This window comes from Ranitomeya variabilis, chromosome 1 (genome assembly GCF_051348905.1).
Source record: "Ranitomeya variabilis isolate aRanVar5 chromosome 1, aRanVar5.hap1, whole genome shotgun sequence".
NCBI lineage: Eukaryota > Metazoa > Chordata > Amphibia > Anura > Dendrobatidae > Ranitomeya > Ranitomeya variabilis.
The window spans coordinates 711282850-711397701 of NC_135232.1; the positions used below are offsets into that span (position 1 = coordinate 711282850).

A 114852-nucleotide genomic window follows, 5' to 3' on the forward strand; every position below is an offset into this window, starting at 1 on the left:
GAGTTGGCTCATACTTTGTGGTGCCAAAAAAAGGCCCAGGCTAGGCAACCCTTGCCACCCCTTTGAGCTGCAGACCCGCGAACGCTGCTGGTCACATCCACAGTTGTGGCTAAGAATGCATTGATCATCGTGGCTGCATCACTCCGTGTCTGTGCTGTACAGCACGGCATAACCTCCTCATCTTCCTCCTCAGATGACCTACTCAGCTGCGTGCCTGTGTTCACACCAAGTAGCATCTACAAGCTCATCATTCTGTGTTATCCTATTCCTCGCCCTGAGAGTCACCCTCCTCCTCTTCCAGCCCTGACAGCACAGAACAGTCCACGTGAGCCTCAGATATCTGAGTCTCATCAGCATCACCTCCAATCCAGGGCTTAACGTCTGGTGACGAGGGTCAGGATGTTGCTCAGACCCCACATCATTCTGCCTCGGATCCAAGCTAAAAAAAATTGTGGGTATCGGTGCAGATGATTTCCTCCTCTTGACTCTGTGAAACTTTTGAGTACACTTCTGATGACTATGGCATAGAATGCATAAACAGTTCTGTAGGCTCACTCATCTGTGGTTCCCTATGATCAGTTGGGTGGCTGGAGAGTTGTGATGTGGGGGGGAAGCAAGGGTAATTGGGGTGCCATATCTGTGGACTGTACTGTGTGTGATGTTAAGGTGGAGGATGAGGAGAGGCCACTTGAAGCTGCGTTTGCCACCCACTCGAAACATGCTCTTTCTGGCCCTCATCAACAAGGTGTACCGCTGTGCGTCTGCCAAAGAAAGGGAGTGGAGTAGCCCGTCCAGTAGCAGAAGTTGTTGTCTTTGCATAGGATGTGATGTTGTTGGTTCACTAGTGCTTTCACAAACATTAAAGAAAACAACCGGGTGCCTCTAGTGGTCACCTACAATCCAAATCTGAAGGTGCTAAGGGGAGCTGCACGGAAATTACAACCTTTACTACAAAAAGATGCCAGCTTACAATACATTTTTCCAGACCCCCCACTACAGTATTCTAGGCAGCCCCCAAATCTAAGAAGTATCATTGTCAGAAGCTCCCTGTCCTCTCCAACAGCTGCAGGAACCTTTCCTTGCAATCAGAAATTTAAAACCTGTCGATTTACAATGACCACGGACAAGATAAAGATCCCAAGTTCACATCAGGACTACAAGATACCAGGTATTTTCAGCTGCGTCACTTCTAATGTGGTGTACCTAATCATTTGTACTAAATGTCCAACTGGGGGTCTGTATGTGGGAGAGACAGGGCAAAAGCTTAGAACGAGAATAAATTCTCACCGCCACACAATAAGAGAAAAAAGAATGGATCTACCTGTGGCAATACATTTTTGTCTCCCCAATCATAACATTATGGACATGAAATTACTTGTATTAAAAGGTAATTTAAAATCTCAAAGAGACAGAAGAGTTTGGGAATATAAGCTGATGATGATCTTTGACACTCTTAGTGCAGGAATGAATTTGTTGCATGGGTTTATGTCTATTTACATCAACTACGGAACTAAGGAATTTGCCCCTCAGACCATGTGGGGTCATCACAACAGAACCAGACCCCAATCAGAGGACAATAAAACATTACTTATCTAAGAACTGGTCCAATATTTATGGACATAACTGTTTATCACTCATGGTAATTCTGCTTCATGTCACCTGTCTTATCTATGTTTTTTTGTGTTTTCTTTTCTGTGATGTGCTGTGCATAAATATGTGACCTGAGTAGTCTCGAAAGCTTGCAATTTGTTACCATCTTTTCAGTTAGCCATTAAAAGGTATCAACCACTGAGGACTCTCAATTCTAAATATTTTTTATATGGACCAGTCATTGGGCAGCTCATCTTTTCTTCACTTTCCTTGATGAACATCTGCCACCTGCTGGTCAAGTTTGAGTTGTACATTAATTTATTAAGAGTTCACAGATGAATATATCTTACCTTGATAGGAAACATGCACATCTCGTTAGGGCAATTCAGGAGTTAATGTTTGTATAAAATTATTCATAGGGGCTGGTGTAAGGTAGTGGAGAGTCCTTATATCTCCATTCCTGGTGGTCTAGGGTAACAAACAGACTAATGTCGTTGTCTAATGTCATCTATACAGTTCCTGCAAAGTCGGGTTTCAGACATTTACATGTCACTTGATGAACGCTGTAACCAATCAGCAGCCACTGAGCGGTCGCAGCCATGGGTTGCCATCTTAAAAATTTTTGAATGGACAACTGAGTTCAAATTCATAGGTGGTCTAAAATTTTTCAGGACATTTGATGCCCCCTAAAGGCCACACACCCAAATAATCAGAATGGGAGCCAGAGGATACTTAGAATTACACACCAGGCCAGCAAGTCTTTTATAGTATACATGATGGCGGTGCCGGTGCCTTTTATAGTATAAATGTCGGTGGTGCTGGTACTTTTTATAGTATACTAGATGGTGGCCCAATTCTAACGCATCGGGTATTCTAGAATATGCATGTCCACGTAGTATATTGCACAGCCCACGTAGTATATTGCCCAGTCACGTAGTATATTGCCCGGCCACGTAGTATATTGCCCAGCCACGTAGTATATTGCCCAGCCACGTAGTATATTGCCCAGCCACGTAGTATATTGCCCAGTCACGTAGTATATAGTATATTGCTCAGCCACGTAGTATATTGCCCAGTGACGTTAAAAAAAACCAAAAACATATACTCACCTTCTGAAGTGCCGTTGAAGTCCTGGCGCCTGTGTACGGTGCACGCAGCCACATGACCGTGACGTCATGGCAGGTCCTTCTCGCATAGCATCTGTTACGCCGCTTCCTTATACTTACCTGTCCGGCCGGCGTGCTCCCGCTGCTCCCTCCTGCTCTCCGTCTTCCAGCTTCTCAGGCGCTCGTCCCTTCGGCGGTCCGCGCATGCGCAGACACGCTCCTCTCGTCGCTGGGGCTTCTGGGAGGTCGTGACCTGGCGGCTCCGCCTTCAATATGGCGGCACCTGTCGGGTACTTCTTCCCAGCGCCTGCCCTGCTCAGACGCCTTTGCGTCTATTGCGTTCGCTGGCATTGTGCCAGCATTACCTTAGGTTCCTAGGCTTCGTTCCTTGCATCCTAACCTGTGACTCTCACTGTCTCTGTTTGCCGTCCCTGCCAGTCCTGTGTTCCTGCCGTACCTTGCCAGCCCTGTGTTCCTGCCGTGTCCTGCCAGTCTTGTGTTCCTGCTACTCCTGAGATTCTTGTCGGACTCGTTGTCTACTGCCGGTGCGTCTTGTTGGTGTTCCCTGTCCCTTCCCCCATCTCTTCCGGGTTGCCCTCAGTTTATGCCTCTTGAGGATGTTTTTGACAAAAAGGAGGCGGATACTCTTCCGCCACATCGACCCTACGACTGTCCTGTAGACCTTGTACCTGGTACCACCCCTCCTAGAGGAAGAATTTATCCGCTCTCGCCTGCAGAAACTCAAGCTATGTCGGACTATATCCAAGAAAACCTTGCCAAAGGTTTATTCGAAAATCTTCATCTCCAGCTGGGGCAGGTTTCTTTTTTGAGAAGAAGGATGGTACCCTTCGTCCTTGTATTGACTACAGAGGGTTAAATAACATCACTGTGAAGAATAAATACCCTTTGCCTCTTATTTCCGAACTCTTCAACCGCCTGAGGGGGGCACGAATTTTTACCAAGCTAGACCTTCGAGGAGCCTAGAACTTGATTCGTATCCGTGCGGGGGACGAGTGGAAAACCACATTCAACATTCGGGACGGTCACTACGAGTATTTGGTAATGCCTTTTGGACTATGTAATGCTCCTGCAGTGTTCCAAGAGTTCGTCAACGATACCTTTCAAGATTGCCTCTATACCAGTGTCGTAGTCAACTTGGATGACATCCTCGTCTTTTCTCCAGATTTGTCCACTCATCAACGTGATGTCCGTCGGGTCTTACTACATTTAAGGCAGAATCATCTCTTTGCAAAGATTGAGAAATGTGTCTTTGAACAGTCCTCGGTACCCTTCCTGGGTTATATTGTCTCGGAGGATGGTCTGAAGATGGGTCCTGAGAAAGTTTCGGCCGTTCTAAATTGGCCCAGTCCTTCGGGAGAAAAGGCTATTCAGCAATTCCTTCGCCAACTATTATAGACAGTTTATCCCTCATTTCTCTTCTTTGACCAAACCAATCTCAGCTCTGGTTCGCAAGGGGGCAAACTCTAATCTCTGGCCTCCAGAGGCCAAAGCTGCTTTCCAACCTCTGAAGCAAGAGTTTGCTTCAGCACCTGTGCTTCATCGACCAGATTCCAACAAACCGTTCATTCTTGAAGTGGATGCTTCCTCTATTGGAGTTGGAGCGGTCCTACTCCAGGGGTCGGCTAGTCACCTGTGGGTTTTTCTCTAAGGCTTTCTCTCCTCCGGAGCGAAACTATTCCATTGGTGACAAGGAATTACTGGCCATAAAATTGGCCCTAGAGGAGTGGCGGTACCTCCTAGAAGGGGCTGTACATCCTTTCATTATTTTTACAGATCACAAGAATCTGTTCTATGTCCAGACCGCCCAAAGACTAAACCCACGACAAGCCAGATGGTCTTTGTTTTTTGGACGTTTCGACTTTGAGTTACATTTCCGACCCGGGAATAAGAACATTAAAGCTGACGCTCTGTCAAGATCTTTTCAACCTCTGGATGAGGAGGAAAAACAAGCGCATATCCTTGATCCTGCTAGGATTGTTTCGTTGGCTCCGCTACAGGTGGTTGCTACACCCCCGGGAAAAACCTGCGTGTCAAATTGTGACAAACTGAAAGTTTTACGTTGGGGACATTCTTCCCGCTTCGCTGGACATGTTGGGGGCAAGAAAACTCTCACCCTGATTTCTCGCCATTACTGGTGGCCTTCGCTTCGCCAAGACGTCCTGGATTTCGTTGCCTCTTGTTCTTCATGTGCTAGGAACAAAAATCCTCGACAGCTTCCTTCTGGACCATTGCATCCTCTTCCTGTGCCCTCGGTTCCCTAGAGTCATATTGCAATGGATTTCATCACCGATTTACCGAAATCTTCTAACTGCACAGTAATCTTGGTGGTAGTAGATAGATTTTTCCAAGATGGCTCACTTCATCTCTCTACCAGGTTTGCCTTCAGCTCCTGAACTAGCAAAGGTCTTTCTACATCAAGTGTTTCGACTTCATGGATTCCCTCAGCATGTCGTGTCTGACCCTGGAGTTCAGTTCACCTCTCGTTTCTGGAGAGCTCTTTGTGGACTTATGAAGGCATCGTTAAATTTTTCTTCTGCATACCATCCCCAGTCCAACGGACAAGTGGAGCGTGTGAATCAAATTCTCACATCTTTTCTTCGTCATTTTACTAATGCTCATCACGATGACTGGGTGTCTCTTCTTCCTTGGGCTGAATTCGCTTATAATAACCATACTAGTGAATCTTCGTCTAAATCGCTCTTTTTTTTTATTGTTTTTGGGCAACATCCCGGCATTCCTCTCCCTGTTTACCCCACCTCAGGTGTACCGGCGGCAGATTCCTTGTCTTTGGAATTCTCCAAAATTTGGCAGGAGGCTAAGGAGGCGCTTCAGAGGGCTAGTTGCAGAATGAAAGAGCATGCTGACAAGAGGCGTATAGATGCTCCCCCGTATCATCCGGGTGACAAGGTCTGGTTATCCTCTCGCTACATTAGACTCAAGACTCCCTCTCAAAAATTAGGTCCACGGTCCCTTTGAAATTTCTAGCCAAATTAATGATGTAGCCTTCAAGTTGAAGTTGCCCACCTCGTTACGTATTCCTAACTCTTTTCATATGTCACTCCTCAAACCCGCAATTTTTAATCATTTTCATTCTGCTCCGTCGCATTCTCATTTACCCATTTCTTCTGAAGATTCTTTTGAGGTTAAGGATATTCTCGCTAGGAAATTTGTTAAGTGTAAGGCTTTTTTCTTAATTGATTGGAAAGGCTTTGGTCCCGAGGAACGATCTTGGGAACCTCTGGAGAATATCAATGCTCCTGTAATCTTGAAAAAATTCCTTTCCAGTTTTAAAGAGAGGGGGTACTGTTACGCCGCTTCCTTATACTTACCTGTCCGTCCGGCGCGCTCCCGATGCTCCCTCCTGCTCTCCGTCTTCCAGCTTCTCCGGCGCTCGTCCCTTCGGCGGTCCGCCCATGCGCAGACGCGCTCCTCTCGTCGCTGGGGCTTCTGGGAGGTCGTGACCTGGCGGCTCCGCCTCCAATATGGCAGCGCCCGTCGGGTACTTCTTCCCAGCTCCTGCCCAGACGCCTTTGCGTCTATTGCGTTTGCTGGCTTTGTGCCAGCGTCACCTTAGGTTCCTTGCATCCTAACCTGTGACTCTCACTGTCTGTTTGCCGTCCCTGCCAGTCCTGTGTTCCTGCCGTACCTTGCCAGCCCTGTATTCCTGCTAGTCCTGTGTTCCCGCCATGTCCTGCCAGTCCTGTGTTCCTGCCAGCCCTGTGTTCCTGCCAGTCCTGTGTTCCTGCCAGTCCTGTGTTCCTGCCGTGCCTTCCAGTCCGGTGTTCCTGCTGTATCCTGCCGATCCTGTGTTCCTGCTGTACCTCCCAGTCCTGCATGCCTGCCGTTCCTGCCAATCTAGAGTCTCCTTGTTTCCATCTTACGTGTGCTTCCATCCTACCGGTCAGTACTTTGTCTTTGCTGCCTCCATTTGTCCAGTACCTCCGCCATTCTAGTCTCTTCAGTAACTCCGTCTTTCCCCCGTCTTCCGTTGTTTCTTTGTTCTATGTTTAGTCATCCCTTTGGCTCCGGCAGTTGCGGCTTCACCCTCCTTGGGCCTGTCCCTAACTCTCCCTGTATAGGGGGTGGCATCATCTGGTTCACTCGTCCTCGGGGGCTCTGAAGCCGTGACCCAGAGGGTCCACTTCCCTAGTCCTGATAGCATCCTTGGCACCGGAACCTGCCGCTTGCACTGCCGAGGACACCGCGCCACGTCGGAGGATGAGAATAAACTTTTTTTTAATTATTTTTTGTAACAGATCTTTTTACTATTGATGCTGCATAGGCAGCAAAATAGTAAAAAGTTGGTCACACAGGGTTAATAGCTGCGTTAATGGAGTGCGTTACACCGCGGTCCATTAACGCTGGCATTAACCCTGTGTGAGCGCTGACTGGAGGGGAGTATGGAGCTGGCACTGACTGTGGGGAGGAAGGAGCGTCCATGTTGCCGCCGGACTGTGCCAGTCGCTGATTGGCCGTGGCAATGGTCGTGGGCGTTTTGCCACGACCAATCAGCCACTTGGATTTCCATGACAGAGGCCGCGACCAATGAATATCCGTGACAGACAGAAGTGACCCTTAGACAATTATATAGTAGATGCTGCTGATGCCGGCACCTTTTATAGTATACATGCTGGTAGTGCTAGTTCCTTTTTTAGTATACATGCTGCGGATGCCGGTGTCTTTTATAGTATACAGTACAGACCAAAAGTTTGGATACACCTTCTCATTTAAAGATTTTTCTGTATTTTCATGACTATGAAAATTGTACATTCACACTGAAGGCATCAAAACTATGAATTAACACATGTGGAATTATATACTTAACAAAAAAGTGTGAAACAACTGAAATTATGTCTTATATTCTAGGTTCTTCAAAGTAGCCACCTTTTGCTTTGATGACTGCTTTGCACACTCTTGGCGGACGCCGAAAGGTGAGAATATAATGATTTTTTTTTATTATTATTTTTAACATTATATGTTTTTACTATTGATGCTGCATAGGCAGCATCAATAGTAAAAAGTTGTTCACACTTATAGGGTTAATCGCAGCGTTAACGGACTGCGTTACACAGCAGTCCGTTTAACGGACTGCTAAAACACTATGTGGACGGCGGGCGCTGACTGGCAGGGGAGTAAGGAGGGGGCACTGACTGCAGGGGAGTAGGGAGGGGCCAATTCGTGGCCGGACTGTGCCTGTCACTGATTAGTCGCGCCCAGCTGCAACGCGGAATTTCCATTACAAACAGACAGACAGACGGAAGTGGACTTCTGACAATTATATATAACAATATATATATGTCTGACTTCCAGGGAAGGGAAATGTCTGAGAGTGTACGAAAACAGTTCCAGAGCATTTGGAGCAAAGTGTCCTTGGGACTTAGCTCATTTTTCAATTTTGTCAGAATCTGGAAAAAATGTGTTCGAGAGTTTCCAAAGTCTGGGAGAAATGTGCGCTTGGCAGCTGGAAAAACGAATTATGGCAATAAAAAAAATTCTCACTATTATTAGCAAACACTGGCCGTCTCTCACTAGAGCCTATCCAAACATTGAGGCCTTTAAGACTCCAGCTATGATGTGCATTAGGACACCTAGGAACTAAGGGTACCGTTACACTAAACGATTTACCAACGATCAGGACCAGCGATACGACCTGGCCGTGATCGTTGGTAAGTCGTTGTGTGGTCGCTGGGGAGCTGTCACACAGACAGCTCTCCAGTGACCAACGATGCCGAAGTCCCTGGGTAACCAGGGTAAACATCGGGTTACTAAGCGCAGGGCCGCGCTTAGTAACCCAATGTTTACCCTGGTTACCATCGTAAATGTAAAAAAAACCAAACAGTACATACTCACATTCCAGTGTCCGTCAGGTCCCTCGCCGTCTGCTTCCCGCACTGACTGTGAGCGCCGGCCGTAAAGTAAAAGCAGAGCACAGCGGTGACGTCACCGCTGTGCCCTGCTTTCCGGCCGGCACTCACAGTCAGTGCAGGAAGCAGACGGCGAGGGACCTGACGGACACCGGAATGTGAGTATGTACTGTTTTTTTTTTTTTTTTACATTTACGATGGTAACCAGGGTAAACATTGGGTTACTAAGCGCGGCCCTGCGCTTAGTAACCCGATGTTTACCCTGGTTACAAGCGAACGCATCGCTGGATCGGTGTCACACACACCGATCCAGCGATGACAGCGGGAGATCCAGCGACGAAATAAAGTTCCAAACGATCTGCTACGACGTACGATTCTCAGCGGGGTCCCTGATCGCTGCTGCGTGTCAGACACAGCGATATCGTATGGATATCGCTGGAACGTCACGGATCGTACCGTCGTAGCGACCAAAGTGCCACTGTGAGACGGTACCCTAAGGGTATGTGCAGACAATCTGGAACTGGCAGCACTTTGGACGCAGTGTATGTTCACAAATCAAACAAAGTGACACATCCCAGGACAGGAAAGTCATACTCCATAAGGGATTATTTCAACTGTGACTCCAATTCTGTGGTGTATGTGATACAATGCTCTTGCGGCCTCCTGTATGTCGCAGAAATCATTCACCATTTTAAGGATCACATTGCCAGCCACAAATCCAACATCCTTTGTGGTAAAACACGGTTACCATTACCACACCATTTTTCTAATGCCAGACCCACAGTATCACAACTACGTTTCCAGGTGCTTAAGTAAGTACCTAGGCCTAAACATGGCGGCAACCATACCCAATTACTCAAATGGAAGCCCCCTGGACCCATACACCCCAGACCCTCTTCTCTCCAGGGCGGTCGAGCAAGGAAATTGATTGGCTAACAATCTCTACTTACCTTAACAGACGCATTGACAAGTCTCGCCTTTCTGGCCTTGCAGGACTCTTACGTTCCCCAGACAATTAGTCCATGCCTCCGACAATGCTCCTGCTTCTTTATTCCTTTTCTCACAGCCTCCCCATCCCCTCTTCCTTTTATTCATTCCCTTGCTTCCTTTACATTCCATTTCACCTTATCCTTTTCTTTTACTTCCCTTATGCCATTTTCTTTCTCTTCCTCCCCCCTCCTTTGCCTTTTTTCTCCTACCCATGCTCTTCCCCGAGTCACAATGCCTTCTTCCAACATGCCCCATTGATCACACAGCTATAGCACCGTTATGCCACTACATATGCACAGGATACCCCCCCAATTACATGTCCACAGAGATGCCCGTTGCCAGCACTCCCCACAGCGCCAAGTCAACTCCCGCATAACACGTCTTTCTAGGGGTGGGGTGTGTGAAACAACTCCAATGATGCACTTACGGTCCGTCGTCTGCCCCTGGCTATAAAACTCCAACACCAACAGCACTTAACCTGCCAGCACTTACCTTGCCAGCAGATGCTACTGACAGATGTAGGAGCGCCTCGTTCTTCCCATAAAGGTAAAAACCACTTATGATCTCCGACTATTCACTTTGTCTTATTACTATGGCTCACTCCTTGGAATTTCATGACTCACAATGCACAATTTGTCTAGAACTTTTTGGCACTTCCATTATGCTTTCTCCCTATCTCCTGGCGACTATTGTGACAAAGACCCAGGCAGAGTCAAAACGCCTAAAGTCTATGTTGCATACCTCCCAGCACCGCTGACGTTATTTGCATGTCCGCTTTGAAATAATAAAACAGCCTGCATCTTTTGGATAAGAGCTTGACTTGAATTTACACTATAGTGATGCTGGGGTTATACATGCTGTCCTACCAGCACCTCGATACACTGACCGAGTGCACAACAATTTTCTGTCTTGGTGACTGGAATGGACATCTGGGCAGGATCGTGCAAGGTAAACATCAGTTATCGATGGTGGAATTTAAAAGGGTTAACTACAGTCTAAGGAATTATTACCTAAGACAGAAACCAAAACACACGATTTTTTTCCCTTTATTTTGTGAGATTTTCAATTATGGATGACAAAACCATCTACAAACAACTTGAAAGGACACGTTTAGCGACTTTAACCCTATGTGAAAGTGATCTCCTACACTCAAGACCATAATTTGGGGACTCAGTTTGGCAATGGGTTGTCCAGCCGATAACCCAACAACAGCTGGTTCAGAAGCGTCTTCTCATGGTCTCTCCTTTGCACTGGCAGTGGTGGCAGTGGATTTCCCTTGTACTCTATCACGGCCATCTTAGCGCGGTCCAGATTTTCCCGGTTTGGTATCCTGTGCATTCGTGCGTAGCTGCCATCATATGAATTAAATCGAGGAACCAGAGTCTTAAAAAGTTTGTGAACAAGATCCTTCTCCTGCAAAATTAGAGCACAAATGCAATCATTACCAACATGTAATAATCACCTAACCTTTCTGTCAGAGATAACAGCAGGGGAAGTCATGCAGATCTCACTGCTGCCACTAGTTTGTCACGGAGGACATCAGAGAGATCTGCACATGCCCCACCGTTGCCACCAGTTTGCCATTCGGCAACTCCACCGCCTCCAATCGTCAGGCTGGATATTGGGGAACTTACAGTGAGCATATGACATATACACATCCGATTCCAACGCATGGAATAAAAACAATATGTATTATTGCTTTCAGACCTCAAATAATGCAAAAAAAACAAACAAAAAAAAACAAGTTCATAATCATTTAGAAACATTACTAATGTTTTATTAAGGAAGAGTTCAGAAATCAATATTTTGTGGAATAACCACAGCTTTCATGCGGCTTTAATGCTTTCTACCAGTCTTTTACACTAATTTTGAGTGACCTTGTGCCACTCCTGGTACAAAAATTTAAGCAGTTCTTCTTTGTTTGATGGGTTGTGACTATCCATCATCCTCTTGATTACATTCCAGAGGTTTTTAATGGGGTTCAGGTCTGGAGATTGGGCTGGCCATGACAGGAATTTGATGTGGTGGTCCTTCATCCACACGTTGACCTAGCTGTGTGGCATGGCGCACTGTCCTGCTGGAAAAAAATCAGTCCTCAGAGTTGGGGAACATTGCCTGAGCAGAAGGAATCAACGGTTTTTCCAGGATAACCTTGTATGCGGCTTGATTCATACGTCCTTCGCAAAGATTAACCTGCCCAATTCCAGCCTTGCTGAAGCATCCCCAGATCAACACCTGGTCGTCTCATGTTTAGACGGAGACCTGGAGAGGCGTACAAGCCACAGTGTCTTGCACCCACTGTGAATTTTGGTGGAAGATTGGTGAATATCTTCGCCCCTGGAGGTCATAGGCAGGAAATGTCTTTGCCATGTTTCCTGTCATGATTTCATTTTTCTATAGAGATAAAACACGGCATGAAGAGCATCAGACATCTAACTGATATTAAATTGGATGTGTTACGGTGATGTGAGCAAATGCATTGTATTTGTCCCTTCGCTAAGATGCAGAAAATATATCTCCCATAAATATCGTCGAGAAAAACACAACTTGTGTAGATCAACTGGGTAGGTGAGCTAATGTGAGGTTAGAGAGGTGCTCACCGATGGTGGATGTGCAGCTGAGACAACACTGATTAAAGCAGGATGGAGGCTCTGGTAGCTGCTGGTCCACCTGCAGGATCCCAATGAGGTCCAGAATCCAAATTGTAAGGGTACGTGCACACGTTGCGGATTTCCTGCGGCTCTGCAGTGTTTTTTGCGGTACAGTACAATGTAAATCAATGGTAAAAAAAAAAAAAAATGCTGTGCTAATGGTGTGGAAAATTCCGTGCGGAAACGCTGCGGATTAAAAGAAATAGCATGTCACTTCTTTTTTTGCGGATCTGCAGCGTTTTTGCACCCATTCCATTATAGAAATCCGCAGGGGTAAAAAACCCAGAAAATCTGCAAAAAATCTGAAGCAAATCCTGTCAAAAACCGTGACAAATCCGCACCTGCGTTTTCTGCCAAGAGATGCAGAATCCGCACCAAAGATTCCTAAGCCTAATCCGCAACATGTGCACATAGCCTAAAGGAAAGGATACATTCAGGTGATACATGAAGTGCTGGCCACAGTCCTCCAGTGTCCAATCAAGAAGGAAAACTTGAATATTTGAAAATATAGTTAAAATGTATTGCTACACGTTTCGGAGCAGTACTAGCTCCTTCATCAAGCAAAATATAAATAAACCATATACAATAAACCCAGGCCACTATATACCCCCTTGCGGATGTCTGCTGACAAATCAGGTGCTAAAACATTCAGGTGCTAAGTAGATTATGCAAATGGATTTGAATATCATTCACAGTGATATGTCCTTTCCTTTACAATTCCCATAAATATAAAATAGATGCAAACCAAAATATTCATCACTGACCACTGGCTTTAGAGTGTCTGAGATAATCCTTTGAACAGAGGAAGCTCTTTCCTCTGAAGTGTTCTTCTTCTCTGCCTCTGAGTAAACAAATCCTAGTCTTGGTGCCAGGTCCTCAGAAATCCCTTGGTGCAATTACCTGTTCACGGTAGAGGTCCTACTTCAATGGAGGTTAAAGTGTCAGCTCTCACTTACCCAGTTATAATGAATCTAATACTTTAAATGTGAGGGAGATATTTTCCCTCTCCGGAGAGGTTTTTATGGAATTTTTTTTTTTTTTTTTTTTTAATCTATGACACCGCCTCTGAGTAATAAAGCTTTACAAATAAGCTTTTATATGCACTTTATATCACACCATTTTAATGTTTAGGTCATATAGTTTCACTGTATGGTTCATAATGGTGAGATATGTGTGCATATACACGTCTCCACATGCACAGGTATATTCCCCCCATGCGCATGCATGTGTGCATGTACACATTTTTTTCACTTCTCCCTTATTTCACAAATGTGACTATGTCCTTTTAGTCTCTTATTAGAATATATGTTTTCTTGGTCTGTGGGATATATTATTATAAACTTGGCAAGGTTTATACCGTATTTTCATTTATTTACTGATTTCTAGTGTTTTTATATATACACTGTCATGGATCACTATGTTTCACTAACCATAATATCAAAAAGCCTATATCTGTTTACAGGGCCGGCTCCAGGTTTTTGAGGGCCCCGGGCGAAAGAGTCTCAGTGGGTCCCCCCCTTTAACACATACCCCGATTTATGATGCACAGATACGGCAGAGAAATGTATAGTACAATGCCAGATTTCACTTCTTACATGACTGACAGCTACTGTAAATTCTGCAGTGTATATATACAGGACAGGAGGAGTGGTACTGTGCAGTGTATATATACAGGAGGAGTGGTACTGTGCAGTGTATATACAGGACTGGAGGAGTGGTGCTGTGCAGTGTATATATACAGGGGGAGAGGTGCTGTGCAGTGTATATATACAGGAGAGGTGCTGTGCAGTGTATATATACAGGAGGAGTGGTACTGTGCAGTGTATATATACAGGGGGAGAGGTGCTGTGCAGTGTATATATACAGGAGAGGTGCTGTGCAGTGTATATATACAGGAGGAAATGTGCTGTGCAGTGTATATATACAGGAGAGGTGCTGTGCAGTGTATATATACAGGAGGAGTGGTACTGTACAGTGTATATACAGTACTTCAGCATCTCAGCTGCAACCTGCAGCCGCCCAGCTCACCCAGAACCCCAGAATACAGGGATACCATTGCACTCAGAGTCACTCAGGCGCCGGTAGGAGCTCCCCCGGAATCTGCCTGATAAGTTCAGCACGCAGGAGCCGCTCGCTCTGTATTGCCGTGTGTACATGAATGTGTCTTATGTCTCATGGGGTTCAGTTATGTGCTACTCTATTATGGGGGCACTGGGGTACACAGGACGGCTGCAGAGCAGGGCACACAGGCAGGGTGAGGGTACAGGACGGATGCAGAGCAGGGCACACAGGCAGGGTGGGGGTACACAGGACGGCTGCGGAGCGGGGCACACAGGCAGGGTGGGGCCGGTACACAGGACGGCTGCAGAGCATGGCACACAGTGTGGGGGTACACAGGCAGAGTGGGGGTACACAGGACGGCTGCAGAGCCTGGCAGGCACACAAGCAGGGTGGGGGTACACAGGACGGCTGCGGAGCGGGGCACACAGGCAGGGTGGGGGTACACAGGACGGCTGCAGGGCACACAGGCAGGGTGGGGGTACACAGGATTGCTGCTGAGCGGGGCACACAGGCAGGGTGGGGCCGGTACACAGGACGGCTGCAGAGCGGGGCACACAGGCAGGGTGGGGGTACACAGGACGGCTGCGGGTACACAGGACGGCTGCGGAGCGGGGCACACAGGATGGCTGCGGAGCCTGGCAGGCACACAGGCAGGGTGGGGGTACACAGGACGGCTGCGGAGCGGGGCACACAGGACGGCTGCGGAGCCTGGCAGGCACACAGGCAGGGTGGGGTACACAGGACGGCTGCGGAGCGGGGCACACAGGACGGCTGCGGAGCCTGGCAGGCACACAGGCAGGGTGGGGGCACACAGGACGGCTGCGGAGCCTGGCAGGCACACAGGCAGGGTGAGGGCACACAGGACGGCTGCGGAGCGTGGCACACATGCACTCACTGTAGCCAGCCAGGGGCGGAGAGCAGAGCAGGAGAACGTGCTCTCTCCGCCCACAAACAGTCACGGCTGCCTGCCTGGCTGAGTGAGTGAGAAGATGCTTGTGCCATGCCACTGCAGCTGTATCTATGACAGCATGAGTGGGCCCCCCTGTGTCGCCAGGGCCCCGGCACTTGCCCGGGTGCGCCGGGTGCTGACGCCGGCACTGTCTGTTTAGCATCACACAGTTATGATCAAATTTCAATCAGTTCCCAGTTCTTGAATCCTAAAAACAGTAGCCCGCAGCCGCCCAGAAAAGGCCCATCTATTAGATGCGCCAATTCTGGCACTTTGCGCAGCTCTTCCCACTTGCCCTGTAGCGGTGGCAAATGGGGTTCTTATTTGTGGGGTTGATGTCACCTTTGTATTGTCAGGTGAAAAAAAGCCCATGACTTAGTAATGGAGAGGTGTCTAGAAGACACTTATCCATTACTAATCTTTTAATTATATTGTAAATAAACAGCGCCAGAATAAAGTCTTTTATGTGAAATAAAAACATTATTCCTTTTATTTAAAAATAACAAACACAGTTATACATACCTAATCCCTATTGCATTGAATCCCTCGTCTCCTGTAATAAAAGAAAAATAAAACAATATTCCTCACCTGTCCGTCCGGTGAGATCACGGCTAGCAGTGAGGAAAAAGTCTCACGGTGCAGAAGCAGGTTCACTGCATTTCAAATTCCACATAGTGAAATTTTTCTTGTGAATTTGAACTGCAGTGAACCTGCCTCTGCACTGTGAGACTTTTTCTCACTGTGCTAGTGGTGATCTCACCGGAGGGAGGTCACCGCAGTTCAAGGACACGGCTGGGAAAGCAGCCTCAGTGACCTGCAGTAACCTCGATAACGTCACTGCTGGTCACTGATGCTACACAGCAGCTCATTCATCGGTGGTTCTCAGCCTGGATGGTCGCATCTTGGCACCATCCAGGTTGAAAACTAGTAATCCCCAGACATGGATTTCGGTGTGGGACTGAACGACGGATAGGTGAGGGATATTGTTTTTTATTTTTGTTTTATTACAGGAGAGGTGGGATTCAATGAAATGGGCATTTGATGAGTATAACTGTTTGCTATTTTGAAATAAAAATAATTTTAATTTCTATAGCGCCAACATATTCCACAGCACTTTATATTTATTTATATTTATGAGGGGACTTGTACAGACAATAAAAGACATTACAGCATAACAGTAATCACATAGATAACAGATACCAAGAGGAATGAGGGTCCTGCTCGCAAGCTTACAATCTATGAGGAAATAGGGGAGACACGAGAGGTGGATGGTAACAATTGTGCTTTCATTCTTCTGACCAGCCATAATGTAATAAATCGTGTGTTCATGTAATGCTGCATGAACTGGTTATCAGCCAGAATGTGTAGTAGTACAGACACAGAGGGCTATTAAATGCTTAAAGTGTGCGAGAACATGATGCGAGGAACCTGGTTATGAAGAAAATTTTTAATGAGCAACACAAGGATAGTTAAATAAATGTGTTGAGGCAGCAGGCCAATCTGAAGAAATGCGTTTTTAGGGCACGCTTAAAACTGTGGGGATTTGGGATTAATCGAATTATCCTGGGTAATGCATTCCAAATCTTGGAGTCGGAAGTGGGAGGTTCCGATTACGGAGGATGTTAACCTTATCTCATTAGCAGAATAGAGGGCACGGCTAGGGTGGTAGACTGAGACGAGAGAGGAGATGTAAGGTGGTGCTGAACCATGGAGCGCTTTGTGGGTAAGAGTGGTAAGCTTATATTGAACTCTGGAGTGGATGGATAACCAGTGCAATGACTGGCACAAGGTAGAGGCATCGGTGTAACGGTTAGTGAGGAATATGATCCTGGCTGCAGCATTCAGGACAGATTGGAGCGGGGAGAGTTTGGCAAGAGGGAGACCGATTAGTAGAGAGTTACAATAGTCCAGACGAGAATGAATAAGAGCAACAGTGAGAGTTTTTGCAGAGTGGAAAGAAAGAAAAGGTCAAATTCTAGAAATGTTTTTGAGGTGCAGATAACAAGAGTCAGCCAGTGATCAGATGTGGGGGGTTAACGAAAGCTCTGAATCAAGTATGACCCCAAGATAGCGGGCATGTTACTGGGGAGTAATGGTGGAACCACACACGGAAATGGCAATGTCGGGCATAGGTAGGGTAGTAGAGGGTGGACACAGAAGGAGTTCAATTTTTGACAGGTTCAGTTTCAGATAGTGGGAGAACATGATGTTAGAGACAGCAGTAAGACAATCACTGGTGTTTTGTAATAATGCAGGGGTGATGTCAGGAGTAGAGGTGTATAATTGGGTGTCATCAGCATAGAGATGGTACTGGAAACCAAATCTACTGATTGTTTGATCAGTAGGGGCAGTCTACAAGGAGAAGAGGAGGGGGCCTAGGACTGATCCTTGAGGAACCCCAACAGTAAGGGGAAGGTGAGAGGAGGAGGAGCCAGAAAAAGAAACAGTGAAGGATCGGTCAGAGAGATAGGAGGAGAACCAGGAGAGAACAGTGTCCTTGAGACCGATGGAGCGAAACATAGTGAGGAGGAGCTGGTGATCCAGAGTATGGAATGTTGCAGAGAGATCCAGGAGGAATTAGCATGGAGTAGTGACCATTAGATTTAGCTGTTAGTAATCCTTAGAGACTTTAGAGAGGGCAGTTTCGGTAGAGTGTAAATAAATAAAAAAAGGAGATTTGTGTTTTGTTTTTATTTCAAATAAAATACTCTATTCTGGCTGTGTGTTTATTTATAATACTACTACTATAAGATAAATAATGGATAGGTGTCTTATATACGCCTCTCCTTTTCTAAGCAGCTACAGGGCAAATGGGAAGAGCCAGGCAAAGCACCAGAATTGGCACATATATACGGTTATGTTTCCATGGTCAGTAAAGGCTGCAAATTAGACGCTGCGTACAGCAAAGTGGATGGGATTTTATGAAATCCCATCTCCACTATGTGTGCAGGGACGCCTCCAGCTTCCCTGCGTATATGCAAATGCGGCACATCTTTCTAGACTGCAGCGTGTGTATTTATCTTGCGGAGACGCTCCGTCTCAGCCCGGTAAATATCACCATCCAATGTATTGGAGGTGGCGATTCCACACTGTTCAATTAACACATGTGGAATCACTGCGGGTACAAAAGCCGGCAGCGCTTTGGACGGAGCGGACATGTGCTGTGTCCAAAGCACTGCCAATAGTGACCATGAAAACATACCCTAATAGATGTGCCTTTTCTGGGCGACTACGGGCTGCTATTTTTAGGGCACCACATTTAAGAAAAAAAAAAAAGACACTGAAAAACTGGAGCAAGTTCAGAGAAGAGCTACCAGGATGGTGAGGGGTCTGCAAAGTATGTCCTATGAGGAACGGTCAAAGGATCTGGGAATGTTTAGCTTGCAAAAAAGAAGGCTAAGCAGAGACAAGAGTGGTCTACAAATATCTGAAGGGCTGTCACAGTGTAGAGGGATCATCCTTACTCTCATTTGCACATGGAAACATGAGAAGCAATGGGATGAAACTGAAAGGGAGAAGATACAGATTAGATATTGGAAAAAACATTTTGACAGTGAGGGTGATCAATAAATAGAACAGGCTGCCACGCGAAGTGACGAGTTCTCCTTCAATGGAAGTCTTCAAACAGAGGCTGGACAGACATCTGCCTGAGATGGTTTAGTGACTCCTGCATTGAGCAGAGGATTGAACACGATGACCCTGGAGGTCACTTCCAACCGAACATTCTAGAATTTTATGATCCTCCCGAGTTAGTCTAGAGAGGGGTAAGATCTTCACAAGCATAATTTACCACTCATGCAGCTGCCACCATGGGTACAGGAACAACACTGGTAGGTGGTGATGGGAGGTGTTATTTAACCCTCCTTTTCCTACCGAGGATAAGAAGGGCTACCACCTGGTATGCTGTCACGAGGGACGTCCTTGAAAAATGCATTTTATAGCATTCCTCAAATGTTTTTTTTTTTTCTTACTGTTGAAGTGGCGTCATTAATGTAAGTGCCCTGCCCATAGTATTATACCATTATACCCAGCCACCATCTTCATCTGTTCTCAGCGCCAGATTGATCCAATGGTCGTTGATCCGAAAGACAATGGAAGTCTATAAGAAGAAAGCTCTCATAGACTTACATTGAGAACTTGTGACCACTACCTCTGATTTACGGTAAGTCAGAAGTTGCAGTCACAAGATGGCAGTGCGGGGATCAAAGTGGCCCAGAGACCACTAAGTAAAATACTAGGAAACATACATTAATATCACCACTCCAATGCTGAAATAAAAGAAAAAAACGCTGTAGTGGTGCTTTAAGCTGCAGACACAATTACGTGACTGTAAGGCAGAGCCGTCGCATGGTGGCAAACACAATCACTTTATGTTGGTCCTAGTTTACCCTCTGCAAGAAGTACAGAATCACTTACTGTAAGCCAAAAGTCGGCCATTTTCATAGCATTCTCATCCTTATCTCCACATTTCCCATAATCAATAATCTGAAAAGAAAAAGCAGGACAGTATCAGTCACTAACCAGGGCAGTATAATACAATGGTGCTGTTGTAAAATGCCACTAAAAAGACAAGATCTTCAGGAAAGTGAGGCTCTTTAAGAGCTAATGAAATAATAGAACAACACGGCACTCGTAGTAGTGTATAGAGTAGGTGCTCAAGTAGGGTATGTAGCCCAACAAATCCAAATCCGAAAAAACTTGGCACTCTAGATGAATAATTATCATATGCAAAAGGTTTATTGATGTGCATCCATAAAGGCAAGTCCAACGTTTTCGGTCCACATCCGGACCTTCATCAGAACAAATATAAGAGATATGGTGCAGGGAGAAACGTTAATCCTGTCTCTATAAATTCCAATATTGGTACCATTTACCCAGTGACTCCGGTCGCATCACACGTGCGCCTACGTGGACAGGGCTTCTTGCTGCATCCAGGCTACCCTACCAATATTGGAATTTAGAGAGACAGGATTAACGTTTCTCCCTGCACCATATCTCTTATATTTGTTCTGATGAAGGTCCGGATGTGGACCAAAAACGTTGGACTTGCCTTTATGGATGCACATCAATAAACCTTTTGCATATGATAATTATTCATCTAGAGTGCCAAGTTTTTTCGGATTTGCTCTTTAAGAGCTGTCGGAAGCATTAAAGGGAACCTGTCACCCCCAAAATCGAAGGTGAGCTAAGCCCACCAGCATCAGGGGCTTATCTACACCATTCTGGAATGCTGTAGATAAGCCCCCGATGTATCCTGAAAGATGAGAAAAAGAGGTTAGATTATACTCACCCAGGGGCGGTCCGGTCCGGGGCCTCCTATCTTCTTACGATGACGTCCTCTTCTGGTCTTCACGCTGCGGCTCCAGCGCAGGCGTACTTTGTCTGCCCTGTTGAGTAAAGTACTGCAGTGCGCAGGCGCCAGGAAAGGTCAGAGAGGACCGGTGCCTGCGCACTGCAGTACTTTGCTCTGCCCTCAACAGGACAGACAAAGTACGCCTGCGCCAGAGCATGAAGACAAGAAGATTGGAGGCCCCGGACCGGACTGCGACAGCCATCGGACCAGAACCGACCCGGGACCGCCCCTGTATGAAATATCAGGACATGTAAAAGAGGCCTTATAGTGGGTTTTTATGTTTGGCAGCTGTCACACACTAAGAAGCTTTTCATTCCAAACAATTTTTGCATCATCACATTTTGAGAGCTATAACTTGTTCCATATTTTGGCCCTGGAGTTATGTGAGGTCTTGTTTTTTGCAGGACGAGTTGACGTTTCTATTTGTACCATTTTTGGGAACATGAAATTTTATAATTGCTTTCTACTCGATTTTTGGGAGGCAGAATGAACAAAAAACAGCAATTCAGGAATTTCTTCTGTGGGGGGTTTTATGCCGTTCCGCGTGTGGTAAAATTGAAGGCAGTTTTATTCTTCGGGTCAGTACGATTACAGCGATACCTCATCTACATCCGTTTTTACGTTTTGGCGCTTTTACACAATCTATTTTATAGAAAAAAATATTATTTTTGCATCGCTTTAATCTGAAAGCTATAACTTTTTTATTTTTCCACTGATGGAACTGTATGGCGGCTTGTTTTTTGTGGGAAAAGATGACATTTTCATTCAGTGGATTATAATGTTCCACAGCCTGAGAGCATAGTATTGCCAGTGGTGTGTTATGGGGAGGAGGAGAGGTCAGTGTAGAGTCTGTCCTTCTCCTGAGGTTATGGTGTATAATAGAAAACAAGCTGTCTCTTTAAGGTTGCTATGGGGACGCCGCTCCTCACCTTGTTTGCATAGAACCGCAGCTCGTCTGCCCGGGCCCACGTGGTTTCTATGCGTTCATGTCTGACCAGAGCAGTCAGGAGATTCCGCAGCATATCCAGCCTGGAGCGTGGCCCCAAGCCCATCCGCCGGGCCACTCTGCCATGTGCCACTAGGAGCGGAGGAAACAACCTCATTGTGTCCTAGAAGACAGCTCTGCCGCCAGCAGCTGCTACACTGTCTGGGCTCCTGCCCGGCATGACGTCATTTCCGCACGCCTTGTGGGCGTGTACTGTAAGGGCAGCAGTCAGGACCAGGAAAGAGTCCACACATTCTAGGCTCAGCCCCCGCCGCCCGGCTTCCGTACACAGCCCACGTACTTCCGGGGTTGGGTCCGCTCTTCGTTATACTACATGCTGGTTTTCTGTGTTGTGTTGTGAGTGCCCAATGTGTCTCTGCTCATATTCCCCGAGGTGAGGGGCTCCTGTACACCCTCCAGGTCCCCGAGGTGAGGGGCTCCTGTACACCCTCCAGGTCCCCCAGGTGAGGGGCTCCTGTACACCCGCCGGGCCCCCAGGTGAAGGGCTCCTGTACACCCGCCGGGCCCCCAGGTGAGGGGCTCCTGTACACCCGCCGGGCCCCCAGGTGAGGGGCTCCTGTACACCCGCCGGGCCCCCAGGTGAGGGGCTCCTGTACACCCGCCGGGCCCCCAGGTGAGGGGCTCCTGTACACCCGCCGGGCCCCCAGGTGAGGGGCTCCTGTACACCCGCCGGGCCCCCAGGTGAGGGGCTCCTGTACACCCGCTGGGCCCCCTCCTATTCTGGACTTATAGGGAGGAGTTGCTGCTGCAGATGATCTGGACTCACTGAGGCCCCACTTCCATGTTGTTGGACTGGTTTTCAGGTGTCTCTGACCTCATTAATTTCTGGAGAGATCCCAATGTTATCTGATGATCTGCAGTCTAAACCAGAGGTGAGTGTTTCTGCTCCAGCATAGGGGGCTGTGCTGTATGGGGCTGCAGTCATTCTGCTCCAGTATGAGGTGCTGTGCTGTATGGGGCTGCGGTCATTCTGCTCCAGTATGAGGTGCTGTTCTGTATGGGGCTGCAGTCATTCTGCTCCAGTATGAGGTGCTGTGCTGTATGGGGCTGCAGTCATTCTGCTCCAGTATGAGGTGCTGTGCTGTATGGGGCTGCGGTCATTCTGCTCCAGTATGAGGTGCTGTGCTGTATGGGGCTGCAGTCATTCTGCTCCAGTATGAGGTGATGTGCTGTATGGGGCTGCAGTCATTCTGCTACAGTATGAGGTGCTGTGCTGTATGGGGCTGCAGTCACTCTGCTCCAGTGTGCTGTGCTGTGCTGTATGGGGCTGCAGTCATTCTGCTCCAGTATGAGGTGCTGTTCTGTATGGGGCTGCAGTCATTCTGCTCCAGTGTGCTGTGCTGTGCTTTATGGGGCTGCAGTCATTCTGCTCCAGTATGAGGTGCTGTGATGTGCTGTATGGGGCTGCAGTCATTCTGCTCCAGTATGAGGTGCTGTGCTGTATGGGGCTGCAGTCATTCTGCCCAAGTATGAGATGCTGTTCTGTATGGGGCTGCAGTCATTCTGCCCAAGTATGAGGTGCTGTTCTGTACGGGGCTGCGGTCATTCTGCTCCAGTGTGAGGTGCTGTGCTGTATGGGGCTGCAGTCATTCTGCTCCAGTATGAGGTGCTGTGCTGTATGGGGCTGCGGTCATTCTGCTCCAGTATGAGGTGCTGTGCTGTATGGGGCTGCGCTCATTCTGCTACAGTATGAGGTGCTGTGCTGTATGGGGCTGCGGTCATTCTGCTCCAGTATGAGGTGCTGTTCTGTATGGGGCTGCAGTCATTCTGCTCCAGTATGAGGTGCTGTGATGTGCTGTATGGGGCTGCAGTCATTCTGCTACAGTATGAGGTGCTGTGCTGTATGGGGCTGCAGTCACTCTGCTCCAGTGTGCTGTGCTGTGCTGTATGGGGCTGCAGTCATTCTGCTCCAGTATGAGGTGCTGTTCTGTATGGGGCTGCAGTCATTCTGCTCCAGTGTGCTGTGCTGTGCTTTATGGGGCTGCAGTCATTCTGCTCCAGTATGAGGTGCTGTGCTGTGCTGTATGGGGCTGCAGTCATTCTGCTCCAGTATGAGGTGCTGTGCTGTATGGGGCTGCAGTCATTCTGCCCAAGTATGAGATGCTGTTCTGTATGGGGCTGCAGTCATTCTGCCCAAGTATGAGGTGCTGTTCTGTATGGGGCTGCGGTCATTCTGCTCCAGTGTGAGGTGCTGTGCTGTATGGGGCTGCAGTCATTCTGCTCCAGTATGAGGTGCTGTGCTGTATGGGGCTGCAGTCATTCTGCTCCAGTATGAGGTGCTGTGCTGTGTGGGGCTGCAGTCATTCTGCTCCAGTATGTGGTGCTGTGCTGTACGGGGCTGCAGTAATTCTGCTTCAGTATGCTCCATGCTGTCATTCTCTTGCCTGTCTCTTTTTTAGTTCCTGGTGGAATTTGTCCAGAACGCTTCTATCCCACTGGGAGATGGACTAGTAGGGGACGAAGCAAAAGACTTAACATGTCTCTCTCTCCTGCCAGAGCCCACAGAATGCGAGGCTCTACTACTACCAGGTAATGGTCCACTGTGTGACTACTCTTACTGCATAGAATCAGTAGACAAGCCATGCGGGATGGAGCTACACATTGTAACAGTTCCTGCGGTCGTTTGGGTATCTGATGTGTGGGTGTATAGTACTCAATGTGATACTGATGAACATGGTATTTTTATCAGATGCTCCCACGGAGGATCGGGTGTCACCTAAGGCTCCCGACACAGAATTGCTGGACAGCATACGGCTCAATCCCAGCATAGATTCTAGAGATCATAAGAGCGAAGCTGCCCTGCTGTCTCCCTCCACACCGTCATCACTGCTGCAGGACCTGCCAACTAGTGACAATTCATCATTCATCCTCCTGAACCTGGCACGATCAGGTAGCGTCACGTCACCGCTGGTTTCCTTCTCATCCTCCATGATAACTCTGTTCCCATTTCTCTAGATATTTATATTTGCACAGTTTTTTTTTGTTTGTTTTTTTATGCTAGAAACTTTGTATATTTTGTATTTGTGTTTTCCTGTTGCCCATTAGTTCATGTGTAAACAGCATGTTGTCTGGGTTGCATGCTACTGCTGCAGAATAGCTGTGTTGTGCAATCATGCCCAGCGCCTATAAGCTCTTTCCTAGTCATCTTCTAAGTAGGCAGTCCGGGATTGCTGTAGAGTGCAATTAGATTTTGATCCAAACTTTGTTTAGCCTCCAATTGCTAGTGGATCTGTCCTATGTACACTGCTCCTGGTGACTGAGGCTGTGTTCCCAGCCAGGCTGAACTGTGGTGACCTTGGTGAGATCCCTGCTAGCACCGGGAGAAAGTCTCATGGTGCAGAGGTGAGTTCATTGCAGTTAACCGGGAGAATTTAATTGCTGTGAATTTGAGATGCTGTAATCTCGCCTCTGCACCACAAGACTTTCTCACTGTGGTAGTGGGGATATCACCAAGGTCACCGCAATTCAGCTCGGCTGGGAATGCAGCCTCAATGACCTGCGGTAACTTCGTTGATGTCACCGCTAGTTACTGAAGCTGCGCTCGCAGCAGCTCATTAACCAGTGGTTCTCAGCTTGGAGGTCGCATTTTGGCACCGTCCAGGTTGAAAACTGTTTATCCCCCAGACATGGATTATGGTGTGGGACACAACGACAGACCGATGATGGATATTGTTGTTTTTTTATTTTAATTCTCTTGCAGGAGACAATGGTGTCACTGGAATGGGCGATGCTGAAAGTATGGTATAATTAAAATTTATTAAAGGGAACATGTCACCCCAAAAATTGATGACCAGCTAAGCCCACCGGCATCAGGGGCTTATCTACAGCATTCTGTAATGATGTAATTAAGCCCCCGATGTTTCCTGAAAGAAAAAGAGGTTAGATTATACTCACCCAGGGGCTTTCCTGCTGCACTCCGGTCCAATGGGCGTTGCGGTCCGGTCCGGTGCCTCCCATCTTCTTACGATAACGTCCTCTTCTTGTATTCACGCTGCGGCTCCGGTGTACTTTGTCTGCCCTGTTGAGAGCAGAGCAAAGTACTGCAGTGCGCAGGCGCTGGGAAAGGTTAGAGAGGCCAGGTGCCTGTGCACTACCGTACTTTGCTCTGCCCTCAACAGGGCAGACAAAGTACACCGGAGTCGCAGCGTGAAGACAAGAAGAGGACGTCATCCTATGAAGATAGGAGGCCCTGGACTGGACCGCCACACCCATCAGATCAGACCGCCCGCCCAGGTGAGTATAATCTAGCCTCTTTTTCTCATCTTTCAGGATACATCGGGGCTTGTCTACAGCATTACAGAATGCTGTAGATAAGCCCCTGATGCTGGCGGGCTTAGCTCATCTTCGATTTTGGGGGTGACAGGTTCCCTTTTAATGGATTCTGTGTCATTCTTTCAATTAAAGGACTTTTTTCTAGGTGCCTGTTTTTATATAATATGACTTATTGGGTTAGTAATGGGGGTGTCTTATAGACTTCTCTCCATTATTAACTTCTGGGCTTGATGTCACCTGACAATACAAGGGTGACATCAAACCCCCCCCCCCCAACTATTGCCTCACTTGCCACCGCATCAGGGCAAGTGGGAAGAGCGAGGCTAAATGCCAGAATTGGCACATCTAATCGATGTGCCTTTTCTGGGGGAGCTGAGAGCTGATGTTTTTAGCCTGGGGGGGCGGCAATATCCATGGCCTCTACCTAGGCTATTAATACCAGCTCGCAGCTGTCTACCTAGTTTTTGCTGGTTATTAATTATAGGTGGACTCTACGTCATTATTTTTTTTCCCCCAATTTTAATAGCCATTAAAGGCAAAGTATACAGCTGTGAGCTCATATTAATAGCCTGGGAAGCTCCATGGGCATTACCCCCTTCCAAGGCTATAAACATCTGCCCCCATCCGTCGGCTTTCCCTCTGCTGGTTAAAATTATGCGGGAGCCCACGCCATTGTTTAAAAAGAAAAGAAAAGTCTTAATAAACATATGTAGAGTAAGCTGCACACACTGTACTAATTGTATTTGTCACTGACATCTGTATGTCTACCTATTCTATGTGTACATACTTTTTGTAATCCGTCTATTCTTTACTTTCGGGTTGGTGAATTGCCGGCTTTTCAAAGGACATCGGTGTGTAAAAATCAAACAGCACTTGCATGGTCAGAGTGCTGTGCGGTTTTTTTTTTTCCCCAGTCCAGTTGTGATCTAGAGGTATGGTTGTACAGGAAGTAGTTTTTTTTCCTCTGGGGTCACTAAACTTTATTAGCATGCACAAAGAGACACAAGCTAGCCCAAGAAACGCATGAAAAAAACACACCAAAACATGCGTTTTTGTCACAGATTCTTTTCTGCCAAGAAATCGGGTTTTGCTGCAGAAAAAAAATGCCCAGTGTAAACCTAGCCTTAGAGTATTCTTCCTCAAAGGATCTATGAGGGTGGGAGGCCGTTCCCATCAAAGCAGCAGCTCTGAGATTATATTCTGACATCTTGTAAGGAAATTCAAGCAGAAGATCAATGGATACAATAATTATGACAGTAACATCACAGAATCTCCAATGTTACATGGATCTTGGCCTGTTGAGATGATTTTGTTTGAAAAAGCTTTTAATTTTGGTAAATGTGACCTTCTAATGCTCCAGTCACCTTCCACGACAGCAGTATCGGAGGATGTCTCCCCGCCCTAATAGGGGACAGGAAACAAAGAGGTTAAATACCCCTCCCCTTCCTGCAACCAGCAGTGTTTTTCCTGTCCCCTATGGGGCATGAAGAGGTTTTTGATAGTGCTGCCGTGGCCGGCGATCGGGAGCGCTGTTACCTGCATGTGCCGGGCAGTCGAGGTCGGGGGCTTCGCTCTCCTCCTATGACTGATCCCATCTCCGCGTCCTCCGCGCGACTTGGGACCCCTAATCCGCCCTTCCTGCGCCTCCTCGGAAGGTAAAGCAGGGTGGTGAAGTGCACTGGGGTCCTCCTGTAGCTCCCCGGCTCTCTCCTCCCTACTCGCTGCTGCCGGAGGCCGCTCGCACACACCGGAAGTGACGTGCCCGAACTTCCGGTTTCGTCTCCATGCGCTGGAGCACACGCGCACTGGCCGGCGTCCTGATCCTGCGGCAGCCATGACAGGCGTTGCTGACATCACCCCCCTACGGACCCTAGGGAGGAGGAGGAGCACTAAAACTCGCTGGTGACCTCGATACGTATATATTCCTGGTCAGGGGGAAGCCTCCAGGTAAGGCCCATCTGTCTTTGTCCCTCTGTGACTGGTGACTGACTGACCATATGGACGGCGACAAACCCCTGCATTTTGCTTCTGCAGAGTTCACCCTCCTACTGTAAGTAGTGAATGAGGTCCCTTGCTGTCCAGTTATTTATGAAGTGACACTTAGTCCACCTTTCTCTCTCGTTTTAGGGATACAAGGTCCCTGCCCCTAGAAAGGATAAGATGCCCAGCCGCAAGTGTGGTGCATGTGCGTCCAAGCTTCCCTCCACTTATAAGAAAAAGCTCTGCCAACCATGCACAGATGAAGTGCTGCATAGTGAACAGCCCTCTCTTCTGGACAGCATCAGAACCCTCATCAGACAGTAGGTTCAGTCCTCTATGGCAGCCCTGTCTCAGGCCCCGACACCACAGCCCCCTCCTAAGAAAAGGAAGATGGCTTCTGTTGATTCTGACTCTGACTCGGGCGAGATCCATACCTCGGGTTCAGAGGACATTTGGGAGAATGAGGGTTCTACTTCCACCCCCAAATCTGATAATAAAAAATATCTCTTCTCTTCCGAAGATATGGAAGAGCTAATTTCCATGGTGAGGGGCACCATGGGGGTGGAGGAGGAGGTAGCGAGCCACTCCGTTCAGGATGATATGTTTGGGGGGTTAAAGCCTAGGACCCGGAAGGGGTTCCCTATACATGAAAATATTGAAAATCTTGTCCTTCATGAGTGGGGCCTACCTGAGAAAGGTTTGAGTGTCCCATCAGAATTAAAGAATCGTTTCCCTCTTGATGGGGACTGTTCTTTATGGGAAATTCCTAAAGTGGATGTACAGGTGTCCAGGGTAACTAAAAAAATGGCTCTACCCTTTGAGGATTCCTCTCAGCTCAAAGATCCTATGGATCGAAAAATCGAGAGCTTATTAAGGAAATCCTGGGACACATCTACTAAAATCAAATGTGGCCTCAACATATGTTGCCAGATCCCTATTTCTCTGGCTACGTACCTTAGAAAATCACCTTTCTCAGGGGACATCAAGGGAAGAGATTCTAAATTCCCTACCACTTCTTCAGAAGGCAACAGGGTTCCTTGTGGATGCTTCCGCTGAATCTGTACGGGTAGCTGCTAGGTCTGCAGTTCTCTCTAATTCCGCTAGGAGAGCTCTATGGCTTAAATCCTGGGGAGGTGACATTACTTCCAAGTCCAAACTGTGTGGTATTCCCTTTTCAGGGATATTACATGTTTGGGCCAGCCCTTGATGAGATCTTAGACAAGGCTACAGATAAAAAGAAAGCTCTTCCGGAGCAGAGAAGCTCTAGGAAACACTTTTTTCGTCCCTCCCGTGAGCAAGTACCCCAGAGAGATTACAGGGGTAAAGGTAAAATGGGTCGGTGGAGTTACCCCAAAGGGGGTAAAACCAGGAATATCCTTGTCCCCCCAACCCCAGCAGACCCCTGAGAAGCAATGACTGCTCTCCGGTCGGGGGCCGACTCTCGGGTTTTTGTCTCCCAATGGCAGGCCATCACCACAAATCAGTGGGTCCTGCGTACCCTACAGGAAGGCCTGAGGTTAGAATTCGAGAGTCCTCCTCCTCACCGTTTAACAATTATCTCCCTACAGTCTCCACAGCTTCGAGAATCCCTGATTGCAGATATTCTCGGTCTGCTTCAGGCAGGAGTAATCTCCCGGGTACCTCATCAGGAAATGGGAGAGGGTCACTATTCTCACCTATTTTTGGTAAAAAAAGCCCTCAGGGAAACAACGGATCATCATAAACCTGAAACCCCTAAATCAGGTGATCAAATATCGAAGATTCAAAATGGAATCAATCAGATCAGCAATCCCGCTGATTGGTCAGGACTGGGTAATGGCTACGTTAGATCTGAGGGACGCATACTATCATGTGTCGATACATACCGACCACAGAAAGATCCTCAGATTTTCAGTGTCCCAAAACGATCGAGTCAGCCATTATCAATTCAATGTCCTTCCATTCGGAGTCTCGTTAGCTTAACGGTACCAAAATCATGTCAGAAGCAGTGATCTTCATCCGACAACAAGGGATCTGTATCATCCCTTACCTAGACGATTTTCTTATTGTCGCCCCATCCATTCCTCGTCTGAATCAGGATGTGACAAAGGTCCTGGATATCTTGAGATCACTGGGGTGGATTCCAAACTTGGAGAAGTCGGACCTCCATCCATCTTCGAGGAAAAAATTCTTAGGAGTTCTTCTGGACTCGGGGGAAAGAATGTCCTTCTTACCCAGGGACCGTCAGGTCGATTTTGTCCACAGGATTTCCAGATTCAGGAATCAAAGGACCCCGACCTTAAGAGACTCGATGTCAATCCTGGGTTCATTGACATCATGCATCCAAGCAGTCTCCTGGGCCCAGGCCCATACAAGAATCCTTCAGTCCCACATCTTGATGCATTCAAAAGGACGCCAGAATGCATTAACCAGGAGGATTCCTCTCCCCACTCGCGTGAAATCCTCCCTCTTATGGTGGCTTAACTCCCAGAACCTTCAACGGGGAGTCAGCTGGGATCAAATTCCTCTGAAGGTGCGCATAACGAATGCAAGCCAGAGAGGTTGGGGCGCCATGATAGAAGGTTCCCACTTCGAGGGGTTGTGGCCCCCCCCAAACATCAGATCCAGCTCCTCAAATCTGAGGGAACTAAAAGCGGTGGAGGAGGCGCTAAAAGCCGCATCTGTCCTCATCCAAGGTCACCATGTACGTGTAATGTTCGACAACATGACTACAGTGGCCTACCTCCGACACCAGGGAGGCACGAAATACACCAGCCTGAAGTTAACCGCTGCAAGGATTTTTTCCTGGGCAGAAAAACACCTCCTGTCCATCACGGCAGTACACATAAAGGGATCAGACAATGCCCAGGTGGACTTCCTCAGCAGGAGAGATTTCCATCCTGGAGAATGGTCTCTAAACCAAGAGGTATTCCTATCCCTGGTCCGGAGATGGGGAACTCCCAACGTGGATCTCTTTGCCAACAGTCAGATCACCAAGCTTAGGCACTTCTTTCTCCCTCAACCCCTCAAATGAAGCAAAGGGACTGGATGCCTTCTCCCATCCTTGGAAGTTTGCTCTTGCATACGCCTTCCCGCCAATTCCGATGTTACCAAGAACGCTACAAAAGATCCGGGCAGACCGAGTCACAACGATTCTGGTAGCACCGATGTGGCCAGGAAGAAGCTGGAACGGCACATTAACCGACATGTCTCTAGAAGGCCCGATACTTCTACCTCAGACAGCCGACCTTCTGCAGCAGGGACCCCTGCTTCACCCAGACTTACACAGATTGAAACTGGCGGCCTGGTTACTGAGGCCGAGATTCTGAGAGCCAGAGGTCCCTCAGATGATGTAATTCAATCCCTACAAAAAAGTAGGAAACCAATAACTAACGCCATCTATGGCAAAGGTTTGAAAAAAATTTCATCCTGGTGTTTCCCAAACAAACCCGATCCATTCCATCTCAATATTGCACAAATCTTAGATTTTCCCCAGAAGGGACTGGATTTAGGGCTCTCACCTAGTACCCTAATAGTTCAGGTGTCGGCACTCAGCTCTTTCTTTGATCAGGATTTAGCAGGCCACCGTTGGGTTAGACGTTTCATGACATCTGCAACTAGGATTCGCCCTAGGCTCCATGTCCAGACCCCTCCTTGGGATTTGAACCTTGTCCTAAATAGTCTGACCAGGGACCCCTTTGAACCCTTATCAGCCACCAGCTTAAAAATCCTGACCTCAAGACGGACTTCCTAGTAACAATCACTAGTGCTAGGCGTATAGGAGAGCAACAGGCTTTGTCAATACAGGAGCCATACTTAACCATAACCATGGATAGCATAATCCTTAAGTTAGACCCTTCCTTTATGCCTAAGGTGGTCTCGGACTTCCACAGAAGTCATGATATTGTTCTACCCTCATTCTGTCCAAATCCCTCTAATCCAAAGGAAGAATCCTTTCACACTCTGGATGTCCGCAGGGTGGTCCTGTTCTACCTCCAACAAACGGAAGGTTCGAGGATAGACCAAAACCTATTCGTCCAGTTGTCAAGACGGAATAAAGGCAAAAAAGCAGCTAAAAGTACGATCGCTAACTGGATCAAACAGGCCATTTGTCTTGCATATTCATCCCAGAAGCTTGCACCTCCGGCATCGCTGAAAGCTCACTCCACCCGTTCAGTTTCGACTTCCTGGGCAGAGAGAGGGAACGCATCATCTGAGCAGATATGCAGAGCCGCCACCTGGTCGTCAGTCCATACAATCACTAGGCATTACAGGCTAAATTTCAATAGGGACCTATCGTTTGGCAGACGTGTTCTGCAGGCAGTTGTCCCTCCCTAAAGAAATTAGCTGTTGGTATCACTCCGATACTGCTGTCGTTTAAGGTGACTGGAGAAAATAGAATTAGACTTACCGGTAATTCGGTTTCTAGGAACCTTCCACAACAGCACTAATTTCCTAATCACTAATCTGATATTTTTATTGGATGATTCCAGCACTTAAGTGGTAACTATACATGCTACTGTGTCCAGAAAAAACACTGGTGGTTGCAGGAAGGGGAGGGGTATTTAATCTTTGTTTCCTGTCCCCTATTGGGGTGGGGAGACATCCTCCGATACTGCTGTCGTGGAAGGTTCCTAGCAACCGAATTACCGGTAAGTCTAATTCTATTTTTCAGTTCTTTATAACGTATAAAATTTTTGGAAACTTTGTTATACAGAATAATTTGGTGCATCTTGAGTTCTTTTAGTTTTGAAATCCTGTTCTCATTGGGAGGATTGTCCAATAAAATGTGATTTCTCCTGTAACGGTCGATGATTGAACATTATACAATTCCTATGCATCCACCATTCAGGAAGATCAAAGAAAAAATCCTTTGTGTAATAATCTGGAACACTGTGTGTGTTGTCACCCTTTAAATGGTTCCAGAAAATTATTGCACTTGCACATGTTCTGTTATACACTTGATTATTTCCTTATTAGAACATCACAAAAAAGACAGAAAAAAGGCAAATTGTGTCTGTGTGTAGCACACTAAGCATGGAGAATAAAAAGAGGAGAAGAGAACTGTCTGAAGAATTGAGAACCCAAATTGTTGAACAATATCAACAATTTCAAGATTGCATGTCCATTTCTATACATCTTGATGTTTCTTGTCCACAAAATTTATGACATAATAAAGAAGTTACAACCCATGGCGCTGTACCTAATCTCCCTGGATGTGTACAGTAGAGAAAAAGTTATGAAAGATTGGCCGGATGGTGGATAATTCCCAATCAAGGTCCAATGAAATTCAAGCTGTTCTGCAGGCTCAGGTGCATCAGTGTCAGCGCCAACTATCCGTTCCACATATGAAAGAAATGAAACGCTATGGTAGGAGACCCAGGAGGACCCCACTGCTGACACAGACATAAAAAAGCTAGACTGCAGGATGCCAAATTATGCATGAGTAACCAAAATCCTTATGGGAGAGCGTCTGGTGGACAGATGAGATCAAGATAGAGCACCATACAACCCCTGGCAAAAATTATGGAATCACCGGCCTTGGAGGATGTTCATTCAGTTGTTTAATTTTGTAGAAAAAAAGCAGATCACAGACATCGCACAAAACTAAGGTCATTTCAAATGGCAACTTTCTGGCTTTAAGAAACACTAAGGGTATGTGTCCACGTTCAGGATTGCATCAGGATTTGGTCAGGATTTTACATCAGTATTTGTAAGCCAAAACCAGGAGTGGAACAAATAGAGGAAAAGTATAATAGAAACATATGCACCACTTCTGCATTTATCACCCACTCCTGGTTTTGGCTTACAAATACTGATGTAAAATCCTGACCAAATCCTGATGCAATCCTGAACGTGGACACATACCCTAAAAGAAATAAAGAACCAAAAATGTGGTTGTCAGTAATGGTTACTTTTATAACCGAGGATAGGGGGAAAATTATGGAATCACTCAATTCTGAGGAAAAAATTATGGAATCATGAAAAACAAACAAACAAAAACACTCCAACACATAGTATTTTGTTGCACCACCTCTGGCTTTTATAATAGCTTGCAGTCTCTGAGGCATGGACTTAATGAGTTTCAAACAGTACTCTTCCTCAATCTGGCTCCAACTTTCTCTGATTGCTGTTGCCAGATCAGCTTTGCAGGTTGAAGCCTTGTCATGGACCATTTTCTTCAACTTCCACCAAAGATTTTCAATTGGATTGAGATCCAGACTATTTGCAGGCCATGATATTGACCTTATGTGTCTTTTTTCAATGAATGTTTTCACAGTTTTTGCTCTATGGCAGGATGCATTATCATCTTGATAAATGATTTTGTCATCTCTAAACATCCTTTCAATTGATGGGGTAAGAAAAGTGTCCAAAATATCAACATAAACTTGTGCATTTATTGAAGATGTAATGACAGCCATCTCCCCAGTGCCTTTACCTGACATGCAGCCCCATATCATCAATAACTGTGGAAATTTGCATGTTCTCTTCAGGCAGTCATCTTTATAAATCTCATTGAAACGGCTCCAAACAAAAGTTCCAGCATCATCACCTTGCCCAATGCAGACTCGCCATTTATCACTGAATATGACTTTCATCCAGTCATCCATAGTCCACGATTGCTTTTCCTTAGCCCATTGCAACATTGTTTTTATTCGGACTCCCATGACAGCACTATGAGAGAGGGGATCCGCCCTTAAGGAACAGGAAACCTACAGATACAAAAGGGCGGCACCTCTCCCATGCATCAGTTTGTTTCCTGTTCCTGAAGGGACTGGATTCCTACAGAAGTTTTTCTACGGGTTTCCAGGCCGGCCGGACCGAATCTGGTAGCGAGGGGGTCTCCTACCTCGGCCGGTGCGAGTACCTGATGTGGTCACGGTGGCCCTGGCAGGGCGGCACGGCAGTGACTAAAACAGCAAGGAGCGGTCGCCAGGGGGTGTCCGGTCTCCAGGTGCCAGCGTATGGTGAGTATAAGTCCCCTCGTGTGCTGTGGGTCTCCCTGCGCGTGGGGGCGGTGGCAGTGTCCTGGAGGCGCCGACCGGAGTTCAGCTGGCCGGCCTCGGCGTCCCACGATGGCTGCAGCGCTGACAGGAAGCGCTGTAAGCTGTGGTGACGTCGGTAGGCGGAGCCGACGACGACTTCCGGGTCGCGGAGCTCCTGCGCATGCGCGGGGGCTCCAAGATGGCAGCGCCCACCGGGATTTCATGCTGCTCTCCCTCAGAACGCCGGAGGGTCCCCCACAGCTGCGGAAAGGCGGGGAAATCATTTTTGAACGCTGAGCAAGGTGTGCTGTGCGAAGGAGGGGCCTTTATAAGGAAGCTCCAGCGGCGTGTTCCTGGCTTCTGACTCCAGTTTACTGAAGATGGAGTCTGATCAGGATCAGCAGATTGTACTGCTGGAAGAAGCATCCCAGAAGCCTAAGGAGAAGGAACACGAAAAAAGGAGCGATGGTTCAGGCCGCAGAAGCTCCTCCAGACAGGGGTCTGGAGTGTCAGCCAAGAAGAATCCCCCTCGTACTTCGGTATCTCTCTGGGTGTGGGCAGCCACTGGTAAGTGATCTCCGAGAAAGTTCACTTAGTGACTAGTGTCCCCTCATATGTTTTATGCAGGGAAGGAAAAATGTCAGTAAGACGAAGCATAGGGAGTGTGCCATCTGCGGGGTTCCCTTGCCCGACTCACACCCTAAAAAACTATGTGACCCCTGTATCCAGCAGACGGTGAGGTCCTGGAAGGAGGGGAGGGGGTATGGCATGTAGTTCTTATACACTAGTCTGCCTTACATATCCCCTTAGGTAGCGGAAGAATCCTCTTCTATTGCGGCCAGTCTAAAGGAGATGGTTAAAATGGAGGTCAGACAGTCCATTAAGAACCTTTCACAGACAGGAGGCTCTAAGCAGAGAGCTCAGTTAACGTCTGATTCATCTGTGGATAAGGAAAGTGAAGAATCGGACGATTCAGCAGCATCATCCTCCTCCTCGGAAGAAGACGCTGCTCGGTTTTGCTTACCCTTGGAGAGAGTAGACAAATTAATAAAGGCAATCAGAGGCACAATGGGTATAGTAGAACCCAAGCCTCAACTCTCTAAAGAACAAATGATGTTCAGCGGCTTAGAACAGAGAAAGCGCAGAGTTTTTCCCCTGAATGAAAAGATACAGGAACTTATCAACAGGGAGTGGAGAAAACCAGAAAGGAAAGGCTCCTTACCACCTGCGCAAAAGCGTAGATACCCTTTTGATGACCCAGCAGTGGGTAACTGGGAAAAGGCCCCGAAACTGGATGCGGCAATTGCCAAGGTAGCAAAGCGTTCCTCTCTCCCGTTTGAAGATATGGGAATGCTTAAGGACCCCCTAGATAGGAAAGTGGATACCTTCCTAAAGGGGACCTGGGAAATAGCAGCCGGCTCCTTAAGACCTGCGGTGGCGTCAACCTGCACGGCAAGGTCGATGATGGTTTGGCTGGACCAGTTAGAGACCCAATTAAAACAGGGGGCCTCCAGAGACTCTATTCTAGCAGCATTGCCGGTAATCCAGGAGGGGGCAGCTTTTTTATCAGACGCTTCAATTGACTCTGTTAAGTTGGCAGCTAGAGCAGCAGGGCTTTCTAATGCTGCAAGGAGAGCCCTATGGTTGAAATGCTGGCCTGGGGATATGCAGGCAAAAGCAAAACTCTGCGCTATCCCTTGTAAAGGCGAGTATTTATTCGGGCCTACCCTGGATGAACTCCTGGAGAAGGCAGGAGACGATAAGAAAAAGTTTCCCAATATGTTTAATGCATACCGTCGTCCCTTCAACAAGAAAAGGTTCAATCGGGGAGGGAAACGCGCCTTCTCACCGGGCAGAGATCGATCCAGATGGGATGATAAGCGAAAATGAGGTACAGGTCTCATGTTTTGCCGTAACCCGACGGAAAACAAAAAACAAGATCAATGACTAGCAATCCCTGTGGGAGGGAGACTGTTGCATTTCTCGGCAGAATGGTCGGAAATCACAAACAGCGTTTGGATAAAAGACACTGTTTCCCATGGTCTCAAACTTGAATTTGTTCATACTCCGCGGGACAAGTTCAAGTTAACACCTTGGCGCTCATCTCCCACTGAACAAATTGCCTTGGAAGAGGAAGTGAGGACTCTTTGTTCTAAAAATGTCTTGGTGGAAGTACCATATTCTCAGGCAGGGAAAGGGTTTTACTCTCCCCCTTTTCCTAATCCAAAAACCAGATAACACTTACAGGACCATTATTAATCTTAAGGGTCTTAATAAGTTTTTGGTAAAGCATACTTTCAAAATGGAGTCCATCAATTCGACAATAAAAATGCTCTTTGAAAACTGTTTTATGGTAGTAGTGGATTTGAAAGATGCCTACTATCATGTACCCATTCATGCTAATTTCCAACAATACCTGAGAGTAGCACTGATAATGGAGGGAAGGATTCAACATTTTCAGTTCAGGGCACTCCCCTTCGGGATAACTTCTGCTCCTAGAGTGTTCACTAAAATAATCGCGGAAGTCATGGCGCATTTAAGGGAATCAAATGTCCTTATAATCCCCTACTTAGACGACTTCCTCATTTCGGGAACTCAGTAGATCACTGTATGTCACAATGGGTGATTACTAAAGCTAAACTAGAACATCTGGGTTGGATCATAAACTTCGAAAAATCTAAGTTACAGCCTCTAAATATGCAAAAATTCCTTGGGTTAATATTGAATTCAGTAACGCAGCAGTGCCTTCTCTCTATAGAAAAAATAGAGTTAATTCAAAGTTATGTGCTAAAAGCAATTAAAACACCCTCCATGACACTTAGGCAAGCAATGTCCCTACTAGGGTCACTCACATCTTGCATCCCAGCTGTTAAGTGGGCTCAGTTCCACACCAGATCCCTGCAAAAAGAAGTTTTATTCCATGACAGGGCCTTAAATGGCGTGTTAAATGGGAGATTAACGTTGGGGCCAATAACACTGAATTCCCTTAGGTGGTTAGACAAACAAAATTTATCAGCAGGGGTACCCTGGATAGTGAATGTCACCCAGGTGATAACCACAGATGCCAGCTCTTCGGGATGGGGAGCCTATATGAGGGACATGGTGGTCCAGGGACAATGGGAACCCTTCACAACATTTTCATCCAATCAAAGGGAATTGTTGGCAATTGAATTGGCTGTTAAAAAATTCCTCATATATCTGCAGGGCCAGCACGTCAGAATTCTGTCGGACAACAGAGTTGCAGTCGCCTACATAAACCGGCAAGGGGGAACACGTTCCGAGACTTTAATGCAGATCACGGATCGCTTGTTCCAGGTGGCAGAGCTCAATTTTCAATCTTTGACAGCTCTCCACATCAAAGGAAAGGAAAATATAACAGCAGATTTCCTAAGTCGAAACACGTTAAAACAAGGAGAGTGGTCTCTCAACGAAGGCATTTTCAACCGTATCATCCACAGATGGGGTCAACCAGTGGTGGATCTGTTCGCCACCAGAGGCAACAGAAAAGTTAAACTTTTTTGCTCTCTGAATCCCAGAGAGAATCCCCTGGCGGTGGATGCATTTCTAATAAAATGGGATTTTCCACTGGCTTATGCCTTCCCACCACTGAATCTGATACCTCTAGTGGTGAGAAAAATCAGGGAAGATCGAGCAAAAGTCATCCTTATTGCCCCCTTTTGGCCCAGAAGAACCTGGTTTGCCTGGCTCAGGACAATGTCTGTAGCAGATCCCTGGGTACTGCCGGAGATCCCGAATTTACTTTCTCAGGGACCAATCTCCCATCCACAAGTGGCAGCGCTCCATTTAACGGCGTGGAGTTTGAACGGTGACTGTTAGTAGATAAAGGCTTCTCTCCGAACTTGGTAGAAACGCTCCTAAAGAGTAGGAAACAAATAACTACAAAAATCTACTCTAGGACCTGGTGGAAGTTCTTGACCGTTTCAAAGATTAACATCCAAAAAGGGGTGCCGATACAACAAATCTTAGAGTTTCTGCAGAAGGGGTTTGAGCTAAAACTCTCTACTAGTACCCTTAGAGTACAGGTCTCAGCTCTGGGTGCCCTGTTTTCCTGTAATATAGCTAACAACTATTGGATAGCGAGGTTTATGAAGGCGGTCTGTAGAACTAGACCAGTGTATAAAGATAGATCGGTTCCGTGGGATTTAAATTTAGTTCTATCCTCACTAACAAAACCCCCCTTTGAACCTCTACACGAGGCCTCGATTAAAATGTTGACACTTAAAACAGCCTTCCTTATTGCCATAACCTCAGCTCGCAGGGTAGAGGATATCCAGGCACTTTCCAGGCTTCCCCCATATACAGAGTTCCTGTCTGACAGAGTAGTCCTTAGACCAGACCCAGCATATCTGCCGAAGGTAGCAACACGGTTTCATAGGTCGCAGGAAATAGTTTTACCATCTTTTGTTCCTAATCCATCTAATCCTAAAGAGCAGGAGCTTCATACGCTAGACGTTAGGAGATCTCTCCTACAGTATATTTCAGTCACCGATAGTTGGAAGAAGGATGAGGCACTGCTTCTTTCCTTCCAAGGTCCAAAGAAAGGATGTAGAGTGTCAAAATATTTACTGGCTAAATGGATTAGGGAAACTATCTCTCTGGCTTATACAGCGGGTGGGGGGCCAGCTCCGCAGAATCTAAAGGCACATTCCACCCGGGCCATGGCGTCATCCTGGGCAGAAAGATCTGGAGTGTCGGTGGAACAAATATGTAAGGCGGCCACTTGGTCATCCCCTTCCACGTTCTTTAAGCACTATCGGTTGGATTTGGGGTCCTCCTCTGATCTCACCTTCGGGTTAAGGGTGCTGCAGACTATAGTCCCTCCCTAAGGTAGCTTACATCTCTGTAAATCTCTCGTAGTGCTGTCATGGGAGTCCGAATAAAGCATTAAGCTACTTACGGGTAGCGGCATTTTTCGGAGGCCCATGACAGCACCCTTAGTTCCCGCTCTATTCACTTGGGGGTTGCACTTCCTGATATGTATATAGTGTGATATGTAGATCTCACGTATGGTGTCTAGTTATAAGTTAATAAAATATTTCTGTTTCAAAATGTATATAATGTATATTTGTATGCCACTGACCGCGGTAGTCCTCTCAAGGCTCTGAAATACAACTGATGCATGGGAGAGGTGCCGCCCTTTTGTTTCTGTAGGTTTCCTGTTCCTTAAGGGCGGATCCCCTCTCTCGTAGTGCTGTCATGGGCCTCCGAAAAATGCCGCTACCCGTAAGTAGCTTAATGCTTTTTCTGTTTAGGTATTAATGATGGCTTTCATTTAGCTATTCTGTATGTAAATCCCATTTCCTTTAGGCGGACTCTTACAGTTCGGTCACAGACGTTGATTCCAGTTTCCACCCATTCGTTTCTCAATTGTTTTGTTGTGCATTTCCTGTTTTGGAGACATATTGCTTTAAGTTTTCGGTCTTGACGCTTTGATGTCTTCCTTGGTCTACCAGTATGTTATATTAATAGCCTAGAGAGGGACCATGGTTATTGCCCCCCCCCCCCCCGGCTAAAAACATCTGCCCCCAGCCACCCCAGAAAAGGCACATCTGTAAAGATGCGCCTATTCTGGCACTTAGCCTCTCTCTTCCCACTCCCGAGTAGCGGTGGGATATGGGGTAATAAACGGTTAATGCCACCTTGCTATTGTAAGGTGACATTAAGCCTGGTTAATAATGGAGAGGTGTCAATAAGACACATATCCATTATTAATCCAATAGTAGTAAATGGTTAATAAAACACACACATTAGGAAAAAAGTATTTTATTGAACTAAATACACTGGGTGTTGTAATAGTTTATTATACTCTCAATCCAAATGACGACCCTCGTTCTGTAAAAAAGGAAAAATAAAAAAAACAACAATATCCCATACCTTTCCGGCGCTCAGTCATGTCCCACGCTATAAATCCATCTGAAGGGGTTAAATAATTTTACAAGCAGGAGCCTGCTAATGCAGCTACCCCTGCCTGTAAAAACTGGGGAATGAACGGGAAGCAGGGGAACGTAGCTACCTACACTTGCAGTGCTCCGCCCCCTGCTGGCATAACCTCATATGAACTTGAGCGTGAGAAAATATTCAGAAAAATTCCCACGCTCGAGTTCATATGAGGTTATGCCAGCAGGGGGCTCAGCACCGCAAGACTAGATGGCTACGTTCCCCTGCTTCCCATTCATTCCCCAGAAAATTGCGCGGGAGCCCACGCCAGTTGTTTCCGTGATTTAACCCCTTATTTTAACAGCTAGAGCCCCCAAATTTTGCACACACACTCTACTAACATTATTAGTGAGGAATATACAAAAAAAAGGGATATGAAATGGTTTACTGTATGTAATCCAGGTCTCATAGCCTGTCGGGTTTGATAAGAAGATAGCAAAAGCCGGCAATAAAATTACCGGCCTATTTTTTGCGCAATACGCTGACAAACGCAGCATGCTGCGATTTTCTACGCCCGTAAAATACGGCAGATAGGAGCTGCCCCATAGAGAATCATTGGCCGTGTGCAATGCGTAGTTTTTGCGCCTCTCATATGTCCGTAAAACTCTCTAGTGTGACGCCGGCCTAACAGAATGGTATTTAACCCCTTAACCCCCGGAGCTTCTTTTTTTTTCCATTTTTCGCTCCCCTCCTTCCAAGAGCCATAACTTTTTTTATTTTTCCTTCAAAATGGCCATGTGAGAGCTTATTTTTTGCGGGATGAGTTTTACTTTTGAACGATACCTTTGGTTTTACCATGTCGTGTAACAGAAAACTGTAAAAAAAAATCCAAGTATGACAAAATTGCAAAAAAGTGCAATCCCACACTTGTTTTTTGTTTGGCTATTTTGCTAGGTTCACAAAATGCTAAAACTGACCTGCCATTATGATTTTCCAGGTCATTACGAGTTCATAGACACCAAACATGTCTACGTTCTTTTTTTATCTAAGTGGTAAAAAAAAATTCCAATGTTCAAAAAAAAAAAAAAATTGCGCAATTTCCGAGACCCGTAGCGCCCTTTTTATTTTTTTGCGTGCCGAGCTGACGTTTTTATTTAATCATATCACTTTTGTGCAGACGCGATCTTTTGATCGCCCGTTATTGCATTTTAATGCAATGTAGTGGCGACCAAAAAAATGTAATTCTGGCATTTTGATTTTTCTCGCTACGCAGTTTAGCGATCAGGTTAATCCTTTTTTTTTAGTGATAGATCGGGCGATTCTGAATGCGGCGATACCAAATATGTTTATGTTTCACTGCCGGAGCCCACCTCAAAGCAGGGGATACTGCCAGCTGACGTACTATCCCGTCAGCTGGCAGAAAGGGGTTAACAGGGACAAATGCAAGATTCTACATCTGGACAAGAAAAACGAAAATGACATCTACAGAATGGGAGGAATAAAGCCAAGCAATTGCACCTGTGATTTAAAAGACTTGGGTATACTAATAGACCACGGACTGCACATGAGTCAACAGTGTGATGCAGCAGAAAAAAGGCATACACAGTTATAGGATGTACTAGATGGTGGCCCGATTCTAACGCATCGGGTATTCTAGAATATGTATGTATGTATATAGCAGCCACATAGTATATAGCACAGGCCACGTAGTTATAGGGATGTATTAAGAGAAGCATAGAGTCTAAATCACGTGAAGTAATTATCCCCCTCTACTCCTCCTTGGTCAGGCCTCATCTGGAATACTTAGTCCAGCTCTGGGCACCACATTTAAAAAAAAGACATTGAAAAACTGGAGCAAGTTCAGAGAAGAGCTACCTGGATGGTGAGCGAACTGCAAAGTATTTCCTACGAGAAATGGTTAAAAGATCTGGGAATGTTTAGCTTGCTAAAAAGAAGGCTAAGAGGAGACTTGCTGTCGCAGTGTAGAGGGATCATTCTTATTCTCATTTGCACATGGAAACATTAAAACCGATGGATTGAAACTGAAAGGGAGAAGATAGATTAGCTATTAGAAAAAAACTTTTTGACAGTGTGGGTGATCAATGAGTGGAACAGGCTGCCACGAGAGTTCTCCTTCAATGGAAATATTCAAATAGAGGCTGTACGGACATCTGATGCTTTAGTGAATCCTGCATTGAGCAGGGGGTTGGACACTATGACCCTTGAGGTTCCTTTCAACTCTAACATTCTATGATTTTAGATAGAGGAGTGAAAAGAATTATCAGAAGAGTTGTCTAAGGGTACTGTCACACAGTGAAATTTTCATCGCTACGACGGTACGATTCGTGACGTTCTAGCAATATCGTTAAGATATCGCTGTGTCTGACACGCTACTGCGATCAGACATCACGCTGAGAATCGTACGTCGTAGCACATCGTTTGGAACTTTCTTTCGTCGCTTGATCACCTGCTGACATCGCTGGATCGTTGTGTGTGACACCGATCCAGCGATGTGTTCGCTTGTAACCAGGGTAAACATCGGGTAACTAAGCGCAGGGCCGCGCTTAGTAACCCGATGTTTACCCTGGTTACCAGCGTAAACGTAAAAAAAACAAACAGTACATACTTACATTCTGGTGTCAGTCCTCCGGCGTCTCAGCTTCTCTGCACTGTGAGCGCCTGCCGGCCGGAAAGCGAGCACAGCGGTGACGTCACCGCTCTGCTTTCCGGCCGCTGTGCTTACACAGTGCAGAGAAGCAGAACGCCGGGGGACAGACACCGGAATGTAAGTATGTACTGTTTGTTTTTTTTACGTTTACGCTGGTAACCAGGGTAAACATCGGGTTACTAAGCGCGGCCCTGCGCTTAGTAACCCGATGTTTACCCTGGTTACCCGGGGACTTCGGCATCGCTCCAGCGCCGTGATTGCAAAGTGTGACCGCAGTCTACGACGCTGGAGCGATAATCATACGACGCTGCGACGTCACGGATCGTGCCGTCGTAGCGATGAAAATTGCACTGTGTGACGGTACCCTAAGAGCCAATGGCCACCTGTGGAGAGCTACTGAAAGACCTGGAATCAGCAAGTACAATTGTTTCATAGAAAATATAAGTAATGCAACTCGACCTCTATGGAGAGGAGGACTCTGGTCAGATTAGACAAAAATTTAATTATTTGGATGCCATAATACACATCATGTTTGGGGGGGCCAAAAGGGGCCAAAAAACACCATACCAGCAGTGAAGTGTGGGAGCATCATGGTTTGTGGCTGTTTTTTAGCATATGGCACTGGCAAACTTCATAGGATTGAAGGAAGGATGAATGGATAAATGTACTGAGGCCTTCTAGATAAAAGTTTGTCATCTACCAGGATGATGATGATGAAATGAGGGTGGACTGTGGAGATGGGTCAGCGGTGCTCTAGTCTGCTAGCCAAAACCGCATGGATCAAAGCACATGCCACTGAATGGCTGCTCTCTTTTCCTGTGGGCAGAACACTATTTAGAAAACAGCGTGACAATAATTTATTGAACCACCAACATACAGCATATAGAACGGTCCCAGCAAAATAACCAAAATGGTGCAAATAAGAGTCTTAAGGTACCTTCACACGAAACGACATTATAACGATATCGCTAGCAATCCGTGACGTTGCAGCGTCCTCGCTAGCGATATCGTTTCGTTTGACACGCAGCAGCGATCAGGATCCTGCTGTGATGTCGCTGGTCGCTGAATAAAGTCCAGAACTTTATTTGGTCGTCCGATCGCTGTGTATCGTTGTGTTTGAAAGCAAAAGCAACGATACCAGCGATATTTTACACTGGTAACCAGGGTAAACATCGGGTTACTAAGCGCAGGGCCGCGCTTAGTTACCCGATGTTTACCCTGGTTACTAGCGTAAAATGTAAAAAAAACAAACAGCACATACTCACATTGCGTCCCCTGCAGTCTGCTTCCTCCTCTGACTCAGCGCCGCAAAGTGAAAGTGAAAGCAGCACAGCGGTGACGTCACCGCTCTGCTCTCACTGTACGGCGCTCAGTCAGTCAGGAAGTGGACGCAGGGGGACGTGAATGTAAGTATGTGCTGTTTGTTTTTTTTAGATTTTACGCTGGTAACCAGGGTAAACATCGGGTTACTAAGCGCGGCCCTGCGCTTAGTTACCCGATGTTTACCCTGGTTACCAGGGGACCTCGGCATAGTTGATCGCTGGAGAGCGGTCTGTGTGACAGCTCTCCAGCGACCAAACAGCGACGCTGCAGCGATCGACATAGTTGTCGCTATCGCTGCAGCGTCGCTTCGTGTGAAGGTACCTTTACTCTTCAACTGACTCTCCTGGATTAAAGCTGCTTTCAGGACCAACTACTCCCACCAGTGGCACTTGACTTTTTAGCGGGCCCCACATAGAGGAGGCAACAACAATCTTAAGTTGACCGAGAGCAGTGAGGTATGTAGCCTGGTAACCTAATTATCCCAACCTGGAATATTCAAGATGTCTCTGGGGGTTCATTGATGGTCAATGAAGCAGATGTCTTCTTCCAGCTGGGCCAGTGGTCCTGTAAGGCCTCTTTCACACATCCGTTTTTTAGAATCAGTCACAATCCGTCAGACTTGAAAAGACGGATCCTGTGCTGATTGTAAAAAACTGATTCAGTGGATCAGTTTTTTTTTGATGGATCCGTTGAAGTAGCTGCAGCCGGAATTTAAAGAAACAGAATTCGAGAGAGAGAACATTTTCTCAGTCACTGGATTCTGTCTTCTGACACAGTGACGGATCCTGCGCCCATAGGCTTCCATTATAGTCAACGATGGACGGCGCAGGATTTGTCGCTGTCCGACTTTTCGACGTACAGAAAAAACGTTACTATGTCCGTTGCCTCGTCCGACGTACAACGACTTTACGACGGATCCGTCAAACAATGGACATCCATCACAATCCGTAGCTAATATAAGTCTATGGGAAAAAAACGGATCCAGCAGCAACATTTGCTGGATCCTTTTTTTCTAAAAACGACAGTTTGTGACTGACTCTAAAAAACAGATGTGTGAAAGAGGCCTAAGCTGACATCCTGTAGACTCACTTGCAACAGAGGCAAAGTATCCTTATGTAGTCCACAAATTCAAGCCAGCAACCAGAGGTCAAGAGAAAAATGTGATGAGGTTAACTCGCATTGTTTGATTATTTATAGTTTATCCTTCAATGTTTGCAAGTCAATAAACTGCATGGCCCTGTACAATGTGTAATCAACATATCAGCAAACATTATTGTTCAGTGACCCTGCATCCCTGCTTTGCAAAGATAATGGTACAGTGAACTGTAGGAGCTGATATGAGTTAAATAACATCCATTCACCCCATGTGCAAATATCAGTTCAACCTACAATACTTCAGACAACAGTTTATGATTTTGGGTGTACTGAATTTACGTCTGGCATAATTGAAAAGAAGTGCTGTGTTGTCACATGGACATTTCAGCAAGACAATGATCCCAAACAAACAACCAAGGAAACTCTCAATTGGTTTCAGAAGAAGAAAATAATCTGTTAGAATGGCAGAGCCGATCGCCGGACCTGAATCCTATAGAAAATACAGTGCCTTGTGAAAGTATTTGGCTCCCTGGAACGTTTCAACCTTTTCCCACATATCCTGCTTCAAAATGCTTCAGATACCAAATGTAAATTTTTGGTGAAGAATCAACAACAAGTGGAACACAATTGTGAAGTTGAACAAAATTTATTGGTTATTTTAAATTGTGTAAAATCAAAAACTGATAAGTGGGGCGTGCAATATTATTCGGCCCCTTTACTTTCAGTGCAGCAAACTCACTCCAGAAGTTCATTGTGGATCTCTGAATGATCCAATGTTGTCCTAAATGCCTGATGATGATAAATCTAATCCACCTGTGTGTAATCAAGTCTCCGTATAAATGAACCTGCTCTGTGATAGTCTCAGGGTTCTTGTTTGAAGCACAGAGAGCATCATGAAGACCAAGGAACGCAACAGGCAGGTCCATGATACTGTTGTGGAGAAGTTTAAAGCCGGATGTGGATACAGAATGATTTCCAAAACTTTAAACATGCCAAGGAGCACTGTGCAAGCGATCATATTGAAATGGAAGGAGTATTATACCACTGCAAATCTACCAAGATCCGTCCGTCCCTCTAAAATTTCGACTCAAACAAGGAGAAGACTGATCAAAGATGCAGCCAAGAGGCCCATGATCACTCTGGATGAACTGCAGAGATCTACAGCTGAGGTGGGACAGTCTGTCCATAGGACAACAATCAGTCGTACACTGCAAAAATCTGGCCTTTATGGAAGAGTGGCAAGAAGAAAGCCATTTCTCAAAGATATCCATAACAAGTGTTATTTAAAGTTTGCAACAAGCCACCTGGGAGACACACCAAACATGTGGAAGAAGGTGCTCTGGTCAGATGAAACCAAAATCGAACTTTTTGACAACAATGCCAAACGATATATTTGGCTTAAAGGCAATACAGCTCATCACCCTGAACACACCATCCCCACTGTCAAACGTGGTGGCAGCATCATGGTTTGGGCCTGCTTTTCTTCAGCACAGACAGGGAAAATCGTTAAAATTGATGGGAAGATGGATGGACCCAAATACAGGACCATTCTCGAAGAAAACCTGTTGGAGTCTGCAAAAGACCTGAGACTGGGATGGAGATTTGTCTTCCAACAAGACAATGAACCCAAATATAAAGAAAAATCTACAATGGAATGGTTCACAAATAAACGTAAGTCAAAGTCCAGACCTCAATCCAATCGAGAATCTGTGAAAAGAGCTGAAAACTGCTGTTCACAAACGATCTCCATCAAACCTCACTGAGCTTGAGCTGTTTGCCAAGGAAGAATGGGCAAGAATTTCAGTCTCTTGATGTACAAAACTGATAGAGACATACCCCAAGCGACTTGCAGCTGTAATCGCAGCAAAAGTTAGCGCAACAAAGTATTAAGTTAAAGGGGCCGAATAATATTGCACGCCCCAACTTTCAGTTTTTGAATTTCCACAAAAATGTAAAATAACCAATAATTTTCATTCTACTTCACAATTGTGTTCCACTTGTTGTTGATTCTTCACCAAAAATTTACATTTGGTATCTTTATGTTTGAATCATGATATGTGGGAAAAGGTTGAAAAGTTCCAGGGAGCCGAATATTTTCGCAAGGCACTGTATATGGAATGAACTGAAGCTCAGCATTCATAGAAGGAGCCATGGAAGCTTCAGGATGTGAATAGCGTTTGTGTGGAAGAGTGGGCAAAAATCACTTCTGAGCAATGCCTGCGACTAGTGTCTCCGTACAGGAGGCGTCTTGAAGCTTCATCACCAATAGTGAAGTATTAAAGGGAACCTGTCACCCCCAAAATCGAAGGTGAGCTAAGCCCACCGTCATCAGGGGCTTATCTACAGCATTCTGTAATACTGTAGATAAGCCCCCGATGTATCCTGAAAGATGAGAAAAAGAGGTTAGATTATACTCATCTGGGCGGTCGGTCTGATCCAATGGGGTCGCAGTCCGGTAAGTACTGCAGTGCGCAGGCGCCGGGCCTCTCTGACCTTTCCCGGCGCCTGCGCACTGATGTACTTTGCTCTGCCCTCAACAGGGAAGACAAAGTACACCTGCGCCAGATCCGCAGCTTGAAGTCAAGAAGAGGACGTCATCGTAAGAAGATGGGAGGCCCCGGACCGCGACGCCCATTGGACCGGACCGCAGCAGGACCTCCCCTGGGTGTGTATAATCTAACCTCTTTTTCTCATCTTTCAGGATACATTGGGGGCTGATCTACAGCATTACAGAATGCTGTAGATAAGCCCCTGATGACGGTGGGCTTAGCTCACCTTCGATTTTGGGGGTGTCAGGTTCCCTTTAAATTACAGTAAATGTGCTGAATGCTTTTTCCTGTGTCATTCCTCATTATTACACATAATTTATGAATATCTATGGTGATTTATTTGCCTGTGTGGATTAGATAGCTTGTTACCGACATCTGGAGAATTTCATGTCAATAGCACCTTTAGAAATGAATTTGCTTAGAAAATTGATGACGTTTTCAATACTTAATTAATCCGCTTTATATATTATAATAATGTATGCATGATATATATACTCTCATAGTGCCCATATAGTCTTCTCCACACCATCCTACTCTTTCTCTCGGTTATGTATGCTGTTCTGCTCTAGGATGCTCAGTACCACATATTGCTGGCACTTATGTTTTCCAGGACTGGGTTCACCATCTGAGCACATGGTTTTTGTTCAGGATGAAGCTGAAGATTCTGGGAATGACTTCCTGCCTAGTGACTGCACTGACAGCAGTTCGCCATGGTTTCTGCGGGTTCAGGAGTTGGCTCATGACAGTCTAATTGCTGCCACCCGGGCTCACCTGGCAAAACATGCAAAGTCCATCAGCAATGGTAAGCATTGCCCCAGAATGTGCCTGCCAGTATCTCAGCGTTCCCGTGCATTGTACACTGTGTGACTAGCTATTAGAACAGTTACTGTGGTTGCTGGGAGATAAATGAGATGCGTGTCACCAGTCTTGGGACTAATGGACAGCTGAGCAGTATCTGCCTGTGATGAAAAGTGAAGGAGCCACACCTCGCCACCCTGTCTGATGTCAAAATTACTTCAGTGGGATCATGTGGTAATGTCTCTCCACTTGTACCAGTGTGACGTTCCGCACCCCCTAGGGACACATAAGGTCAGCTGGGCACCTTTTCACATAGACACGGGCCAAGGAAGGTACGGGGAGTGAGAGAAGGTGGCCCACGCAGTCACTGACGTGGCACCACACTCGAGCACAGCCCCTGACAGGCTGAGAAGCCCCTTTCATCTAGTCCCAGTAGGACTGCCACCAGTTCCTCCTTCGATATATGCCGGTCCTTTAACGGGGTTATATCGAGCCACAAACCCACCCCAGTAGCATGTGAGATTAGGCTGAGAAACGGACATGTGGATCGAGATAAGAGTAGCCCAAGGTTTAAATTATATACAGTATGTAATCACTTTAATGGAACACTAGACATATACAAATATAGTGGTCAATAGGGGTAGGACGATAGGTATAAGCAGAACACATAGTCAATTACCAAGGAGATAAAAGGCCTGGCTTGCGGGGGAGGGGCTGCCTCACAGGAGGCATAAGGTTTCCTCTGTGTGTGTGTGACTTGTCCTCACATGATGTCCTACAGAGAAAAAGCAATAGGAAATGCTGCACACAAGCATGTAACCCTCTGGGTCACTCTCCTCCTGCCCTCTGGGGTGAACCTAAATCTCCTCCCTTGGAGGTTTGGAGATAAATCTCCCAAAGCCTATGAAAGATCATAACTCCTTTCTGGGCGGTCCTAGGGCAGTGGATCTGGTGCCATCGGATCCGACCAGGCCCCTGCTACTCATAGAGACTAAACACAATTTTGCTACCTAGCTGCTAGTGGCTGTTTTATAAATCTCCCTTCCCGTTCGTGTTAGAATGACTCGAGACCCAGGCAGCCGCTTGCCCTGGTCTGGGGATCTCTGAAATAGATACAATGTACAGCTAGGACATATGGTATTTCCATAAGTCGTTAATGAAATCCTAGCTGGCTGAACCAAGGACTCAGGCAGCATGGCTTGGTTCCACAAGTGATCTTCCTGTCGAAGGTTGCATACCAGCTAGCTAGCTGGTTGGGTGAATCCTTTGTCTGAGCTGGCCAGGTGTCATGTTACCACAGCATGCGCTGAAGGATTTTATTCATAATTCCATGCCCAATAGTATACAGATGATTGATATGGAATTATGTCTCCAATATTCTTCACACTGCCCCTTGAAGTTTTTGGTGTGAGAATGGAGAAGTTTTTCAGAACATTGTGTATTGTTTTCAGCCGATGTGTCCGTCAACAGCGCCTGTGAGACCGGAACTGCACACCCAGAAAAACTCCTCCGCTGCACCTTCCACAGCTGTGACCGATCCTTTGTGCGTCCAACACATCTGAGATATCACCTGAAAACTCACATGTAAGTGCCCGCCGGCAGCATGTAGATGGTGTAGGAGACTTCAGTGTCTTCTTGAGGTGGTGGTAAGGCATGACTCTGTAGTGTATTGTCCAGCGAGCAGGATTTACTTGTAGAATCGGGCTCCTAGTGCTGGTTAGATGGGCTCTGTAGCCGAATCTGACTGGTAGCGTTCCACAGCCTGCATGTCTTCAGCTGGGTGCAGAGTTGTTACTTTCTGATGTTTTCTCTTGCATCAGTGTAAAATCAAAGCGTTCTGAAAAGTGAAACATAACCATACAAGTGTCTTCCAGAAATGAACGTTCCTTCACGTGTCCTGCGGACGGTTGTGGGAAAAGCTTTTATGTTCTGCAGAGGTTGAAAGTTCACATGCGCACTCATAATGGAGAACGCCCCTTCCTTTGCCCTGAGCCTGCCTGCCAGAAGCAGTTTACTACAGCCGGAAATCTGAAGAACCATCTGCGAGTCCATACTGGTGAGTGCTGCCCTGTATGAACGCCCTGCTGTGCTTGACCGTGACTCATGACTCTGCTTCTGACAGGAGAGAAACCCTTTCTGTGTGAGGAGGAGGGATGTGGCAGAAGCTTTGCCGAATATTCCAGTCTTAGAAAACACCTGGTGGTTCATTCAGGTAATGATGTGACAGGGGGGCCTCCGGCAGGGTCCTTGTTCACGACTGACCCTTCATACTGTTTCTCAGGTGTGAGGTCACATCAGTGTCCCGTGTGCAGCAAAACCTTTTCTCAAAGCGGCAGCAGAAATGCTCACATTAAAAAGCATCACCCACCGCGGAGGGCAGGTGAGTGGCTTGTATCCTCAAGTGTTTTTCCAGCGCTGCTTACTTCCGCAATTGGAATTCAGTGGCTTTGATGGGGATGTTTCCAGATACCTGCCCGGTCATGCACACATCTTGGCAGGCATTGGTGATCAGTAAAACTGACCTGCCAATGCGAAATTGGGCATTAGGGAAGACACCCTTTTAACAACATGAATGGTGTCATAGTTTTTAGTTTTTCAAAGACTGACTTTTAGCATTGCACATTTTGACTATTAATACTTCATTTCATGTTTCTGAATTGGCCCGATCAGCACAGCGCCCTTATCTGGTCTGTATCAAGCTGTAGAAAAAGGCACACTGCTATTATAAAGGCACACAACAGTATCCATTTTTAGAAAAATTAGAGTACATACTGTGTGGCACCCTGAATATCATGCATGACTTTATTTCAGCAACCATACTGTGGCTTTCAGGAAGTCATACATGGTGACATTGACTGGTGGGACGTCTAGGTCTCGGTGTGTCTGATGTCTGGTTTTCTAGTGCTCGGTGTGTCTGATGTCCGGTTGTCTAGTTCTCGGTGTGTCTGATATCCAGTCATCTAGCGCTCCGTATGTGTCTGTTGTACGGTCGTCTAGTTCTCGGTGTCACTGATATCCGGTTGTCTTGTTCTTGATGTGACTGATGTCCTGTCACCTAGCGATCCATATGTGTGTGATGTCCAGAGATCTAGCGCTCGGTATGTGATGTACGGAGCGTTAGACGACAGGACTCTGTATGTGTGTGATGTCCAGTCTTCTGTCGTCTAGCTCTCGGTCTGTGTGATGTTCTGTCATCTACCGCTGCTTATGATGTCCGGTTGTCTAGCGCTCGTTGTGTGTGTATTGTGTAGACATCTAGAGCAGGGTGTATGTGATATCAGTATGTATAGTGTTCGGTGTGATGCTGATGAACATGTTTTTTTTTCTATCAGATGCTCCTGCGGAGGATCGGATATCACCTAAGGCTCCTAACACAGAATTGCTGGACAGCCTTCAGGTTGATCCCAACACTGACTCCCAGGATCATAAAAGCGAAGCTGCCCTGCTGTCTCCCTCCACGCCGTCATCACTGCTGCAGGACCTGCCAACCAGTGACAACTCGTCATTCATCCTCCTGAACCTGGCACGATCAGGTAGTGTCATGTCACCACTGGTTTCCTTCTCTTTATCTGTTCAGTGATTGTTTTTACAATGTTTTTCACTTTATCGTTTTTGAAGCATCAGATTAGCATTTTCATTATGTTCTACCATTAGCACAATAATGGGAGATTTCTGTTTTTGCAGTGGTGCTAAATATCTAAAAATTATGCTCAGCAAAGGGTTAATTAACCAATCAAAATTAGAAAAAGAGGGGGTACCCAAGATATAAATACAAAATAGCAAAAAAATGGGACCTAAAACATAACACTTAATAGAAATATTAAAGTGACGTGACACAACACATAAATACAAACATGTGCATTAACCAACAGTTAATCAGACAGTAAGCTGATTATAAGCCTAGAGACAAAGACGATAATGCAGGCACCCTATGTAAGAGGCTCTATGTAAACGCCGATGATGGCGGAGCACTTTATCATTAAGACCACTATTTGACTGCCCTGTCCCCTGATGATTCCCCTCTGGAATGAAACGCGTAGGGAGGTGGTCCCACACAGGAATGGTCTATGGAATCAAGTATTGATCTTTTGGATTTCTGTCTAACGTAATAGGAGGGTGCATCTTCCATGTGGTATCCTCATCATTTGGGGAGACCGTTTTATTTATGTACCCCTATTTATTTCTGTCAGCATATTTTACGTGATCATCAGTGGTAGATATTTTCCACGTGCTTGATATTAACTATGTTGGCATAATTTATTGAAAGTACCATTAATATCTTTATTGATTTATGCATTTGGTTTCACTGCTGTGCCTGAGTAAGGTTTATTGGTCTAATGACTGCTCTGGGAGTGTAGTGAACCAGTCTACCTGCATTATCGTCTTTGTCTCTAGGCTTATAATCAGCTTCCTGTCTGATTAACTGTTGGTTAATTCACATGTTTGTCTTTATATGTTGTCACGTCACTTTAATATTTCTATTAAATGTTATGTTTTAGGTCCCATTTTTTTGCTATTTTCTACTAAATATCTAACCCTAATTATGGTTTGATTGTGTTCTGTCCTATGGGACTACGTTGAGGGTTGGATTTTCCACTTACAGACCTCCTGCTATGAGATTGTAGTAATGTGGGACTTAGGCATGGTCTTGAGAAGCTCCTACTTGCCACCCTTCGAGCCTCCCCAAGAAGTTGATTATTAATCTCTGAAAGCCACAAACTTTACTTGAAGTGAAGGTTAAGTCCAGACCTGTGAGCAGCAGGCCCATGTGTCTTCTCTGCTGGGCAAGGGGTTGGAAGGTGTTCACCCACATTCACTACCAGAGTCCTTTTACTTGAAATTATCAGGTCTGGAGCATCTTCTGATTAGGATCATAATGTTCATATAGCTCCCACCGTTGGGAGCCACACTTTGGGGGCCCTTGTGCAGCTCTGAGTCTGATAGAACAGAGAGGTGGTTGTGCATAACCATCCTCTGCATCATTGGTTTGCTCTGCTGTAGATTCTAATTATTGCTCTGCTCCTTGTGCATTTTCTGTGTCCATATAACACTGAACTTTTATCAACCAGTCTCATGGTTCTCCCTTCATCCAATATTCCCTCATAGTGCCCACATAGTCTTCTCCGCACCGTCCTACTCTTTCTCTCGGTTATGCCTGCTGTTCTGTTCTAGGATGCTCAGTACCACATATTGCTGGCACTTATGTTTTCCAGGACTGGGTTCACCATCTGAGCACATGGTTTTTGTTCAGGATGAAGCTGAAGATTCTGGGAATGACTTTCTGCCTAGTGACTGCACAGACAGCAGTATGCCATGGTTTCTGCGGGTTCAGGAGTTGGCTCATGACAGTCTAATTGCTGCCACCCGGGCTCAGCTGGCAAAACATGCAAAGTCCATCAGCAATGGTAAGCATTGCCCCAGAATGTGCCTGCCGGTACCTCGGGGTTCCTGTGCATTGTAAACTGTTGATTAGCCCAGGGGATGTCCAGCTGTTAGAACAGGTGACTGTGTATCGAGATGGGGAATGATGCCGCTTGGTGGGAGATGAATGAGATGCGTGTATCACCACCAGTCTAGGGACAAATGGACGGCTGAGCAGTATCTGTTTCTTGAAGTTCTTGATGTGAGAATGGAGCAGTTTTTCAGAACATTGTGTATTGTTTTCAGCTGATGCGTCCATCAACAGCGCCTGTGAGACCAGAGCCGCACACCCGGAAAAACGCCTCCGCTGCACCTTCCATAGCTGTGACCGATCCTTTGTGCGTCCAACACACCTGAGATATCACCTGAAAACTCACATGTAAGTGCCCGCCGGCAGCATGTAGATGGTGCAGGGGACTTCAGTGTCTTCTCCAAGTGGTGGTATGGCATGTAGTGTATTGTCCAGCGAGCAGGATTTACTTGTAGAATCGGGCTCCTAGTGCTGGTTAGATGGACTCTGTAGCTGACTCTGACTGGTAACGTTCCACAGCCTGCATGTCGTCAGCTGGGGGCAGAGTTGTCACTTTCTGATGTTTTCTCTTGCATAAGTGTAAAATCAAAGCGTTCTGAAAAGTGAAACGTAACCATACAAGTGTCTTCCAGAAATGAACGTTCCTTCACGTGTCCTGCGGACGGTTGTGGGAAAAGCTTTTATGTTCTGCAGAGGTTGAAAGTTCACATGCGCACTCATAATGGAGAGCGCCCCTTCCTTTGCTCTGAGCCTGGCTGCCAGAAGCAGTTTACTACAGCCGGAAATCTGAAAAACCATCTGCGGGTCCATACTGGTGAGTGCTCCCCTGTGTGTACGTCCTGCTGTGGTTGTCTGTGACTCACGACTCTGCTTCTGGCAGGAGAGAAACCCTTTCTGTGTGAGGAGGAGGGATGTGGCAGAAGCTTTGCCGAATATTCTAGTCTTAGAAAACACCTGGTGGTTCATTCAGGTAATGATGTGGCAGGGGGGCCTCCGGCAGGGTCCTTGTTCACGACTGACCCTTCATACTGTTTCTCAGGTGTGAGGTCACATCAGTGTCCCGTGTGCAGCAAAACCTTTTCCCAAAGCGGCAGCAGAAATGCTCACATTAAAAAGCATCACCCACCACGGAGGGCAGGTGAGTGGCTTTTATCCTCTGTCCACTTCTGACATGCCTACCATTCTGTCAGCCGCAAAACACACTTTAAACTAAGCACTTCGCCAAGACGTTAACTTGGCCACTAGAGAAACCATACCTTTCATTTAGTAATTCACAGAGGTGAGTGCCGTCTGCAGTAAAATATGATGTGAAGTGCACGCGGTCAGTCAAAGCTGAGTGAGGTGGCAAGGCCTGTAAAGGTGGTGGGAGGAATGTGCGCCTCCCAGCTGGACCATGCCGAGAGTGCACCAAGTACCTAGTTGGCCTATAGGGTAGAGAATCCTATCTCCCTTTTTATATCACCCATGACAGCACCATGAGAGAGAGGGACCATCAAGGACAGGAAATCTACAAAACAAAAGGGCGGCACCTCTCCTCCCCATCAGTTTTTTTTTGTCGTAAATGGGATACCTACCCATACAGTGTCCGGTGACAGAACGAAGAAGGAAGATCCCCCTACTCAGGTCCTGCACAATCGCCTGGGATGGCATAGTCTGCTGAGCCGACTTGCAGGGCCTGGAAGTTCCACACCGGCTCTAGTGGGGGCTTGGCTGTAGTACGAGTGGAGGCAGCATGTCTGTATGCTAGCTGCATCGCCGTAGGATCTATGCATGCTCAAGGCACGCTCTAAGTACACGTTCTGGTATCAAGCGCGCTGGTGACTAATTGACCCAGAAGTACTGAAGCACTTCTGGGAGGAGCCGACCTTTGGGAACGAGTTAATGGTTGCGCATTTAAATGCAGTTTAAGACCGCCAGAAGAGCTGTGACTTAGGTACTACTCCCCAGTTCTGAAATGGAGCAGGAGTAGCAGGTGCATCTGCAAGTCCAACAACACTCAAAGTGAAAGCAGCAGCAGCAGCAACGTCCACACAACTGTAGGGGTTTGTACTGACAGATGCAGAGGGGTCCGTAGCTCCAGCCGGCAGAGCTGGCTAGGGCGATGCGGCTGGCAGACATACAGACAGCCTCCAGAGGAGATCATTCAGATGGGCCAAATCCACGTCCGAATTCGCTACCTTCATTATCATCTCTGTGGTAAGTGACCTTCGTGTAAGTTCGCTTGGTAACAGGTTGTTTTTTCTTATTGCTTTTTTGTTAGAAGAGGAGTAAGAAATGCATTGCAAAATCCAAGCATAAGGAATGTGCACGGTGTGGAGAGAAATTGTCCAGCTCATGGCAGAAAAAAACTGTCAGGTTTGCAATAGAAAAGACAAAGTGTGAAGAAACCCCTAATTTTGCCCTGGATCAGAAGTAAAGGATTCCATTAACTCCTTAGCCCTTCAAGAAAGTGACGAAAGAAGGGAAAAAAATTAAACATATCATCCGATTCTGAAAGTTTGGACAAGTCAGGAGAGAATATATGTCCTCAGATACCTCTTCCTCCTCAGATAAAGGTGAAGGAGTTTGGCCGTTCTTCCCCATAGAAGATGGATAGCTTGGTAAAGGTTTTTAGGTCCACCTTGGGCATTAAAGAATCAAAAGCACATAGATCAATATATCAAGATATTATGTTTGGAAGGTTGGAGCCAAAGAAATAGAAAACGTTTCCGGTTAATGAAAAAATTCTGGCACTTACCGTATTAACAAGGAATGGAAAAGACCAGACATGAGAGGAAAGGTTTGCTGCCCTCGTTAATAAACAGAACAGGAGGCAGCGCTATGGGATAAAGCACCTGAGATAGACGTAGCAGTGGCTAAATGATTCCTTGCCATTTGAAGACAAAGGTGTAATTATGGACTCGTTAGATAAATCGGCGCATAACTATCTTAAAAATACCTGGGAATCCCCGGCAGGAGCAATAATACCAGCTATAGCAGCAACATCTACAGCCAAGTCCACAATGGTTTGGCTTAATTAATTTGAGAGTTGGCTGAGGAATAAGGCTGCATGGGAAGGCATCTTGGCAGATATTCCATTAATGCAGGGGGCAGCGGCATTCCTGACAGATGCATCGGGTAGATTGTGCGAGATTGGCGGCAAGATCGGCAGTTCTCTCAAATGTACCTCGTATAGCACAGTGGCTTAAAAGTTGTCCAGGGGATATGCAGTCAAGATCCATATTGCGTGCCATTCATTGTGAAGGGTAATATGTGTTTGGACCCGCTCTTGATGACATCTTGGAAAACGCTGGTGATGGTAAAAAGCTTCTCCCTAATTAGTCCTTCCCTTCATACAGAAGGCCATTCAGAGGAGAAGTATGGTCATAGAAACCTTCAGAAGATCAGGGACAGGGGCTGTGGCCATGCACTGGTACTGACCGGACGTGCGCGTGTGTGCGTTCGTGCTTGTGTTTGAAGAGTTCCTAGTATCCTGCTATAAAATCCTGAGGTAACGAACCCCGACTAGCTGTGGAGGCTGAGAGAGCTAGAAACTGCAGAGGCCTCTGTGTCTGGAGTGTTGAGAAGAAGCAGTGGCCATCTTGAAAGTCTGGGACCAGCGTACAGAAAAGGAAGGCTATCTCCATACTCACCTCAGAGAAGACACTGTGGGTCCCGATACCTGGACAAAGAGTGGCTGCTGGCGCAGTGAAGGTAAATAAGCAGCCTGCAGGAAAGCTGCACAATGTGAGTCAAGGGGTCCTAGAGCCCTCAGTGTTCTATTACTGCAATCTGTGGGAGACTCTGTGATGAAGCCATAGAGAAGGAATATGTTCCTGCTGCAAATGGGCTTTAAGACAGTGATTATAAGGCTGCTATGACCCATAGTAAAAAGATGGGTCAGGAAGATGGGGAACAGTGTGCCGGCTTCCAAGATGGCGCCCATGTGTCTAATGGAAGGTGGCAAAAAGATGTTTTGGGAGACATTACTGCAAAATTGGGGAAATTTGCACATGTAGGGCCTGTTGGTACACCTGGTCCTCGGCTGTCAGGTTCGCATTTACAGGGGGCGCAAAATATAACACCAAGTGGATCCAGCTAGTCAGCCCTAGTGGTGGAAGGAGGAGAGGATGATGATACGCTGACCGATCTGTTTCAACATCTTAAAATGTGGGGAAATCGCCCAAGGGAAAGGACTCTAAGGGTATGTTTCCACGGTAAGGAATGGCTCAGGATTTGACGCAGGTAAAATCTGCACCAAATCTGCATCTGAGGTCACTGGCAGGTCACATGGGTTTTTTATGCGTTTTTTTCATGCGGAATTGTGTGTGTTTTTGTAAGCTAAATAAAGATATATATATAAAAAAAATGTTTTTTAATTTCCATGTTTAACCTCTCTTTACATACTCCATTAAAGAATACACACACAGATAGATTATTCACATTTAAAGATGCCCTAAGTGATTGACCCGTCACCTTGTGGGTTTAGTACTCTAGATATGATAACTTTCACTGTATGGAGGCCAATTGGTAATGAAACCAGTCTCCACAATAGTACTTTATGAATAAAATTGTTTTTATTAATAAATATTAAAATTGAAACATGAACATAAATATTAAGGGTGCTTGGTCCTAAAACGAGGGACTACATAACCATAGTCTAGCAAAAGGTACAAGGCTACCAACACAATAGAAGCAGGTTATTAACTACTAAAACTGAATATATACCATGTGTATGCACATATGTCTACACAGTGTGGACTACCCAACCTAAACGGAACTGGTTGTAGTTAGTATACCCTCACTGCTGACAAATATAAAGTGCAAAGTGTTAACCGCTATAAGGTGTAAAGAGTTATACTTGGTGTGTAGCCGCTGTAGCACTCTTCGGCGTCCCTCTGCCCCGACGCGCGTTTCGCAACTGCTTCTTCTGGAGGCGTGTCAGGGCAGGGGGTGCGCCGATTTATATAGTGTGTATTACATTAGTGGTTGGCTGCTGACTGTGGAGGCCGGAAGACTGCGTGTAAGTACAACGCATGTGTCCCAATGTGGCGTGTGTAGTCTGGGCCGGTATGCATGTATGATATATCCGTACTGCCGTACGGAAACCGGAAGCCACCTACGAGGCGGAGCAAGTTTGTATCTGTTCTATGCTGATGAGCACTGCAGTTTGTATGGCGCTTACACCCTCCTATCGGTACCTGTGACCAAAATAGGGTGTTGACGGCCATCGGCGCATGCAGACTGAAGCCCCAGGTCATCAATTAAGATGACGCGGAGGCTCCGCCCACCATCGTCCGATAGTCATCAACCCCACAGGACCGTGGACTGCGCATGCGCACCACTGCTAAGAGCTGCATAAGGAAAAAGATGATAATCTAATGTAAATAACTTTTCATGTATTCGATTAACGTAACTATTTTAAAGCTAGTGTGTATAGTGCAACTGTATATATCTATAATGCTTCTCAATGAGTTGCCTAAAGATTAATTACAAATATGTGTGATTATTCTTACTCCTTACTGTAAAAAAAAATTAATTTAAGTGCTAAGGTGCTATTAGTTTTGTGCAAAGAAGAAGAAATGGTTAACAAATAAATTTTGATCCTAATGTCATAATATGACACAATTTTTGTAAGGTAACTGATAACATTGTGCTAGTGTATGTGTGTTCTAAATCGAAAATGACATGACTAGACAATATCATATTCCAAAAAATACTGTATACATTATAAGACAGGTCCTAAATATGGAATATACTTGTATTATCAAAACAGTACTACAATAATAGCAATGAAAAACATCTCTATTCGTAGTTTAGTATATGCGTGCTTCCAATATAAGAGTCATAAATCTGTATAAATCCTATGGAAGACCGTTATTCTTGACTTGCCACAGATTGCCATCTCCAAAACTTGTATGTTAAGAGATACACTCACTGGCCACTTTATTAGGTACACCTGTCCAACTTCTTGTTAACACTTAATTTCTAATCAGCCAATCACATGGCGGCAACTCAGTGCATTTAGGCATGTAGACATGGTCAAGACAATCTCCTGCAGTTCAAACCGAGCATCAGTATGGGGAAGAAAGGTGATTTGAGTGCCTTTGAACGTGGCATGGTTGTTGGTGCCAGAAGGGCTGGTCTGAGTATTTCAGAAACTGCTGATCTACTGGGATTTTCACGCACAACCATCTCTAGGGTTTACAGAGAATGGTCCGAAAAAGAAAGAAAATCCAGTGAGCGGCAGTTCTGTGGGCGGAAATGCCTTGTTGATGCCAGAGGTCAGAGGAGAATGGGCAGACTGGTTCGAGCTGATAGAAAGGCAACAGTGACTCAAATCGCCACCCGTTACAACCAAGGTAGGCCTAAGAGCATCTCTGAACGCACAGTGCGTCGAACTTTGAGGCAGATGGGCTACAGCAGCAGAAGACCACACCGGGTACCACTCCTTTCAGCTAAGAACAGGAAACTGAGGCTACAATTTGTACAAGCTCATCGAAATTGGACAGTAGAAGATTGGAAAAACGTTGCTTGGTCTGATGAGTCTCGATTTCTGCTGCGACATTCGGATGGTAGGGTCAGAATTTGGCGTAAACAACATGAAAGCATGGATCCATCCTGCCTTGTATGGAGCATCTTTGGGATGTGCAGCCGACAAATCTGCGGCAACTGTGTGATGCCATCATGTCAATATGGACCAAAATCTCTGAGGAATGCTTCCAGCACCTTGTTGAATCTATGCCACGAAGAATTGAGGCAGTTCTGAAGGCAAAAGGGGGTCCAACCCGTTACTAGCATGGTGTACCTAATAAAGTGGCCGGTGAGTGTATATGGCTAGCCATTCCCGGAAATTGTTCCTTCCCAGAAAAATGTCCCACATTGAAATTGACCATACGACGTTCAGCAAATCCATAAAAATCAGAATATATAACCGGTACTAAGAGAAATGAAAAAATAGAATTAAAACCAACATTAAAACAAAAATGAAAATAAAAACAAGGTAAACCCAAATGTAAATATGGACATGTAGGTGTCCATATTAAATTCACCCCCTACCCCATTACTTCCATAGAATATACTAATTTTGCTATAAGAAGGTCCCAAACCCAAAACTTATGTTTAATCCTTGTGGGGCAATAGTTGCCAACCTATAGATCCACTGACATTCTTTTTTAGCCAGTCTTTTCCCCATGTCTCCACCCCTGGGACCTAAATCTAATAGGTCTATACCTTTGACTGAGAGTAGTCTAGAATTACATTGATGAAATCTCTTGAAATGTCTGGGTAGCGTCTTGAGGGTGGTGTCGTCTGTAACCGTCTTGGCTTTGTCAATGTCAAGACAATGTTCGCGTACCCTAATTTTAAGTTCACGACTTGTCATACCTATGTATATCTTTTTGCATGGACATTCCGAATAGTAAATGACCCCTTTCGTGGAACACGTGATGTGGGTCCTGATGTTGTAACTCCTAGTATGATCAAAGTTACTGAATGTGTGTCCCCTCTTCATGTTGGCGCATCCCTTACATATACCACATGGAAAGAAACCCTGCCGTGTTGTTACTTTTTTATTTCTGGCTATTCTTTTGGGGTCATAGGAACTATGTGTAAGAAGATCACGTAAGTTCTGCTACGAATAACGCCGCTCGGGGAGAATCTTTTTAAGGACCGGGTCAGTTTGCAAGATCTTCCAATGTTTCTGGATAATTTTTTTTAAATCGTACCAGTTGTTGTTATATTTGGTTATAAACCTTACCTGGTTGTTTCCCTCTATTGTTGGATGAATAAGTTGATTTTTATGTAGTAACTGCTCTCTGGGGGTATTCTTGGCCCTCATATATCCCCTTTGTATGGCCTTTCGATTATATCCCCGGTCCTGGAACCTTGTTTTCAGAAGCCTGGATTGTTCCTCAAACTGCTCTTCTTCCGAACATATTCGCCTGATTGGTAAATATTGGCCAATTGGTATACCCTCAATAGTCGGTCTTGGGTGTAATGATGTTGCATGTAGCAGCGAGTTAGTGGCCGTAGGTTTCCGAAATACCGTTGTGGATAAATGCCCACTTGGAAGTGCCGAAATACATAGATCCAAAAATTCAATCTGCCGACCAAATTTATAAGTTAAGGTACCTTCACACGAAGCGACGCTTCAGCGATAGCGACAACGATGTCGATCGCTGCAGCGTCGCTGTTTGGTCGCTGGAGAGCTGTCACACAGACCGCTCTCCAGCGATCAACTATGCCGAGGTCCCCTGGTAACCAGGGTAAACATCGGGTAACTAAGCGCAGGGCCGCGCTTAGTAACCCGATGTTTACCCTGGTTACCAGCGTAAAATCTAAAAAAAACAAACAGCACATACTTACATTCACGTCCCCCTGCGTCCACTTCCTGACTGACTGAGCGCCGTACAGTGAGAGCAGAGCGGTGACGTCACCGCTGTGCTGCTTTCACTTTCACTTTGCGGCGCTGAGTCAGAGGAGGAAGCAGACTGCAGGGGACGCAATGTGAGTATGTGCTGTTTGTTTTTTTTACATTTTACGCTAGTAACCAGGGTAAACATCGGGTAACTAAGCGCGGCCCTGCGCTTAGTTACCCGATGTTTACCCTGGTTACCAGTGTAAAATATCGCTGGTATCGTTGCTTTTGCTTTCAAACACAACGATACACAGCGATCGGACGACCAAATAAAGTTCTGGACTTTATTCAGCGACCAGCGACATCACAGCAGGATCCTGATCGCTGCTGCGTGTCAAACGAAACGATATCGCTAGCGAGGACGCTGCAACGTCACGGATTGCTAGCGATATCGTTATAATGTCGTTTCGTGTGAAGGTACCTTTAGTCTGATATTTTGGCCATTGTTATTCAGTCGTGTCATTAGAGTCTTGAGTTCCTCTACAGGTCCATCCTAGATGAACATAATGTCATCAATGAAACAGATCCAATTTTGGATCCGTTCCATACCCTCGATTTCCTCCTCCTGAAAAATTGACCACTCCCAGGCGCCCATGAACAGAATAGCATATGAGGGGGCACAAGAGGCCCCCATAGCCGTACCCTGTAACTGTAAGTACGATTTTCCATTGAATGTGAAGGCATTATGTGTGAGGATAAACTTTAACAATGTCAAAATTAATTCTACTGTATCTTTATCCATGTTACTGTGCCGTAAATATCTCTCTACTGCCTTTAAACCATCAATGTGTTTAATGGATGAGTATAAGGCCTCAACGTCGGCCGTTACCAACACCATACTGTCCATTAGCTGTATATTTTCAACGTGGCCCAGCGCTGCGGTGGTATCTTTAATCTAAGAAGGTAGTTGAGTGACTAAGGGTTTAAGATAGTATTCTACCACGTCACATATGATCTCACAAAGTTCTTCATTGGCTGCCACTATTGGTCTCCCGGGAGGGTCCAGAGGATTTTTGTGGACTTTAGGAACCAAGTAAAAGGTCGCCAATCTAGGATCCATTTTCAAATGTATGTCTAAGAATTTTTTGGGGATGATGTTGTTTTCATAGGCAGACAATAATATATCAACCAACTCATCTTTGAATTTAGTCATAGGGTTAAATGTAAGTGTCATAGGATTAAATATAAGTGGCTTATATTCTTGGATGTTATTAAGTATTTTTCCCGCCTGGGTTTCATACATGTGATTTGGCCAGATAACAATGTTCCCTCCTTTGTCCGCCACTTTGAAAACAACATCATCCCAGTCCTTAAGTTCCTTCAATGCTTCCCTTTCCCGTATTGTTAAGTTATTTCTAATGACTTTGCCAGATGTATTAATTTCTTCAATATCCATTGTGACCATTTTGGTAAATGTGTCAATAGCAGGTACCAGGGCAAGTGATGGAAATTTAGTGGATTTGTTGATCAGTTTCATAGGAAACTTAAGGTACCTTCACACTGAGCAACTTGACAAGGAGAACCACAACGATCCGTGACGTTGCAGCGTCCTGGTTAGCGATCTCGTTGTGTTTGACACGCAGCAGCGATCTGGATCCCGCTGTGATATCGCTGGTCGGAGCTAGAAGTCCAGCACTTTATTTGGTCGTCAGATCGGCGTGTATCATCGTGTTTGACAGCAAAAGCAACGATGTCAGCAATGTTTTACATGGAGGTAACGACCTGTGAGAATGATAAATGAGTCACCGTTACGTCACAGGATCGCTCCTGCATCGTTCTGGAGCTGCTGTGTTTGACATCTCTACAGCGACCTAAACAGCGACGCTGCAGCGATCGGCTCGTTGTCTATATCGCTGCAGCGTCGCTGAGTGTGACGGTACCTTTACTTGGATTTGAAGTGTTATCTTCTATCAAGGACTCCAAGGCTTCCAAAGCTTCTTGTTCAGCCTTATTCATTCCTTCTTCTCCATTTTCCTTCTTATGATGGAATTTTTTTAGGATCAACTTCCTGGAGAACAAGTGAAGGTCCACACAGATAGATACATCTATAGATATATACATAAAATTTAGTCCAGACATTGACAAGGTTCGAAAAAAATTTTTTTTTATTTGAAATAACAATTTTCTCCTTCAAACTTTGCTTTCGTCAAAGAATGCTCCTTTTGCAGCAATTACAGCATTGCAGACCTTTGGCATTCTAGCAGTTAATTTTCTAAGGTAATCTGGAGAAATTTCACCCCATGCTTCCAGAAGCCCATCCCACAAGTTGGTTTGTCTTGATGGGCACTTGTTGCGTACCATACGGTCAAGCTGCTCCCACAACAGCTCAGTGGGGTTGAGATCTGGTGACTGCGCTGGCCACTCCATTACAGATAGAATACCAGCTGCCTGCTTCTTCCCTAAATAGTTCTTGCATATTTTGGAGATGTGCTTTGGGTCATTGTCCTGTTGTAGGATGAAATTGGCTCCAATCAAGCGCTGTCCACATGGTATGGCATGGCGTTCCTTATTCAAAATCCCTTTTACCTTGTACAAATCTCCCACTTTACCAGCACCAATGCAACCCTACACCATCACATTACCTCACCATGCTTGAGAGATGCTGTCAGGCACTCTTCCATCATCTTTTCAGTTGTTCTGCGTCACACAAATATTCTTCTGTGTGATCCAAACACCTCATACTTGGATTCGTCCGTCCATAACACTTTTTTCCAATGTTCCTATGTCTGTGTTCTTTTGCCCATATCAATCTTTTCCTTTTATTAGCCAGTCTCAGATATGGCTTTTTCTTTCCCACTCTGCCCTGAAGACCAGCATCCCGGAGTCGCCTCTTCACTGTAGACGTTGACACTGGCGTTTTGCGTGTACTTTTAATGAAGCTGCCAGTTGAGGACCTGTGAGGCGTCGATTTCTCAAACTACAGACTCTAATGTACTTGTCTTGTTGCTCAGTTGCGCAGCGGGGCCTCACACTTCTCTTTATACTCTGGTTAGAGCCTGTTTGTGCTCTCCTCTGAAGGGAGTAGTACACACTGTTGTAGGAAATCTTCAGTTTCTTGGCAATTTCTGACATGGAATAGCCTTCATTTCTAAGAACAAGAATAGACTGTCGAGTTTCACATGAAAGTTCTTTTTTTCTGGCCATTTTGAGAGTTTAATGGAACCAACACATGTAATGCTCCAGATTCTTAACTAGCTCAAAGGAAGGTCAGGTTTATAGGTTCTCTAATCAGCCAAACTGTTTTCAGCTGTGCTAACATACTTGCACAAGGGTTTTCAAGGGTATTCTAACCATCCATTAGCCTTCTTACACAGTTAGAAACACAAAGTGCCATAAGAACACTGGAGTCATGGTTGTTGGAAATGGGCCTCTATACACCTATGAAGATATTGCAGTACAAACCAGACGTTTGTAGCTAGAATAGTCATTTACCACATTAACAATGTATAGAGTGTATTTCTAAATCATTTAATGTTAGCTTCATTGGAAAAAACTGTGCTTTTCTTTCAAAATCAGGAAATTTCTAAGTGACCCTAAACTTTTGAACGGTAGTGTAGATAGATATCTATCTATTATCTATCGATATATCTATCGATAGATATATCTGTAGATAGCTAGATATATATCGATAGATAATAGATAGATATATTGATAGATAATAGATAGATACGATAGATATAATAGATAGATAGGTAGATAATAGATAGATCTATAGATGGATAGATCATAGCAAGCCCGATGTTTAGTAATAAACATAATAAAATGGTACATAAAGAGTTGGGCCGGGATCACACGTACAAGAAACTCGGACGAGTCTCACATCTTAATACCCTGCACTGCCGCCAGCACTCGGGAGCGGAGCGTACAGCTGCATGTATTTCTGTGCAGCCACACGCTACGCTGCCGAGTGATGGCGGCAGTGCCAGATATTAAGATGCGAGACTCGTCCGAGTTTCTCCCATGTGTGATCCCGGCCTTTAAAGGCACACACACACACAAAATCTGTGTTAGGCCGGGGTCACTCTTGTGAGAAACTCGCACGAGTCTCGCACCTCAATACCTGGCACTGCCGCTGGCACTCGGGACCGGAGTATGTGGCTGCATGCATTTTTATGCAGCTGAACGCTCCGGTCCTGAGTGCCGACGGCAGTGCCGGGTATTGAGGTGCGAGCATCTCGCAAGTGTTACGCTGGCCTTAACCCCTTAAGCCCCGAGGGTGGTTTGCACGTTAATGACCGGGCCGATTTTTACAATTCTGACCACTGTCCCTTTATGAGGTTATAACTCTGGAACGCTTCAACGGATCTTGGCGATTCTGACATTGTTTTCTCGTGACATATTGTACTTCATGGTAGTGGTAAAATTTCTTCGATATAACTTGCGTTTATTTGTGAAAAAAAAATGGAAATTTGGGCGAAAATTTTGAAAATTTCACAATTTTCCAACTTTGAATTTTTATGCCCTTAAATCACAGACATATGTCACACAAAATACTTAATAGGTAACATTTCCCACATGTCTACTTTTACATCAGCACAATTTTGGAACCAAAATTTTTTTTTTGTTAGGGAGTTATAAGGGTTAAAATTGACCAGCAATTTCTCATTTTTACAACACCATTTTTTTTAGGGACCACATCTCATTTGAAGTCATTTTGAGGGGTCTATATGATGGAAAATACCAAAGTGTGACACCATTCTAAAAACTGCACCCCTCAAGGTGCTCAAAACCACATTCAAGAAGTTTATTAACCCTTCAGGTGTTTCACAGGAATTTTTGGAATGTTTAAATAAAAATGAACATTTAACTTTTTTTCACACAAAATTTATTTCAGCTCCAATTTGTTGTTGTACAATTTGTCCTGAGTACGCTGATACCCCATATGTGGGTGTAAACCACTGTTTGGGCGCATGGCAGAGCTCGGAAGGGAAGGAGCGCCATTTGACTTTTCAATGTAAAATTGACTGGAATTGAGATGGGACGCCATGTTGCGTTTGGAGAGCCCCTGATGTGCCTAAACATTGAAACCCCCCACAAGTGACACCATTTTGGAAAGTAGACCCCTTAAGGAACTTATCTAGATGTGTGGTGTTCACTTTGACCCAACAAGTGCTTCACAGAAGTTTACAATGCAGAGCCGTAAAAATAAAAAATCATATTTTTTCACAAAAATGATCTTTTCACCCCCAGTTTTTTATTTTCCCAAGCGTAAGATTAGAAATTGGACCCCAAAAGTTGTTGTGCAATTTGTCCTGAGTACGCTGATACCCGATATGTTGGGGTAAACAACTGGGCGCATGGCAGAGCTTGGAAGGGAAGGAGCGCCGTTTGACTTTTCAGTGCAAAATTGACTGGAATTGAGATGGGACACCATGTCACGTTTGGAGAGCCCCTGATGTGCCTAAACATTAAAACCCCCCACAAGTGACACCATTTTGGAAAGTAGACACCCTAAGGAACTTATCTAGATGTGTTTTGAGAGCTTTGAACCCCCAAGTGTTTCACTACAGTTTATAACGCAGAGCAGTGAAAATAAAAATTCCTTTTTTTTTTTTCACAAAATAGATTTTTTAGCCCCCAGTTTTGTATTTTCACAAGGGTAACAGGATAAATTGGACCTCAAAAGTTGTTGTCCAATTTGTCCTGAGTACGCTGATACCCCATATGTCGGGGGGAACCACCGTTTGGGTGCATGGCAGAGCTCGGAAGGGAAGGAGCGCCATTTGGAATGCAGACTTGGATGGATTGGTCTGCAGGTGTCACGTTGCATTTGCAGAGCCCCTGATGTATCCAAACAGTAGAAACCCCCAAGTGACTCCATATTGGAAACTAGACCTCCCAAGGAACTTATCTAGATGTGTTGTGAGAACTTTGAACCCCCAAGTGTTTCACTACAGTTTATAACGCAGAGCCGTGAAAATAAAAAATCTTTTTTTTTCCCCACAAAAATTATTTTTAGCCCCCCAAATTTTTATTTTCCCAAGGGTAACAAGAGAACTTGGACCCCAAAAGTTGTTGTCCAATTTGTCCCAAGTACGCTGATACCCCATATGTTGGGGTAAACCCCTGTTTGGGCGCACGGGAGAGCTCGGAAGGGAAGGAGCACTGTTTTACTTTTTCAACGCAGAATTGGCTGGAATTGAGATCGGACGCCATGTCGCGTTTGGAGAGCCCCTGATGTGCCTAAACAGTGGAAACTCCCCAATTCTAACTGAAACCCTAATCCAAACACACTCCTAACCCTAATCCCAACGGTAACCCTAACGACACCCCTAACCCTGACACACCCCTAACTCTAATCCCAACCTTAATCCCAACCGTAAATGTAATCCAAACCCTAACTTTAGCCCCAACCCTAACCCTAACTTTAGCCCCAACCCTAACCCTAACTTTAGCCCCAACCCTAACCCTAGCCCTAACCATAACCCTAACCCTAGCCCTAATCCTAATGGGAAAATAGAAATAAATACATTTTTTAAATTTTATTATTTTTCCATAACTAAGGGGGTGATGAAGGGGGGTTTGATTTACTTTTATAGCGGATTTTTATGATTTGCAGCTGTCACACACTAAAAAGACGCTTTTTATAGCAAAAAAGTTTTTGCGTCTCCACATTTTGAGATCTATAATTTTTCCATATTTTAGTCCACATAGTCATGTGAGGTCTTGTTTTTTGCGGGACGAGTTGACGTTTTTATTGGTAACATTTTCGGGCACGTGACATTTTTTGATCGCTTTTTATTCCGCCGATTTTTGTGAGGCAGAATGACCAAAAACCAGCTATTCATGAATTTCTTTTGGGGAGGGGCGTTTATACCATTCCACGTTTGGTAAAATTGATAAAGCAGTTTTATTCTTCGGGTCAGTACGATTACAGCGATACCTCATGTAAGAGTCATGTCGGCCTGGTAGTCGGGGGCAGGTATATCTCGCCCAGGTATTTGTCCTATGTGAATTAGGCCGCTCAGTATCTTCAGGATACCGAGGGGTTAATAACTGCAGGAATAAAGGCTGACCAGCTGGAGGTTTCAGGTGTCAGCCTGTGGCACACAGAATGCCTGTCTGTGTGAGACAATGTGAGTAAGAGCTGTGCTCATGACCTGTGTTATGTTTGCTGGGTGGGAGTAGCCCCCCCAGTTGTTAGATAGGAACGTGTTTGTTTAGTAAGTGCCGGACAGGCAAGGATTTATTTTTATGATTTGTTTTCTGTATTTGCTTTCACTTTAATAAACCTGACCTGAGGTCAGTCTACCTGGAAACCTGCTGTCGCCTCAGAGTTTAATGCACAAACCACGTGACCTTTGACCCCAGCAAAGGCGATCCCGGAGTGTTTTGTCACACTCATTTATATCATTTTTTTTTGTTTTGGCGCTTTTACACGATAAAAACTATTTTATAGAAAAAATAATTATTTTGGCATCGCTTTATTCTGAAAACTATAACTTTTATGTTTTTGCTGATGATGCTGTATAGCGGCTCGTTTTTTGCGGGACTAGATGACGTTTTCAGCGGTACCATGGTTATTTATATCCGTCTTTTTGATCGCGTGTTATTCCACTTTTTGTTCGGCGGTATGATAATAAAGCGTTGTTTTCTGCCTCGTTTTTTTTTTTATTTTTTTACGGTGTTCACTGAAGGGGTTAACTAGTGGGACAGTTTTATAGGTTGGGTCGTTACGGACGCTGCGATACTAAATATGTGTACTTTTATTGTTTTGTTTTTTTTATTTAGATAAAGAAATGTATTTATGGGAATAATATTTTTTATTTTTCTTTATTTAGGAATTTTTTTTTTTACACGTGGAATTTTTTTTTTTTTACTTTTTTACTTTGTCCCAGGGGGGGACATCACAGATCGCTGATCTGACAGTTTGCACAGCACTCTGTCAGATCAGCGATCTGACTTACAGCGCTGCAGACTTACCAGCGCCTGCTCTGAGCAGGCGCTTGGTAAGCCACTCCCTGCAGGATCCGGATGTAGCCCCGTGGCCATTTTGGATCCGGGGACTGCAGGGAGAGGAGGTAAGAGACTCTCGGAGCAACGCAATCACATCCCTATACCGCCGGAACACTGCGATCAAACATGTCGTGTCGGGGGTTAATGTGCCGGGAGCGGTCCGTGACCGCTCCTGGCACATAGTGCCGGATGTCAGCTGCGATAGTCAGCTGACACCTGGCCGCCATCGGCTGCGCTTTCCCCGTGAGCGCGGCCGATCGCATATGACGTACTATCCCGTCGGTGGGAATTAAGGCCCACCCCACCTCGACGGGATAGTACGTCATATGGGATTAAGGGGTTAAATGCAATATCTGCTTAATTGAAAAAAAATGGTATGGACTCCCGCTAAATTTTCCCGCGCCAGAGAGGGAAAGCCAGCGACTGGGGGACCGATGTTTGTAGCCTGGGAAGGGGTTAATACTCATGGAGCTTTGCAGGCTATAATTATCAGCCCACAGCTGTATATTTAGCCTATTAAGATAGGGGGACCCCCCCCCCCAAAAAAAAAAAAAAAGAAAAATTGCTGTAGCGTCCCCCTATAATTTATAGCCAGTAAGGCCACGCAGACAGCAGGCTGATATTCATAGCCTAGAGAGGGACCATGGATATTTCCTCTCTCCCACTGCCCTGTAGCGGTGGCATATGGGGTAGTAAGGGGTTAGGCTATGTGCACACGTTCAGGATTTCTTGCAGAAATTTTCTGGGCAAAACCGAACATTTTCTGCAAGAAATCAGCATGCGTTTTTCTCGCGTTTTTACCACGTTTTTGGTGTGTTTTTTTTTTGCAGGTTTTTCCGGAGGTTCCTAATGCAATAATATAGTGGGAAATCCGCAAAATTAATGAAAATACTGCGTTTTTTACCGCAATGCGTTTTTTTCGTGGAAAAAAATGCATCATGTGCACAAAAATTGCGGAATGCATTCTAAATGATGAGATGCATAATGTATGCGTTTTTATAGCGAAGAAACGCGAAAAATCTGCAACGTGTGCACACAGCCTAAATGTCACCTTAGTAAGGTGACCTTAAGCTGGCTTAGTAATGAGGTGTCAATAAAACTCCTACCATTGCTAATTCTATAAAGGATAAATGTTAAAGGATTAATAAAACACACACACACATGCAATAGATAATTTTAATGAAATAAAACGCCACACAGTTTTGCCATCTTTATTACACTGGTAATCCAAGCGAATCCATCGATCTTCTGAAAAAAATAAATAGATAAACCAACAGTATACTCCCTGTTCTGACGCAGTCCGTAATAACGAGTGACCCACGACGAGTCTAGCTCTGCTAAATCTGGATGCCTGACATCCAGACATAGTAGAGCTTGTAGATGACCACCGGAGATAACTCTCCTTTGATCACCAACACTCTAGCCCTCGCGGTCAGCTGAACATCAGAACTATCCTAGGGTGACCTAAGATAACTCCCGGTCATGTGCACGGCAGTTCTCGCAGTAAGCTAAGTTATATATTTTCCACCATAATATGCAAATAAAATGATAAAAAAACAGACAATGTGATTTTCTGGATTTTTTTTTCTCAGTTTGTCTCCCATAGTTGAGGTCTACCTATGATGTAAATTACAGACGCCTCTCATCTTTTTAAGTGGTGGAACTTGCACTATTGCTGAATGACTAAATACTTTTTTGCCCCACTGTAAGTGACAGGGAATGGCCCTACAATGAGGCTATAAGAAGAATCCCAGAGTGAGGCCACTGGAGTTTACTCCATTAAAGGGAACCTGTCACCCCGTTTTTTTCAGTATGAGATAAAAATACCATTAAATAGGGCCTGAGCTGTGCTGGACAATAGTGTATTTTGTGTACCCTGATATGCGAACTCGGCTTCAGGAAAATGGCCGCCGCGATCTCCATCTGCGCATGCGCGGCATCCTGCGGCCATTTTCCTGAAGCACAGCAGAGCGCTCCATCTGCGCACGCGCGGCCTCAGGAAGATGGCCGCCGCCAGCGATAAAGCGGTGAATAGCGCAGATCGCGCTCTTTTTCTTCAACTGTGCAGTGCATTCCACTGTTGGGCATGCCCAAACCACTACGCCACCAACGGAAAGATAAGCAAGATCTGGGGGAGAAGAAGCGATTTGACCAGACCACCTTGATTGACAGGCGAAAACGGCGACTGGTAAGGTATTTCGGCAGCATAGGTGGGGAATCAGGGTACACAAAATACACTATTGTCCAGCACAGCTCAGGCCCTATTTAATGGTATTTTTATCTCATACTGAAAAAACGGGGTGACAGGTTCCCTTTAAGTCCACTAGTTATTAAAATGAGGAACAAAGTGTGTATATGGGAAAAACTACCTCTGTCAGCCTTGGATAGAGTAACCCTCATTAAGATGTACTTAAAGGGAATCTGTCACCCCCAAAATCGCAGGTGAGGTAAGCCCACCGGCATCAGGGGCTTATCTACAGCATTCTGGAAGCCCCCGATGTATCCTAAAAGATGAGAAAAAGACGTTAGATTATACTCGCCCAGGGGCGTTCCCGCTGCGGTCCTGGTCCGGCGCCTCCCATCTTCATCAGATGTGCGCAGGTGCTGGGCCTCTCTGACCTTTCCCGGCGCCTGCGCACTGCAGTACTTTGCTCTGCCCTCAACAGGGCAGACAAAGTATGCCTGCGCAGGAGCCGCAGCGTGAAGACCAAAAGAGGACGTCATCTGATGAAGATGGGAGGCGCCATCAGAATGCTGTAGATAAGCCCCTGATGCCGGTGGGCTTACCTCACCTGCGATTTTGGGGGTGACAGGTTCCCTTTAATGCCATGCATTCTATACGTTGTACACAACTCGCCTGTCTAGAGTCCTACATACTGGTTGCACATCATCTTCAGAGATTTGGTGTGGAAAAGAGGGGCCCCCAGAAATAAACTGCAATTGCCAAAAATTCAGGGGGGTTAGCTTTGCCTTATATTTGGGGGTACTACTTAGATTCCTGGTTTCAGCACTTCCGAGGATGGGCATTGGAGGAGGCCCAGGAAGCAGAATCAATAGTATTAAAATACATGGCACACAATAAAGTGATGTCATTGTGCACCCGCTGCCTCAGAGGCAGAGGGGAATGATGGGGGAGGGAGCATCATCTGACTCTCTCCATTCCATCATTGTCTTCAATTTTATTGGCAGCTATGATGCTGAATCAGTTGAGTGTGGGGGGGTGGCAGTTTGCCCTAGAAACAGAAGCCTGGGAACTTGTGAAGAAAGCAGTCCTTGTGAGGGAAGAGTGAGAAGGATTCTATTCTCTTTTTCTAAAAAAAAGCAAACAAAAAAAATCTAAAACACAACCTCTTTCAGGACTATCATCATCTTCAGGGGACTGAACAAGTTCCTAAAGACCCTTCTCTTCAAAATTTAATCTATAAAATCAATCATAAAACTGTTCCGTGGCTTTTATATAATTGTTCTAATGTTTCAATCCACATAGAAGATCAGAAATTTGTCAGAGTGGCCCTAGCCATGGATGGAAGGATCAGGCATTTCCAGGTCAGGGCCCTTCTCTTCGGGTTATCGATGGCACCAAAATTTTTTACAAAGTTGATAGCGGAAATAATGGCTCATATGTGGGCATAGAACATCCGTCTTATTCCATACTTGGATGACTTCTTGATCATAGGCAACTCGGTAAACTACTGCAGTACACAATTAGAATGTGTCAGAACCACCTTGACAAACCTGGGTTGGCTTTTGAACTTGAGAAAGTCTAGATTGATTCCCGAGTCCAAATCTTTCTAGGTCTTTTATTAGATTCTATAAATGAGAATTGTCATCTTCCAAGGGAAAAGATCTTAAAAGTATCACATCAGGTACTAAAAGCAATAAACAAGACCATCAAGGAATGCTGTCATTACTGGGGTCTTTTGGCTTCTGTATTCCAGCGGTTCTTTTGCCATTTTAATAAACAAAAAGGCACTAAAAGGTCTCTTCTGGAAGGAAGAGAAACCCTTTCCTCGGTCACGATAGTCTCCATTGGTGGTTAAATAAAGAAAATATTTCACGAGGTGTTCTTTGGGAAAATCCAGTACAGCTTATAACCACAGACACTACTCCAAAATTTTGGGGAGCGCATTCAGAGGATGGTGTGGTTTTAAGTAGGATGAACAAGAGAAGAAAAGATAGGGTCATCCAAACTGAAAGAGCGAAAGACAGTAAAGTATGCTATAGAATGCCAAAAAGTTTGCTCTGTATTGATGAAATTAAGTTCTCTATCAGAAAACAGAGTAACAGTGTCAAACATCAGATTTGCTGATGGCAGTAACAGAACAGATCTTTCAGATAGCGGAGAACCATCTCTGTGGTTTTTTTCACCACGAGTGCCGATTCCGACAGTGCTGAGGAAGATCAAGCAAGAGTAATTTTAATAACACCACTTTGGTGTTTGGTTCTCATGGATGAGATTGTCAGTCGCCGACCCTTGGGCACTACCAGAAATACCGGAACTCCTCATCCAAGGTCAAGTTGTCACCACCAGGCAACTAGGCTCCACTTGACAGTGTGGAATTTGAAAGAGCAGTGATGGTTCTCAGCTGATGTTGTTTCCACATTGCTAAAAAGTAGAAAACGGGTAACAACCAGAATATATGGTAGGACCTAGAAAAAGTTCCTTAGCAGTTCAGTGGTAAAACTACAGGACTGTATTTCTATTGAGGCCATCTTAGAATTTCTTCAGAAGGGTCAAGATACAGGTTTATCTGTTAGTGTAAAAGTGTTTGCCCCCTTTCTGATATCCTATTCTTTTGCATGTTTGTCACACTTAGATGTTTCAGATCACCAAGCAAATGTAAATATTAGACAAAGATAACACAACTAAACACAAAATGCAGTTTTTAAATGAAGGTTTTTATTATTAAGGAAATCCGAACCTGCGGACCCTGTGTGTAAAAGTGATTGCCCCTCCCCTTAATTTGTTTTAACTGTGGTTTTTCACATCTTTGGGAAAAATTCCCAAGCTACACCTAGGCCTGATTACTGCTACACTGTTCTCAATCAAGACATCACTTAAATAGGACCTGCATGACAAAGTGACAGAGCAAAAGGTCCTCAAAAGCGACACCATGCCGCGATCCAAAGAAAGTCTGGAACAAATGAGAAACAATGTAATTGAGATCTATCAGTCTGGAAAAGGTTATAAAGCTACTTCTAAAGCTTTGGGACTCCAGAGAACCACAGTGAGAGCCATTATACACACATGGCAAAAATATAGAACTCTGGTTAACCTTCCCAGGAGTGGTCAGATGACCAAAATTACCCAAAGAGCACAAGACTACTTATCCAAGAGGTCACAAAAGACCCCACAACAACATCCAAAGAACTGCAGGCCTAAGTTACCTCATTTAAGGTCATTGTTCATGACTCCTCCATAAGAAAGAGACTGTGCAAAAATGGCCTGCATGGCAGACTTCCAAGACGAAAACCACTGCTGAGCAATAAGAACATAAAAGATTGTCTCAGTTTTTCCATAAAACATCTTTATGATCCCCAAGACCTTTGTGACGAAACAAAAGTTTAACTTTTTGGAAGGTATATGTCCCATTACATTTGGGGTAGAAGTAACAAGGCATTTCAGAAAAGAAACATCATACCATCTGTAAAATATGGTGGTAGTAGTGTCATGGTCTGGGACTGTTTTGCTGCTTTAGGAACTGTAAGACTTGCTGTGGTAAATTTGAATTATAAATTCTGCTGTCCGTTCGTGACCTCAAGCTAAAGCGCACTTGGGTAATGCAGCAGGACAATGATCCAAACTACACTAGCAAGTCCATCTCTGAATGGCTTAAGAAAAACAAAATTAAGACTTTGGAGTGGTCTAGTCAAGGTCCTTACTTTAATCTGATTGAGATGCTGTGGCATGAACTTAAAAAGGCGGTTCATGCTCGGAAACCTCCAATGTGGCTGAATTACAACAATTCTGCAAGGATGAGTGGCCCAAAATTTCTCCAAAGCGTAAGGCTATGTGCACATGTTGCGGATTTCCTGTGGATCCACAGCGTTTTTTTTCTGCGTAGAAACACTGCAGATCCGCAAGTGATTTACAGTACAATGTAAATTAATGGGGAAAAAAATGTGTGCTAATGGTGCGAAAAATCCGCACTGAAAACACGGCAGGTTCAAAAATGGACCACGTCAATTCTTTTTGCGGATCTGCAGCGTTTCTGCACCCATTGACTTGCAATGATTCTGTCAACTCTGCAGCACAACTGCAGGATCAGCGGTTTTGCTGCGGAGTTGGGTACAAGAAACGCTGCAGATCGGGAGGGAGGGAAGAGAGTATGCGGAGACTGTATGCGGAGACTGCGGAGAAGATGTGCGGGTGTTTGTGTGGGGATTGCGGGGCTGTGCGGCTATCGCGGGGCTGTGTGGTGATCATGGGGGTCTGCGGGGCTGTGCGGGGATCGCAGGGCTGTGTGGGTGTATGCGGGGCTGTTTGTGTGCGCGGGTCTGTATGTAGGCAGGCATCGTCCGATGGGACTCCTATTCACATCCGGCTATACCTGCTACAGTGGGCGGTAGCCGGATGATGGGACAGTATAGTCCCTTCATCTGGCTACTGTGTTCAAGTGTACAAAAAAAACACACACATACAACATACAGTACATACAACATACAGAACATACAACATATAGTGCATACAACATACAGTACATACAACATACATACAGAACATACAACATAGAGTACATACATACAGTACATAAAACATACAGTTCATACAACATACAGTGCATAAAACATACAGCATACAATATACAGTACATAAACATACAGAACATACAACATACAGTACATACATACAATATACAGAACATACATACAGTACATACTACATACAACATACAGAACATACAACACGCAGTGCATACAACATAGTGCATAAAACATACAGTACATACAGAACATACAACATACAGAACATACATACAATATACAGTACATATATACAGAACATACAGTACATACAACATACAGAACATACAACACATACATACAGTACATACAACATAGAGTACAAACATATAGACATACAGTACATACAACATAGAGTACATACTCCCCATCACCTTGATCCCAAAGCCATTGCTCACCTGTAAAAAATATTAAAATAATAAATCAAAACATTATACTCCCTGATCCGCAGTTATCCAATTAATACGTATGTCCCACGACGATCTCCCCTGGAGAGCTGCCACATCAGCTGATGCGACCGCTCTCCAGGGGCTCCAGGATACAATGACGGAAGGTATCCTTCCGCACTGTATCCCTCCGCCGCTGTGAGTATAGTTCATGCTCTCACTTGTGGCACTGCTGCGTGGGACATTTCCCACACAGCATTGCCATAAAGCGAGAGAGTGAACTACAGTAACCTCTTCAATGATGCACTGCAGGAGCCGTTGTCTCCTGTCAGTGTGTCACTGGAGGCTTATAGAGCAGTGACATCACCCAATGTCACTGTTCTATAGGGGAGATCGTCGTGGGACACTCGTTATTAATTGGACTGCGTCGGACAGGGAGTATTCAGTTGGTTTATTATTTTTAATTTTTTTGCAGGCGATCGAGTATGGTAAGTATGGTGAAATTAATATTAAAATACTTTTTTCTGGCTGTGTCTTTTTTTTTTTAACTCTCTCACTACTATAGGATTAATAATGGAGAAGCGTCTTATTGACGCCTCTCCATTATTAACCGGGCTTAATGTCACCTTACAATTCAAAGGTGACATTAACCCCTTATTACCCCATATCCCACCGCTACACGGGAGTGGGAAGAGAGAGGCTAAGTGCCAGAATTGGTGCGTCTTAGAGATGCGCCATTTCTGGGGTGGCTGGGTGCTCGTAAATGTAGCCAATGGGGGCCAATAACCATGGACCCTCTCTAGGCTATGAATATCAGCCCTCCGCTGTCTGCGTAGCCTTTCTGGCTATAAAATACAGGGGGACCCCACATCATTTTATTGGGGGGGGGGGTCCCCGTATTTTAATAGCCAGTAAAGGCTAAATATACAGCTGCGGGCTGATATTCATAGCCTGGGAAGGGGCCATGGGTATTACCCCATTCCCAGGCTTTAAATATAATGCCCCCGGCCGTGGGCTTTCCCCCTCTGGCGCAGTAAATTGCGCGGGAGCCCACGCCATTTTCTTTCCCGTTTTTTTTTCAAAAATAAAACATTGTTGATTAATAAACATCGGCCTTGTTATTATATATCTATGGATAGATGTAGATAGATATATGGATAGATAGATATATTTATAGATAGACAGATATATCTATAGATACTTAGATATATCTGTCCATAGATATATCTGTCAATAGATACATCCATAGATAGATATATAAATAGATCTATCTACGTATCTATAGATCTATCTATCTCATTCCTTCTATCTATCTCATTCCTTCTATCTATATATCTCATTCCATCTAACTATCTCATTCCTTCCTTCTATCTAGCTATCTATCTGTGTGTAATGGAGTGTGGGTTGGACAAATGTAAAAGGAGGTTGGACAAGAAATTACATCACAAATTTTTTTTTTTTTTTTCAATAATCGATCTTTATTTAGTTTTCAAAAACGCATAGAAATCCGCATGGAAAAAACGCAGCAAAAATTCCACAGGCAAATCTGCAACGTGTGCACATACCCTAAAAAACTCATTGCCAGTTATCACAAACGCTTAAGGTACCGTCACACATAACGATTTCGTTAACGATATCGTTGCTTTTTGTGACGTAGCAACGATATCGTTAATGAAATCGTTATGCGTGACAGCGACCAACGATCAGGCCCCTGCTGGGAGATCGTTGGTCGCTGCGAATGATCAGGACCTTTTTTTGGTCGCTGATCACCCGCTGTCATCGCTGGATCGGTGTGTGTGACACCGATCCAGCGATGTCTTCACTGGTAACCAGGGTAAATATCGGGTTACTAAGCGCAGGGCCGCGCTTAGTAACCCGATATTTACCCTGGTTACCATTGTAAATGTAAAAAAAACACACTACATACTTACATTCCGCTGTCTGTCACCGTCCCTCGCCATCAGCTTCCCGCACTGACTGAGCGCCGGCCGTAAAGTAAAAGCAGAGCACAGCGGTGACGTCACCGCTGTGCTGTGCTTTACGGCCGGCACTGACAGTCAGTGCGGGAAGCTGACGGCGGGGGACGTGACAGACAGAGGAATGTGAGTATGTAGTGTTTTTTTTTTTTTTACATTTACAATGGTAACCAGGGTAAACATCGGGTAACTAAGCGTGGCCCTGCGCTTAGTAACCCGATGTTTACCCTGGTTACCCGGGGACTTCGGCATCGTTGGTCGCTGGAGAGCTGTCTGTGTGACAGCTCTCCAGCGACCACACAACGGCTTACCAACGATCACGGCCAGGTCGTATCGCTGGTCGTGATCGTTGGTAAATCGTTAAGTTTAACGGTACCGTTAATTGCAGTTGTTGTGGCTAAGGGTGGCCCAACCCGTTGTTAGGTTTAGGGGGCATCTTGCTAGAGAAGAAAAAAAATGTCCTCCTTGAAGATGGCGCCAGCGGCACAAGTGCAGTAGCAGCTACCGGCGATCGGATCAACAATAACTGCTACTGCGCAGGTGCCGTGGGCTCCTTTTCAAGCAGATTTTGTTATGATGAGAACAGCAAACAAATTAATGATATACACAGTATACATGCGATCAGGCTGCAGCGATGGCTCCGGCGCCTGCCTGCAGAGGGGTTGTTGTTTTTAACAAGATATGTATACCGTAATATTCAGTATGTAAATTAGGAAGCAGGTCAGTGAGGGATCAGTGTAGAAAAGCCGCGGAGACACCATCACGTGTTTCTCAACGCAAGCAATGAGTAGCCAGGTGTTTCACCAGGAAGGAACAACCACGGGAAGGGCAGCATCCAATAAAGGAAAGCCACCTATGCCAAAACATGGTATCCATCCACAGACAGCTGTTTCGGGGTATTTGCCCCTTATCAGTGTGGAGTAGGAAACTGGCTATTAGGAGCAGTGCCTAGTGAAGACACTATAAACCTAAGGATGAATGACCTCGGGGAGATCAAAACATCCAACACCACGGAGACACCATCACCTGTTTCTCAACGCAGTGATCCAGAACACTGCCCCCATCCCTGAAGGGAAATATGCAAATGCTTGTAGAAAAGCCGCAGAGACACCATCACATGTTTTTCAACGCAAGCAATGAATAGCCAGGTCTTTCACCGGGAAGGAACAACCACGGGAAGGGCAGCATCCAATAAAGGAAAACCACCTATGCCAAAACATGGTATCCATCTGGATCACTGCGTTGAGAAACACGTGATGGTGTCTCCGCGGTGTTGGATGTTTTGATCTCCCCGAGGTCATTCATCCTTATGTTTATAGTCTCTTCACTAGGCACTGGTCCTAATAGCCAGTTTCCTACTCCACACTGATGAGGGGCAAATACCCCGAAACATCTGTCTGTGGATGGATACCATGTTTTGACATAGGTGGTTTTCCTTTATTGGATGCTGCCCTTCCTGTGGTTGTTCCTTCCCGGTGAAAGACCTGGCTATTCATTGCTTGCATTGAGAAACACGTGATGGTGTCTCTGCGGCTTTTCTACATGCATTTGCATATTTCCCTTAAGGGATGGGGGCAGTGACCTGGATCACTGCGTTGAAAAACACGTGATGGTGTCTCCGCTATGTTGCATGTTTTGATCTCCCCGAGGTCATTCATCCTTATGTTTATAGTGAGGGATCTGTGACCTGTCAGAAGCCATACATATGAATAGCTAAGCTGAGCACCACATGAAGACCCCCCCCCCCCCCCACAGCACAAGCATATCATTAACTGAAAGCTGAAAATAAAGATTAAACCACAAGACGAATTTCGTCAACCAAGGTATCATTTTAATCAGTATAACGGCGCAAACCTGACAGTGTCTGTAGGTTATTGTGCAATACCTTGCTGGCCGATTTACCTTTAAGCATATAGCTCTTCTTTAATCCGAGAATGCAAGGATCTAGGATTAAAAACAGTGGTTTCCCCAAAATTCCACCTTGTGATTTAAAACTAGTACTGGTGCTAGATGGAGAACTAATTCACTCTCCATCACATTAGTCAAAGATAGAATTAACTCTATCTTGTTATATGAACGCATCCAAGCAACCAGGAACGATGAATGGAATGCCTTCTTCCGAGTGTGGGAACCTTGGCTTGGTCTCGACTCCGATGCCTCCTTAGCTCAAGCACTTACACTATCTCCATAATGTTTATTAATTACATTCTACCATATTTATTAGACTTTTTCTGTTTTATGACCTCGCTTGGAACTGTCTTAAAATTGAACTCTGCATATTTATATTGTCTGGGCGCCGGGCCCATTGGGTGTTATCCCCCCACATGCATTTTTACGCATTTAGCTGTAGTCGTTTTCAATTTTGTTAGATATACTTATTTTCCCCTTTCCTATGTGTTCTTCCCCTTGTTAGTCATACCTGTTTGTCTTTATTAATTCTGTTTATCTAAACCAGAGTTATAATTAATGCTTTGCTTATATCTGGGTTTTCATGGATATCTCTTGTGTTTGTTTTTTTTTCTTCTTTGAGACCCGTTTGTATTACGTTGTATTCAACACTCTCAATAAAAATTTATTGAAACTAAAACTAGTACTGGAGGCACTAACCCACTTTCCTTGTGAGCCAAAAGATTCTGCATCAGTCGAAAGATTCTGCATCAGTCGAAAACCTTCCTTTGAAGAAAGTCCTTCTGGTGGTCCTAATATCTGCTAGAAGTGTGCGTGACATCCAGGCCTTATCGAGTAGTGCTCCCTTCATACAGGTCATGGATGATAAGGTTGTCCTAGGGCCGGACACAGCATACCTTTTCTACTAGCTTTCATAAAGTCAAGATGTCATCTTTCCTTCCTTCTGCACTAACCCCAAAGATTTTAGGGACAAAAAATGTCAAACCTTGGCTGTTAAATGTTTGATAAAATATATTGCAGCCAGAGAACCATGGAGAAAGAGTCTGACATTATTTGTCTCCTTCCAGGGCCCTAAAGAGGGTATGTCATTTTTGGGAAGTACTTTAGCCAGGTGGATCAGGGAGGCCATTAATTTAGCCTATTCCTCAAGTGATAGGACAACTCCAGGGGATCTGAAGGCACACTCTACTCAGGCTATATACAAAAAATATATATACTCAGGCTATGGCAGCCTCCTGGGCAGAGAGCAAGTTTGTCTATCGACCAGATATGTAGGGCTGCAATGTGAACCTCTTCTACATTCTCTAGGCACTGTAGGCTTAATTTATCTTCCACCACTGATTTATCTTTTGTGAGAAATGGAGGAACAGTCACCTGCAGAACCTAAGGTGGATTAGTTTTCTGTAAATCTCTCAGGTGGCTCTGTCATGGGTGATGGGAAAAGACTACATTACTTACCGGCAATGGGATTTTCCAGAACCCATGACAGAACCAAGCTCATCTCACTGCTCTGTAACCCAACTGATGTGGAGGGGAGGTTCCGCCATTTTATTCTGTAGGTTTCATGTTCTTGATTTGCAGATCCCATCTCTCAGGTGATGCTGTCATGGGTTCTGGAAAAGCCATTGCCATTAGCGGTAAGTAATATAGTCTTTAAAAGCATACAAATTGACAAACACCAAAAAGGGTGAATTAGCAACAGGTGTACATGATTCCCTTTAAAAAACATGAATTTATTTAGAAAATGAATAAAATAGTGGACTACAAGAATCCGCACAATAATATAGCAGCACTCTCTTCTAGACATATAAAGAGAACATCTGATCCTGACAGTTTTATGATACCAGATATTCTACAAATGTGAATCAAATAGATTTACCATAAAATAGTTAATATCTTGTCACAGATATGAATAATTTCTGTGTTACACTTTACCACATCCTGGCATGTCTGAACATCTCCATGGAGCTAGGTGACCGTTGGGTCCCAATCCTGGCTTTCCCAAACATTATCTATGGGGCTCTGGTGACCGGTGGGTCCACATCCTGACTACCCCAAATATATCCATGGTTCAGTGATGGGTAATGGAGCAGATCTGTATTCTTTCAGCCGAAGCCATGGTCCCCTAATCTGGCATCCTGTATAATGTCAAATCTGTGTCCCTCGTGGTGGAGCCAAGATCTGGCAGCTATCCTGTAGTGTCTTCCTGGCCGTGATGCTGTAAAGAGTCTCTGGTTTTCTTTGGATTTCTGGATATATTGGCTATCCAGGTGTTTGGATGTATATCATTAGAGTGATATCCCACTTAAGTAGGACTGTTGTCCTTCCTTCAAGCCAGCATCCAGAGGTCAAGAGGAAGATTTGATAAGGTTAACTTGCATTGTTTGACTACTTAATCAATTTGCTGAGTTTTTACTCTATTTTGCAAGTCAACAAGCCACAACAGTCATTCAACATGTTAAGCAAACATCAATTACCCTGCATAAATGTCTTGCAAACATAGCAGACAGTTGTAGGAGCTGATATAAGAGGCAAACATTAGCCATTCAAAAATCAAAGTTTAAGACTCCTATGAAATCAGTGTGTGGTTCTTTACTAACTGATGAACAAACACATAAATTCAAAAGTTTAACATATAGAGAAGTCTATTCTTCCTGGATTACTGAAAATAGATGTTTGGTTAATTAAAATAAAATGCTGTGTCGTGACAGCTTACATTTGGTATCGATCTGTTTGTAAAAATCTATAAAAACCAATTGTTAAACGTCATAACAAGAAAAAGAACCAAAATCCCTGAATTATGTTTTTTGGGCTCGCCGCAACATAAAATGCAGTAAGAGGTGATCAAAACATTAAAACATTATATCTATCCAAAAATGGTATGAGTAAAAACTTTATGGGTCTCGGAAAATGGTGACACAAGCAAAAAAAAAGTTAACAAAATTCCCCAAACATTTTCACCACTTAAATAATAAAAAAAGTGTTAAATATCTGCATAACCATACTGACCTGTAGAATCATATTGCCAGGTCCGTTTTACCGTATAGCACGTGGTAAAGATAAAAAAAAAATTGTGTAATTGCACTTTTTCTTGCAATTTTGAAGCGCGTGGAATTTTTGACTAGCTTTCCAGTGCATTATATGATAACATGAATGGTGTCATTCAAAAGAACAATCCTCGTACAAGTATGGGGTTGGAAAAATAAGGTTCTTGGAAGAGGGAGAGGAAAAAAATGGAAATTGGCCACTGCATGCAAGGGTTAATGTCCTAGGTGGGTTGTGTAAAAGCTTCTCTGCCTTCAGAAGATGTCCTGCCTCATAGTGTGGTGTGTGGAATATAGACTTGATAAGCTTGGTGCCTTTTGTGTCTTCTCTGCAGAGTTCAGTACGGCAGCTGCCTCTCCACATCCAAGTGCGGAGATCCTGGCCGGGAGTCATCTGCTGTCTGTGGCAGAGGGGAGGCATTCCTATGAAGATGAAGCCTCCATCTTACTAAATTAAAGACTCTTTTGACTATATTTAGTTTCATGTTTTACTGGTTAGCACTTTGTTTCACAGAACGTCCAAGACTGAAGATATATATATTTTTATTTTGTTTGAGAGAGGCAAAGGTTGTTTAATATGTCATGTGTCTGATTAGAGACCAAACGTCTGGTCCTGCCATTACAATGCAGTGATGGGACCTTGGCCACCACATGTTCCAGATGGTTTCACTGTAGTACAATGGTGCATTGAAAAGGATGCTGCCACTTGGTGATTTTCTTCTTCGTAACTTAATTCTTACAGAGATATTTCCTCATCGGGTGAACAGAATAAAATTCTCCAGTTTCACCATGACTTATGTATATATTTGGGAAGCTAAAATAGTGTTGATGTGCCATGTTCCTGGATGAAAGAGTCACAAGAGTGAGAGACTGGAGCCCCAGACACTTCCCTGTTTGGTGGTGTTGAAGCCAGTAAATAATGTTCTGGGGATCTTCTCGTGCTGTCTGGCACCGTACTAACAAATTACAGCTGCACTCTGAAACGCTATAATATGGAAATGTTGAATATATGAAATTGGAACTGAATTACTGCTGTAGAAAACACGCTAAAAATGAAGGTACTTGGCACACAAATTGGCCAGTGACGAGGCCAGATATTGGATATTTGTCCCACTATCCTGTTCCTGATTCATTTACACGGTTTTACATCTCAGCTGCTATGTCGCTAGTGTGCTGGAGGCAGTGAAAATCTCAGAATGACACTCAATATGTCAAATTATAATGGTAACCAAAATAAAATTTTCATTTTCTAGAATACGTAGGCAGCACTCAATGGATTAAATAGTTGCCTACTTAGAAACAGAAGACTTGTTAAGGTACCTTCACACTGAACAACTTAACAATAATGATAGCGATCCGTGACGTTGCAGCGTCCTGGATAGCGATATCGTTGTGTATGACACGCAACAGCGATCTGGATCCTGCTGTGATATCGTTGGTCGGAGCTAGAAGTCCAGAACTTTATTTGGTCGTCAGATCGGCGTGTATCGTCGTGTTTGACAGCAAAAGCAACGATGCCAGCAATGTTTTACAATGGTAACCAGGGAAAATATCGGGTTACTAAGAGCAGGGCCACGCTTAGTAACCCGATATTTACCCTGGTTACCATTGTAAAAGTAAAAAAAAAACAGTACATACTCACCTTCTGATGTCTGTCACGTCCCCCGGCGTCCGCGCTGCTGCTCAGAGCTTCCTGCACTGAATGTGTCAGTGCCGGCCATAAAGCAAAGCACAGCGGTTACGTCACCGCTCTGCTTTAGGGCCGGCGCTTACACAGTGCAGGGAAGCGGACGCCGGGGGATGCGACAGACACCGAAATGTAAGTATGTAGTGTTTGGTTTTTTTTTACATTTACACTGGTAACCAGGGTAAACATCGGGTTACTAAGCGCGGCCCTGCGCTTAGTAACCCGATGTTTACCCTGGTTACCCGGGGACTTCGGCATCGTTGGTCGCTGGAGAGCTGTCTGTGTGACAGCTCTCCAGCGACCACACAACGACGAAACAGCGACGCTGCAGCGATCGGCATCGTTGTCTATATCGCTGCAGCGTCGCTTAATGTGACGGTACCTTTAAACAGTAGTAATTAATTATGCAAATTGGTTTGAATCCAAGGCATACAATAAAAGGAAGCAAGTAGAATACACGCACCTTATATGTATTTAGCAAAGTAAACATTTTATTAAAAGGGAGGGAAATCTGTGCTGCCTATGGAATCCTGGATTTGAAAATTTTAGATTAGTAAATGTTTAACTTTCCTGGACTGCCTCAGAATAGCATTTCCATATGCATAAAGGCACTGGGGTCTTCTGGTTCAGGCATGCACATAAGCAGATGCAGGTGATTACAGCTCCGTGCCTCTGCCACTTTATCTCGGGGGTACCCGCATCCATACCAGACAGAGCACGGTTAAAACCAGACTAACACCAGAGTACCTCCTGGATTGTATGGAGAGGTTCCTCAACAGAAGTGGAAACCATGAAAGACAATCTCAATTACCTTAAAGAGTACCATCTCCCAGCTAGGCAAAATGGTGCCAGACATGCATAAGAGCAGGAAGAACTCTAAATCCTCAGTCGATGCTGGCATCACAGGAACATGAAGGTGAAGGAGGGCTGTGCATAACTGATCTAAATTTATCTTGCAAAACCCTAGTTGCTGTGGTTGCCAAACTGCTTGCTCCTGAGATAAAGTAATCTTTGGAAGCCACAGTCGCCATTACACTGCATCAGAAGCAGAATGATCTATCTCTCCAGAATGAAAAGCTAGACAAAGATTAAGACGACATCGTCAATATAGAGAATGAGCTAGAAAGGGCTCATACATCTTAAAAAAACTACTAAGCTTGCTCACCAATTGACTGATAAAGTTGATGACCTGGAGAATAGGTCCAGAGAAGCAATTCGACCTTCCAGAATTCATTACTCCCAGCCAGCTTACTCTGAACTGTGCAGAGGTTTTACTTTAGGCATTGGGAATCATTGCACCTTTGAAAGTAGCGCAGGCTCACAGACCAGGTCCCCCACAACCAACTTTGTAAGGATTTTTCCTCATACAGGCCCAGACCAGTCATAGTGAAATATCTGGACTATGCTGACAAAGGAAATATCTTACAGATATACAGAAATTCTTCACCTTTTGATACTCGGTGGAAGGTACAAAGAACAGGCTCGCTTTCAGTGGAATCTGCACTGAAGTGGTAAGGAAGAAAAGTCACTTTTCACCCACTGTGATCCTTAAAATATTCTCACCTGGAGGAGGAACAGAAACCTTCCCTCGTCTCCAGACCAAGCATCAAACTTTCTCAAGAGCATCGAGAACTCTCACAAGGAAGGATAGTAACAGAACAAGGGACCATTATCAAAATAACTGAATAACATCAGTGGCTCTAACACTGGTTACTTTTAATTTCTCCAGGGATGAAAGGTTTGACATTAACCCCTTCCCGACTTTTGATGCAGCGTATGCATCATGAAAACCTGTGCCAATCCGACCTGTGACGCAGCATATGCGTCATGGTCGGATCGCGCTACTGCAGGTCGGGTGAAAGGGTTAACTGTAATTTCACCGGACCTGCAGGGACGGGGGAGTGGTACTTGAGCCCAGGCTTCGCCCCCCCCCCCCCCCGTGGCTACAATCGCTCTGATTGGCTGTCCGTTCCCCTCGCAGTCCGATCTCAACCCCTGCTGTCCGATCCCACCCCTGCATACTTACCGAGCTCCGGTGTCCGTCTTCTCCATGGGCGCCGCCATCTTCCAAAATGGCGGGCGCATGCGCAGTGCGCCCGCCGAATCTGACGGTAGTTTTGTTCCAGGTACATTTTGATCGCTGTGATAGGTTCTATTATTATTATTAAATAACCCCCCCTTATCACCCCGATAGATAGGGACAATAATAAAATAAAGAAAATATATTTACTTTTATTTCCAGGACGTCCCTCCTGACAACACCCTGGAGGACGTCCTCCTCCTCCTTGCTGGGACAGGAAACACACGAGAGTTCAAATATCCAGTCCCACCCACCAATCCTCAGTGTTTTTCCTGTCCCTGCATGGAGGGACACACGAGGAAAGAGCTGCGCAAGCTTACCGAGCTCAGGGGGATCGTGTGGTCATCCAATCCTTCCCTCTGTCAAGAGGCTCAGGGTCAAAACTCCTCAGTGGGGAGTCCCTCTACCCCAAAGGCCTGGAGTGGGACGAAGCTCCGGGATTGAGCCGCTCCTCCCGGTGGGAGGCTCTCGGCTCAGGACGCGGTGGTGATCCTGGCGGGCCTCCATTCAGCAAGGCGCGCTGTTCTGGAGACACTGCACCTGATGAGCATTTCCGGGACCAGAGGAGCCACGTCACTTCCGGTTTCGTCAGGGCCGGTGAAACGTCACTTCCGGTGGCGTTCTATGAGCGGGGAGAGCAGGCGCTCCATCAGGAGAACGCAGTGCAGTGCGGCAGCTACTATCATTAGCGTCCAGCATCGTGCAGGGGGTGCGTTGTCGGCTTCAGACCAGCTATGGAAGACAGGATTGAGGAGGAAGGGGTAATTCTGCCTGGTGCAGTTCATCCTCACCTCAGATAACACCACACACACCATCTAGCCTATTACTCCCTATCTTATGTCGTTTAGGATAAGGGAAACCCCGCTGCTCCCCCAGCCATGGCTAAAAAATCTGGAAAGGTCACGGTGAAGACCAGCAGATGCCATATAAAGCTCCCAGACTCCCATGGCAAGACCTTCTGCGCTCCCTGTACTTCTAGGGTCATGAAGGATGAGTAGACATCACTGCTTTCAGAGATGAGATCCCTAATACGGGAGGAGGTTCAGGCCTCCATATCCAGCCTCTCACATTCGCGCCCTGCCAGTCCCATAGCTGGTCGTAAGCGAGCCAGGCGGGAAAAAGACCAGGGGGAGCCAGAGTATTCTTCTGATGAAGGTTCCGAGTTAAGGGATTCTCTATCAGAAGAGGAGGGAGAGATTCTGGTAGAGAGCCAGGATCGAGCCAGGAAGTACCTCTTCCAGTCCGAGGAGACAGATGAGCTTGTCCAGGCAGTGAGGAATACTATGCAGATCGAGGACACTTCTAAACCACAGTTCAGACAGGACTTGATGTTTGGGGGACTTGTGCGAAACCAGACTGTTTCCTATAAGTGATCATATCAAAGCCATGGTCCTAGAAGAGTGGAAAGATGCTGAGCGCCGGCTGGTGCTATCTCGTGACTTTAAAAGTCGTTTGCAATTCGACCCAGAGGAAGTGAAGTTATGGGAGGAGGTCCCTAAAATTGACGTTCCAGTTGCAAAAGTCACCAAAAAGTCTGCCATACCTTTCGAGGACTTTTCTAGTTTGCGTGACCCTATGGATAGGAAAGCTGCCATTCTCCTAAAGAGGGCCTGGGAGGCTTCTGCGGCCCTGATTAGGACAAACATAGCAGCCACTTCGGTGGCCAGATCTATGTACCTATGGATGGGTCAGTTGGAAGATCATCTAGCCAACAAGACCCCTAGATCTGATATTCTGAGCTCCATACCTATTATGAAGTCAGCCATGGCATTTTTATCAGATGACAGCAGAATCGGTTAGATTCTCAGCTCGTAACAGTTCCCTATCTAATGCGGCTAGGAGGGCTGTATCGCTGAGGTCCTGGTCAGGTGACAATGCCTCTAAGTCCAAACTTTGCTCTATTCCATTTTCCGAACAGAGGGTGTTTGGACCTGCTTTGGACTCTATCCTTGAGTCAGCCTCTGATAAAAAGAACGGGTTCCCTGAGGACAAGCCTAAGCGGTCCCAGCCCTTTCGGAGAGGTCTCTTCTCCAGAAAGCAGTTTGATTCTAGGGGACAGAGTCGGTCCAGCAGAGGATCTTACAGAGGCTCCCGTGGACAGGGTAACAGGAGCAGAGGTCTTTTCTTTAGTCCATCCTCTAGAAATAAGTCACAATGGCGCCACGTGCATTGGGGGAAGGCTTCGGCAGTTTGCAAAAACTGGGCCCACATCACTCAAAATCAATGGGTTCGCAGAACCGTGTCAGAGGGATACAGCATAGAGCTTTACTCCCCTCCCTCAGAAAGGTATATTGCATCTACTATAGTTACGGCAGACTCTGGTAATAATCCCGGTCCCTCCGTCAGAGATAGGAAGGGGGCACTATTCATCCCTATTCACTATCTCAAAGCCATCGGGCGACACTCGCACTATAATAAATCTGAAGCCTTTGAATGCCTGGGTGAGATACAAAAGGTTCCGAATGGAATCTATCCGGTCAGCAGTTCATCTTATAGATGAGGATGCTGTTATGTGCACACTTGACCTAAAGAGTGCCTACTATCAGGTCCCGCTGCATCCCTCGTCTCAGAATCTGCTGAGGTTTGCAGTAGCTCTGCCAACCCGGACCTGCCACTACCAGTTTCAGGGCCTTCCCTTTGGGCTGGCTTCTGCTCCTCGTATTTTTACAAAACTTGTATCAGAGATGGTGGCTTTCCTGAGAAGCCAGGGTATTATAATAATTCCGTACCTGGACGACTTTCTTCTCGTGGCAGATTCGATAGAGCTCCTGGTGGATCACAGGACTCGGACGATTTCAGTAATGAAACATCTCGGATGGGTACTAAACTGGCAGAAGTCCGACCTTCTACCAAAACAAAGGAAGATTTTCCTGGGAGTGTGTCTGGATTCCAGACGCAGAATAACCATATTACCAGATGTCAAGCGAGTGACAATCCAAACTCGAGTCGGGTATCTATTGGAACATCGAGTTTCCATAAGGATTGCGATGAAAGTACTTGGCCTAATGACGGCCTGCATATTATGTGTCAGGTGGTCACAGACACACTTAAGACCCCTGCAGAGACAGATCCTGTCGGTTTGGGATCGCCGTTAGTCTTCTCTAGATGCCCCCTTGAGGCTGTCAGGTCCAACACGGAGATCTCTCCACTGGTGGACGCAGACAGAGAACCTGAAGGTGGGCGATCTATGGTCCACCTCCCCTTACGTAGTTGTCACCACGGATGCCAGCGCATAGGGCTGGGGAGCTCATCTACAGGGCAGAATCTTCCAGGGCAGGTGGCCAGCAAGCATCAGAGACAGATCCTCCAATTTCAAGGAACTATATGCCGTATGGGAAGCGTTAAGGCGAAATCGGCTCACGCTCTCAGATCGTCATGTAAAAATTTTCTCCGACAATGTGACGACAGTCTCGTTCCTGAATCATCAGGGAGGCCCAATATATCGACCACTGCAGGATCTAGCAGAGACGATTTTCAACTGGGCGGAGGATACAGTTCTATCTATAACGGCTATCCACCTAGAAGGCTCTCAGACCGTGATAGATTATTAAAAGTACAGGTGTCTGCACTAAGCTCCTTTCTGGACTATCCTTTGGCATCTCACCCATGGATAATAAGGTTTATTTGGGCCACCCAGAGAATGCGTCCCACCATTAGACAGTTGTCCCCATCTTGGGACCTTGACTTAGTCCTTAGGGCCTTGTGTAAAGGTTCTTACACCCTGGGTGAAGATAAGCCTATTTCTATTCGCACACGGAAAACTGCTTTCTTAGTGGCGATCACTACGGCCAAGAGGGTTGGAGTGATTCAAGCTCTGTGTATCAGAGACCCGTATGTCCAGATTAGGGATGATAGTTTAATTCTGAAACTAGATCCAGCATTTATCCCAAAGGAAAATAAAATAGGAATCGGGAGATAATACTTCCTTCATTTTGTAATAACCCTTCCAATGAGAAAGAGAAAGCCCTCCACTCGCTGGATGTCAGACAGGGGGTTTTAGACTATTTGAAGGCTACAGAGACTTGGCGTATAGATCCAAACCTCTTTATTCTTTTTGGGGGAAAGAACAGGGGTAGGAAGGCCTCTAAGGCCTCAATTGCGCATTGGATCACAAAGGTAATCTCAGATGCTTATCAGTCGGAGGGTATGTCCCCTCCAGTAGGCTTAAGGGCCCACTCTACTCGTGGGGTTTCTGCCTCCAGGGCGGAGCGGACAGGAGCTTCAGTGGAACAAATTTGTAAGGCCGCAACATGGGCCAATGCTAGCACCTTCTGTAAACATTATAAACTTGATGTTATGTCCGGTCAGCACACTGCTTTCGGGAGGAAGGTCCTCCAAGCGGTAATCCCACCCTAAGGAGGTGCTTTGGTACTCTCCAGGGTGCGGTCAGGAGGGACGTCCTGGAAAATAGGTATTGGACCTACCGGTAATTATGTTTCCAGGAGTCCATACTGACAGCACTGGTAGTTCCCCCCCCCAGTTTGTTATAAGTTCATGTACATTCATATATGTATTTATATACTATGTTGTAATGTGATCCTGTCATTAAAAGTTTTTATTTGCATCATTCCATGAGATGGTTCTTGTGACAACACTGAGGATTGGTGGGTGGGACCGGATATTTGAACTCTCGTGTGTTTCCTGTCCCAGCAAGGAGGAAGAGGACGTCCTCCAGGGTGCTGTCAGTATGGACTCCTGGAAACATAATTACCGGTAGGTCTAATACCTATTTTTTCCACTAGGGTTAGAACTAGGGTTAGGGTTAGAACTAGGGTTAGGGTTGCAGTTAGGGTTAGAGTTAGAGTTAGAATTAGGCTATGTGCACACGGTGCGGATTGGCCGCTGCGGATTCATAGCAGTTTTCCATCACATTTACAGTACCATGTAAACCTATGGAAAAACCAAATCCGCTGTGCCCATGGTGCAGAAAATACCGTGCGAAAACGCTGCGTTGTATTTTCCGCAGCATGTCAATTCTTTGTGCGGATTCCACAGCGTTTTACACCTGTTACTCAATAGGAATCCGCAGGTGAAATCCGCACAAAAAACACTGGATATCCGCGGTAAATCCGCAGGTAAAATGCAGTGCGTTTTACCTGCGGATCTTTCAAAAACTATGCGGAAAAATCTTCACACAAATCCGTAACGTAGGCACATAGGGTTAGTGTTGGAATTAGGGTTAGGGTTGGAAATAGAGTTAAGATTAGGGTTAGGGGTGTGTTGGGGTTAGGGTTGGGATTAGGGTTGTGGTTAGGGGTGTGTTGGAGTTAGGGTTGTGATTAGGGTTATGGCTAGAGTTGGGATTAGGGGTGTGTTGGGGTTAGTGTTGGAGTTAGAATTGAGGGGTTTCCACTGTTTAGGCGCATCAGGGGTCTCTAAACGCGACATGGTGCCACCATTGATTCCAGCCAATCTTGCGTTCAAAAAGTCAAATGGTGCTCCCTCCCTTCCGAGGCTCGACGTGCGCCCAAACAGTGGTTTACCCAAACATATGGGGCTCAAGCGTACTCAGGAAAAATTGCACAACTTTGGGGGTCTAATTTCTCCTGTTACCCTTGGGAAAATAAAAAAAAATGGCTGAAAACTTATTTTTGTGGGAAAAAAATGATTTTTTTATTTTCACGGCTATGCGTTATAAATGTCTATGAAGCACTTGGGGGTTCAAAGTGCTCACCACACATCTAGATAAGATCCTTGGGGGGTGTAGTTTCCACTTGTAGAAACTTGTGGGGGGTTTCTACTGTTTAGGCACATCAGGGGCTCTATAAACACAACGTGATGCCTGAAGACCATTCCATCAAAGTCTGCATTTCAAAATGTCACTACTTCCCTTCCGAGCCCTGACGTGTGCCCAAACAGTGGTTCCCCCCCACATATGGGGTATCGGCGTACTCAGGACAAACTGGACAACAACTTTTGGGGTCCAATTTCTCCTGTTACCCTTGTGAAAATAAAAAATTGCTTGCTGAAAAATAATTTTTGAGGAAAGAAAAATGATTTTTTATTTTCATGGCTCTGCGTTATAAACTTTAGGAAGCACTTGGGGGTTCAAAGATCTCACTATGCATCTAGATAAGTTCCTTGGTCTAGTTTCCAAAATGGGGTCACATGTGGGGGAGCTCCAATGTTTAGGCACACAGGGACTCTCCAAACGTGACATGGTGTCCGCTAATGATTGGAGCTAATTTTTCATTCAAAAGTCAAATGGCACTCCTTCCCTTCCGAGCCTTGCCGTGTGCCCAAACAGTGGTGTACCCCCACATGTGAGGTGTCGGTGTACTCAGGAGAAATTTCCCAACAAATTGTAGAATCCATTTTATCCTGTTGCCCATGTGAGAATGAAAAAATTGAGGCTAAAAGAAATTTTTTGTGAAAAAAAAAGTACTTTTTCATTTTTACGGATCAATTTGTGAAGCACCTGGGGGTTCAAAGTGCTCACTGTGCATCTAGATAAGTTCCTTGGGGGATCTAGTTTCCAAACTGGGGTCACTTGTGGGGAAGCTCCAATATTTAGGCACACAGGGGCTCTCCAAATACTACATGGTGTCCGCTAAAGATTGGAGCCAATTTTTCATTCAAAAAGTCAAATGGCGCTCCTTCCCTTCCGAGCCCTGTCGTTCCCCCCCACATATGGGATATCGGCGTACTCAGGACAAATTGTACAATAACTTTCGGGGTCCACTTTCTCCTTTTACCCTTGGGAAAATAAAAAAATTGCTTAAAGATCATTTTTGTGACTAAAAAGTAAAATGTTAATTTTTTCCTTCCATGTTGCTTCTGCTGCTGTGAAGCACCTGAAGGGTTAATAAACTTCTTGAATGTGGTTATGAGTACCTTGAGGGGTGCAGTTTTTAGAATGGTGTCACTTTTGGGTATTTTCAGCCATATAGACCCCTCAAACTAATTTCAAATATGAGGTGGTCCCTAAAAAAATGGTTATGTAAATTTTGTTGTAAAAATGAGAAATCGCTGGTCAAATTTTAACCCTTACAACTTCCTAGCAAAAAAAAATGTTGTTTCCAAAATTATGCTGATGTAAAGTAGACATGTGGGTAATGTTATTTATTAACTATTTTGTGTCACATAACTCTCTGTTTTAACAGAATAAAAATTCAAAATTTGAAAATTGCAAAATTTTCAAAATTTTCGCCAAATTTCCGATTTTTTTTCACAAATAAACGCAAAAATTATCGACCTAAATTTACTACTAAAAGTCTATACCAAAAGCGCTGCCCCTCCTCTAAACCTGCAGCTGATATTTCTACAGTATCACCTAACTGTAGCAGTATAAGAAATCAAATTAAAAAATGCAGGATATCTGCGCTGGAATCACAAAAATGAGAGAACCTTATAGAAGACAGTAATTGTGCTGTGATCAAATACTGTATAGCATAAAAACTAATAATAATAACCTCATGAAGAGGATGCAGATCTAGGACTAAGACCGTACAAAATGATGTTCCTCACCCTCTATGTCATATGATCCGTTGATCCGTCCGTATAGTCCAGGTGAGTGAGGTGGTCCGGTCTGAGCTTGTAGGATTCTTCCAGGGTATGCGCTACAGTATCTGTCCCGGCCGGTGACAGAAACTCATGCGCCCTATACCCACGTGCAGGCTCTGTATGCTGCTCGGCTTTGGTAGGTACTCTGCTGGCGGCAGGACCTAACGTGACGTCACGTCCACGTGATACCTCACGTGACAGCCTATGGATAGCAAGAAGGACCAATTCCTACGCGTTTCGGAGCTGAACGTGCTCCTTCCTCAGGGATGGACCTCTTTAGCCTATGCGTACTATTTATAGCCTGCACTAAGAATTAAATGCGAAAAGTTCTATTTCGCTGTTCAGACCCCTTGGGACAAGAGTGTCAAACCTAAAAATCATTTTAGTTTCTTCCCTTGACATATATTGGATATAGTCCCCCCCTCTCAAGCCTTCACACACTATTTTGAGACCTGTGATGATGGTGCCACATGCTGATCCATTATGATGGATCAAAAAGTGTTTTGAGAGCGGGTGCCCTTCAAATTTTTTATCGATGTTCCTCATATGTTCACTGATCCTAATATGAAGGGCCCGCTTTGTTCTTCCAATATATAATTTGTCGCAAGGGCACCTGATGGAATAAATGACCCCTTTGGTGTTACAGGTTATGAAGTCCTCAATTTTCCACTCAACCCTATCTTTCATATAGCTGTTCCCATCCGTGGGTTTATGAAACGTTTTAGTTTGAATCCTCCCTTCAGAAATAAAAATACTAAGATCTACGCACAGAAACTGTTCCCGAAAACAGGATTTTGAGAGAGAAGCAGGTATTCTCACACAGAAATTCATCAAAGGTTATTCAGCCAGTTCTCTATCTTTGGTAAAAAAACAAGTCAATGAATTACCCAGATCACGTCTTCTCCTGAATAAAGAGAAAAATGATAATAAACAAATGAGGGAAATTGTCCCTATTATTATCAGGTACAGTGCTAACACACATCTCTTCCGGAAAATAGTTAAAAGACATTGGAATATTCTTAAGGAAGATAAAGTAATTGGGGAAAAACTACCAGAAAACCCGCCTTTTATCTTTAAGAAAGCCCAAAATCTAGGGAATAAAATAGCCCCTACAGTACCACAATCATCTTCGGTACTAAAATACTCATTTGGACGTCAACATCAAGGTTTTTTCCCCTGCGCCCTGATCAGTTGACTTTTGGGAACATTAAGTAACCAGTTGGGAAGATGGCAACTGTTCAGTGCAATATAGCTGTTCCCATCCGTGGGTTTATGAAACGTTTTAGTTTGAATCCTCCCTTCAGAAATAAAAATACTAAGATCTAAAAAATCGATAGCTTCAGTACTGGTGGTAGCCGTGAATTTTAAAAAATACGAATTTTTATTTAAAACGTTAATAAAATCGGACAAAGAATCCGGACCACCAGACCATATAAAAATGACATCATCAATGAACCTCTGCCAGAGCACCAAGTTCGCACCCCATCGATTTTTTAGATCTTAGTATTTTTATTTCTGAAGGGAGGATTCAAACTAAAACGTTTCATAAACCCACGGATGGGAACAGCTATATGAAAGATAGGGTTGAGTGGAAAATTGAGGACTTCATAACCTGTAACACCAAAGGGGTCATTTATTCCATCAGGTGCCCTTGCGACAAATTATATATTGGAAGAACAAAGCGGGCCCTTCATATTAGGATCAGTGAACATATGAGGAACATCGATAAAAAATTTGAAGGGCACCCGCTCTCAAAACACTTTTTGATCCATCATAATGGATCAGCATGTGGCACCATCATCACAGGTCTCAAAATAGTGTGTGAAGGCTTGAGAGGGGGGGACTATATCCAATATATGTCAAGGGAAGAAACTAAAATGATTTTTAGGTTTGACACTCTTGTCCCAAGGGGTCTGAACAGCGAAATAGAACTTTTCGCATTTAATTCTTAGTGCAGGCTATAAATAGTACGCATAGGCTAAAGAGGTCCATCCCTGAGGAAGGAGCACGTTCAGCTCCGAAACGCGTAGGAATTGGTCCTTCTTGCTATCCATAGGCTGTCACGTGAGGTATCACGTGGACGTGACGTCACGTTAGGTCCTGCCGCCAGCAGAGTACCTACCAAAGCCGAGCAGCATACAGAGCCTGCACGTGGGTATAGGGCGCATGAGTTTCTGTCACCGGCCGGGACAGATACTGTAGCGCATACCCTGGAAGAATCCTACAAGCTCAGACCGGACCACCTCACTCACCTGGACTATACGGACGGATCAACGGATCATATGACATAGAGGGTGAGGAACATCATTTTGTACGGTCTTAGTCCTAGATCTGCATCCTCTTCATGAGGTTATTATTATTAGTTTTTATGCTATACAGTATTTGATCACAGCACAATTACTGTCTTCTATAAGGTTCTCTCATTTTTGTGATTCCAGCGCAGATATCCTGCATTTTTTAATTAAATTTACTACTAACATGAAGCCCAATATGTCACGAAAAAACAATCTCAGAATCGCTAGGATCCGTTGAAGAGTTCCTGAGTTATTACCTCATAAAGGGACACTGGTCAGAATTGCAAAAAATGGCCAGGTCATTTAGGTCAAAATAGGCAGGGTCATGAAGGGGTTAATGCTTCATACAGCTGTTACGATATTAGATTATATATTTATACTGTGGTTTTGCGAAGACAAGAGGGAGGACTAACTGATTTACTACTGTTAACAGTATGCTTATGACATAATCTTGTGGAAAGTGCTATCCAGGGAAATTGTTGTGTATTTAACACGTTCTCATAATACGTGGAGGAGCTATGGAAGCGTGTGGATCTATCAGCTGTTAAGATTATTTCTTTTGTATATATTTGGGAGTTGACAGACTTCCCATAATAGTGCGGAAAAAAGTGAGGTCAATAACATTACTTTTTCTGTTTATAGTGAAGTAATTGGGAAATAAATTCTCAACGTTAGAGATAATTTTATAAGGTGTACCCTAAGAAGGGTGTTGTGCGAGGGTTGTTTATTCTTTTTTCTCTCTGCCAAAATAACCAAAATTTGATTGTTACAATATGAAGTTAATTATTTGGGATGTTAAAGGATTACAATTGCCTCAAAAAAAAGGATGATGGTTCTGAGGCATTTTAAAGAAACTTAAAGTAGATGTAGCAGTGTCACAGGAAACGCATTTGAGTGAACAAGACTTTGTCAGAATTAATAAATTGTGGGTAGGAGAATTCTATGGATCTCTGGCAGTTAGCAGGAATTCGAGTGTTCTGCTTCTTGTCGATAGACAAGCAAATTGTAAGGTCATATTAAAGGAGAAAGATGATGCAGGTAGATTATTGAACGTAGGTTTAGACAGTCCAGGAGGTTGAATTAGCCTGTATAGCATACAGGTCCTTCTCAAAAAATTAGCATATAGTGTTAAATTTCATTATTTACCATAATGTAATGATTACAATTAAACTTTCATATATTATAGATTCATTATCCACCAACTGAAATTTGTCAGGTCTTTTATTGTTTTAATACTGATGATTTTGGCCTACAACTCCTGATAACCCAAAAAACCTGTCTCAATAAATTAGCATATTTCACCCGTCCAATCAAATAAAAGTGTTTTTTAATAACAAACAAAAAAACCATCAAATAATAATGTTCAGTTATGCACTCAATACTTGGTCGGGAATCCTTTGGCAGAAATGACTGCTTCAATGCGGCGTGGCATGGAGGCAATCAGCCTGTGACACTGCTGAGATGTTATGGAGGCCCAGGATGCTTCAATAGCGGCCTTAAGCTCATCCAGAGTGTTGGGTCTTGCGTCTCTCAACTTTCTCTTCACAATATCCCACAGATTCTCTATGGGGTTCAGGTCAGGAGAGTTGGCAGGCCAATTGAGCACAGTAATACCATGGTCAGTAAACCATTTACCAGTGGTTTTGGCACTGTGAGCAGGTGCCAGGTCGTGCTGAAAAATGAAATCTTCATCTCCATAAAGCATTTCAGCCGATGGAAGCATGAAGTGCTCCAAAATCTCCTGATAGCTAGCTGCATTGACCCTGCCCTTGATGAAACACAGTGGACCAACACCAGCAGCTGACATGGCACCCCACACCATCACTGACTGTGGGTACTTGACACTGGACTTCAGGCATTTTGGCATTTCCTTCTCCCCAGTCTTCCTCCAGACTCTGGCACCTTGATTTCCGAATGACATGCAAAATTTGCTTTCATCAGAAAAAAGTACTTGGGACCACTTAGCAACAGTCCAGTGCTGCTTCTCTGTAGCCCAGGTCAGGCGCTTCTGCCGCTGTTTCTGGTTCAAAAGTGGCTTTACCTGGGGAATGCGGCACCTGTAGCCCATTTCCTGCACACGCCTGTGCACGGTGGCTCTGGATGTTTCCACACCAGACTCAGTCCACTGCTTCCTCAGGTTCCCCAAGGTCTGGAATCGGTCCTTCTCCACAATCTTCCTCAGGGTCCGGTCACCTCTTCTCGTTGTACAGCGTTTTCTGCCACATTGTTTCCTTCCAACAGACTTACCATTGAGGTGCCTTGATACAGCACTCTGGGAACAGCCTATTTGTTGAGAAATTTCTTTCTGGGTCTTACCCTCTTGCTTGAGGGTGTCAATGATGGCCTTCTTGACATCTGTCAGGTCGCTAGTCTTACCCATGATAGGGGTTTTGAGTAATGAACCAGGCAGGGAGTTTTTAAAAGCCTCAGGTATCTTTTGCATGTGTTTAGAGTTAATTAGTTGATTCAGAAGATTAGGGTAATAGGTCGTTTAGAGAACCTTTTCTTGATATGCTAATTTATTGAGACAGGTTTTTTGGGTTATCAGGAGTTGTAGGCCAAAATCATCAGTATTAAAACAATAAAAGACCTGACAAATTTCAGTTGGTGGATAATGAATCTATAATATATGAAAGTTTAATTGTAATCATTACATTATGGTAAATAATGAAATTTAACACTATATGCTAATTTTTTGAGAAGGACCTGTATATTCACCCAATTAATGTAATAGAACTTTTTTTTAGAGTCTGCAAAAAATGATTCTGGAGGATTCGGCAAAAAAAGATCATAATAGGAGGGCATCTGAACACAGCCCTAAATGTAGCGGAAGATGGGAAACATTAAAATAATGTAACTCAGAGGACCCACAATAAGGTACTGGTGACCTTGCTGGATAATACTAATCTTAAAGATGCTTGACCCTTTGGGTCGAGAATATACACATTTTTCCCATGCTCATAATACCTGTCTAGAATTGACTATAATTTTTTAACATCTGAAGAAATCTTTGAAACAGAGTCAACCATATAACTATAAAGGATTTAGTCATCGCTGATCACACTCCAGTACTGAGATCTTGATATCTTTCCTAAAGGGACAGATATTATTTGGAGATTCACAACTTTCTTGGTCCATCATGAGAATTTTCATAAACAACTGAAAATTCTGTTAGAATATAGCTTGGATAATAGAGAACATATAGAGGATCCTCATCTCTTTCGGGACACAGCAAAGGCGGTACTTAGGGGTGGGATCATGGGATATGTGAAGGCTCTTGCAACTAAAACTACATTGGCATATAACGAAGGTAGTAGAGAACTAAGATCTCTGTACACAAACTCATTTATTCTAACTTAACTAATAGGGAAAAATAGGTCAAAGCTAAAACAGAATCTTATCTCTGGTTAGACAAATCAGAGCGATTGAAAGGGAATCAAAAGGCCTCAGAATTGGTAAAATATGGAAACAAAGCAGGCACATTGCTGACACGCTTGGTATTTAATATGAATTAGAAGTGGATGGAAGAGGTTTTAGATAGATTTGGCATTACATGATTATTTAAGAATTATCTGATGGCCTTATACAAGAACCCGCAAGCTAGAATATTCACAATAGGATTTTTATCCCAACCATTTTCTTTGGAGAAGGGTACCAGACAGGGATGTCCGCTTTCACCCATGCTGTTCGACTTGGCTCTTAAACTCCTGACCAGACACTTCATTGCTTCAGAGTGTGTAAAGGCATTCAGATTAGATGTAAAGAGATTAAAATAACGTTCTTTGCTGATGACATGATACTTTCTATCTGAACCAGAACATTTAGCCCCTTTCTGACATCGGGCGTAATAGTTCGCCGATGTTGTCCTCCCTTTGATGTGGGCTCTGGCGCTGAGCCCACATCTTTTCCTGCACATGTCAGCTGTTTTGAACAGCTGACATGTGCCTCTAGCAGCCATTGGTGGAATTGCGATCCACCTGCGGCTGTTAACTAGTTAAATGCTGCTGTCAAACTCTGACAGCGGCATTTAACACTTGCTTCCGGCAAGCGTTCCGGAAATCCCTCCCATCGGCGCCCGTGTCACATGACTGCAAATCGTCGATGGGTTGGCATGACGGACAGAGGTCTCCTGCAGACCTCTATTGTTGTCTCTGCTGGGTTGCTATGAGCGCCGCCTGGTGGTCGGCGCTCATAGGAAGTGAGCATTTCTGCTACATACAGGCGATCTTATCATCGTCTGTATGTAGTAGAGCCGATCAGGTTATGGCAGCTTCTAGTAAAGCATGCAAAAAGTAAAAAAAAAAAAAAAGTTTTTAAAAATATTTAAAAAATATAAAATTTCAAATCACCCCCCTTTTTCCCCATCTATCTATATAATCGTCTAAGCCTCTAAGGGGTACTTCCGTCTGTTTGTCTGTCTGTAACGGAGATACCGCATCGCTGATTGGTCTCGGCCAGCCGCGACCATTCAGCGACGGGCACAGTCCGGCCGCGAATTCGCCCCTCCCTACTCCCCAGTCAGTGCCCCCATAGAGGTTTAGCATTCCGTTAAACAGACTGCGTTACACCGTGGCATAACGCGGTGTAAAGCAGTCTGTTAATGCTGCTATTAACCCTGTGTGACCAACTTTTTACTATTGATGCTGCCTATGCAGCATCAATAGTAAAAAGATCTAATGTTAAAAATAATAAAAATAAAAAATCATTAAATTCTCACCTTCCGGCACCTTTCCCGCTCCTCGCGACGCTCCGGTCCCAAAATGCATTTCGGCAATGACCGGAGATGACATAGCGAGACCGCTACATCATCACATGTTATTGCCGCAATGCATTCTTGGGACCGGAGCGTTGCGAGGAGCATCGCGAAACGCCTGGGCTGGATCCGGGGGCCGACAGAAGGTGAGTATATAACTATTTTTTATTTTAATTCTTTTTTTAACAGGGATATGGTGCCCACATTGCTATATACTACGTGGGCTGTTATATACTACGTGGGCTGTGTTATATACTACGTGGGCTGTGTTATATACTGCGTGGGCTGTGTTATATACTGCGTTGGCTATGTTATTTACTGCGTGGGCTGTGTTATATACTACGTGCATGGGCTGTGCAATATACTACATGGCTGTGTTATATACTACGTGGGCTGTGCTATATACTGCATGGGCTGTGCTATATACTGCGTGGGCTGTGTTATATACTGCGTTGGCTATGTTATATACTGCGTGGGCTGTGTTATATACTACGTGCGTGGGCTGTGCAATATACTACATGGCTGTGTTATATACTGCATGGGCTGTGTTATATACTGCATGGGTTGTTATATACTGCGTGGCCTGTGTTATATACTACATCTCTGTGCTATATACTGCGTGGGCTGTGTTATATACTGCGTTGGCTATGTTATATACTGCGTGGGCTGTTATATACTACGTGCGTGGGCTGTGCAATATACTACATGGCTGTGTTATATACTGCATGGGCTGTGTTATATACTGCATGGGTTGTTATATACTGCGTGGCCTGTGTTATATACTACGTCTCTGTGCTATATACTACATGGCTGTTATATACTACGTGGACTGTGTTATATACTGCGTGGCCTGTGTTATATACTACGTCTCTGTGCTATATACTACATGGCTGTGTTATATACTACGTGGACTGTGTTATATACTACGTGGCTGTGCAATATACTATGTGGCTGTGTTATATACTGCATGGGCTGTGTTATATACTACGTGGCTGTGTTATATACTATGTGGCCTGTGTTATATACTACGTCTCTGTGCTATATACTACGTGGCTGTGTTATATACTGTGTGGCCAGTGTGATATACTACGTCTCTGCTATATACTACGTGGGCTGTGCTATATACTACGTGGGCTGCTATATACTACATGGCTGTGTTATATACTACGCCGCTGTACTATATACTACATGGCTGTGCTATATACTATGTGGCTGTGCTATATACTACGTGGCTATGCAATATACTAAGTGGCTGTGCAATATACTACGTGGCTGGGCAAAATACTACGTAGCTGTGCTATATACTACGTAGCTGTGCTATATACTACGTGGGCTGTGTTATATACTACGTGGGCTGTGCTATATACTACGTGGGCTGTGTTACATACTGCGTGGGCTGTGCTATATGCTACTATACATATTCTAGAATACCCGATGCGTTAGAATCGGGCCATCATCTAGTCTACTATATAATCGTCTAATTCTGTCTGTAATGGAAATCCCGTGTTGCTGATTGGTCGCGCCAGCGGCCCGCGACCAATCAGCGACAGGCGCAGTCCGGCCTCAAATTGGCACGGGATTTGAACCCAGCTCCGCTGATTGGTCGTGCCCAGCCGGCTGTGACCAATCAGCGATATTGGTGCGGGATTTAAACACCACTCACAGCGCAACGTAGTTCACTGACAATTACTGAACAAGTTCTGTCAGTCACAGTGCCACATAGTTCACTCACATTTACTGAACAAGTTCTGTCAGTCACAGTGACACATAGTTCACTCACGTTTATTGAACAAGTTCTGTCAGTCACAGTGACACATAGTTCACTCACGTTTATTGAACAAGTTCTGTCAGTCACAGTGTGATGTAGTTCACTCACGTTTACTGAACAAGTTCTGTTAGTCACAGTGCCACGTAGTTGTCACGTTTACTGAACAAGTTCTGTCACAGTGCCACGTAGTTCAGTCAAGTTTACTGAGCAAGTTCTGTCAGTCACAGTGCCACATAATTCACTCACATTTACTTCATAAATAAACTACATACATATTCTAGAATACCCAATGCGTTAGATTTTGGGCCGCCATCTAGTTCAGAATAAAACTCTAAAAAAAATAAAACTGTGATGGTGTGATATGAAATGTTGGTATCATTTTTGTGTATATTTCTATTTTACTTATTTTCATGGTGTTCTCTTGTAGAAGGAGTTATTTGCTAATTGATGAATGGCTGTTGCTGCCATCTGATATCAGCCCTCACAGTGCTCTATTGCAGAGGTCCCCAACCGCCGGTCCGCGGACCAGGACCGGGCCGTTGGGGTTTTTCAGCCGGTCCGCGGCGCCGCTGACAGCTACCGTATATACTCGAGTATAAGCTGAGATTTTCAGCCCAAATTTTTGGGCTGAAAGTGCCCCCTCGGCTTATACTCGAGTCACGGTCGGCGGGTGAGGGGGAGAGGGTGCTGAGGCATACTTACCTAGTCCCGGCGATCCTGACGCTCCCCCTGCCCGTCCCACGGTCTCCGGGTGCAGCAGCTCTTCCCCTGTCAGCGGTCACGTGGGACTGCTCATTAGAGAAATGAATAGGCTGCTCCACCTCCCATAGGGGCGGAGCCGCTTATTCATTTCTCTAATCAGGGGTAACGGTGACCGCTGACAGAGGAAGAGGCTGCGGCACCGAAGACCAGCTGTCCGGGGGAAGGAGCGGGACGCCGGGAGCAGGTAAGTATTACATAGTCACCTGTCCGCGTTCCACACGCCGGGCGCCGCGCCATCTTCCCGGCGTCTCTCCGCACTGACTGTGCAAGTCAGAGGGCGCGATGACGCATATAGTGTGCGCGCCGCCCTCTGCCTGATCAGTCAGTGCAGAGACGCCGGGACGGGACGCTGAGGAGCTGGAAGCAAGAGAGGTGAGTATGTGTTTTATTATTTTTATTGCAGCAGCAGCACAGCTATGGGGCAATAATGGACGGTGCAGAGCACTGTATGGCACAGCTATGGGGCAATAATAAACGGTGCAGAGCACTGTATGGCACAGCTATGGGGCAATAATGGTGCAGAGCACTGTATGGCACAGCTATGGGGCAATAATGGTGCAGAGCACTATATGGCACAGCTATGGGGCAATAATGGTGCAGAGCACTGTATGGCACAGCTATGGGGCAATAATGGTGCAGAGCACTGTATGGCACAGCTATGGGGCAATAATGGTGCAGAGCACTGTATGGCACAGCTATGGGGCAATAATGGTGCAGAGCACTGTATGGCACAGCTATGGGGCAATTATGAATGGTGCAGAGCACTATATGGCACAGCTATGGGGCAATTATGAACGGTGCAGAGCACTGTATGGCACAGCTATGGGGCAATAATAAACGGTGCAGAGCACTGTATGGCACAGCTATAGGGCAATAATAAACGGTGCAGAGCACTGTATGGCACAGCTATGGGGCAATAATGGTGCAGAGCACTATATGGCACAGCTATGGGGCAATAATGGTGCAGAGCACCAGGGAAACAAGCATGGTGCTCCCACTCATTCTGAACCTATGGTAAGTTGAATCACATTCTCATTATAAATGTCATAATTATATGATAAGTATGCACTAAGCTCCATCCCTCCATAACCCCACCCCCATATGACCAAAGCCCCGCCCCTGCCCCACCCCCACCGGGCCATGGAAAACTGGTCTTGCTTAAAGCCGGTCCCTGGTGCAAAAAAGGTTGGGGACCTCTGCTCTATTGTATGCTATTGACATGTTGACCTAGCTTGTTGAAACAATGAGCCCCTGAGACCTTCCCCCTCCTGACCTGTGAATGAGGAGGGAGACTTAAAAATATCAGGGAGGTGAGAGACAGAGCAGTCCTGTGTGGAACTATGATGTGTGTACACAGCATCTCAGAGAGAAAGAAGAGTATATGGACTATGCTATCCTCTGTCTGCCTGATTGTTGGACTTTTATCATGTTACTGAACTGCATTTGTGTTCTGGACTATTTTATCCTTTGTGTGGTGGATCGTATATGGACCTTTCGTATTTTTGCCTAAATAAAGGTCTTGGAATTGTTTACTATACTCTAGCTCTGTTGATTGTGTGTTATCGGAGAAGGACCCTGTGACAACTGGTGGCAAGCATTGGGATCAACAGAGCATAACCTAATGGAGAACCACCCACAGAGTACAGAAATTGGACTGTATCCAGTTTACAGGAGAGAGCCAGAGACCTGGGCCTGAACTACCAGGGACTGACTAAAGAAGCCTTAATTGACCTACTGGTGGGTGCCAGCCCAGCTACCTCCTCCCATATGTCTGAAGGACGAGGACCCCCACCCCAAAAAGCCAGTGGGTGGTGTGGTACGAAGAAGAGATGGCGGTTCTGGGCCCAGGCGTCTCTCAGGAGTACAAGGAGGAGGCTACCCGCCGGGCACAGCGGAGACAAGAAGCAATGGAGCTTGAAAGAGGGAGTAACGCAATGTGGAATGTAAACCCAACTATCCGGGAGCCTATACGGATCACCCGGACAGAGTTTAAGCCATTTGATAAGGCTTCCGGAGATGTGGAGGGGTTCTTCGAGGACAGTGTGCTGTGATGGAGGTGCCCCACTCTGGCTGGATGCGTTTGTTAGTGGGACTCCTGAACGGTAGCCTGGCAGAGACTTACCGAACCATTGACTCACAGCGGAATCGGGATTATAACATTGTAAAGCAGACTATCCTGGATTACCATGCTATCACCCCAGACTCATATAGGGCCAAGTTCTGAGACCTCCCATGCACTACGGGGGGATCGTTTAGGATGTATGCACATAAGATGTCCCAGGCATGTCGGAGATGGCTGGAAGCAGAAAACGCCTTTACTGTGGAAGATGTTATACAGGCGTTCCTTATAGAACAATTTCTTGCTAAGTGCCCTACAGAGGTACGGGAATGGGTCCGGGAGCGCACACCGTGCACCGTGGATAGAGCTGCAGCCCAGGCCGATGAAGTCCTTACTATCCGACCACAATGGAGGAGGCTTCTGAACAATGGACCACTGCCTTCCCCTGCACCCCATCCCCGTCGGATTATATCTGTCCTTCAACCTAGTCGCAAGCCGATGACAATGATGCCTCACAATCCTGGGCCCCAACAGTTCGGACCACAACCTGGGGGTATCACAGAGAGGAGATGTTATGGGTGTGGGCAACCTGGACACTTGCAGTCTGGCTGTCCCTCAAGGATTCGGAGGGAGCTCCATGCAGCCCCACCTCGTCCAGTACATCTTGAGCACTTCATCCCGCCTGAGGAAGAGCTACCACCACCTCACCAGAGTGGACCACCGAACACGGCACCATACATACCCCTCCTGGAGTGTATGGACTCTGGCCTTTATCCATCAGAAATACAGAGCAATGGCATTGCCACCTGCAGGATGTCTTAATTGATGGATACAAAGTGTCGGGATTTAGAGACACGGGGGCATTCCGACTATCGCTGACCCCCGTGTGGTTCGACCCGAAGCAATTCACCAGGGCCCGGGAATTCCAATTGTCCTGGCGGGGGTGTCCGCAAATATATACAGCGAGCTTTGGTACGTTTGGATTATGATTTTGGAGAAAAACTGTGTTGGATTGGAGTTATGGGAGGTCTTCCTGCAGATATCCTCCTTGGAAATGACATTGGGGAGCTACATTTTGTGGGAGCAGAAGGTCCATGGGCCTCTCACTCTTCTGAAAGAATAATTGGAGGGAGATATCGCAGATACCGGAACGCCCTTCATTCCCTACGTTCTAGAGTTCAGAGACCGTCTCGCCCAGCTAGCTACCTTGGCTAATGAACATCAGCAAACGGCCCAGTCCAGTCAAAAAGCCTGGTATGAAAGCCAGGACCCAGGAATTTATGGACAAGTGCTCGATTATTGCAACCCCTGCCACTGTACAAGGAACTATAAACTATTGAGCAATGTGGACTAAAGTGAGCAAGCCAGAGGTCTGTGTAGATCTCATAGCGTGCTCACTTATTATGAGGGGGAAGAGGTTGTGATGGTGTGATATGCTATGTGGGTATCATTTTTGTGTATATTTCTATTTTACTTATTTTCATGGTGTTCTCTTGTAGAAGGAGTTATTTGCGAATTGATGAATGGCTGTTGCTGCCATCTGATATCAGCCCTCACAGTACTGTATTGCATGCTAATGACATGTCGACCTAGCTTGTTGAAACAATGAGCCCTTGAGACCTTCCTCCTCCTGACCTGTGAATGAGGGAGACTTAAAAATATCAGGGAGGCGAGAGACAGAGCAGTCCTGTGTGGAACTATGATGTGTGTACAGAGCATCTCAGAGAGAAAGAAGAGTATATGGACTATGCTATCCTCTGTCTGCTGGATTGTTGGACTTTTATCCTGTTACTGAACTGCATTCGTTTTCTGGACTATTTTATCCTTTGTGTGGTGGATCGTATATGGACCTTTCATATTTTTGCCTAAATAAAGGTCTTGGAATTGTTTACTATACTCTAGCTCTGTTGATTGTGTGATATCGGAGAAGGACCCCGTGACACAAGCATACAAATATTTGCTATCGCTGCATTCAGAATCGCCCGATCTATCAATATAAAAAAAGAATTAACCCAATCGCTAAATGGCGTAACAAGAAAAAAAGTAAAAACGCCAGAATTATGTTTTTTTAGTCCCCACAATATTGAATTCAAATGAAAGAAAGGGCGATCATAAGATCGAATCTATACCAAAATGGAATCAATAAAAACCGTCAGCTCAGCACACAAAAAATAAGCCCGCACCAAACCCGAGATCACGAAAAATGGAGACGCTATGGGTATCGGAAAATGGCGCAATTTTTTTTTTTAACAAATTTTGGAAATTTTTTTAACCACTTGGATAAAAAAGAACCTAGATATGTTTGGTGTCTGTGAACTCATAATGACCTGGAGAATCATATTGGCAGGTCAGTTTTAACATTTAGTGAACATAGTAAAAAAGCAAAACAATTGCGGAATTAAACTTTATTTGCAATTTCACCGTACTTGGAATTTTTTACCCATTTTCCATTACACGATATGTTAAAACCAATGGTGGTGTTCAAAAGTACAACTCAGCCCGCAAAAAACAAGCCCTCAAATGGCCATATCGACGGAAAAATAAAGTTATGGCTCTGGGCAGAAGGGGAGCAAAAAATGAAAATGCAAAAACGAAAAAAAAACCCCGGGGTTAACTACTGTTTGTGTGGTGGTCAGGTGTTGGAGCCAACTTCTATGTCACGGTTAATGTTACTACTACGTTTTTGATGTACATGCGTGTGAACCCCTTCACTCCCCAAGGCTGTTTTCACCTTCATGACCAGGCCAAATTTTACAATTCTGACCATTTTCACTGTATGTGGTAATAACTCTGGAGCTTCAACTGATCCCAGTGATTCTGAGACTGTTTTCTCGTGACATATTGTACTTCATGATAATGATAGCATTTCTTCGATATGACTTACGTTTGTGGGGAAAAATGGAAATTTGGCGAAAATGTAGCAATTTTCAAACTTTCAATTTTTATGCCCTTAAATCAACAGTTAGTTGTACTCAAAAGTTTACATACCTCAGCAGAATTTTTGCTTTCTTGGCCTTTTTTCAGAGAATATGAATAACGCCAACATTTTTTCTCCACTCTTGGTTAGTGGCTGGGTGAAGCCATTTATTGTCAAACTACTGTGTTTTCTCTTTTTTAACCCCTTAGTGACAGAGCCAATCTGGTACTTAAGCCCCCGTCACACTAAGCGAGGTCGCTAGCGAGATCACTGCTGAGTCACAAGTTTTGTGACGCAACAGCGACCTCAGTAGCGATCTCGCTATGTTTGACACGTAGCAGCGACCAGGCCCCTGCTGTGAGATCGCTGGTTGTGTCGGAATGGCCTGGACCTTTTTTTGATCGTTGAGGTCCCGCTGGGTAGCACACATCGCTGTGTTTGACACCTTACCAACGACCTCGTTGACTACAACGTCACACAGGACGTCCCTCATCGAGGTCTGAATCGTCATAATAGCTGCCATGTGACAGGGTCACAACGACCAACGACATCGTTGTACAGGTCGCTACAGGTCGCCGCATCACTGCTGCGTCGTTGGGAAGATCTCACTGTTTGACATCTCACCAGCGACCACATAGCGACGCAGCAACGATCCCTGACAGGTCGTATCGTTGTCGGGATCGCTTTTGCGTCGCTAAGTGTGACGGGACCTTTAATGACCGAGCCAATTTTTACAATTCTGACAATGTCCCTTTATGAGGTTATGACTCTGGAACGCTTTAACGGATCCCGCTGATTCTGAGTTTGTTTTTTCGTGACATATTGTACTTCATGTTAGTGGTAACGATATTACTTGCAATTACTCGTATTTATGACAAAAATGGAAATATGGCAAAAAGTTTAAAAATTTTGCAATTTTCAAACATTGAATTTTTATTCCCTTAAATCAGAGAGATATGTCACACAAACTAGTTAAAAAATAACATTTCCCACATGTCTGCTTTACATCAGCACAATTTTGGATCTAAATTTTTTTGTTGTTAGGAAGTTATAAGGGTTAAAAGTTGACCAGCGATTTCTCATTTTTACAACAAAATTTAGAAAACCATTTTTTTTAGGGACCATCTCACATTTAAAGTCACTTTGAGGGGTGTACATGACAGAAAATACCCAAACTTGACACCATTCTAAAAACTACACCCCTCAAGGTGCTCAAAACCACATTCAAGAAGTTTATTAACCCTTTACGTGCTTCACAGGAACTGAAACAATGTGGAAGGAAAAAATGAACATTTAACTTTTTTTTGCAAACATTTTACTTCAGAACCAATTTTTTTTTATTTTCACAAGTGTAAAAAGAGAAAATGAACCACAAAATTTGTTGTGCAATTTCTCCTGAATACGCCGATACCCCATATGTGTGGGTAAACCACTGTTTGGGCGCACTGCAGGGCTTGGAAGAGAAGGAGCACTGTTTGACTCTTTCAATGCAGAATTGGCTGAAATTGAGATCGGACGCCATGTCGCGTTTGGAGAGCCCCTGATGTGCCTAAACAGTGGAAACCACCCACAAGTGACCCCATTTTGGAAACTAGACCCATTATGAAACTTATCTAGATGTGTGGTGAGCACTTTGAACCACCACATGCTTCACAGAAATTTATAACGTAGAGCCGTGAAAATAAACAATCCTTTTTTTTTCCTCAAAAATTATTTTTTATTTTCTCATGGGTAACATGAGAAATTGGACCACAAAATTTAGTGGGCAATTTATCCTGAGTACGCGGATACCCCATGTGTGGGGGGGACCACTGTTTGGGCGCATGGCAGAGCTTGTAAGGGAAGGAGCACCATTTTGGAATGCAGACTTTGATAGAATGTTCTGTTGCGTTTGCAGAGCCCCTGATGTACCTAAACAGTAGAAACCCCCCACAAGTGACCCCATTTTGGAAACTAGACCCCCCAAGGAACTTATCTAGATGTGTGGTGAGCACTTTGAACGCCCAAGTGCTTCACAGAAGTTTATAATGCAGAGTCGTGAAAAAAAAAAAAAAAAATTTCACAAAAATGATTTTTTTAGCCCCTAATTTTTTATTGTCCTAAGGGTAACAGGAGAAATTGGACCCCAAAAGTTGTTGTCCAATTTGTCCTGAGTACGCTGATACCCCATGTGTGGGGGGAACCACTGTTTAGGCACACATCGGGGCTCGGAAGGGAAGTAGTGACTTTTTAAAATGCAGACTTTGATGGAATGGTCTGCGGGCGTCATGTTGCATTTGCAGAGCTCCTGATGTACCTAAACAGTAGAACCCCCCCCCCCCCCCTACAAGTGACCCCATTTTGGAAATTGGCCACTCCAAGGAACTTATCTAGATGTGTGGTGAGCATTTTGAACGCCCAAGTGCTTCACAGAAGTTTGATGCAGAGCCGTGAAAATAAAAAATCATTTTTTTTTCACAAAAATGATTTTTTAGCCCTCAATTTTTTTTATTTTCGCAAGGGTAACAGGAGAAACTGGACCCCAAAAGTTGTTGTCCAACTAGTACTTAGTACGCTGATGCCCCATATGTGGGGGAAAACCACTGTTTGAGCGCACGGCAGAGCTCAGAAGGGAGAGAGCACCATTTGACTTTTTGAGCGCAAAATTGGCTGTCTCTTTTGGAGACCCCCTGATGTACCTAAACAGTTGAAACCCCCTAATTCTAACTCCAATCCTAACCCCAACACACCCCTAACCCTAATCCCAACCCTAACCATAACCCTAAACCCAACACACCCCTAATCCTAATCTCAACCCTAATCCCAAGACACCCCTAATCCCAACCCTAACCTTAACCCTAATCCCAAACCTAATCCTAATCCCAAACGTAACCCTAATCCTAACTCTAACCCTAACTTTAGCCCTAACCCTAGCCCCAACCCTAACTTTAGCCCTAACCCTAACTTTAGCCCCAACCCTAGTCCCAACCGTAACCCTAGCCCCAAACCTAACCATAACTTTAGCCCTAACCCTAGCCCTAACCCTAATTGGAAAATGGAAATACATACATTTTTTTATTTTATTATTTTTCATAACTAAGGGGGTGATAAAGGGGGGGTTATTTACTATTTTTTTTATTTTAATCATGGTGATAAGATCTCACAGTGACTAAAATAAAACAAGAGGAAGAATCTTCCTCGGCCGGCCGGCAGATCACGGCGGGCACACTGCGCATGCGCCCATTTTCTTCCCGGAGGAAGATGTCGGTGGCCAGGAGGAGGAGGACCCAGGGACACCAGTAAGTTTAACAGGGTCCCCGATCCCCCTATTTCTCTGTCCTCTGATGTGCGATCACATCAGAGGACAGAAGAACACACCGCGTTTTTGTTTTTTTTTTGCGGTCGCCGGTACCGGCGATCATAAAACGGGACGGTAAAAACCGACCTCGATCATATTCTTTGGGGTCTCGGCTACCCCTGGCAGCCGAGACCCCAAAGATCTTCCGGGTGCCAGCCGGCGGGCGCACTGCGCTCGCCATTTTTTTGCCGGAAGAAGATGGCGGCGCCCATGGGGAACCACGAGGAGCACCGGGGGAGACGGGTGAGTTTCGGGGGGCGATCGGGGACTCCATTTCTCTGTCCTCTGATGTGCGATCACATCGGAGGACAGAGAAATTAAGTGGCAAATTGTTTTTTTTTTTGCGACCGCCGGTAAACGGTTAATTACCGGCGATCGCAACTCAGGGGTCGGTAAAAACCGACCCAAATCATGTTTGAGACCCCAGAGAAAATCCGACTCTGGGGGGCGCTATACACTTTTTAATTAATTAACGGCGCTGTGGTTTAAGTACCCTTAACTGCCGCCGTTAAAAGGCGTATTGGCGGTCGTTAAGGGGTTAAATCATAATGACAACCCAAAACATCCAAATGACCCTGATCAAAAGTTCACATACCCTGGTGATTTTGGCCTGATAACAGGCACAGAAGTTGACACAAATGGGTTTGAATGGCTACTAAAGGTAACATCCTCACCTGTGACCGGTTTGC

The 114852-nt window shown here is 45.1% G+C and overlaps 2 protein-coding genes across 7 annotated transcripts; one reads left to right on the top strand and one right to left on the bottom strand.

The window, feature by feature from the left end:
* Nucleotides 1–10602: 10602 nt before the first annotated feature.
* MRPL17 (mitochondrial ribosomal protein L17) lies at nt 10603–21782 on the bottom strand. Its single transcript, XM_077267402.1, has 3 exons — nt 21515–21782; nt 19649–19717; nt 10603–10984 (listed from the first exon to the last, which is right to left on the bottom strand). Exons 1-3 carry the CDS (start codon nt 21686–21688, stop codon nt 10742–10744), a joined length of 486 nt encoding a protein of 161 aa, XP_077123517.1. The 5' UTR covers nt 21689–21782; the 3' UTR covers nt 10603–10741.
* On the top strand, nt 21726–85796 carry ZNF410 (zinc finger protein 410). 6 transcript variants are annotated; one of them, XM_077267389.1, is made up of 16 exons: nt 21726–21927; nt 22324–22463; nt 23991–24120; nt 24281–24481; nt 48952–49143; nt 50591–50723; nt 51014–51195; nt 51262–51351; nt 51421–51519; nt 52472–52672; nt 54353–54544; nt 54807–54939; nt 55224–55405; nt 55472–55561; nt 55631–55729; nt 85339–85796. In XM_077267389.1, the coding sequence occupies exons 2-16, from the start codon at nt 22431–22433 to the stop codon at nt 85458–85460; spliced, it is 2079 nt and encodes a 692-aa protein (XP_077123504.1). In that variant the 5' UTR covers nt 21726–21927; nt 22324–22430; the 3' UTR covers nt 85461–85796. The 6 variants fall into 6 exon arrangements, with proteins under 6 accessions (XP_077123504.1, XP_077123505.1, XP_077123508.1 ...); XM_077267390.1 differs by having other exon boundaries at nt 21789–21927; nt 22328–22463; XM_077267393.1 differs by lacking the exon at nt 24281–24481 and having other exon boundaries at nt 21855–21927; nt 22328–22463.
* Nucleotides 85797–114852: the final 29056 nt, after the last annotated feature.

Excerpts from the sequence above, each read along its gene's own strand:
- ZNF410 (XM_077267389.1), top strand. The coding sequence starts at position 22,431 with ATGTTATCTGATGATCTGCAGTCTAAACCAGAG. Across the intron at positions 49,144-50,590 it reads TGCAAAGTCCATCAGCAATG|CCGATGTGTCCGTCAACAGC; the intron begins GTAAGCATTGCC and ends TATTGTTTTCAG. Across the intron at positions 50,724-51,013 it reads TATCACCTGAAAACTCACAT|AAATGAACGTTCCTTCACGT; the intron begins GTAAGTGCCCGC and ends AGTGTCTTCCAG.
- MRPL17 (XM_077267402.1), bottom strand. The coding sequence starts at position 21,688 with ATGAGGTTGTTTCCTCCGCTCCTAGTGGCACATGGCAGAGTGGCCCGG. Across the intron at positions 19,718-21,514 it reads TGCGGTTCTATGCAAACAAG|ATTATTGATTATGGGAAATG; the intron begins GTGAGGAGCGGC and ends TTTTCTTTTCAG. Across the intron at positions 10,985-19,648 it reads TGGCCGACTTTTGGCTTACA|GAGAAGGATCTTGTTCACAA; the intron begins GTAAGTGATTCT and ends CTAATTTTGCAG.